Here is a 121,668-nt window from a genome sequence, read left to right on the forward strand (position 1 = left end):
CGTGATCAAAGCTACAGAAAAAGAATATAAAGCTAATTTAAGCATATTTATTCCCAAGGAAGTTTAACAGAGGAATGTGCTGTCCAGTGTACAATAGACAGAAACACAATTCCTGGAAGAATCAAAATATATTCATGTAACTACACACACACAGCCCACATAGCAATCTCTTCTTTCTTGAATTTTAGAAAGAGAAATGATTTATTTGTGCGTTTTTAATGTAACCTTCCAAAAAATCCAGGATGGTGGGCAGGATGTCTAATTCATTCTCTCAATATTTCTGTAAGATAGGACATAACTCAAAAGAGTGATAATGGAGTAGGTATTTTTATATGAGGCTGAGATTCCCATGTCTCTATTTGCATTCGTAAATACAGGTAGTCCTTGATTTACAACAGTTCATTTAGTGACTGTTCAGAGTTTCAACGGCACTGAAAAAAGTGACTTATGACCATTTTTCACATTTATGATTGTTGTAGCATCACCATGGTCACATGATTTACATTTGGATGATTGGCAACTGACTCATATTTATGACAGCTGCAGTGTCCCAGGGTCATGTGAGCCCCTTTTGTAACCTTCTGACAAGCAAAGTCAATGCAGAAGCTGGATTCACTTAACAACTGTGTTACTAACTTATCAATTGCAGTGATTCACTTAACTGTGGCAAGAAAAGTTATAAAATGGGGCAAAACTCATTTAACAAATTTCTCACTTAACAGCTTACATTTTGGGCTCAATTGTGGTCCCAAGTTGAGGACTGTTGTAGCACAATCTGTTTGGCTTGGAATCTAAGTTTTGAATCCATCAGAATACATGAATCTAAAACAGATGATCCATCCAATTTCAATTAGTTTTCCCAGGCCTCAGTACACAACCCCATACCAATACTTTTGGGGCAGGAGAAGGAAAGGAGACATTTGTTCATCATGAACTTCCTTAATATTAAATTATCTTAAGATTCAACTCTGATAAATTGTGTTACTTCTAACCTAGCAACAGCCTCCACTATACCCCTCCTCGTTGGATTTACCATCCAATCTGATTAAGTATATTAAATATAGAAATTCTCCTGATTTTTGTAAGAATTTAATTTAATATTCCAATTTTAAGGCTGCCCAACTCTGCAACAACTCTGGGTGGCTTACAGTACAATAAAATTTAAAATTATAGATATCCTAGCACCAAGAGCTCTATCCACTAATCCTTTCTGTAGTGTTCCTTTTCTGTTATACATTATCGATCATTAATATAATTAATATTTATAATATAATTAATATTAATATAATAAATACACACCCAGGAATTTTCATGTATTGGATATATTCTTAAAAATGTAAATAATAAAAACTTATAAGTTTATTTTTTATCCTTTTTTCTGCATTCCCCCTTCCTATTTGGAACATAAGAATAGCTGGAATGACTGCTACATTGTGGTTTCGGATCTTAAAGAGGAAAGTTCCAACAGCAGTCAAAACAAAAGTTTCAGCATGACTTTGGCATGTGAAGCCATTCACTGATTGAAGAGAAAGATAACTCCAGAGTTAGTCACCAAGACCTGGATTTTCCCAGAACTTCAAAGACTCGATCAGAAGCTATATATAAAAGACCAATATGCTAACACAATCAAGGCTAATCAGACTTATCTGGTTACAAGGTAGCAATCAAAATTAATTCGATTAGTATAGCTCTTGATAGGTATTCATAAATGTCATTGAGAACATCATAAAAGTTTTGCAGAATAAATTTAGAATTTCTACATGATAGTCTGTATGAATCTAGCAAGAGCATCATTGGTTTTAAAAAAAATCTTAATTTGAGTTACCCAAACAAACTGCTTTTTTTAAAAAAAAAATCTGGAATAATTTGTATATTTGATACAAAAATTTCCCAATGTCTCATTTTTAGAAAGAGAAAAAATCATAGGCATCCTCAGTAGGACTGAAAGTGGATAAGTGACATCACATATGTCATGACAGAGACAAAATTGACACCAATAATATATTATGTTGCAACTTACAGAAATGACAAAATTAATGTCATTTACGTGATGACATGAGATCACTGTGGCTTCTTCTGTTGAACACCTGTGCTAAAACAAGAAGCATTCAGGGAAAGATGCTTTTTTTACCTGATTAGTGCCACCCTCTCCCCATGAAAGGAGCCAGAGAGGCTTTCCTTAATAGGAAATACTAATCTTGCTGCAGAATAAGAAGAAAAATGTGGCTATACAAGTTAATGCCCATCCTGAAGATTCAAGGCATTGTGAACTACAGGTAGTCCTCGACTTAACAACCACAAAGTTTCTGTTGCTGAGACATTGGTTAAGTGAGTTTTGCCCCATTCTATGACCTTTCTTGCCACAGTTGTTAAGTGAATCACTGCAGTTGATAAGTTAATAACACGGTTGTTAATTGAATCTGGCTTCCCCATTGACTTTGCTTGTCAAAAAGTTGCAAAAGAGAATCACATGATCCTGGGACACTGCAGCCATCAGAAATATGAATCAGTTGCCAAGCATCTGAATTCTGATCACAGGTTGCAACTGTGAAAAATGGCCATAAGTCACTTTTTTCAGTTCCGTTGTAACTTTGAATGGGTCACTAAATGTACTGTTGTAAGTTGAGGACCATGTGTATACAGTATCCAAAGTTTTTTTTTTCTAGATTCTATTTTCTTCAATTAAGAACGGTAATACCTAGGTGGGAAGGAAATATATTATTGTAATAAATTGCTTATTATACCAGAATTTATCTGAGGATAATAATATTGCAGGGCAAATCAGAGAGCTAGGTGATGCTAACTTATAAAACAGACATTTTTATTCCTAAATAAAATAAAAATAATTTTATTCCTAAAATGTTATAAATGACAAGTACTGAGTATACAACAACCTTTATTTTCTTGGTATCTTAATACTTTCTGTACTAATCTAAACTACTATCTATTGAAGAATACAGTGTCCATCTCCAGCACAATGAATCTGAAGTTAAGTTATACAACAGTCTTCATCTAGATATGCTGGAATTAAATTCCTACAGTTTGGAAAGAGAAAGGCTTTCTGGTTGAGTAAGGCTGACATACAACATGAACAGATTTTTTACTTTTATGTTGTGCTTGCGAGAGTCTTAGGAGCAATTGATTGAATCTTATTTGAAACTTTGATCTGTTATACCACATATCAGTATATGCTCATCATTTTGATACTTGGTACATACATTATGCTGGGATCACTGGATCAGCCTCCCAGCTCCAACACACTAAATTATTGCTATAATGTCTAACCTATGCCTAATGCTTATGTTTGATGAATGCTTATCCTCCAAGAAGCAGCTATATTATGATGGGCTCCTAAACCTCCACCACAGTTCTTTATTTTCTTTGATGTGGCTTCAAAACATTCCATGTTGTATTCTATAGTTGTCTTTTGAATTTGATCTTTTGCAGGAGGCCATTAGATAAAAAATATCCAAATAGGAAATGTAAAGCAGAAGGACATAAGGTGAAAAAGAAACCAGAGGTTTAGATTTTCTTAACCTTTAGATCTTCCCCCAGGCGATTTTGTTTCTACTGATAATACATACAGACCTCTCCATTATGGGAAATTGCATATTTTCACAACGAAGAAAATAGAATCTTCAGAACTTACTTCAAACTCACACAAGATTGAGGAATGTCAGACAATAAGGAATACATAATCTTATTCAACAATTCTTGATTCTTATCAAGCAATTTGCCAAGAAGGATGTAATGCAAGCAATGAAGAACAGTGCCTTGTTTTTAACTCTTATTTAACACTAGCTTGTATTTACCTCCTCTCTCTCCATTTCTAATGACTTCCCCTAGCCTTAAAGCAGGCTGTTGTATATATGTTTTCAGCTAGTTTTGTGCATATAATACATTGTTTATCTTGACTAGTTAATAAATGATCAGTTGTGCAGTTATGTCAAGGTATTAGCTTCTCCACTGTGTGTTAAACAGCTGTACCTCTTTTGACAATAAAAATGTTCATTACCTTGGTTTCAAAACATTAAAAAAAATTAACAGCAGAATTTTCTTTTTCTCATTGTATGAGAAAAAGATATGTTCAGAAAGCAACAGACAGGAACAAATCCCAAATAAGCCAGTTCCAATAGAAGAAAATGATTTAATGAAAAGCAGATTTAACTATGCAAATATATGTGCACACATGCTGGGTCTTCCCGGTTCACAGATTAAATCATTCAATAGACCTGCAGCTCATATATAATATAATACTGGATATACTGCACCCGTCTTTTTATTTTTCATGTTTCCTAACTAATGTTATTCTAGCCACCATAAGAAATTCAAAGAGTGGTTTAATTCCAACAATGCCTGAAGTACAGATAATGGCTGTGTTCATATAATATGCTAGTCTATGGTTAATTTTCCCAATAAACTCAGTTTTTAAATCTTGCGCAAATGTTGAACCACCACCTAATCACATTGACTGGATTCACACAGGCACTTGAGGCATAAACTACCAGCCACATTTTAATTTACTGTATTGTTCAAAACTTGCAAAAATCCAGAAAGAAAGAATATGGACCATGGTGTTTTCTTAAAGTTCTTTCCAGTTCTTACTTAATAGAATAGCTGAAAACCAATTGAACATAACACTTGGGGTGGGAGAGTTTATACTAAAGGCAGACACATTGTTTAAAATGAAAACAAATTTGCCTGACATAAATTGAAGCTAGAAAAATATGGAGACTTTAAGATGGACCAGCCATGAATAAAAATAATACCAATTGCATCCAAACATGCATACATCAGTGAGAAATTATACAGTTGTTATCATAGCTTTGCAAAATCATTCTCAAAATAACATAGCCCAGACAGAGACTGTTTGCTGGAACTTATCTGATAAATGAGGAAAAAGGATGAGTGGGTAATAGTTTAGTGGAGGTGTTGCCTCAGCTTCCTGTTTGTAAAAAAATGTCAAGCTTCTCTGAAATTCTGGTTGCATTATGTTAAAAATAAACACAGCTTTTTGTTATCTCCTTTGTGCTTAAAAGTATTTATTGCTGCCCATTTTTGGAAGCACAGCTGAAGTTCCTTTGATCTGAGTCACAAGAGAAATTGCTGCTGGCCACATCCAATATATTGTTATAGGTGCATTTTTTTTTACTTCATGTGATCTCTGAGCTGTAGGTAACGGTGGAAAAATAATAGCAGCAGTAATTTTATCAAAAATTTAAAAATACTTAATTATGTGATAAGTGGAGACTGATGAGATTACTATTCTTTTTTTTCATAAGCATAAAAACAGAATAACAGAATAACAAGAGGTGGAAGGGACCTTGTGATCTTCTAGTCCAATCCTGTGTTCAAGCAGGAAACCCTATACCACTTCATACAAATGGTTGTCCAATCTCTTCTTAAAAACCTCCAGTGTTATAGTAGCCACATCTTCTGGAGACAAGTTGTTCCACTGATTAATTGTTCTATCAGGAAAGTCCTCCTTACTTCTAGGTTGCTTCTCTTTTTGATTAGTTTCCATCCATTGCCTTTGGTGCTTTGGAGAATAGATTGATCCCCTCTTCTTTATTATATCCCCTTAGATACTGGAACACTGCTGTCATGTCACCCCAAGTTCTTTTTTGCTGTATTGTAATACTTTAACATATATATTTTGACATAAGAGTCTGTGCTCTATATTGGGGGTCCCCAACCCCTGGTCCGTGGACCAGCACCGGGCCACAGCATGCCAGCAACTGAGCTACTCAAACATCCCCCATCCGCAGCATGCAGGTAGCACACGAAACCACACCCTCTCTTGTCTGCAGAAAAATCTTTCTTCAAAGAACCGGTCCCTGGTGCCCAAAAGGTTGGGGGCCTCTGCTCTATATCACTGGGCTTATAATAATATTGGATAAAACTAATACACTAATCTGATGTATAATCTGGTTGTATTTTTTGAAGCATGAGAACATAATATGAGCTCACATATTTGGTGCTAAATTTTAAATCACCAGGCAACCTCAGTGTAAAAAATAGCAGAACTTGAAAATTCTGAACCAGATTAGTTTGTAACTATTTGCTGAGTGGAAATACAGTTTATATTATTCCTGCTATTAAAGAAGATTTAGAGTATTGAAGTAGTACAATAAAAACCTCCATACTTCCAAAGGCTCCTTAACTCAAGTAAACCTCCTTAATATTTTTGCCTCAGCATTTGCAGATGCTGGCTCACAAGTTATATTGAATCAGCACTTGTATTTTTAAATGAGAATTAGAAAGAAAATAATCATAAAAATTGACTACTGTAGTGCTGACCTCCACTTTATTATTCTGGTTATCTCACTAAAAGCAGAAAAATCTAAATCATATTGTTTGTGTTCGATGTCATTACTGATCAGTATTTATTGTACAACTATAAAAAGGTTGTTTGTGCCATCCTCCAGTGGGCAGAACATTGTGGTCTGTCCCTAGTGCTGTCCCTTGCTCAAGCAGATCCTGTGGTCTCCACTTCTAAATTGGATTATGGGGAATTTTTAAACTGGGTCATGGGCAAATCTGTGTGTTGTATAGACATTTGAAATATGTACACTATTTGAAATATCATAAGATGGACATTTTGTATTAGAAGTCTTAACCCAATTTACTTCCATCCTTCCCATTATCCTCATGAGTTTGATTATCTCTGCCAGCTGAAAATAACACAATATCCTAGAGTAGATTTTAGGAGACCAGGTTCCACAATTGTAAATTTTACTGGATGAGAATCACCTCCTTTCAGGGTTGTTTTGTGCACTAATTGGAAAACCTTGCATATCCACCTTACATTACAACAGGAAAAATAAACCTAACCTTGGACATTTTTCCATGTGCACATTTGTAACTCACTTTTTTTTTCAGTCCTAGAATTTAATGGGACATGGATCCAAGATGATGTTCAAGGAGAACTTGACCAGCAGTATTTTCTGGTGGTCTCCTCATCTGACAGGGGGACAAGTGCCTCAACATGGCACAAGCTGAAGACATCATGGGCAATTAAAGTGCTGTCAAATGTAGCCATCCAGTATAGATGAAGTTACCTGGAAACCCATGACACATACGGATCCCCATCTGATTCAAGATTCCATATGCCAATGTTAGCAGTACAAATATCTCTATTGTAAATTATGACCAGAAGAAGGAGAGCTAGTTTACAAGTAAGTCAGCAGATTGACCAGATGATGGAACAGTTCCACCATTCTTAAATCACAATGCTTTCCACAAACCACGCCTAAGCTTTTCCGAAATCCCTAAGATTTATTTTCAGGACAGTGCATAGATCATCTTTCCTCAGGCTAATGTCTCCCATTATGGGAGGACTGGCTAGGAATTGTGAGAGTTTAACTCAAAAATATCTGGGAGCCCTGAGTTTGAATAAGGCTACTATAGGAGAAAGAGGAAAAGATATAATTGTATGTGAATACTCTCTGCTTACGTGATCTAAAGGGATGGATTGATTATATGGGTATATCATACCTGTAGGACTCATTTCATTTTAGAAAATTTATCTGTACATGGTGAGAATCTGAAGCTACTTTATGATGAATTTGAAACAACTACAGTGAATTGCACTTTGCGTGTAAATATGAATATGCGTGTAAATATGCACTTTGCGTGTAAATATGAATCCTAGCCTCTAACGTACATTCTTCTTGGAAAGTTCTGACATTATATAATTTTAGTTTTAACATTTAAACAGATTCATTTTAAAAATTACTTAGAATTAGTGTCTGAGTCATTTTCAACCAACTTGCCAGTTTCTTCATTTCCTTATCACATTTTCATTGTTCAGCCTACACAAATATATTTTCATGGTTTATTCTCTCATGACAATCACTTGCCTAATGACAGTCATTCACTTCCATGACTGAACAGGTCTTTAGAGAAGAAACACATTAGTTGCTATAATTTTACACAATGAAGAGTTTCCCTGGCTTGCCTGACTGAAAAACAGATACACCAAGTTGATAAACAAAGCAGAGGAAAACCCTCAACAATATTCACTATAAGATAATTTTATAAATAGCTAAACCAGGGCATAGTAAATTGAATTCAACTTGCCCATTTCTCTCCAAATCCTTGATCCTATAGAACTTGGTGGAAAGAGCTTAGCAGGATGGAACATGCTTTGTATCACTAGCAGAGAAATTCTGTTGTTGCAGTAGCCAAATAGCAATAATTAAGTTGGAGAGCTATAAATTATTCCCCAAATGTTTCTCTCTAGTAGTGTTAATGGATTTGCCCTATTTGCCACTGAAACTGACAAGATTAGATTAGAGCTAATGTTTTGGTTGTTCTTTAAAGGAGGGTGAATTTCACACCTGCTTTGTGTCTCAGTTTAGGTAAAGAGAGGTTACTGGTTGGTAAAAAAAAAAAAAACCTAATTAAAGCAAATTATGACTCAGATGTTTCATCTAGACAACCAGCTGTTCAGTGTAGTTAATAGAGGTTTTTTTCCATTAGTAAGAAAACAGAATTTGACAACAAAATTTGACCAGATGTTTGACTGATGTGAGCTTATACTAAAAATTAATGTTCTGCACCAAATTTGTAGTAAGAAAAATTGGGGGAATTATTTCCTTGACATTCTCCAGGGGAAGGTGAATGCTCCAAATATTCTTTTAAGAGCAAGGGTTTTCCCTAGTCAAACTTGGGTATTTTATGGCTTGCAGGCCACATCTGATCCTTTGACTCTCTCTGTCCAGCTTGCGGTGTGAGGCAGAGGTGACAGGGGCAACCCTCCACAATTGTCACAGTTTCTCAGGTGACCCCTGGGAAAATTAATTGCCCACCACTGTACTTAGTGGTAATAGTAGCAACAGAAAACTCCTAATGGGAGAAGGTCCTATATGATTTTTTTTCCTCCTTGGGATTAAATAGGAATCCAAGGAGACTGCAGAAGGCCGAGAGAAAATTGGACAAGACAAAGCACTCGCATCCTTTGGCCACCTGATAAATAAATACAGGAGTGCACTACCAGACATAGTTATTTCACCAAGGTTTTTCTTTGAAGAATTTCAAAAGTAAGTTCTCTTTCATCTTGTAGGAAAAATTTTTAGCCTGACACAAATTTAACCTGAAGTACAATAATTATATCATAATGAAGACAACCCTAACAGGACCACTAATTGCTAGTGTTTTTTTGGCAAGGTTTTTCAGAGTGGTTTGCCATTGTTTCTTTCCTATGGCTGAGAAAAAGGACTAGCCCAAGGTCACTCAGGTGACTTCTACCCAAGGTGAGACTAGAACTCACGGTTTCTTGGTTTTCTATCCTGATGCCTTAACCACTACACCAAACTGGCTCTGTCCCTTCCCCATAAACATTAATACTGTGGGAGATTTGACTTAACTTGTTTTAGAAGGAGGCTTATAAATTACATTTATTGAATTTCTACATTAAAAGTTTTGTTTCCACATGCAATATTGCAGTTACATAGTACTTGAATTTCAGGATTTACATGAGGTTTGCTAAACTCTATAATCTTACACTTTGACAGGAAGATACTAAAGGCCTCTGTTTTCCTAAAGCTGGGTTGAAAGGAGAAGTCCTGGATAGAAAGGCTGAACAGACAGATTAAGGCAAGGCAAAATGCATTTACATACAGTACAGCATCATGGGAAAAATTAACAAAGACATTCAATGTAAAGAATAAATATTCTCTTGTTTTATGTTTAAAAAAAATCCAATCACGTGCGGAACTATGAAATTCAGAAGCCAACTCATCCTGTTAAATTTTCAGTTTGTATATTTTAGTATTATTGCCCCTTTCCATTACAATACAAAATTCTGATCACTTTCCTTAGGTAGATTCAACACATGTAAAAAAAGAATAGTGTGCATGTAATTTTTTCTTGCATGCTAAATAGTTTGATAGGTCAAACCAAAACATTTTTATGAGATAAATTTGAATGTAAAGCTACAAGTTCTGGAACAAGATAGTATCTGGCATCTTTAATAATAGTTAATGTTTCTGTACCACACAGATTGTTCAAAATGTTTCACATCAACACTTTAATAAATTCTCCCCTGATTTTATAGGGTAAGTAATCCATATTACTATCTGGATATGGATGTTAATAGGGTAGAGAAAGACTGAAATTGCCTGTTGCCTGATAAGTTCCATTCTAAAATAAAATTAAAAGTGGAAATATACAGCTTTCAGTTCTCCTAAATATGATTAGCTTACCTTGGCCATGGGGTCGCGATGGGTTGGACACAACTTTGCAACTAACAACAACAAAAACCTTGGCAGAATCTCTGTAATCTGTATGGATGAAAAGCCTTAGCCATGATGGCTAAGAGATAAAAGATATTCCATGAAATAATAAATGCAGTAGTGGGAAATGTATCCTTTAGCCTCCTAAACTGTTAACATGTCAAGGTAGTGGAAGCATGAAAAGTAATAAATCAGAGTAGACAATTGATGTATAATAACACTGAAAGGATCTGTAGCATAACCATAATTTGTAACACTTCTTAGCTGATAATGAAACCACTAGGAATACAATTTAGCACCATGTAGAGCAGGCATGTCAAACTCACGACATCACGTGATGTCGCACGACGTATCACTACTTTTCACCCATTGCCGGTAATGGGGTAGGTGCGGTTTCAGTATGATGCATCCGGCCCGTGGGCCAGCAGTTTGACATGCCTGATGTAGATGGTCTAAAGTTCCTTAAGAAATATTATAGTAATATATATGAAAATATGTGGGAGTTTCAGATACAAAATCAGTGAGAGTTTTCTTCCTGTGGTATTGAAACCCCACAATGTGCCATATGTGATTAAGCCAATCACAGTTCTTTGCTATGCTTAAAAACTTAAGCAGAATCCTTCTTGTCTGTCTACCTGCAGTAACATAAAGTTAGTCTTAATTTGGATTCCTTGATGATTCTAATGCAAAACAAGTCTCTGGTATATTTTTGGTAGGAATTTTAAAATCAGGCATTGAAAATATTTGCTTCAGTTCCACTGAGAGTCTTTTTTTTTTTTTTTTTTTTAAGAGGCAAGGCCATGTTTCTTGTATTTCTGATGTGCTCACTTCTAGATTGCAAAACTCAGGACTTTCACCTCCAAGAATGCTCTTTCCAAAACAAAAACTATTTGATTGAACTTCCCAACAAAATTCTTCTCCTTTCAAGCCACTAAGCTAAAAATTAAATATTGAATGCCAGAAGTTATATAAAAGGGAACTTCAAAGGGGCAGCACCTGGGTCCCATTAGGAATAGATTACACTGGCAGATTGTGGTAGAAAAACAAGCAAACATCCCAGCTGGTACCATCTGCTCATAGGCTCACCGTGAGCTATTGGAGACAGAATGACAAACCAGCTCTTGAAATTTCTGGGCACAATTAGTAACTGCAAGTTGCATCTTGATTTGGCAATACTAAGGATTATATCTGAAGTCTGTTTGGGCTCTAATTGTGTTTATTTGTTCCAAAGCTATTCTCTGTTTCTATAAAAGTTGAAATAAAAGACAGGTTTTGTGTGTAACCCTATGTATACAGTCCACTGGAATAAACAAATCTATGGAAACCCATAACTGTTAAATTCAGTCTGTGAATCATGATCAGCCATGCATGTTCATCTGCATGAAAGGCCAATTACCTGAGAACTATATCCAGCCTATGCTGTTTCTTCCCAAACTCATCAAATATCAATGAACTTCCTGTCTAAATGTTAGTAGGATATATAAGGATAGCGGCAGTCTTCCTATCAGATTTTTCACTGGGATCTTGATATATTTGTTATGGAGAAGCCATGTTTCTATTATTTGCTTTGTAGAAAAAAAGTTTACAAATCTGAAATCCGAGAGAGTTGCTTCTAGTTAATGTTGGCAGTCTTTCTCCTATCCCAGACAAAAGTATTTCTCCTATTTTGGATCATGGGAATTATAGGTTTCTCATTTCTTTAAAAATTTAAAAATACTATAAGATTGGCCACATTTAGTGAAAATGTGCTAATATACTTTCTAACAACTGTTGACACTGCCTATGATTTATTAGCCAGGGTTAACATGAGATTTGAAGATGGGGCTTATTTGAGACTACAACACTAGATAATGAGCCCACTGTTAATAATAATAATAATAATAATAATAATAATAATAATAATAATAATAATGGCAATGGCTAAGAGCAGGAAAATTGAAGAAAGAGACCGAGGGACTAATTCTGGCTGCCCAAGACCAAGTCTTAAGGACAAACGCATATAAAGTCAAAATTGAGAAGACAGCAACAGACAGTAAGTGCCACCTATGCAAAGAAGCTGAAGAAACAGTGGACCACCTGGTAAGCTGTTGCAAGAAGATCGCACAGACTGACTACAAGCAGCGGCATGACAAAGTAGCAACAATGGTGCATTGGAAGATCTGCAAAAAATATCATTTGCCTGTAAGTGAAAACTGGTGGGATCATAAAATAGAGAAAGTGATAAAATTAAACTGCTCTGGGACTTCAGAATTCAAACACACAAGCACCTGCAACATGACACCCCAGACTTAACAACTGTCGATAAGAAAGACAAAAAAGTCTGGATAGTGTGGCAGTGCCTGGAGACAGCAGAATAGACGAGAAAGAACTGGAGAAGATAACAAAATACAAAGACCTACAAATAGAAATAGAAAGACTGTGACAAAAGCAAGCAAGAGTAGTACCAATAGTAATAGGCTCCTTGGGTGCAATCCCAAAACAACTGGAGCACCACTTGAACACCATTGGCATTGACAAATTCGCTATGAGTCAATTGCAAAAGGCGGCCTTACTAGGAACTGCTTCCATCCTGCGACGATATCTGTAATACCATCAAACATCCACATCTGCCTATCCCAGGTCCTGGGTAAGGACTCGATAGGTAGACAAAATGCCAAATCCAATCTGAACATCTGACTGACTGTGCGATGATCCAAAATAATAATAATAATAAAGTTGGAAGAGACCTTGGAGGTCATCTAATCCAACCCCCTGCTCAGGCAGGAAACCCTATACCATTTTGGGCAAATGATTGTCCAGTCTCTTCTTAAAAACTTCCAGTGTTGGAGCATTCACCGCTCCTGGAAGCAGGTTGTTCCACTGGTTAATTGTTCTAATTGTCAGGAATTTTCTCCTTAGTTTTAGGTTGCTTCTCTCCTTGATTAGTTTCCATCTGTTGCTTCTTGTCTTGCTTTCAGGCACTTTGGAAATAACTTGACTCCCTCTTCTTTGTGGCAGCCCCTGAGATATTGGAACACAGCTATCATGTAACCCCTCGTCCTTCTTTTCGTTAAACTAGACATACCCAATTCCAGCAACCGTTCCTTATATGCTTTAGCCTCCAGTCCCCTAATCATCTTTGTTGCTCTTCTCTGTACTCTTTCTAGAGTCTCAACATCTTTTTTACATTGTGGTGACCAAAACTGTATGCAGTATTCCAAGTGTGGCCTTACCAAGGCATTGTAAAATAGTATTAATACTGTTCATTTTCAATATCTTCATGCTCTGTCTTAGTCCAGGCAAACAAAGCCAGAGTCCATTTATATATATATTACTTTTGGTTACAAGGTTACAGTTGTAAATCAAGGAATCCTTGATTTACAACTGTAATGGAACCCACAATTATGGTTGAGGGTTATGTCAGTCATTAATTGGGTCATTATGTGACTGTGCCTTTTTTGTGGTTGTCATTAAGTAAACACAGTAGTCATAAAGTGAACACCAAGGTCATTAAGAAATGTTGCAGTTATTTAGAAGTCAAACTATATGAAGTAAATGCTGTAAAAACAGGTACACTAAATATAGTAAATATAAGCACAAGTATGAAAGCACACTCAAGCACAAAGGGCATTCCAGATTTATGTATAAATACATTCTTCAATAAAGTCTAGGGATTTTGCAGAAGCACAATTAGACTGAAATCTATCAAATCATCATGTCCCAGGTTTTAATGGGTGAGACTTCAGAAGCAACTGGATATGCTTATATCTATATTTTTGGCAGACAGAAGGTTTTCATTTTAATGTTTTATCCTGGCAAGCAGTTTCCCATCAACCTCAGCAAAGATAACTAACTCTGCCACAATTAGTAATTATGATCAAAGACCCTGTGCAATAAAGCTGGTTTGATCACCAGCTTAAATTGCTGGTTTATGTTTTCTCCTGTCGCTTTGGGCCTGGTGAGATCCATCAAGTATCATTTTCAAAGATAAGAAAATTCTCTGATCCCACTGCTGAAAAATAGACTTAATTTTCCTCATGGACTCGCAAAAAAGACTCATATAATTTGCCTTAGACATCACCAGCAAGAGGTATATCATTTGTTGGCATTGACAATCATTTATATCAGGTTCCCTCCTGAAGAAAGGCTAGTTGAGCCTCTGTTTTGCTATTCCTCTCCAGGACATTCCCCCATTTTGTCCTATTTTTACTTTCTGATAAAAGATAAAATTCTATTTATAAAATGAGACTGGGAGAAAAATGATCAAATAAAAAACAATTCTACTCTATAAACGTTGATACGTACATTTCAGTGTATGAAGATTCAGAAACTGGACTGGTTTGCAACAGCATGTGGAAGTGGTTTATTTAATATATACCTCAAGGGAGATAAGCAAAAATAAGCAGGAATCGACTAGATACTGCAATTATGGAAAAGAATGGGAACAAAATAATATAAAGCCAAGAGACTTAATACACTCTTTTGTAGAGTAAGCCTATGCTCTGCTATCATCAGAACATATGGCAATTGTTACTGGATCTTGGCCAGGGTTCTGTTCCCACAGTAGCCAAACAAAGACATATGGGAAACCTGTAAGCAAGATGTGAGGACGTATCTTGCTTGCCAGAACTGATATTTAGAAACATATTGTCTCTGATCCTGGAGGTAATGTTGTTATCACTAACAGCATTGTCCTTCATCAACTTGTCTGACTTCTTTTAAGGTCATCCAAGTTAGTGACCATCACTACATTGGGTAGAAATGAACTTTATAGTTTAGATCTGTCCTGTGTAGAGAAAGATGTGTTATCCATGTAGACCAATGTTTCCCAACTTCAGAGACTTTAAGAAGTGTGGACTTCAAGTTCCAAATTGCCAGTCAGTCTTAAAGTCTCTGAGGTTGAGAAATGCTGATCTAGACTCTCCCAAGTTTCAATTCCACTAGATCAAGGGTGTCAAACTCAATTTCATTGAGGGCCGCATCAGCATTGCGGTTGCCCTCAGTGGGCCAGGTGGGTGTGGCCAGGGTGGGTACGGCCTACTGGGTGGGCATGGCCAGCTCTACATCATTTGCGTCAAGGGTGCCTGTGGGGGCCTGGGCAGGAGTGGGACAGATCTGAGGGTCTCTGGCAGAAGGGGGTGGGACCAGGGCAAGCGCCAAGGAATGGTCCATTTCTTCATTCCTCACAAAGGGTGACACCTCCCCAGCATGCACCCAGGGAGCGGGGCCGACGCAGCAGGGGCTGGTTCCTCACTGTTTCTAGATGGCCTCGTGGAGCTAAGACTGAATGTGTTTCAGCATAGATGCCATCACAAAATTGTACATTGGCTCTTGGCCGGCCTGGGCCAGGGCCAAGGCAGCAGGGGCCGTTCCCTCACTGTTTCCAGGATGGCTTCGCAGGCCACATGAAACCATTTCACAGGCCACATCTGGCCCCCGGGCCTTGTGTTTGACATGTCTTCACTAGATGACCTGGTGTATAATATTATGAAAAGGGAGGCAGACTTCTCTTACCAACTTTCTCTACCTCGTGTATAATTTTATAAAACACCCTAATCCTTAATCATTTTCCAAGCTTAATAGCTAGGTATTTTTTCCTTTAGTTTAATTGTGTCTGATTTTCAGAGACTGCCTGCCTGGACAAGTTTAAAGATAGCTTTATGCCTAAAGTGGGACTAAAATTCATCATCTCCCAATTTCTAGTTGGATTTATTTATTTATTTAACTTATATGCCGCTTTATTCAACTTATATGCCACCCATCTTGCCTGGAAGTGACTCATGCAGATGACTTTAAGCAGTATGCCAAACTAGCTTTCTAATAGCTGTATACTTTATCCATTTCTCATAGGAAAGCCACTCTGACATCTTGATCATTTTAATGGCCCTTTTCTGCACCCTACATTCAAACAATAACACTTTTCCTTTCTCCTCTTTGCAATCATTCTTGAGTAAATGAAGCAAAATAGCTCTCAGGAGGAAAAGTAGAATTTCTTTCAGCTCCCGCCAAGTGATGCAATCTAAAATCAGATTTCATCGTAGATCTGGAGAGCATCAGGTTGAATAAGGCTGATTATAGCTTGAGTTTTCACTTTATGTGAACCAGAATGTTATTTATTTGGATAGGTATGGTGTGTGATGCCAGTCTTTGTGGTTAGTAAGTTATGATTTCTGACTTCACACTGTGTGACCCAGTTCATTGTGGTACTGTATATTCAGTTGTTCAGAAATAAACAGTGGCTTATAGTTTAGTGATTGGTTAAAGGTTTCTCTCTCCCCCTTAATAAAGGGTAGGTGCAAAAAGAAACAATTATGGAATGATCTGAATATAACAAGTTCTTCCTGTTCACTGTACTGTAGTAAGTGAACCTTAAATGTTTACATTGTAATAGGTAAACCTGCATTTGTGATAAGGAACTGGAAACAATGGCCAGGCATAATTACCAGCTGCTGACCTGGGCTTAATTCAACTTGGCATGAACTCATAATATGTGAAAGAGCAATAAAAGCATCTCTCCCTAAGCATGTGCAGAGTATCATTCCTGTACTGCTAAGTTTAGGGAGTCAACTAGTTTAAACATGTTGGACCAGTTCAAAGCTCTTCTCATTGTAAAAAAATTAACAACCGAATGCTGCCAAGTGGTACTTCTACTATTCTTAAACCAGTTTATTGAAAATAGTCTTGAGCTGAGGGATTTTCTTGTATATTTAGTTTATAGCATACTCGTTATAAACCTTCCTCCTGATTCACTGGATAACAATTTTTTGCTTCCTGAAAAACATTTGGTGATTATGTTAGACCCCTTCAAACTGAATAAATATAATTTCCGAATGACAATATCACATAGAAATCTATGAAATTATTAATGACTATAATGTATAATGTTTCCAACATGTTGCATGAATTCCACAGGGCCAAAAGTTTTTGTTGCTGATTTTTATTTGTATTCAGTGTCTTACGTATCTCGCTGCAGAGTCCAACAATAATCAGCCATCATTGATGAATTCCAGTTGCCGTAATACCATTTTTCTATTTTGGCAATGTCCTCATGAAAACTTTCACCATGTTTGTCACTCACTACACCTAGATTTTCAGGAAAGAAATCCATGTGTAAATGCAGAAAATAAATCTTCAGTGACACGTTGCATTTCATGATCTTGTATGCTGTAAGAAGTTTGTCAACCAGCTGAATGTATCTTGGTGCTCTGTAGCTGCCAAGAAAATTCTTGATGATATCCTTATATGTTTTCCAGGCAATTTTCTCTGGCCCCACTAACAGATCTTTGAACAGCTTGTCACTGGTGACATATCTGATCTATGAACCAACAAAAATGCCTTCCTTAACCTTGGCATCAGTTGTTCTTAGAAATATTTGTCTCAAACAATGAAAGCCTTCATTTTCCTTGTAGGTGAAGATTTTCACAAATTATTTTCACAAACTTTTTCATTACTTTGAGTTTTATGTGAAGTGGAGGCAAAAAATATCTTTGTTGGGTCAACAAGTGGTTTATATGTCACATTTTTTTTCTTGGAACCAAATTCTTTCAGAGTGTTTTTATAATGTAATCTGACTTTCTTGCATGGCTGTCCCATCTGCATATGTAGCAATACTACTTGGTATATCCAAGTTGCATTCTAATCAGTGGAACCACTACTTTTAGATCTCCACAGATATTCCAGTTGTAGTTGATGTACTAGATGTGCTTCAACAACAGTTCCATGTTTTTTGTATGTTTCTTTCATGTGCGCAGCATAGCCAACAGATTCTGAAAGGTGTACATTGCCATCGTGTAATAAGACAGCCTTGAGGCTTAACATTGATGAATCAATAAAGAGGTGCCATTCTAGAGAGTATTAGTAAACTTAAAATTAGTAAACTTAGTAAATTAGTTAAATTAGTGTATAGACACACACACACAGAGAGTGAATATTGCAAAAACAGAAGATAAAATGGTACATGATAGGTTAATTTAAAGTTATTTATGTAGTTAGCAGCCAAAAATCTATAATATATACCCAAACTTTTTTAGGAAGGAAAATCTTAGTGTTCTAATTTGAGGATATATATTTTCAAGGTGATTTCTTTCAGGTATGGAAGAATCTAGTCCCCTGTAAATTATAGGGCAGTGAGAGTTAGGTAGCAAAACCTTGAGAATCACTAAATGGCAGCTAGAGGAAGAGGAAGAGGAAGAGGAGGAGGTGGTGGTGGTAGAGTTTTGTATCTCTGCTGAGATAGGGTTAGGGTTCATTCAGATTTTTCCAGCTGAGATCTGGTATCCTTAATAATTAGAGTACATAGACACATTGAATATATAGAGACTGACTGGTTTAAAAAGGATTCTAGAAGCTGACATGAAAAACTTAATGTAGAGACTTCCAATTTTCCTGTTGGATATCTGGTGCCCTCTGCCGTCCATGCTAGATAGAGCTTGTTTATTCATTTTATGTTGCTTCTGTTCAAGATGTTTTAAACCAGGCATCAGTGTTAGAAAGAACTCAAATTAGAAATGTTTTGTTTAAATCTTGTTAGTCTGATTTCTTCTGTATGGTTTTGATTATAAATCCAAGCATCCCATCCAGAATGGCGAAGACACTAATTCAGGAATGAATTCCAGAAGTGTCTGTGGAGATTCTCAATTATCTAGGTCAAAGTTATCTCAAAGGTGCTTTTAAAAATAATAATAATAATAATAATAATAATAATAATAATAATAATAATAATAATAATAATAATAATAATAATAGAATGCTTATGAGTATTGAAAAGACCAAACTGGCCTACAAGAAAGACCAAATGAAGAACAGAACAGAGGCATGGGAAGACAAAGCACTACATAGCCAGTACATTAAAAAAACAGCTGGGAAAGCAGATAATAACAAGACCTGGCAATGGCTAAGAGCAGGAAAATTGAAGAAAGAGACCAAGGGACTAATTCTGGCTGCACAAGACCAAGCCTTAAGAACAAATACATACAAAGTCAAAATTGAGAAGACAGCAACAGACAGTAAGTGCTGCCTATGCAAACACGCTGAAGAAACAGTGGACCACCTGGTAAGCTGCTGCAAGAAGATCGCACAGACTGACTGCAAGTAGTGGCATGATAAAGTAGCAACAATGGTGCATTGGAAGATCTGCAAGAAATATCATTTGCCTGTAAGCAAGAACTGGTGGGATCATAAAATAGAAAAAGTCATAGAAAACGATAAAGTTAAACTACTCTGCGACTTCAGAATTCAAACAGACAAGCACCTACAACATAACACCCTGGACTTAACAGTTGTTAATAAGAAAGACAAAAAAGTCTGGATAGTGGACGTGGCAGTGCCTGGAGACAGCAGAATAGACGAGAAAGAACTGGAGAAGATAACAAAATACAAAGACCTACAAATAGAAATCGAAAGACTGTGGCAAAAGCAAGAAAGGGTAGTACCAATAGTAATAGATGCCTTGGGTGCAATCCCAAAACAACTGGAGCACCACTTGAACACCATTGGCATTGACAAATTCGCCATTAGTCAGTTGCAAAAGGCGGCCATATTAGGAACCGCCTCTATCCTGCAAAGATATCTGTAATACCATCAAACATCCACATCTGCCTATCCCAGGTCCTGGGTAAGGACTCGATAGGTAGACAAAATGCCAAATCCAGTCTGAACATCTGGCTGACTGTGCGATGATCCATTATTGTTGTTGTTTTTGTTGTTGTTGTTGTTGTTGTTGTTGAGTTGGAAGGGACCTTGGAGTTCTTCTAGTCCAACCCCCTGCTCAGGCAGGAAATCTATACCATTTCAGACAAATGGTTCTCCAGTCTCTTCTTAAAAACTTCTGGTATTTTCTTCAAAAGGCTACTGGACTGTTTTTCCTTGAGGAAGAAGACGAAAATTTCTTCTTCTTCAAGAAGAAGAGGAAGAAGTAGAAACAAGATACCACCTATGCAGCCCTTTCAGCAGTTCCAAGAAGATTCCACAACCAATTGCACCCTGATTCAGGTGACCCTGAGGGCACAGATAAACCCCCAGTGGCCTCAACAGTTCTCAGAGAGAGTTGACTGCAGATGACTGCAAAGAAATACAATCCTTCCATCCCTCCCCATCCTATCAGAACCTATCCTTCCACACACACACCCCACCATCAGAACTGATGAAGCTTCTTGGATGAGAAGTGAAATGTTTTCTTCTTCTTTCTCAAGGAAAAACCAATTCAGTTGTCTTCTGGGGGGGGGGGGAAAGCACCTTAGAAAATTCCAGAAGTGATATTGTGTGAATTTTGTTTATAATTTTGTGAATTATATATAGCCACTTAAGCACATATATCAAATATGGAAATTGTTGCTATCAGATTTGGTAGTAGCTACTGATGTAGCTATTGTTTTAAAAGGAGACCACAGAAGTTCATGGAGAAGCAAGCTATCAATGGCTGCTACTACAATGACATTTTCATTTAAGTTTTACATGGCAGCTATGATTGGCAAAATTGTAAATTAAACGTATCAGTGTAAGTCTGATTAAAGAACCTCTGAATGTAGGTCCCCTTATATTGCTCTCTAGGGGATGCCTCACTAGGCTGCACAATTTGTCTATCAAGAGCTTGTATAAAGAAGCACAGATATACACTATTTGCTCCGGTTTGCCTGCTTTAGTCTTAAGTTATGTTCATTTACATGAGGATGCACTAATTATAGTATTCCATATTCCTGGTAGCTTGCTTGAATAGTAGTAAGGATAGGACTTCAATTCTTCTTCCTCAGCAGGAAGCCTATAATAGCTTTAACAGCTGATTGAAGTTTCCCTATCATTGTCTCCCTGGTAGCTTGTAAAAACTTAACTTACTGATTGCCTCTTATAACAAAACTGTATGAAAGCTAAGGTACAAAACCTCTGATAAAGAAATGGATGTTTATAAAACAACCCATTCTAGTTAGTGTGAAAGAGCACTAAATCCAAGCCTATGCAATAATTTTATTAGTATCAACAAAAAAATGCATCCAATTTGTGAATTCTTTTCAGTTATTCAGCTCTCTTTATCAGCCACATTATTGCAAAACAAGAGTATAGAATAGAAAAAGTCAGAAAAAGAAAGAAAGGCAACTTGATATTAAGTTCATGAATTGCCAACGGGGAAATATTTGTAGAGGAACACAAATATTAGTATAGTATTGCTTATACAAGAACCAATTTGGTGTAATTAAGACATCAGGCTAGAAACAGACCCTGAGTTCTAGTCTTGCTTTAGGCACAAAGCCAGCTGGGTGACTTTAGGCCATTCATTTCCTCTCAACCCGAGAAAAGAGACAATGCAAACTACTTCTGAAAAATCTTGCCAAGAAAACTGCAGGGACTCATCCAGGAAGTCCCTGAGAATTGAACATGATCAAACAGAAAAAAAAAATGCTATATACTGCTGCCTTAAGATGCTGAGAGTCACTGTCAGAAAATTAAATTTAAGATCCTATGACAGATATATACATTAAGAGAAATACCAAATGAAAAATACTGTTTAAGTAAAGTCAAAGGGAATAATGGAGAGGTGCAATATGAATATAATATATAAATTTGGATAAATAAGAACAAAGAATAACATTGGAACTGTTACAAACACCTCTTCTTTTGAACCTCTGCATGAAACCTTTGCTTCAGTAATTACAACAAAATGTTTGAGTATGTAGATCACGCATGATCTCTATAGTCAAACATTTTGTTGTAATCAATGAAGCAGAGTTTCAGAGGGTCAAAAGAAGAGGTTATGAGAATGGCATGGTTGGAAGAAATGATAGCTGGATTCAGAACTGGGGGCTGAAACACTAATAATGGAAGATATGGCGATGAAACTGTTGGCAGAAGTAAAAGGAACATGCAAGAATTCATGAAAATAAAAAGGGAGAAAATATCAGGTTAATGTTAATTATTAAGGCCAAAGGAATGTCATGCTGCATGGTTGTTGAACTTACAACTGAAAGTGAAGAAGTGAATGTGATAGTTCTGTTTTCTTGGGCGCAAGAACAGATGTTTTCTTGGGCTCATGATTGACAGTGTGCTGAAGAAATAGAGAGGGAATTAATCCTAGGAAAAAGGTAATGACAAATTTGGACATGATCATGAAAGATGTGGATATAACAACAAACATCAGAATAGTTAAAGCAATATTTTGTCTTTTAGTGTAGTATATCACACTGAGAAAGATTAAGAAGAAGCTGCCTTCTAATTATGGGACCAAGATAGTTGTCAGAAACACCAATGACTATAAGAAGAACTAGTCAGTCAGTCTTGGGTCAAGTAAAGACTTAAAGTTCCCTAAAACTATGATCAACGCATACTGTACTTTGGATATAGCCTAAAGGCAATTATTACACTTGGTAAGGATGAAGGGAGTAGCAAGTAAAGACAAGAGGTAATGTGGAAGAACAGGATCAAAGAAAAATACTGGAGTTTGATCTACAACTACAACTTCTAGAGACAGATCAAGAAGTGAGCCATCACTATGAAATCATGAGAAATTAAACCTAACTATATACTGCCTATCTTTTTTTAAAAAAAAACTTCTAATATTAAAAGTACATAACATTCCATTTTGTGGGTGCATGTATGTGTGCATGCACATCCATGTGCATGTTTGTGCCTTATTTTGGTTATACTATCTTTTTTACTTTTTTTTATTATGGATATATATCTCAAGAGTTAAAAGTAGTCTGCCTCCGACCCGAATGTTAACACCTATATTGTGTAGGGGGACATGCATTAGAATGGAACATAGACCATCTAGCCTGAAGTTGCTCCACTGCCTGCCTCCTAATCTGGGGAGCAGCCTTAGAGCTGCTGCAAGAATTCCATTCATTTCTGTTGATGCCAAGTACAGACTTTTACCAATTGCAAAGAACAACAATCGGCTCTTCTAAAACTGAATCACCAGAGGGGTAAAAGGTAATTCAAGAGTGGTTGATGAAAATGATAAGAGCAAAGAAAATTGACACCACTTTGGATAATTGGGATACAACTGGGAGGTCTTATTTGAAAAGGAGGCAGAAAGTGTACAGCAAAATTTTGTTCCTTATAATGTACAGAAGGTAAATGTTTATTCTTTCTCATTTAGGCTCCTTTTTTGCAGATAGGCAGCAGATATTGCACAGGCATGATTAGTTTAAGGCCACCCACAGAGTTCAAGGGAATCTGAATTCCAAGTCCAACACTATCTGCTAGACAGCAGACTTTCTCAGTGCTGGCCTGAGTATGGATTATCAGATTTATAGATGGAAGATCAAAGAAAATTTAACTTTGAAGTTTGGCATGGCCCAGGTATTCTGTTTATAGGTCACAGGTCTTATACAGGTCATAGACATTCTCTCAAATAAACACAGAAATGTCTTAAGATTTGCAGAAAATAAAAAAATAATTAACCTACATTGTGAAGGCATTTCAAAAACATAGACATTAGTCTCATCATACCATTCAAGATAATATGACCATATCACTATAATTATTTGAGGACTTACTGCTGGAGAATTATTTATTGCTGATATGTGATTTCTGGGTCAATCCTGTCCTCTTCTAAGCAGTTCCCATTGCTTATATAACTGTTCTCTGAAGAATGGTTCTACTTTTCCAGTAGCACTGGATTTTACTAAGAGGAGAGTAAATCTCCACCGTCTAAAAAACGTATCAGATTTTATGTGATAAAATTATTTTTATGTGATATAGTGATAATATGGGTCCACAAAGCTCTGTACAATTAAAACATAATGTGGTGTAGTTGGTGAAGATGCTGACCAAAATGGGGAAGACCCAGATTCGTGGCACCACCTGCCTGTAAGGTTTTTGGGAGATTTTGGGTCAGTCATTCTTTTTCAGCTCAGCCTACCTTTCAACATTATCGTTGTGGGGAAAAGTTGAAATGGGAGTACTATTTGTATCACCATGAGTTCCTGTAGAGAAGGTGAGATATGAATCTAATAAAAATAATATAAGATTCTCTGTTGGATTTGCTGCAAAGGTCTAACATGACTAACCCTCGAAGCAAAGTGGATGAAAATCACCAGATGCAGAATAAGAATGCGTATCATGGATTTTGGTGCCTGAGTTGAGTAAAAGAAAAAAAAATCAACCCCAGTTCTCTATCTGTGGAAAACAGGATTGTAAGAACTCTAACAATGTAATCAGCAAGAGTCATTTGGTGATGCCTATCCTGGAAATGAAATGAGCTTGTCCTATTAGTCTGAGTGAATGGAAAGGAGGGGGGAAAAATGACCCTGGTAATACCAGGGCTAACACTACAAGGATGTAGAAGGAGGGTGGATTTTAATCCGTTTTCCATTTTGCAAGTTTTTCAATATTTCTAATTATTTTAAAACATTTTCGTACAAATGTAACATTGAATATGAAATTGTCATTTTTTTTTAAAAAAAGTAATGCTCCACTTCAGTGATTAATTGCAATTTGTGTAGGCTATTTTGAGGTACATGTATATTATTATATATTATTTATAACTGGATTTTTAAAATGTCATTTAAAATGAACAATGGAATAAAGTACCCATTGAATACTTTATTTCTAAGTAATTAGCTCTGAGTATGATGCATAATAAACAAATAGACACCAGGTGCTATCTCAACTTACCACAATTGAGCCCAAAATTTCCTTTGCTAAGTAGGACGATTATTATGTGAGTTGCACCCCATTTTATGACATTTTTTGCCACAGTAATTAAGCAAATCAGTGCAGTTGTGAACTGAATCATGCAGTTATTAAATGAATCTGGCTTCCCCCATTGAATTTGCTTGTCAGAAGCCAGCTGGGAAGGTTATGGTGATAACGCAATCCTAGGACAATGCAAGGGTCATAAATACATGCCAGTTACAAAGCTCCCAATTTTGATCATGTAACCATGGCGATACTGCAACAGTTGTAAATGTGAAAACCGTCATAAGTCACTTTTTTCAGTAACTAAATGAATGGTTATAAGTTGAGAACTAGCTCTCTCCATGTAGTTACACTTGCAATATATTCTATTATAAATATTTATATCCTTCCCCTTCACAAATTAAAAAAAAAAAAAAGTTGGACAGAATCAAGCAAAATCCAGGGTTTGGTATTCTTCATAATGGAAAGACATCCCTTAAATAAATACATATTTAATTATATGCACAATTCCAGAAAATTGATGAATTCTGAAAAACTGCTAAAAATATGAAATATTGGACATATACTATTAGTCTTTTTTTAGTCCACACTTTTTATCTCAATATAGTTTTTTCCTTTTCCATATTTTACCAATATAAGTGGTACGGTAATGTGATCAGATTTTTGAATATGTGTATTTCCTAGGAAATGAATTCAGCATCCCGATAGACAATACAGTACTGGTCAGGGATTATTATAATTATGTCCAACATTTCTGAAGGATTACAGGTTAGGAGAATGGATTGCATTCTTCTGATATGTGTCTTGGCCTTAGATATCAACAGTTGTTTGTTTTTTTGTTTTTTTGTTGACAAATGAGTATCAGGATCAGACAGTTTTTTTCCTCTCTCTATTGATATGTTTCACTAATAGGTCTCCTGCTGCTGAGCAAATTGACTAGACTGTTGTGATAAGCAGAAGCAGATCTACCTTGAGGGCAAGAGAAAGGATTTGGTTGCCTCTTGTCATTATGAATTGTTCCTTACCAAATATAACATGGCAATTTCTTTCAGACCTTGACTTGTTTTGGGGAGTCTGTTCAAACACTTTTTGATCATTTAACCAATTTGCTGTTGATTTGCTGTTGATTGCTTACCCTTCACAAAGTTAATGGAAGGAAACATTTTGATACATTTCTTGATCTAGGAACATTCCTGTGGAGTTTTTTTTTTTTTTTTAGCCTCTGATCTTTTAATTATTTTCTCTCCTTTTTAATCCTTTCCTTTCATTCTTAAATTTCAATAGATAATTTATCTGCCACCCATGGTGCTTGCCGAATTCATGCCTATAGTTATTTGTGTCTGGCAATGACACAAATCTCAGCCTCACTTGCTTCTGATTTTTATTGATAATCTCATTTTTTTAAAATGGTGCTTTCACAATCTAAGTTTTGCTACATCAAATAAAAATCAGCAGAGTCTTGTAGCACCTTTCTGGCTAACACATTTTATTAAAAAGGCATACACTTTTGTGAGCCATAGTTTCATAAGATGCATGGAGTGGCATCAGGGAGGACCAATTAAAATAAACAACAATGAAAAACATTGTTGGCTGCATGTACAGCTTACAGATCAAACCACTAACGTGCATCCTTAATAATCTATGGATCATACTGAGCAAATGACACTTTCTCAGGTACCCAGTGGCAGGTCCATACTTGCATACAGGCAACCACTGAACCACCCAGCAAGAAATGACAATGATACTAACATGGAAAGCAAGAAATGACAATGATACTAACATGGAAAACAAATCCAAGTCTATGTTTTGACCCAGTGTTTGCACCCAGCAACTTCACATACATAATCAGAGGTGTCTCTGGATTCCACATAAGATTCTACTTAAGACAAATGGATCAAATTTTGAAAAAAAAAGAATTAATGGACTGAAGTTTGATTCAAAGCAAGAACAAAATAATATCAGAGCATTTGAATTTCCCATGACACTCTATTGCACTATTTCATAGTAAAAAGTTTGGAAAAATTAATTGGTAGAACCATTATCCATCTTCAGTCACTTTGGCAAGAAAAGCAGTTATATAAATTGAAATTGAAACCAAGTGAGAGATTGCTGAACTCACATGCCTCAAAAGGTTTCAGGCTATCTAAGTAAATGCTTTTAGGACATTACATTTGTTAAGTGATAAAGTACTTGTAATCTGTCTCACATGTATTTTGTATTTGCATAACCAATCTTCCCTTCCCCCCACTTCATTACACCGCATCAGTTTAAAATTCTCTATGAACCTGATGAAGTCAGCTGCAGCTTATGAAAGCTTATGGCTTTTATTTTTCAAAAAAAGTTAATCAAAAAAGATGCCACCAGATTCCTGATTTTTTGCTATCATAGACTAACATGGCTCTCTTCCTACAATGTCTGTAGAAATGAATGTCTTTGTTTCTATAAGCATTTGTTGTGCTTTTAACATTTTTGTAGCACTTGCAGATGTTGAATAGATGACGCTTCTCCATCTAGAATAGGAGTTAGTGAAAGAAATTACTCTCTGGATTTCTAATTAACGTACTGTTGTTAAAACACAAGGAAGCCTTCCTAGAAAAACAATGTGGATCTTACTAGATGTGGATCTACTGAATTTATTTATTGCACATTTGGGAAATTTAATCTCACACTTAACCCTGAACACATATTTTCTTTCTTTTATTATGTTCACATACATGAATGTAATTATTGTATACTTTTACCATTTTTACACATATACTTATTCTCATACACATACAGTATTCATCTCTGCAGAAGTATTCCCTCCCTGAAGGATAAATAGATTTTGAGATGGACTTCATCAGCACCAATGGAAGCTATTCAGAGCCTGATTGTAGAAGAACCAAATGAAAACCAAGTTTGCCAGAATTGTTGTAGAACTGTTGTGTTTCTATTCTTAATTGATCTTAATAATTAAAAAGAGGGAAACAATGAAAATATGAATATTTATGCATGGAATATGATTTGGCCTGTCCCCATTTCAACTTCCATGAATTTTGGGGGAAAAATGCATAATAGAAGATCCATTTGGTAACACTGCTGGAGAAAAATGACGAAAAATGGAGTGTCTAAACAGGCCTTTTCAATTTGTTGTGCAGCTGCTATAATAATTTTTAAGTTATCACAATAATTTCAAAGTTCCTAAGGATCTAGTGAAGCTGAAGTAGGATAATTTTGCTAGTAGACCTGCCATCATATGAATGACCATCAGAGCCATTGTTAACATATAGTCTTCTTAGACTAAAAAATATTGCCGACCTCTGTGCATATTGCAATAAAATTAAAATAGGGGAATTGATGATATGCATAAGATTTTCATGGTAAATAATGTGTTAATTTATTTTGATTTTGCGAATGAGAAAGAATGCGTCCAAGCTGTTCACTGAGCCCCCAACTTTATAGCAATTCAATTCATTATATTTCAATAATTACCCTCAACCACATCTTTCAAGCATAGTTCCATCTACTCTGGGATGGCTTCCTTGAAAGGCCAAAGGATATACAGCAGGTGTCCCTGTTCACAGATGGAATGAGAGATTTCCATGTAGACCAGCGGGAGGGAAGATTTGATCAATAAGATGCAAGCATAGCTGAGTTCGTTACTATCGAATGCTCTATTAGAATTTGAGAGAGAGAGAGAGAGAGAGAGAGAGAGAGAGAGAGAGAGAGAACCATGCTACTATTAAACTCTATGTATTCTTTTGTGTTTCCATCTGCATGCAACACCAGAAACAGAACAGCCTAGCACTATTATTTATTGATGAGTACATAAGCCTTCTTCTGAAGTCATGTGTATATTCTTCTGCCCAGATCATAATATTGGATTTCTCTGCCCTTGTTTAGTATTCATGAGGCATCAAGACTTTGGTACCTGACAGGTACAGCTATTTTTAACTTGGGAGATTATGTCCTATCCTGTAGTTCTCTATGTAGAATAGGGCTCTTTACCCTTCAGAATGATGGGGTAGTGTCATTTGAGCATAGTGCATCTCTGCTGGAAATTAAAGCAACCCATCTTTTTTTCAACTTCTGCATGGGTTTAATAATGTCACTTTAAAAATCTTTAATGTGTGATTTCTGAAAATAATAGCAATTTCCAGGCCTGTGCAGAAACTTGAAAAATGACATGGCTGCTGTAATTAGTAGCTGAGAAGGATTGTGTAAGGCCTATACCTTTTCTGCCAAATAATTTTTGAAGTGTGTATAATCGTAGCATAAAACATCATATAAATTTATTTTCTATATATCTATACCATTTCTAATAAGGGGAAAAATGGTTGCAGGATTTGACCTTGACTAGTCTAGAGAAAAGGACTAGGGGTGACAAGATGGCAATATTCCAGTATTTGAGAGGCTTCCACAAGGAAAAGGAGTGGGTCAATTTATTTTCCAAAGCACCAGAAGACAAGACAAAAAACAATGGATGGAAACTAATCAAGGAAAGAAGCAACCTGGAATTAAGAAGAAACTTCCTAACAATGAGAACAATTAACCAGTGAAACAGCTTGATTTCAGATGTTGTGGATGCTTCATCACTGGAGGTTTTTAAGAAGAGACTGGCCAGTTACTCGTCTGAGATAATAATGATGATGATGATGATGATAAAGTTGGAAGGGACCTTGGAGGTCATCTAGTCCAACCCCCTGCTCAGGCATGAAACCCTATACCATTTTGGACAAATGGCTGTCCAGTTTCTTCTTAAAAACTTCCAGTGTTGGCGCATTCACTGCTTCTGGAGGCAGGTTGTTTCACTGGTTAATTGTTCTAACTGTCAGGAAGTTTCTCCTTAGTTCTAGGTTGCTTCTCTCTTTAGTTAGTTTCCATCCGTTGCTCCTTGTCCTGCCTTCAGGCACCTTGGAAAATAGCTTGACACCCTCTTCTTTGTGGCAGCCCCTGAGATATTGGAACCCTGCTATCATGTAACCCCTCGTCCTTCTCTTCGTTAAACTAGACATACCCAATTCCAGCAGCCGTTCCTTATATGCTTTAGCCTCCAATCCTCTAATCATCTTTGTTGCTCTTCTCTGTACTCTTTCTAGAGTCTCAACATCTTTTTTACATCGTGGTGACCAAAACTGGATGCAGTATTCCAAGTGTGGCCTTACCAAGACATGGTATAGGGTCTCCTGCTTGAGCAGGAAGCTGGACTAGAAGACCTCCAGGGTCCCTTCCAGTTCAATGTTGATTGAACTTAAAACAGAAGGAGAGGGAGGGAGGAAGGGAAAGAGAGAGTGAGAGAGAGAGAGAGAGAGAGAGAGAGAGAGAGAGAGAGAGAGCACGAGAGCAAGCAACTTGTTTGGGCATTGAAAAAGGGCTTCAATTCTGCAGGCAAGAAGTGTCTCCCAGGGAATGGCTGATATTTCAGCAGCAACCTCTCCTCTTTGGACCCTGCTGTTTCTTCTCAGCAATGATTTCTAAAAGCCAATGCTCCTCTTCCTTTTGGGTTAATAATAAAACTCTGCTTTAAAAATAAAAGCGAATAGGGATAAATTCAAGTGGGTCAATATCCTTGAAGCAGTTTTAGAAAATGCAGAAGACCAGAAGAACAAATTGTAAGAAAATTATCCTTAGAGGATTAATTTTTCAACTATAAGAAAATGTTGGGAAAGATGTCTTGTGAGTCGATACATCTGCAGGTAGCCCGAGTTTTCCCTCCAGAGGAGAGTCTGGTCTGCCTTCTTGAGGGTTGACTTCTAGGCTCTCTTCTTTGAAGGAGTAGCAGGCAATTTGGGTGGTACTGACAGCACACAGGCAAATGCAAGGGAAGAACAACAACAACAAAAGAGAAGCCTCTGTGCTTCATTCAGCAGAGAATCTCATTGTAAATCTAATGAGAAAAGGCACAAGTACAGAAGGCACATCCTCCTGCAAACAAGGTCCTTTCAGGACAAAGGGGAATATTTTATTGTGTGCAGATAAATTGAAAGAGAGAAGAAAAGCTTAGAATCTGGCTTTGCTGTGGGGAGAAGAAAAAAGAAGATAAAGCAATTCTTTAGCTAAGCAGATTTATTATTAATAAGCTCTTTTGACTAATGATGCTTTGTTGCCAAGCCAACATAGCATGGTCACTGCAATATAATGCGTCAACTATGACACAATGGGGTTGTCAATTTTTTTCCACAGATTCTAGTATCCGGGCATGAGGAAGCAGTGGTGAATACTGTCTCAGTAGTTACTGCTGCCTTGTTGCTTTTTTGTTTTGTCTCTATCAGCATGACGGAATTAGAAAGATGTCCTGGAGTTTGTGGTAAACACTCTTACATGCATCATCCTCTCTCTCTCTCTCTCTCTCTCTCTCTCTCTCTCTCTCTCTCCCTCCCTCCCTCTTGCGCGCGTGTGTGTGTGTGTGTGTGTGTGTGTGTGTGTGTGTGCGCGCGCGCACACACACACACACACACACACACTGGTACTCCTGCATAGGATAAGAGAAGATAACCTTTATTGCCATTTTTACTGTGGGCACAATGGCACACATTAAAAATGAAATTTAGTTGCGTGCTCTCAAAGTGAAACACATACACGACACACACCTAAACATACTGTGGAGTGACATTCTAACTGTGCCTGACTTGGTTTCCTTTCCAAGTCCAGATCCACCGTGTCTCTCTGAGAAGTAATTGCCATCAGATGATGAGCTTCACTTGAAGGAATCTTTTTTTTTTTAAAGCAGTGAATACAAGATATTTTGTAAGAAGTTGTTTTACCAACAAGACATACAAATATGTGGAAAATCTCCCTTACAAAAGATTTTACTTAATCTCAATAATTATAGCCAGCAATGTGTATGAACAGAAGAATTAACACTTTTAAGTTATTTTACCTAGCCCAGCCATTCATATGCACAGGGGTCTTTAAAACAACAACAAAAGCTTGATACTTTCTTGATCACACTCCAATACACATTCCATAAATCCTTAGAAGTTGTAGGAAAAGGTATTTATTTTTAACAGCATTGGATCTTTCCATCTTTTAATTAAATGAAAAAAATAGAGTGGGTATGTTTTAGTATCTTGGGAAATACTGCTTAATGACCTGATTCATGGATTTTTAGCCCATCAGAATTTGGAAACAAATATACTTAGTTTAGCTGTATTATCATTACTTTTTGCTAATTTGTTCAATTTGTCCTATTTAAATATAATGTTAAAATGGGATTAAGTGTTAACTGGGCAAAAACAAACCAGTGATAGACAAGATTTATAAATCATATTAAGTCATAATGTGATGGGTTAGGCTTTGACTTAGCATATTGTGTGAAAACATTTGTTGTGATTTGAAAATCACAGTGACTCTACAGTGTGTGAATCCAACGATTTCTAATTTTATGGTTAATTCACAAATAATATAATATTAGGAAATGGAGATAATATTAAATTATCAAATGAATATTCAGCCTGTCTATTTTCTTTTTTCTTTTTCCTGTCAAATGACCAAACCAAAGTTGCTAATCTAAGAACAAATCATAATTTGAAACTGTAGCCTTGAAAGAGTAAATTTCTCTCTCAATATATTTGCATATCACTGTAACAAACAAGATATCGTTTACTGTAGTGTTTCTTGTGAATCCTACCCTCCTTAGAGAGCTTCATATCTACAGACAAAGTTTTAAGGTTAGCATAGGTTTCTACTTATAATTATATAGGGGGAATTTGTCTTACAATGTACTTTTTTTTCACCCTTCTATGAAAATACAAGCACCATCTTGCCGTGTCAGGCTAAAGATTCATCCACTTCATGTTAATTTCTTTGCAGTCAATCAGATGCCATATGGTTGAGAAGATGCTGCTGAGGAGATCTCAAGTAGATCTAGAATAGGGCTGGGCAATTAATTTTCCTAAGGGACTACATGAGGAACTGGGACTAAAGATCCATAGGCACACACATAAGTAAATTGAAGAAAAAATATAACAGTCACTTTCAAAATAAAAACAATGTAGTTATATTTGTATGCGTGGCATACGCATACTTACATTTGATTTCTAACTTTGGATTTATCTCAGGTTGGACAGGGTGGCCAAAAGGCCATAAAATGATCAGATCTGATCTTGAAGATAATTACTTTCACCTTACTTTTATTAAGAGGCATAGGAAGGGACCATGCAAGTCCTAATATGACTAAGAGGTGATTACCTATTTAAGTATCTCTTTATAATTGGCAACTGCTTGTTGGAGGATCTTTCATTAAATTAGGGAAGAGACCCAGCCTCCTGAAATATCAAACATACAGCAAGATTGAGATTTAGAAGTATTGATCTTTATAGGAGTTCCCCTTAAAGAGCCAATGGAGGATTTAAAATATTTCTGTATCTTTAATTATGTACATTCCCTAGCCATGAAATTTTTTGTAAGATTAAGGGTTCTATAACAAGCACCTCAATTCTGGTGGGGATAAATATGCCCATAATAGCTTAGACATTGATACCAGACCAGTCTGTCATTTCAGTGATTACCTGTGACTGTCTAGATGGCCATTAATGGCTCCCATTAACCCCTGGATATCTGCCCTGATGTCCAGCTTTTGTTAAGAAAGTTAATGTATTTTTGGAAGACATTCCAAAGAGTATTTTGCAAAACAAATCTTGAGTGACTCAGACAATGTCATTGCAACTTTAGGGATGGGAAGGTGGAAAACACAATGGGTAATACGACCCATGTGATTTCAGATCTGATTTGAAATTTTGAGAGATGTAGATACTCCCTCCCACCACTAGAAAATATACAAAGAAAATTTGTCCCATGAGTCCTTGGAGACATGCAGAAATATATGTTTATGTTAAAGGTATGAAATCTAAATCCTTTGAAATGAATGAAGATATGAATCTGTTTCTTGCAATAGCCATGATTTTCTCCCATGATCTTGCAATGTATAGAAGCAATATTCACATTTCCATGGTCCCCACAGCAGTTTTTTGGAATTGAACCCCAAACATTGTATGGCTGTTGTTCATACATTACTATAAGCTACAAAAGAGGCTTGTTAAAGTTTTGAAGAATTTTATGAGAAAGGACAAAGAAAACATGGAAAGAAATTAAGTTCTAGGACATTATTTGACTGGATTAAAAATCAAGATTGTTAGAAGTAAAAGAAAGGAAAATAAAGTTTATTTGATCAAGATTAAAATACCTATGTTATCTCTCATGACTCTTAAAGAACATCAGGATGGAAATGATGAGGTTTTATGGATTTGTTTATAGATAAGAGATGGATATGGGAATAAGAGATTGTTTTATTTTAAGAGAAGATATGTTACTAAAATTGTTTATTGTGATAAAGATGGGAAGTCACTTCTTTATATATTTTTCTTTTTAAATATATTCTTATTTTTTCTTTTGTTCCTGCAACTTTTACTTTTTATTCTTGCTTTTTCAGTTTGTATTAGTTTTTTATTGCTGTAATTCTTAATAAAATTACTAAAAAACAAATTACCAGTATTTATTTAGAGAAGGAATATCTGATTGATTTACATATTATGGAGCAAACTGGAATCATAGTTTCCCAGCACAACTACAACTAAGTAGATGTCCTTTCATAGTCACCTTTGTGCCTTTCTTCTTGCAGCTTTACAAACTATCCCCATTTTAGTTTAAATTTGTTGACTTTTCTCTCCCCTTTCCCTTGATATTGCCTTTACAGAACACAGCTTGAGAACTCATCATTTTGGAGTAGTGCAATTGTGCCTTCTCAGAGTATGCCTTCTGATCCTATGGATGGTTCTATGGAAGTAAAATCTCATCGAACCCAAATGAGTACAGTAGTCTAGGCTTTAATAATTATTACCAGTTTGATAACTTTCAAATGTATTGAAGCTCTCCAGAGTAAATTACTCTAAATTTGATTTTATTTCTCTGCATTACATATATGCCAGGGAAGAAACACCCCAAAGAGTAGCACTGTTTTTAATCTCTTCATTCCCCATATTTATTGGGATATATGCCACTTGAAGTCAATCATGACTGGAGCAGTTTATAAGCCCAGTAAAATATCACTACATACCTATATGTTTCCAACTCCTGGCTACTTTTAAAATATGTAGCACACTAATCCACCCAAGATTAAACTATATCTAAATTACAGCGTAACTACTTGTCTCGGTTACTAATGCCTCTGTCTTTGACTTAATAAGATACATAATTTAAACCACAATAAAATTTTATCATACAATGGAAGAATCTATGAAGGTTCTTTAACCCCCCAAAAATTGTCCTGTGGTTCCATTTTATAACATAACACTAGCACACAGGTCGGCAACCTGCGGCTCCGGAGCCGCATGTGGCTCTTTGAGCCTTCCCCTGTGGCTCCCAGCCTCCTCTGCCTTTGCAGAGAGAGACAGAGACAGAGAGAGGCAATTGCACTTCCCTGCTTCTCTGTGTGTGTGTGTGTGTTTTGTGTGTGTGTTGTGTGTGTGTGTGTGTGTGTGTGTGTGTGTGTGTAAAAGAGTGTGTGTGTGTGTAAAAGAGAGTGCACTCACAGTGTTCTCCGAGGAGCTGAAAAGCTTTCTGGGCGGAGCTCCTCCCTTTGCTGCGTCTCTGAAGGAAGCAGGAAGCAGGAAGGGCAGGAGAGAGCTAGCTAGCCCAGCTAGGCTGACTCAGGAATTCTGGGAGTTGAAGTCCATGAGTCATAAAAGAGCCAAGGTTGCCTACCCCGGAGGTTGTTGGACAACAGCTTGAAGCTTGCCTGGTGAGCAGCAGATAGGAGGGGGGGGGAGAAAGAGAGAGAGAGAAAGAGAGAGAGAGGGAGAGAGAGAGAGTGGGGGAAGAGGAGTGGGAGACCAAGGGCAGATAGAGAGGGAGGGAGAGAGAGACCCTTTTGACATCTAAAATGAAGATAACACTGCATATATCCTTTTTTTAACTGTGTGTGTATGTAATTTTATTCTCTTAAAGCATTCTCTTGGTGATCATTGTTTTAATAGTATGGATATTCCCAAGAGTCATATTTTTACTTTTATTTTTAATGTGTATGTGTGTGTGTGTGTGTGTATACATATACACATACACACACACACATACACATACACACACCTATAATAAAGGTTAGAAAGGATATATGCAGTGTTATCTTCATTTTAGATATCAAAAGGGTTTTGCGGCTCCCAGTGTTTTGTTTTTGGTGGGAAACGGGTCCAAGTGGCTCTTTGAGTGTTTTGGGTTGCCTACCCCTGCACTAGCAGTTAGACTTATATACCACTTCACAGTGCTTTACAGCCCTTTCTAAACGTTTTACAGTGTCAGCATAATGCCCTCAACAATCTGGGTCCTCATTTTACTGACCTTGGAAGGCTGGAAGGCTAAGCCAGTCAGGATCACATTCCTAGCAATTGGCAGAATTAGCCTGCAATACTGCATTTTAACCACTGCTCTAACCACCCTTTTTCTTTTCATTGCTTGTTTAATTACACACACACACACATTTATCCCCAAAGTATAATTAAATAAGGAAAGAGGGCACACACTTGGATGGAACTGGTGTGAATGCCAAGTAAAGAGTTAATTTGCCCCTTCAATTGAGCAGCCTGGCACATACATGATTGCCCTCCATTTTATGCCAAGAGGAACTTTCCTACTGTTTGAGAACCTGAATCCCTATTTTATCCAAACATCTCATTTCCATTTTGTTCCTATCAAATTCTTTTCAAGACTTTATGGGGACCATTGTCTGATCCTTTCCAGTAAGTTAAAAGGATGAGAACATAGATTGGTACCCCAGGTGTAGAAACAGAGGAGTCATCTGCTGTCAGTTTACTTAACTGAAGCCAAGCAGGTGGGATATAAATAAGGGCTGATTGTGTTGTCAGCTGCAGAGTAAACGTCTTGTGCCTTTCATCCATGGGAGGTGTCAGGTCAAGATCAGAGAGAAACACCATTTCACAGCTGTTGCTGCTGCAGCACATCAAGAGGCTTCTTGGTGACAAAAACAAATAGAGTGGAATGCTTCCCCTCTCCTACTTGCTGTGAACTATGATTTTTAAGGATGGGAATCTGCAATATTTACTTCTACCTCTACCAGCTTTTTCAGGGTCACAATCAATTTACTTCAATGACTGAGTGGGAAGACTTACTATAAAGTTAATTCATTATCATGGATTTAACTCTTGAGTAAACCACATTTTTTTTAAAGCTAAGGAGCCTTGGTTTTCGAACCACATTTCAGATGTTCCAAAACTGTGGCTTAAAGAACTACTAAACTAAAACGGCCTTTATTCCAAGCTAGCATAATCACTTAGTACGTGATCAGAAGCCTTTGCAAGGCACCAGTTTAAGGAAAATTGGTGTACTGTACTTTTATACCTTTTCTTTAAATTACAGATAGTTTCTTGATCTGGGCATATTGCCATTAAATGGCTCTTTAATTATTAGCCAAAGAAGACTAACAAGTAAAAGTAAATTAAGCAGAAGTTGAACATGGCAGAAAGGGCTAGTGAAAGTTAGAACAGCAAATATGAATAAAAACAGAGCAAACCAATTTTTAATATTCAGTTTCAAAATTCCAGGTGCTTTTACATCCTTTGTCAGCATGGTGCCCTCTAAATGTGGCCAAATGAACATAGGTCAGGAAGACTGAGTTAAAATTTGCCCATATAAAGTTGCTAAATAAATAAATTATAGCTGAAGGCAATACGTTCAGAGCCCTCCGGTCTCTGAGAAGTCCTGTCTTGAGATATGTTGAAGCATAGGAGGATTTATATATCCCCCCAGATCCATTTTTGTGCTTCTGAGAGGCCATCTAGATCACACCCCAAATTCTGACAAGATTTGATGGGTGAAATAAGGCTAACTAATGTAGATATGGTAAGCTTCTTTAGGGATTACTGCTTTCAGTTCAAATAAGAGTTAGAAGAAAAAGAGTGCTTGATATAGTGGTTAAGATACCAGGCTAGAAACTAGGAGACCCTGAGTTTTAGTCAGGTCTTAGACACAAAGCCAGCTGGGTGGCTGAGGAAGGAGGCAATGAAAAAACCACTTCTGAAATCTTGCCAAGAAATCTGCAGAGGTTATCCATGCAGGGGTCAACAAGGACTTGAAGCATGTAACTTCTTTAACATACTTTATTCTTTTGGCCTTTCAGCATCTGTCTCTAGATGTTCTTAAAGGGTTTGTTCTCTTCAAGCACTATGCTATGCTAAATATAGACCTCAGCAAATTAAGGAACTGAAGGATTCCGGCCAAGGTAGCCTCATTTTTTTTCCTATATAAAAAGGAGAAAAAAAGCATGATCAGTTTTTCTCTGCACCCTCAGAAAGATTATCACATTATCGTGCTACTTCCAACTCCTCTTGATTGTTAATGCCTATGTTCACAATGTCTACTCTGGTCAGAGGATGATGGTGATGGGACTTGTAGTCCAATACATCTGAAGACACTCATATTCACAACAAGAAAAAAAAAGTCAGCACATGGCTAAGGATATCAACCAGCAACCTTGATTCTAAATAGCTAGGGCAGCAGAATATTTGCAATGATATACCGCCACAGTGGAATCCCCAAGCTAGCCATGATATTTTTGCCATGTATGTGAACAATAATCAACTTCTCCAATTCAGAGCGTAAACTCTTCACCTGTCTTTATGATACTTTATTGTTACATAATAAAATGCCACTCAGATTCACTTTCTGTAAAATGAACAGTCATATAAATTTGCTAAATAAATAAAGTAGTAAAATGTAACATTTAGGCATATCAACATCTAATTCAGGGAGGAGAACATGTCTCTTCAAGTGCCAGGGCTTTTGACGTAGGCAAATCTTTTCTCCGTAAGTCATGTGTGATGCCGAACATTTTGCTTAAGTGACAGTACAATTAGTCTTGTATGAATTATAAAAGACAACCATTGAAGATAGCAGGGAGTCCCAGCTTTTTTTATGAATGTAAGAAGGATATTTATTATTGTTCAAATATTGCTGTGGAATAGAATAGAGCTGGAAGGGTCCTTGGAGGTCTTCTAATCCAGCCCCCTGCTCAAGCAGGAGAACCTATACCATCTTAGACAGTGATGGAGCGCCCACGATTTCTGGAAGCAAGCTGTTCCACTGGTTGATTGTCCTCACTGTCAGAAAGTTTTTCCTTAATTCCGGGTTGCTTCTCTCTTTGATCAGCTTCCAACCATTGTTTCTTGTCCTGCCCTCTGGTGCTTTGGTGAATAACGTGACCCCCTCTTCTTTATGGCAACCCCTCAAATACTGGAACACTGCTATCATCACTCCCCTATTTCTTCTTTTCTTTAGACTAGCCAAACCCAAGTCCTGCAGCCATTCTTCACATGTTTTAGTCTCCAGACCTTTGATCATCTTAGTTGCTCTTCTCTAAATTTTTTTCCAAACTCTCAACATCTTTTTTTTGTGATATGGTGACCAAAACTGGCTGCAATATTCCAGGTGTGGTCTTACTAGGGCTTTATAAAGTGGTACCAATACCTCATGTGATCCTGATTCTATGCCTCTGTTTATACAACCCAGAATTGTATTGGCTTTTTTTGGTTGCTACTGCACACTGCTGGCTCATGGTCAAGTGATCCACTAGGACTCCAAGGTCCCTTTCGCAGGCAAAGTGAACTTGCTAACTGTTCTTTCCTGAACTAGACATAAAAAAGCAAGATCTCATTCCAATCACAATTCCAGATGATTTCACAGACAACCCCATGTAGATTTTCAGCCTCCAGAAGTCTCCCTTCTTCAAATACTAAACAGGCCTGATCTTGCAGGATCTAATTTGGGTCAGTCACCAGGACCAGAGGTTTTGTCTTCTGAACTTTCAAACTCTTGTAGGAGCCCAAGGCTGATTTTTTTGAGATCAGCCATGGTTGGAAAGATGCTGCCATCTGCTGTTCCAGATACGGAAATGCCCTGAGATAAATTTCAACTGTTCTTAGCAAGAAAGTCCACAAGAGGTCCTAAGAGTTTCACAAGAATGCAACCTCAGAGCCGCCTTGTTCTTTCAGTTTCTCCTATTTTTTAAGCTACCAATCTGAATAGCTATGACTATATGCATTTGACTATACATTATTCAATGACTCTGCAACTCTGTTCATGTGACAAAGTTACAGTACAGATAAGGTGTTACAACAGAATGGAAAACTTCCATAAATTGATCTACATTCCAACACGTTAGCTGGCATTGTTGAAGTTTTATTTCAGACAAAACTGGATGTGTATATGTTTCCCACCACTGTATTAAAATAACAGCTTGGCCAAAGTGCCATTATCATCCTATGATCTGCCAGGAAGCTTTTTCTATTTCATCCAGGTAATACTAATTATTATTATTCTGTGGTTGTTTCTTTACCATTCTTTCTGGAAAGAGCAAACCGACTAATCCCACATCCTACTTTTTATATTACTCACAAAACACTGCTTTAATGAGCTTAACTTCAATTTACCTAGAAGACAGAAGACATGGTAGTCTACATGCCACAGCTATTGTGCCTGAATTTGAAATTATCCTGTATGGCCAAACTCTCAAGGCCATACACAGTTTGACTAATATATAGTTCATTATTTTCATCAATAATTTCTTCTCTGATTGTAATGGCAAAATATATCAGAATTCTTCTTAAAAAGCATATATTCAGCATGTTAGAAGGAGATGTTTCAAACTGACCCAATTTTAATGTTGAGACTCTAGAAAGAGTACGAGAAGAGCAACAAAGATGATTAGGGGACTGGAGGCTAAAACATATAAAGAATGGTTGCTGGAATTGGGTATGTCTAGTTCAGGGGTAGGCAACCCAAAACACTCAAAGAGCCACTTGGACCCGTTTCCCACCAAAAACAAAACACTGGGAGCCGCAAAACCCTTTTGATATCTAAAATGAAGATAACACTGCATATATCCTTTCTAACCTTTATTATAGGTGTGTGTATGTGTGTGTGTGTATGTGTATATGTATATATACACACACACACACACACACACACACACATATACACATTAAAAATAAAAGTAAAAATATGACTCTTGGGAATATCCATACTATTAAAACAATGATCACCAAGAGAATGCTTTAAGAGAATAAAATTACATACACACACAGGTAAAAAAAGGATATATGCAGTGTTATCTTCATTTTAGATGTCAAAAGGGTCTCTCCCTCCCTCTCTATCTGCCCTTGGTCTGCCACTCCTCTTCCCCCACTCTCTCTCTCCCTCTCTCTCTCTTTCTCTCTCTCTCTTTCTCCCCCCCCTCCTATCTGCTGCTCACCTGGCAAGCTTCAAGCTGTTGTCCAACAACCTCCGGGTCGGCAACCTCGTCTCTTTTATGACTCATGGACTTCAACTCCCAGAATTCCTGAGTCAGCCTAGCTGGGCTAGCTAGCTCTCTCCTGCCCTTCCTGCTTCCTTCAGAGACGCAGCAAAGGGAGGAGCTCCGCCCAGAAAGCTTTTCAGCTCCTCGGAGAACACTGTGAGTGCACTCTCTTTTACACACACACACACACACACACACACACACACACAACACACACACACACACACATACACAGAAGCAGGGAAGTGCAATTGCCTCTCTCTGTCTCTGTCTCTCTCTGCAAAGGCAGAGGAGGCTGGGAGCCACAGGGGAAGGCTCAAAGAGCCGCATGCGGCTCCGGAGCCGCAGGTTGCCGACCTGTGGTCTAGTTTAATGAAGAGAAGGACGAGGGGGGACATGATAGCAGTGTTCCAATATCTCAGGGATTGCCACAAAGAAGAGGGAGTCAAGCTATTCTCCAAAGCATCTGAAAGCAAGACAAGAAGCAATGGGTGGAAACTAACCAAAGAAGCAACCTAGAACTAAGGAGAAACTTTCTCACAATTAGAACAATTAATCAATGGAACCTGCCTCCAGAAGCTGTGAATGCTCCAACACTGGATGTCTTTAAGAAGAGACTGGACAGCCATTTGTCTGAAATGGTATAGGGTTTCCTGCCTGATTAGGAGGTTGGACTAGATGACCTCCAAGATCCCCTCTAACTACTACTACTTCTCCTCCTCCCCCCTCCTCCTCCTCCCCCCTCCTCCTCTCCTCCTCCTCCTCCTCCTCCTCCTCCTCCTCCTCCTCCTCCTCCTCCTCCTCCTCCTCCTCCTCCTCCTTCTTCTTCTTCTTCTTCTTCTTCTTCTTCTTCTTCATGTTATTGTTATTCATAGCTAATACCCTGTTCCCCTATTTTCCTCCAAACAACAACCCCATGAGATGGATTGAGGTGAAAGAGGATGACTGACCCAAAGTCATCCAGCTGGCTTTCGTGCCTAAAGTGGTACTAGAAATTACATCTCTCATTTCTAGCATTGAATCTAATACATAATATTGTGGCAAAACAGTTTTTGCTCACCATGATAGGGCTCTGTGCACTGAAGGATTATATATAGAAATAACACACATTCTTTTGTTGCTTAATGTATAGTAACTTTAGCTTGAAATAGTGAAAGATCTACTTAGCAGGGCTCCAGTGTTATTTAGGACAGAGGTCTCCAACCTTTTGATCACCAGGGACCGGTTCCGTAGAGAGTTTTCTGTGGACCTGAGGGGGTGGGATGATGCTAGCATCGGCAACGGGATGCGCGGGTGATGGGGCAGTGTTAGCACCAGCAAACGCTTGGGGGTGGGGTGACGCTTACGCCAGCAGGATGCTCACCGCTAGCACGAGTGTGGGGGTGTGAGTGCATGCAGGTGTGAGCGTGCACTGGCCATCCCTTCACGGGGCCCGGTGGCCAAGTGGCCGCAGCCCAGTAATGGGCCACGGCCCACAGGTTGGGGACCCCTGATTTAGGATACTTGGTAGTCATTGTCTATATCCTTTCATCTCATTCTGAATTTCATTTATGCTATTTGCAACTGATCCTTTTGTTTTCCAATCATCTTTGCAACTCATATTGTTGTCATCTAAGAATTCTTTTATTTATTATATCCTCTCTAAATCTATTCTCACAGTTATCTGTCTTAGAAGTAGATCACTGAATATATCAATATATCAACATTGTAATGTTCAATGTTTTCAGAAGAAAACTTCAGAAAGAATGCTTATGGTGAGAAGGGACCACTATATGTTGTATTCTATGAAAATATATACATTTGATTAATATGATTTCAAATGTATTATATGGAACTATATTCTAAAAAGATGCATGTTAAATTAGGAAAATATGATTGGTCTTATAGAAGACTTGAAGGGTTCAGATAAGGCCTTGTATTGAAGCATTCTAAAATCTTTCGCATATATGAAAATAATTTTAAAAAATATTTTTCTGATTTTCCCCAGTTCAAATTTTGTTTTAATTTATTGTTTCCAAAATAGGTGAAGATTTTTGTTACATTTCTTCTTTGAGGCCATTAGATACATGTTGATTCAATTGTGCTTATAAGAAACACGTTTTTTTTTTAAAAAAAGAAACACGTTGATTTATAATATGTCTCATAATAAGACTTATGCTAATTGAGCCATTGAGAAGTTCCGCCACTGACAGACTGTGGTAATTGGTAGATTTCCCAACATCTGTATGCTTGCCACAAGAAACACATAACATCTGCAGTGCTTCTAGACAGCTTTTGGAATATGAGTACAAAGCACATTGCAACATTATTCTGTCCTTGCATGTGTAATGGATTTTTGTATAAGAGAAAAAAGATGAAGGCAACAGTTGGAAAATATGGGAATGCTATAACTAGAAATCACTGTCAATTAAATCTTGGCAAATGATCGCAGAGGAATTCCTAGCCTGGAAGTGTTGTCAGATGGACCTTTCTTTTTTTGCTGATGTGTTTGTGTGTTAAGCAGCTTTAATATTCCTTCTTTAAGCTAAGGATATCTATTTTTTTAACTCCCTCGGTCTGATGTGTGGGTTGCAAAAGATTCACAGCAGGAAAGAGACTTTTCAGAGGCTTCCCTACTAGTATTTGCATCATCTGCAGATGCTGCCAGCTCTTTATTGGCAGAGAAGATTCTCACAGATGGTTCCACCACCCACTTGCCAGAGGAAAGTCTGCCTTTGTGTACTCCATCCTGAGCACTTGTTACAGCCCTTGCCAGTTGGAAAGAAGAATAAAGCAACCACAGTCCCAAAGCAGCAAGTTTACACTATACCAGTGGTGGCGAACCTATGGCACAGGTGCCAGAGGCGGCACTCGGACCCCTCTCTGTGGGCACACGTGCCGTTGCCCCAGCCTTGCCTCTCCTGACCCCCTCCTCTCCAGCAGCCCCTCTGAAGGAGACTCGCCCTCGAGCATGGCCCACACAGAGCAGCACAGCCAAGGACATGGCAGCCAGGCAGCATAGTCAAGACTCTGCCCTCACACTCCATCATGCAATTGATGCTGCAGGGCACGAGCAGAGGGTGTGGCCGCCATAGCGCTGCTGGGCTGCCTTGGCAATCTGCGGTGGGCCCTGGAGGCAGTGAGTGGTCCTGTGGGCAGGTGGGGTGGGGAATGGGGGGCAGAGCAGGAGTGGGGCGGGGCCAGTTTTTGGGCACTCGATCTCTAAAAGGTTCACCATCACTGCACTATACTCAAGCTGCCATGCAATTTCTTGTGTCTTCATTCATTCCCAAAATGTTTTGCTAAATGCAGGCTGAAATTGCAACTCTGTCAGGCCAAGAGGCTTCTACACGTGCAGTTGCATAAGACCAACTACTATTGCCTAAGAAAATTAAAAGAGGTGTTCTGATACCAGCATTACAATTAGAAGATGTATAGTTTTTTAACTTTGCTGTAAGCCAGGCGTCTGCAATCTTGACAACTTTAAGATTTGTGGACTTAAGCTAGTCTGGACACAAAGACTTGTGGACTATGCTGGCTGAGGAATTCTGGGAGCTGAAGTCCACAAGTCTTAAAGTTGTCAAGGTTGCAGACCCCTGCCGTAAGCTATGCTCACTCTTGTATAGCAGCACTTTGATAATCTTCTCTGGGCTTTGAACCTAAAGCAGGATTAGGATAGGCAATCATCAAGGAATTTTAAAATAGTCTGAGAAACTGAAAAATAATGCCCTTGAAGAAGGTACAGTAGTGGCAATTCACTCCAGTACTGTTACAAAGTAAAATGCATGGATACATTCCTTAATTGAGTCTGACTAATTAAGGAACATATCCAAGCATTCTTTTTAATGTTTGCTTCTAGTGGTCCTCTGGATATTTCTGGAGCCCTTTTAATACCCTGTCCACAAACCAGATAAAGCAAGCAAACCCCATTTATTCCCGCACAAATTTAAACTTATATTTAACAATGCACATAAAATCAGACCAGTTTTGCTGGAACAGAGTTGGTCCGTGATATGCTTTCTTTTAATCTAGTTTTGTTCCCTGTGCACTCTGTTAACAAAATCTAGTTTTGTTCCCTGTGCACTCTTGTTTGTTCCCTGTGCATCACAGAAAGATGTTATAAAAAAAGGACAGGCTTCCAAATTTTTAAGTGCTTATTATGTGCTCTCTCATGTCTTGCTAATTTGCAAATTTTATGTAGTATGCCTGGAAAGTATCTTGGGTCAAAAAGCTGCACAGACTGCTTATATTAGCCAGACATAATTGAAGTCTCCTGGATGTTGATGTTGGGCCATTGAATTGCTTTTTAAGCCTCTCAAAGCAGCTGCTTGATATTTGTCAGACTGGTTAATTTAGTTACCTGATGGAAATAGTGCTCACTGCTCTCCAAGGTTTCTCTTTGTTACCATAACAGAAAGTGGGGCATACATTCAAAATAATAAACAAATCTTGAAAATCATGCTTTTGATCCAGTGTAATTCCAAATCGGATGCTTTTAACAACCTGCATCGCTTCAAACCCAAGTATTTGAAGGATTATATAATCCCACATGAGGGAGCCAGTCTGGACACAGAGATAACCTCTTCTGAAAGTCCCTAGTTTCTGGAAATGAAATGGATGGCAGGGAAACACTATGGCTTTTCAACTATTGCGTCTCTCAGTTGGATGTTCTTCCGAGACAAATTCACCTGGCATCCCAATTTTTATGTTTTTGATACCATTCAAAGAGCTTTTCTTTTTTCAAAGTCTTAGTCTCTTCACCAGCACTGATTTCATGCAAGAATTTTGGCTTGTGGTTTCCATTCCTATGTGCTTTTTATTTTGTTGTCATCTGTTTTTACAGTCTGGCTGATTTAGTTACCGGTACCTGATGGAAACTGGGCTAGCCAGAGCACTACCCTGGAGAGAGCTGTGTGGATAGATAGAATTTTTTAAAATCATCTAAAATTTAAAATGCAAAATAGTACTATCAAGCTTCTTAATTCATAATTAAGAAGCCAGTGTCCTAAGATAGTCAAAAATAGCTGGCTGAAAAATGCTGATATTTCTGTCTTCGTGTTTGCTGATCTGAGGACAGGACATCCTTCCAGGATAACATGCACATCCATTAAAAAGATAAAATCTCTCTTGAGTCATGCTCAATCTCTAATGATTATATCAACCAATCCAAAGCTTCTTTTAGGCCTTCACTGTGGGGGTAGCAATATGACTTGAAGATTTCTTTACAGATCACATGTTGGGAGCATGGACTGAAACCAATTTGCAGAGCTAATTCCCATCAATATAAGCCACTGGCTGTTTCTTCAGAGCAGAAATGCAGAGCCTCTTCTCAATACTTAAAAGTAATGTTTTCTGACTTGTATCATTCTGTTCAACCACACCTTTGATTTCAGTGTAGTTATATCTGCCCATTCCACTCATCTACCGTACACTATGGTAGGAATGCCACTTCCTGTCACTGCCATTTTATCCTGGGCTGCTCACCCTGCCGCCTCCTCCTACAGGGACCAGAATGGTGAATTTCTGTTTCTTTTCTTCATTTCACTTTTTTTTTTTTTTGCAATTTCACAGGCAGAATGGTGAAATGTGACCATTTTCCCCCCTTACATAATCTGTTGAACTTGACAAGTTTTCCCTTGCAGCCAAGTGAAGCAGGAATGATAAAAATGTAATGCACCAGATAGGAAAATGAGGGGGAGTCAATGAGGGTGGGGCGCTCATAGAAGAGGTCCATCAGTAGAAACTACATAACCTTAAATTCTGTTGCCCACAATGCAGAAAGCAATTTGCATGTATGTTCCTGGAATGGGAGAAGGGATAAAGAAGGTAGGAATCCACCAATCAGGACTAGTGGTAACTACAATCCAAATGAGACACCTGGTCATCATTATAACCAAAGAGGACAAAAAGTCGAAATTTGGAAATGGATTTCTTAAGCCTGCTTCATTTCCAGGCAGTATGTACAGAAGAGCTAAGCAGCTTAAGATTGCAGTGCAGAAAAACCCTTAGTGTATGTGTATGATTGCTCTATAGTAGCTAAATCAATACTAAGAATAGTATTCTTGTAAACTTTGGTCTCTCTCTTTTCTCTGTATAAGAACAGAACACTAACTGCCTATAGGAGTTATTCAAGTTACAATATGAACATTGATTTTAATTGTGTTACTTGTTAATAACTAACCAGAACTGATCAATTGTGCACTTGGGTGAAACTGACCATTTCACCCTGCAGGTTAATGAAGATAAACAATGCATGAAACAGGTTAAAAAAAAAAAGACAAGCAAGACTGCACCCAAGTGTTGCTGTTGCCATGGGACATGTGAAAGTGGCTATGAGCCAAGTCCATAACTTCCCTGCTACTCAGACATCAATTATATTAAACTCAACCACACTTTGTGTACCTTGGATGGAACCAATTGTGGGGTTGGAGAATGTGTGAAAGATACACACACATATACAGAGACACACACACAAACAAAGAGGAAGGGATGGAGGGAGGATCATTGAAGGGAGTAATACCTTGGTTCCTGGGACAGAGGCATTTTTCTCCTGAATTTGATTCTTCACCTTTTGTTTTCAGGTCTTTGGACAGAACAATTCTGCCATTCTAATGATAGAATATATTACTAATCAAGGTAATATGTTTGTTGCTCTCACACAAATTGATGTGACTTCAAGATCATAAGCTGCATGATTGGGAAGACATTCATACAAGATGCTTTGAATCCCTATATGGCAATATCACAGTGGGGAATTTTGAAGACTACGAACTCTTCAAGATTCCCACAGAAAAACAGTAAGTTCATTATCATAATGGCACTATTCCAAAGAGCTCAGGAATGCTGGGGCACATTGCACTCTAGCTCTGTGGGATTCCCTTCTTTGTTTCCATTGTTATTCTTCAAAAAGTACTTGGAAAAGCTCAGCACAGAATCTTAACGATTTTGTTCAATAGCTGTGACTAGTACATGATATTTCAGAGGAAGGCAAAATCTTCTCATAGTCCTAGATGATATGCTTCCTCATCCTTGGATGAAACTTCATGTCAGGCTATGAACCTTGACTGCTCCATTACAAAACTGGCCTGATTTCCGGCCATTCAGAGTTGACAGTGGGAATGTCCTATAAATTCATGAGTCAGTGGTGCTCCGTAATGCTTGCAGAGATGATGACATCATTATAGGAAAGAGCTTCTGCCAGATGACAGAACCACAAGACTGTGTAGTTACATGGAGCGAGAATTTGTTGTTTCCAAAGGACACTATGAAAGGAATTAGAGGAAAGCAAGGCAGTGCTGCTTTGAGTTGGTGAAGGAAAAGTGTCAACTTTTCACATACTGAAGACACTGGCCCAGCTTTAAAGCTACAGAGCTATTTCTTGGTCTGTAGATCACTATGAATGGTGAGCATCCAATGACATGCCTGCTAGGAATCAGAGACACATAATGCTTCTACGGCATCACTCAAACCCTGATTCACTCCACCTACCGCTAGAAGGCAGTTTTTTACCACAATAGTGGAGCAAGCACATCGTGGAGTAGGCATAGGTGGTAAACTTTCCCATTTATTTTTTCCAGGATGAAAGGCCTCAGCTGATTCCAGAACAGTTGGCTGGTTTCCTGGTTGAGAGAAATATGATTACAGACAGATAGAAAATGCACAGAATTCCAAAGCCATCCAATGAACATTCTACTGATTACTGGTTTTAAAAAGAATATACAAGTATATGTGTTTGTGTGTGTTTGTTTATTTATGCACATCTGGGGCAAATATATCCTTTGAAATAGTGTTTTTCAAATTTAGAAACTTTAAGATGTTTCAGCTCCCAGAATTCCTCAGCCAGCATGATTGAGCCTGACTCGGGAATTCTGTGAGCTGAAGTCCATACATCTTCAAGTTCCTGAACTTGAACAAACTAATATAGGAACTGTAATTTTTGGAGAGATTATTGCTGTTTCTTAACTAATTGATTTTGAGAAACCAAAGAAAATAAGTTAAATCAGCTGGATCTGTAGTGCTGTTATTCTGCTAGACAGAAAACAGAATCGATTACGTGCCATATTGAGTACCGAGATCAGTTTGAAAAAAAGGTGATTTCCTTCCCTCTGCTTTGATATGAATACAGACAAACACGTACACACATTTCTTATCCCTGAATATAGATTTGGTTGTCTCTCTCATTTTAGAGAAGAAATTGATTTGTTTTGTACTGTATCATATTCAGACCTGTGCAAATAATTATAATTTAAACATTTCTTCAGATAATTTTGCTATCATAGCTGTCCATAGTATAAGCTTATAAAGATTCCTGTGGATTTATTTTTTCTTCATTTTAACTATTTTTAGTTTTCCTATTTCAAATCTTGTATATCTCTCTTCCCAGACACCCAACTTCACACAATAAAAACATACGTATATTCATTGGTTCATTTTGTAAGTATGAAGTAAGTAAGTAAGCGATAATGGATTTTAGTTCAGCATTACTAAGTTTTATTCCTGATAATTGTAGAGTTAAAGGTATGCTTGGCACCTGGACATTTATAATAATAAAAGCTCTTCTAAGGAAATTCCATCCATCCATCTTTTTTTTTTTTTCCTATTTCTCTCAACCTTAACTAGAATAATCATTTTTTCTAGTCCATCATCTGCTTTCTTGGGCATATTTATCTGAGGTTTGTGATTTTCTACTCCTAGATCACCAACCTAGTTTTCTAACCTGCATTCTCTGGGTTTCATGCCTTAGGGAGGAACTCAGAGAATCCACGATGGCAAAGCTTTATGCTTTCCCAGACTAACTGCTTCCCTATTAGCTCCATAGGCATGGTAGAGGCAGGGGGTCGCTAATGAGAGCAGGACTCGTTGGAAAAGTTTTGAGGTAGACTCATGGACAGGTCTATTTCCTATTCGCAATATAAATAAAACTGAAAAATATAGTTCAAACTTTGAAGGGATGGGGAAAAAATCCTCACCTAGTCCTCCTGCAACAACAATTCTTCCTTTTAAACATCCAGAAATGAAATCTGCCCGTCGTTTCTTCAGAAAAAATGAGCGATCAATCTTCATCCAGCCTCCTGAAAATTAACCTGATTCATTATTAAATGATCATGACATTTTTCATAGCTAATAACATGCTAGAGGTCTATAACTCAATAGATTTTTTCTACTGATATATTTTGAGTGCTCATATTTCCTTCCCCCCCTTATACTTTTTTTACTGTTTGATACAGACATGATCACCAAGTCTTTCAGTTGTATTCCCGCCCTTTGCCATTGTAACTTCTGCAGAATGCAATTATATACATATATGGATATTGCTTTCTGGGGAAATTATTATGGTAATATGGTTAGTGCAGCAATGTAGGGACCTGTTCAGTCAACCCCACTGAATATATATTATTACCCAAAAAATTCTACTCCTTTGAGGCAGACCTCACGAAAGATACCAATTTGTTGATGAATGGGGAGAACCAACTTAAGCTGGGTTTCTTTTTTTTAATAATTATTTTAATAAATGGTTTAGAAACAACAATAAAATAATGCAAACTAAAAAAGAAAAGAAAGAAAAAAGTGCAAGAAGGCAAAAGTAAAAAGAACCTCCCCTTAAGAAAGCAGTTTCTCACCCTCATCACAACAAATATAAACATTTTTATAATCTCATCTTCTCTTAATTAATAAATATAAAACTCTTCATCTCAGAACCATCTCTTAGCAATAAAAAAAGAAGTCATTGCAGATTATACTCCACTAGTCATTGCCAACTATAATAATAGGTCAATGTTCATCTCCATTTCAAGGCCATTGAACCAGTGTTGTCGGAAGACATTTCCATTGTCATGTGGTCAGCCTGACATCACAGAGCGCTTTTTACCTTCCAACCAAAATGTTACCAATTTATCTACTCACATTTGCATTCTTTCAAACTACTAGATTGGCCAAAGCTGGGTCGAGGACAGGAGTTCACCCCATTGTGTGGTGCTCAGGTCTCAAACCTGGCCTGCTGACTTTCCACTCAACAAGCCCAACATCTTAACCATTGAGCCAGCACGCTGCCACTTTTTCTTAACAATAGGCAAATCAAAAAAGTAACATCTCCTTATCCAATTACCAGTAAAATTCCACACAGAGTTCCAAAATATTAACATGGATTAACATATAAAAGTTAACATTCCACATCCAACTCGTCCTGGGTTTCGGCAAATTTGAAGCCCATAGCATCAGAAAGCATGAGAATCTGAAGTTCAGAAGAATCTCATAAAAGGCTGCTCCTCTCCATTAATTCAATAATATGTGGGGTCCTCTCTCCAGTGAGCAGTTACTGTTCATAGTAAGATGATAAATTGCTTCACTTCTCTGCAGACCCATCTCCTCCATTAAGTTAAAACTGACTTCTGGACTTGTGAATTTTACATAAAAGTTTTACATCTGAATTTTAAAGCTTAATATAGATTTAGGAACAATTGGCAGTACAATTGGAACAATGAATTTTCTGGCACCTGGAGAGAAACTGTTTTTGCTATAAATAAGATTCTTGAAATCCTTGAAGGGGCAGTCACCAAACTGAATAAAAATATTTGCTACTTAAACTATTACATTTGTTGTCACATTAACGAATGAAGACCTTACAATGCAAACACTTGCCTTGAAAACATAATTTAGATGATGGGCTTCTCAAATATTTAGGGATCAGTATACAACTTGGGTTGTGAACTCAAAAGCAGCAATCCAGAGTTTTTACTATTATACTACATACCTTAATTCCCTTATTACATCAGATGTAATAAGACTGCTTTTTACTTTTGTGTGATTTGCTAGAGACAAGTAGGCGGAATCAGAATGGAAGAACATTTTATTTTAATTAATATTAATGATAAATACATTTCATATAGTTATTCTTCATGTATTTAGCAATTTTCCTTCCTGCCCAATTTGAAATTTAATAATGGAAATTTGGCAGTGATTTCTTTAGGATCAATAGGACTTGTTGTTCTGTCCCAGCCTATGTGAGTCCTTGTTAACTCCACAAGGACCAACCCCTCATTTAACAAGTAGGCTGGAAATGCAGGACAAACAAACCCCTTTTATTAATTAGGTACAGACCTGAAAATGTCCCCAAAGCAAAGGCAAACGAAACAGAATGCAAACAGAGAATTGTTCAAAGGCAAACAGAACACGATTCAAACGAAGAATTGTTCACAGGCAAGGCAAACAGAATCTGATTCCATGAAACTTGAGTCCTTTGCAAACGGTTGCCTTCAGCAACCAGCACCGCCCATACCTTCCCTTTTTATTATGCAGCCCCAAGGCGTGACTTCTCAATGACTTCTCCTCCTCCCTTGGAGTTGCCCCATTGCCTCCCTCTGTCCTGCTCTTGTTGCCTGTCTGCGCTTGTCTTCCAGCTCTGAGTCCTCAGAGTCTGTCTCAGGGTCCCTGCACAGCTGAGTCTCAGCCTGAGCATGATTGGAGGGGCAGGCTCTTCATCAGATTGTAAGTCCTGGAGCTGATCAGAGCCTTCCTCCGACTCTGATGGCTCTCCAGGCCCCTCCTCCTCCTGATTCCCCGGACTCAGCTGCCGGGTCCAGTGGCTGGCACAGACTCACAACACTTGTAGAGGTTAAATGCAAACCAGAGAACATAGATTGTACTCCCCATTATAAGGCTTGGGTAAGCGAGCCTCAGTTCATTAGGTACATACAGCCATTTTTTATTCTTTCAGAATTTTCCCAAATTATACTGCTGAATATACATAGCAAACCACAGGAGAAATGGAGGCAGCATTTTACTAGTTATAAAAAGTGTGTATCAAAAGGTTGTTCTCTTCCCCCCCTCCCCCCACCTGAATGTAGCCACATTAGAATTTGGAGGCAATCGTAGAAAACCCACCTTGCTCGATATCAAAGACATCCACATTTTTCATGAATTTAGGCTGACGGTACAATCTGCCCTGCCGCAATCCTCCAAGGCTAAAGATGTTGTTCTCTGTGCAAACAAAGGTGGAGAAAGCCCTTTTGCTGGGAATATTGGGGAACTTGGTCCAAGATCTGGTCTCAATATCAAAGACTTCAAAGGCATTCACAGCATATTTGGACTGCCTTCCACCTTCAGTAAAGAAAAGCAGATACTGTAGTGAAAGATCAGCTTGGCTTCATACCAATATTATTTTTTCATCATTGTGAAAGCAGTAGTGAATGGAGAACTGAGGAAAATTAGGTAAAGAGATGCTATCACAAGTGAAGGGAAAGGAATTCTCTTGGCTGCTGAAAAACCAACTCAGTTTTATGTCCTTTTCTTCCTCATCCTGTTAGGAAATAACAAGATCTGACTACCTATGAAATCTTTGGAAAAAAAAATTACCTCTCATTAAGTAATTTTCTCTGGATAGTCACTCAGCTGAACAGATTTTATAACAACCTTTCAGTTATAAAGCTAACTTACCACATGGCACAACTCATAATTATGATTACTCTTAGACTGTTATTCTAGTTCATAAATCAGGCAAACCTCTGTCTGTATATTTGGCATAAAGTATGCAGTGTTGCAGGATAATACATTTATTCCATAGATGTCCTACCAATTGTGCTTCAAAAGCATTGCATATTTTTGCCAAGGTTACAGTTATGATCTTTAAGCATGTCATAGTAGTTTCCACCAATTTGCCCATTTTATATACTGGTGTGTGTGTATGGAAGGGTGCTTTTGGTGGTGTTATTCTTTTATATTTACAGTTGGCCTTAACCAAAATGATTATCAAGGCATGATGAGTAATCACTCCCTCAACACAGAACTGGAGTAAGAAATGAGAGGGAGCTGTCAGCACATCTGGGAGAGTTTGAGATTTGTAGAAAATATATCTGCTTTAAAATCACCCAAGAAGGATTAAGCATGCTTAGCAGCTGCAGGAAGAATGAACAAAAGGGAGCCAGAAGAGCTCTTTACTGCAAGTTCTGTTTATGTAACTATTTTAGTTTTAAAAAAAACAAACTCATTTCCCCTTCTATGTTCTTGCTCTCCCCTTGCAGGAAGCTTGATAACTACTGTCTACCCATTTTCAAACTGGACAACTTTAAGATGTATGGACCAAGTCACAGATTTTCCCAGCCAGCTCATATCTACTCATGCCTCAGTACTCATTACAGTGTGTAAGCTCTGGTGTAGATGTGAACAGAATTTAGTGTAGATGTGAACAGAATTTACTCTCGTTCTAAGACCATACTGAAGTGTATAAAAAGTTGATAAAATTTGTTGCTGTTAATTAAGAAGACAACTTCTATTTACTCATCAAAATCACAAGACAGAGATTGCCCATATTGCAGAGAGATGGCATCATGTTTAGAACTGCAGGGGAAAATGTGAGATTTTCTGCCTCAGGGGTCAAAAACTAACCTTTAAGTATTATATATCATGACTTATGAGGAGGGTGATAGATTTCCTGTTCTATGCAGGTCACAGAAGACCCTGGCCCAACTTTGGAAGCTTTAGAACATACTTTTTTTTTTTGGTCTTAGAATGAGAACAGCTAAATCAAAATAGATATCATTTCACTCTGCTCAGAGATAACTTTTTGATTTAATGTTGGGTGTAGAGGAGATACTGCAGTCTCCAAATGCTTTTTATTAGCAATATTATCAATGTTCGAATTCAATTTTCTGTGTACCAATCTTCTGAATTAATAAAATTATTGACCCTTGGGGCAATAGATGTAGTGAGAATGAAGGGGGACTCTCACTTCCTTGCCTAAATTCCCCCCCCCCCCCCAGATTAGAACTAACTTTAGAGAGCCAGTTTGATGTAGTGGTTAAAAGCACTGAGCAAGGAAAAGGGAAACCATGAGTTTTACTGTTGTCTTAAGTGTGAAACCAGCTGAGCTCTAGTCAATTTCTCTTTAACCAAAGGAAGAAAGCAAAACACTTCTAGAAATATTGTCAAGAAAACTACATGGATTTGTTCAAGCAAATAGCAGGAGTCAAGACTAACTTAGAGATATATACACAGTATTAATATGAAGTCTACCTGATATAAATTATTCATATGTTTTATTCTTTTCTCTGTTTCTTTTGGACATTAGAGAAAAAGTTGGAGATAAATTGGCCTGGCCCCTTTTGAACTCAGAATCCAAGAGGCAAGCTTATCAACTTCAATTGTCTACCTTGTCCATCTTGCTTTTGCAGCTATTCTCTTTTGTTCAAGTTACTTTGTCACTTCTGTATCTCTTCTGCCTGTTTTGCTAAGGATCAGTGCCCACATTTCAGAAAACTTTGGAATTTACAGCTTCAAAACTGCATAATAGTGGAACACATTCAAAATCTCTGTGCATTCAGTGAACCCTTCATTCTTGCATATTTCTGGTCAGATACAAGTAAAATTATCAGTGACATACTGTACACCTAAATGCATTGCAATTCTATGTGTAGCTTTCTTTAAGTTCCATCAGATCCAGTTATAATACTTCCTAGTCCTTAAAGATAACAATGAAGTGTTACTATGTCCAGCTGCTGATACTGAACTATTGGATACTATGGTCTGACTTGATGACATGCTTTCATGAATGGATGAGATAGGCAAAGGGCAAGATGATTCTGTTCAGTCAAGCAGCAGTTCAATGTAACTATTTCCATGTGAACAACTATTCACATATACATTTGCACAAATTCTGCAATTAGACTTTTAGAAAGTAATTGAAACCTATTTTAAAAAACTCCCAATATCTATTTATCTTAGAGGGTTCTATTATGAATGAGATGGCTAACACCACCTTGTATCTTTGTGCAACAAGGTTAGCCTCATCTACTTTCCTTAAAAATGGTCTCCCTGCACTGCAAAAGAAGCTTTAAGATATTGCAACCTTCATTGAGGTTATTGGCTATTTAAAAGCTTTGAGGGTAGAGCCTTCCAAAATTGCTAGCCATCTAAATCTGGGTCCTGGGAGGTGAGGAGGAGACAATATTTATGGCCTGAAGATTCCCAATAGTTTAAGATAAAAGGAGGGACAATGCTAAGGCTCTCTACACCCATGAATACTGCAGTTCACATCAAACTTTCTGTAGTTATGATAGAAATACAAATTCATTTCGGGGAGGACAATAACTGGATGATAGCATTGTCTAAAAGCTCAATAAAATGTAAGAATGTAAACTACTGTATGGCAATTCCCATTTAATTGCCCACTTTTCCTCTTTCAGCTTTCATCCTTATGCCTAGGAAAATGTGTCTGCTTTCTGGATCAGTATTATTTAGCAAAAAATAGCCAAACAGGGACTGAGATGGATGTTTCTGAGCTGTGGTGATGCAGTGGTTGGAATGCAGTATTGCAGGCTAACTCTACGCACTGTCAGGAGTTCAGTCCTGAAAAGCTCAAGGTTGATTCAGCTTTCCATCCTTTTGAGGTTGGTAAAATGAGGATCCAGGTTGTTGGGGGCCATATGCTGCCTTAGGCAACCAGGGAAGATCTTCCTTATTTTATTTCTGACTGATGATTTTAGAATGGCACTTCAGTGTTGTTTTCCAAGAACCTGTTTGTGAGTTCCTCTCTTTAATCTCACAATATTGCTCAGGAAAAGTGACATTCATGTAAATGCTATTTCCTTCCACTATGATGGAGAAATGTAGCCATGGACCTGTGGCTTCTGTAGAAAACCTGACAGTTACTGCTCAGACATTTTTATTCAAAGGACATTTCCAGCACTGTATATCTTGAGCAGCTGTTTGAGGAAGAAGAAACAGGTTCTTGAATTATGTACGTGGAGACAAATTAGGGTAAAGATTAGAGTTAGCTGCAAAATGAGAAGATGCTTGAAGTGTATTCTTACCCAGAACATAGATCTTAGTGCCACGCAGAAAGGAGGTGGCAGTATACCTGGGTGTAGGCATAGTTGCCAAGGACACCCAAATGTCTTTAAGCATATCATAGTGTTGCATATAATTGTGAGGACGTAGATCTGCTCCCATTCCACCAGCTGCATAGATTCGGTAGTCTAGAAGAGAAAAGGAAACAAAATCCCAACTATGAAATTGGGATATCTGAGCTGTAATCCATGCATTTTAAATGTAAAACCAGAATAATCCCTGAACTGAAACGCATTCATTGTTGTTATCATGTTCCACAGATCATATAGCTTGACTACTGCTCTAAGGATAAAACTTCCACCAAGTTCTTTTGCTAGAAAGTTATTTATGATTTTAGTCCATTTAATAAGAGATGTTCACATGCAAAACAGCAATGATAAATTGCTAAATTCCAATAAATACTTCTTCTCTAAGCCATGTCTCTCCTGCAGTCAAGTTCCCATTTAAGCAGGAAATGCTTGTTTGGGTAAAAGAAGGCTTCTGGCCTTCTATTTCATAACAGCAATTTGATACTTTCCATTGCAAACACATATCTAAAATGATTCAAATATTCAAAAGCAGGTTGTAATGTGAGGGTAAAGATACTGAAGGGAAAAAAAGATTGATGCTTGACTGCACACATTCACCTTCCTATATAAATTCCTACTGAATGATCTTGGCACTCCATGCTTTGCAAAAACCTTCAGCCTGTCACATGCACTAGAAAGCACTGATTTATCTGTCCTTTGGGAGCTATAAAAACTTCACCAAACCAAACAGAATAAACAACTTCTTCCATATTTGGCAGGAATACAAAACATGCTTGGCTGTGTGTGGGTTTAAAAAGAAGAAGAAGAAAAGGTCAGGCCACCTTCCAATTACAAAACGGACTTCACAGCAAGTTCTAGGCCAGATGGTTGAAAACCGCATAAACTCAACCAGAGCAATTCATTGATGGTTATTCCAACAATTCAGGTGAAAGGGTCAAAATCAGACAATACTGACTGGATAAAAGAAGTTGATAGCCTTTTGCTGACTAGACTAGGCCTCTGCATATGAGAAAAAAAATCATTCATCCCGCCAATTATAAACAGAAATATATCCAAGGACAAGGTATTGCCTTCAAAGCTAAAGTTGTTTCTACTACACACTTTATTTTTTATTTTTTTTAAAAAAAGTTTCTTGCCTTTTACTGACACAGAGATGCCCATCGAGGCTTCTCTCAAAGAGTTTCTTTTTTTCCACTTGCCCTCATCTATGTTGTACATCTCCACTATCTTCAAAGGCATCTGATGGGCTCCCATGCCTCCAATCACCATTATCCTCTTGCCCAGTGTAGCTACTGCTACCCCAGCCCTGGCTGTAGGCATCGGGGGCAGAGAATTCCATTGGTTTGCTTCTGGGGAATACACTTCAAAGCAGTCCATTGGCACACCATTGTCATCACAGCCCCCGATGGCAAACACCTGTCCACCAGCCTCTACCAGGGAAGAATAGACTCTTGGACTGGGCAAAGGTGCTAAAGTTTTCCACTGAAAGTCCTTGATGCTTGGCACTTCCATCTCAGGGACAGGGAAACATCTGCTTAGTAATCCATGTATACTGCAACAAAACATAAGAAAGTTTCAACAAACGAGATGTTCAAACATAGAGATGCAGATTTCTAATGGCTTGAGAATTTCATGGATGCATCTTTCTGTCCTACAGCTAACTTTTCTATGACTTTTCTACCATCTCTAGCCTTTTTTTTTTTGGGGGGGGGGGTTATTCAATCACTTCCAATTCTTGGAGACTGCCTAGAAAACTCTCAGCAGCTTTCTTGGCAAGTTGTTTTGTTGCTATTGTCTCTTTCCTATAGCTGAGACAAGTGACTGAATCAAGGTCACATAACTGGCTTTATACCTAAGGCAGAGCTAGAAACAATGGTCTCCCAATTTCTAGTCTGATGCCTTAACCATTAGACCAAACTGGTTCTGTAGCTGATCTGTAGCCCATCAAATACTAATGTTAGATTGCAGTTACTACAGTATTACCTCTGAGTATTATGCTGATTGTGGGATCAATCTGGAGGGCTTAAAGGGCTTAAAGTCAAAAGGAGGTTGTCCCCTTTGCTCTATAGATACATAAATAGCTCTCATACCTTTTATTGGGTCTTCTCAGTTAATCCTCCATTTCTTTGTCTGCTGGGTATTTGCATCTAAATAATAAGATAAGTTAAATTTATTCCTTTTGTTCTTGCACTCCCAAAATTCCATGCAGATCAGAGTCTCTATCCAGCTTTGAAGATTTTCCTCCAGTCAACTTTGCTTCTTTCTTGGGTCTCTCCTTTGAAGCCCCTTTTTCTTGTCTTCATTCACACCCACTTCATTTCACATAAATTGTTGCTGCCTCATGCAGCACAGCACTGAGCTGTGAGCAGCAGGAAACAGTGCACTAATTAGGGCACAGTCAAAACTGCAAACTCCTATTACAAGCAAAGGGATTATTTTTGCTGTCTTGCTCTGAACAGCTGACAAGTATGTAAATGAGGTTAGGGAGAAATGGACCCAGCTGCTTATGCTTACAGCAAGCAGCAGCTGCTCCAGTGTCCCCATGTGAGCATAAGCAGGCTCAGGCTGAATGCTTTATTTCCAGACAGGATTTTTTTTTCTTTGGGGTGGACGAAATTAAGTAACCTTAAAGACATAAGCAAATATATGTGTGTAACTGAGGTCCCCACCAAGTTGGCATGCAACTGTTCTTGCAGGTAAGATAAAAGAAAAGCTTTATGCATGTAATCCAGAAAATGAGTAAGTAGAACAAAAATTTAAATAGATCATGGAAAAACAAGAATGGCAGGAATGCATTTTTAAAAAGACAACTCTGTGAGTCCATGACATGTCAAACTCGCCATGTCATGTGACATGTCGCGACATATCGTGACTTTTTTCGCATTGCTGGAGCTGGGTTGGGTGCGGCTTCTGCATGATGCAACCAGCCTGTGGGCCAGCAGTTTGACACCCCTGGTCTATGACAATAATACTTAATCCCCGGCCTCTTAGATAGCACATTTATTATTCCATACGCTGATGAAGCAAAGTTCATTTCATTAAATGAAGTAGATTGATTTATACCAGAATAATCATTGGCCCAGATTATATATTGCTCTGTATCACACAATGGTTTATAAAAAAGCAATAAAATGCCATCAGATTTTCATGTTTTCAAAAATGAGAAGATAAATTGGCACTTGCTTGATAGTTTTTGTTGATGCTAACACATGAATTAGTCTAGTGCTCCTATTCTTGTTTTGCAAAGAAAATAGTATATCACCATAAAACTAATTGCAGGATGAATAGAAAAATTCATTTCAATTTCCAGTTATTTTCTGATTAAAGGATGTTTTCCCTATTGGCAATGCCCACCAAGGTAACCATTTTACAAGAATTTCCATAATATAATCCCAATATGTGCTATTATGCCAACTATTGTGCCTACTGGCTCCAAATACTCATCTGACCTTGTTTTATGGTGAACAGTTTATTTTAAATGGATCTAACAACTTGGGCAGAAATCTGGCCTTAAGCAGTAGTATTCTGTTTATAGACTATGTATAAGATTTTGGGAGAAAAACAATTATGTTCAGATTTGTTTGCCTGCTTTTAAAATTCAATTACTATATAATAAAAGCTCAAACTCCTATTTAGCAAACTTCAAATGAATGGATAAAATGTGAGTGGAAATTTCACTCCCAAATAACACACCAAGTCTGTTGTTTTCAAAGCAGTTCAAACAACTGATACCATTTAAGTCCTTTCTGCCAATCAGATAAATAATGTGAAATACAAAATTATGCAAATTATGTAAATTGTGCTAATATCAATTATGTCAGCTTGACTGGACATTTGCTTTAATAGATATCCTTTTTCCTCACATGCAGAAGAGATCCTTCTTACAAGTAGAATAGATGGCATTACTAAATATTAACTTCCTCAGATAAGAAAATTCATTTAGACTGGTCTGTGGGACTTTGACAATTTTAGTATGATAATATGTATAATTAAACATTTAAATAAAATTCATAGATAAATTAATTGGGCTTTGTTGCTATCATAATCCACTATTTGGCTTGGCTTATTTGATTTCTGAATTTATATTCCACCTCTTTCTCCTGAAAAAAAAAAACCTCAAAAAAGCTCACAAATATAGATATATAATAACATTGTATATATTATCACTTTGCAATTAATTATTCCTAAAATGTAATTCATATAATAAAAGCACATATTTTCCCCACTTTCCCCATCCAAATATCTCTCTTATACCAAAATATAATGGGAATATTATTACTTTTTTCTTGCTAGGGAAGAACCTCTATCAGCACTTCCTCACTTGTTGTGATCCTGAATAAGTAAACACAATCCCAGTTTTAAGCCTTGTGGTATTTTCAGGACTTAGAACACATCCTTAACTGATAGCCAGTGGCCAACTGATGGAAACACCATTTCCCAGTGTTCCCCATCCAAATATTAACTAGAACTAGACCCAAATTACTTTAGTTTTAAATAATAGTGTGTGTAACTTTCTCTCCTAACCATGCATCTCCTGCAAAGTATCCTCCCAGTGGCCCAGCAAGATCCAGGAATAAATTAACATTCTTAACCAAGCACCTAGAATATATTTATCCCAAAGATAAAGTCAGAGAATAACATAGAACAGAGCAAAGGCCTATATTAAAAATGTTAACTATATGGGTCTTCCGGTGGATCTGCGTGTGCGATGGCGGCTACTTTGTAGCCGTCCTCCTGGGTAAGTGTTTGAATCGCTATGAACAGCGGCCATCAGCTGTTCAGAGGTTCAAAATCCCCCTCCCAGGCAAAGGGGGGGGAAGAGGGTTGTCTGAATAATGGTAGAGCCACTCTCATGCACCCCCAAGGCCTTTTTTGGGGGGGGGGTGAGAGGAGTGCTCCCACGGAGTTCAGACTGTCTCTGCTTCCCAGCTGCTTTTGTCCCTAGGGACAAAACAAGCCGCTGCAACCACCTCCGTGATTAAAGTGATCTGGTGAGGTTTTTTTAGAGGCGGACAGAGCTGAGTAGAGGATTTAGCTTTTGCTTTTTTTGATTTTATTTGGATTTTAAGTTTAAAGATTTACTTTTACTTTTATATTCCCTCTTTTTATTTTTTTTTCTTTTGTTGAAAGGGAAAGTAAAATGGCGATCGGCAAGCCTTTCGGGTTTTTTTTGGGGGGGGGGAAGGTAGAATGGCGATCGGCAGGCTTTTTGGTGTTTTTTTTTATCCTTTTCCTTTTTTTTTTTAATGATTGGAACGGAATGTGGATTTGATTTTGATGTTGGGTTTGGATTTTAGAACCATTATTATTTTTGTTTAACTTCTTTGTTTTGCTTTTTGTACTTTAAAAAAAAATGGAATGGATTTTTTCTATTTAATTATTTTTTTCTTCTTCCCTTTTCTTTTTTTAACTCCTTTCTTTTTATTATAATGATCTCCTTTTGAAGGATTTTTTGAATTTTTTTGGACTTAATCTCTCTTTTTCTTTTGTTTAATTTTTGTAATTTTAAAGAAGGAGTAAAGATTTTTCTAAGATGGCTCCAAAGCGTTCAGTATCTTTTTGTTATAATGATCTCCTTTTGAAGGACTTTTTGAATTTTTTTGGACTTAATCTCTCTTTTTCTTTTGCTTAATTTTTGTAATTTTTAAGAAGGAGTAAAGATTTTTTTAAGATGGCTCCAAAGCGTCCAGTAATTCCTACAGCTCCTAAGGTGGTTTCTTCTTCGGTGTTATCATCAGCACAACAACATAAATCAATAGCTTCACCCTCTTCCTTGGCACAGTCAATAATGGTGAAGGATTTGCAAGATATGATGGGAAATGTTATATCTCAAATTAGGGCAGAAATGAAAGAGATTTTAGAGGAAAATAATAAGATTTTGAGGCAAGAGATAGTGTTGGCTCTAAAAGGAGTTGCCTCTGTTCTTGAAAAGCTGAACTCTCGTGTAGAAGAGGTAGAAAAAAAAGTGGAATTGATGGAGGGAAAATTTGAAAGCATGGAAAAAGAAATGGAAAATAAGATTCTTATGCTTCAATATAGACAAATGGAATATGCCTTAAGAATCAGAGGTTTGGGAGAGTCTGTGCAAGGAGATCTGAGAGAGATGGTTGCAAAGGACTTTGCTGTGATTTTGAATAAAGAAAAAGAGGAAATACTCAGTGAAATTGAAAAATTATTTAGACTTAACTCTGTGGTGGCAGTGCAAAAGAATTTGCCAAGAGATGTGGTAATTTACTTTGGGAAAAGATCTCTGCGCAACGAAATTATACAAGACTTTTATAAGAAGAGATTTCAAATTGCTTCACAAGATGTTATAATTCTAAAGGAGATCCCATCTAAATTTTTAAGAAGAAGAAAGGAGTTTGCTTTTTTAGCAGATGAACTTAAAAAGAGACGAATCTTGTTCAGATGGGATGTTCCGATTGGAATGGTGGTGAATTACCTGGGGATATGTTATAGACTTAATACTGTTTCTCAAGCAAAAGACTTTTATACTTCGGTCCTGGGGGTATGTTCATCGCCATCTATTAAGTTTAAAGCTTTGGAAGAAAAGAAGGTAGAATTGCAGTCTGAAGAGCCTATACTTATGAAAATTGGGAAACCTCAGTTTGAGGGGCCTCAACAAGTCGAGATGGAGGAGCAGAGGATAACCTGTGCAACATATAACTGTAAAGAAAAGGAGCAACAGAAGAAGGTTAAGGAAGCCTCACAACTATTGGTTTCTGAATCTCTGGGAGAAGTAGGATTTATAAATTTTTTGGAGCAACCTTTAAGGGTAGAATTGCAGTCTGAAGAGCCTATATTAATGAATGGGAAATCTCAGTTTGAGGGGTCTCAACAAGTCGAGATGAAGGAGCAGAAGACAACTCATGCAACATATAATCGTAAAGAAAAAGAGCAACAGAAGAAGGAGTTTAAGGAAGCCTCACAAGTATTGGCTCCTGAGTCTGTGGGAGAAGCAGGATTTATAAACTTTTTGGAGCTACCTTTAATTGCAGATTTCAAAGCACTTCTTTCGAGATTTATGGATAAGAGAGACTGACAAGGATGGAGATCGAATGAAAATTCTAGATAAGAAGTTTAAGTTTAAGTACTTAGTGTAAGTATTCAAAAGAGTACTGAGTCTGTGGGAGAAGCAAGATTTACAAACTTTTTGGAGTTAGCTTTAAGGGCAGTTTTCAAAGCACTTCTTTTGAGGTTTATGGACAAGAGAGACTGATAAGGAATGTGTTTATTGTGAATGAAATTTATTATTGGTAAAGATTTAAATGTGTATAAGGGAATTTTAATGGTTTATGGACAAGAGAGACTTATAAGGAATGTGTTTATTGTGGATGGAATTTGTTATTGGTAAAGATTTAAATGTGTATAAGGGAATTCTAATGTTTTAAGTAATGTTCAAATTTGTGTTTTGGAGGGAGTTTATAAAGAATGATGGATAATAACATAAGTATGATATGAAAAGGTTCAGAGTATATTATAATGTGTTTAATGATTGGGTTTTTATTATTATTATTATTATTATTATTATTATTATTAAGAGAAGATAACTTGTTTAATTAAATGTACCTAGATTTGTTTAGGATTTATATGTCTTTTAAGTTTTTTTTTATAGGAGAGAAGATTATGGAGATTGAATGAAAATCTTAGATAAGAAGTTTAAGTTTAAGTATTTAGTTTAAGTATTCAAAGAGTATTTATTTTTAATGGTATAATGAAGGTTTATATGTTTATTTTTGTGTTCTAGGATAAAGAAAGAGGGAGAGATTAGATTTTATATTGTAGGTATAGATACTCAAAGAAAGTAATGTTTAAATTTGTGTTTTGGAGGGAGTTTATACAGAATGATGGATAATAATATAAGTATGATACTAGAAAATGTTTAGAGTATATTATAATGTGTTTAATGATTGCAATTATTATTTTTTTAGAGAAGATAACCTATTTAATTTAATGTATTTAGATTTGTTTAGGATTTATATGTGTTTTAAGTTTTCCTTTTCTTTTTCTAAAAAAATTTAATTAAGCCTGTACTCAGCTCTGGGAAGGTTGGGGGAGGGTTTGGGAGGTTTGGGGAGGTGGGGGAGGGTATGGGAGGGTGGGGGTGTTTGGGGAGGGGATTTGTTTTGTAAAATTTAAAAAACTTTCAATAAAAAAAAATGTTAACTATATGTACATACATATGAATTATGAATTTGACGGTCAGTGTTCTTAACTTTGAAATACAGTATTAGTTGGGCTTTTCCCCTTTGCACTTTGCAAATATACTCATTTGCCTGTAATGCAATAACTGAGATTTTCAACCCAAACAAACAAACAAATAAATAAATAAATAAAATGGCTAGGGAAGAAGGTCAGTTCAGTTGTCAAATTCATTTGTTCTTAATAAAAAAAATCAAATGACATAGCGTTCAAATAAAAACATGTCCAAGGTGTTTGTCTGTTGTTAGATCAAAGGTTTGAACAAGCCAAGCTTGTCTGGCTTTAGTGGGATGATTTGGCTGGGTTGGTACTTAGATGGGGAACAGAGTTATAGGATAGGACAAAAATTATTCCAAAACTGGTCCCATGCTGTGGTGAAGAAAACACATCAATACATCCATGAAATCACTTGAAATCAAAGGAGTTTCCTTTTTAATTTATAAGAGGAAAACAAAATGATGGCAGTGAAAATAAGAGGAAAAATCAAATTTTAAACAGTGTATCATTCTGAAGTGTAAAAACCAAACCCAGTGATCATTCACAGTGCATTTATAAGGAACCTTTCATTGCTGAATTAATTAACACCTACAGTGGAATTAAAAATAAGTCTCTAGGTTGAAGCCTCAAATAACAGAATTAAACACTTGTCAAGTTACAACTCAGCTTTTCTCCATTTTTTTTAAAGAGCTGAAACAGAATGTCATGGGAAGGTTGACATTTTCTCCTGCTTGCCTCTAAGTATATGCTTCTGATGTTAATTTTGTGACCATTTATTCTTTTGCATAAGGATTTATCTATCTGCACTATATCTTACTCTGGTGCACTATATCTTACTCTGGTGCACTATATCTTACTCTGGTGTAACCTCTTTGTCTGGTAAACATATGGGGAAGTAACAATAGAACAATGTATTTAAGTACATAATTTGAGTGCAAAAGATCATAAAATATATTTATAGTTTTTAAATATCAGGTATAAAGATAGCTCTTGCCAGCTAGAACTCAAAACTACTCAGTATGGCAATTCAGGTCAATCTATCCTGTATCTGGAGCCACTTCACAAGAAGCCAGGCTCATAAGATTTGCTAGTCAGGCGTCATTCACAACCAAGGTCTGTTTCCATGGTTAGCAATCATTTATTCCTATTTTGCTGTTTGACATTCTTTCAATACTGAATATAAACAGACTATTTAATTCTTGCTATAATTTATTTGAATATCTTAAAGATGCAATGCCATTGGCTTTTTTTTTTTTTTCATGACCACCAATAACATTCCTAGCCTGGTGTTTTCTGCCTCTTTCTCTCACATCTCTTGAAAGCACTGCAGTACACTTTCTGCAAAGATTGTACTTTGCCTGAAATTGCCCTTAGACAAAATTCACCCTGGATAGCAAATGTTTTTTTAAAAAATGCTGTAAGATACTCCATCCCAACTGCATATCCAATGCATATCTGTCTTGGCATGTAAACTTAGCTTCGCATGCTTAAATGCAATTTCCTCAGTTATAGCATGCATAGCTATACTCCTGAATGTTTAAAATACAGAATGACTTTTAACAAATCAAGGATACAGCTTGCCAAATTGAGTCACATTTTTTTTCTCAGTAACTACTGAGGAATATTAGATGAATTGCTGATAACTTCTATGATTAAATTAATCTAAGATCTCATGAAAGTTGTGCACCAAAAAAGATCAAAGGCAAAGAAGGAGAAAAATGCAAAAATAACAGCATAGAGTTTGTGTTTTTTGCTTCCAAATAGCCTTTTTCTGTATAATATTGAAGAGCCAGCTGTATGTTTTTGTGAAATGAGAGCTTTTGCAAAAGACAAAGACAGCAAGTTGAACTCCAAAATCTCCCTGTCATTCTCTCATTTGTCCCCTTTAATCCCTCCAATTGCATTTATAGATTGTTACTCACATCTGTGCTCTGTGATCCCTGGAGGCTGCAGTCCTTTATAAGTGGGAAGTAAATCCAAAAGTGATGCAGATTATATGTTGGTAGAGGAAAATGTGCCAAAAAGAATTCTCCAGCTGAATAAATCCAACCCTTTGGTTTTGTTCTGGAATACAGTCATATGCAAAAATATTCCCAATGACTGAGATGACCTGTATTTTCTTAATGCCTAGGCTAGAATCAACTAAAAAAGAGGGAGGGAGTGAAGGAGCAAGCAAGGAACACACACACACACACACACACACACACACACACACACACACACCCACCCACCCGAATTACAAGAGCCAGAATAAGCCTTTTATGGCTCCCATGCGTGCACAGGAAGTTTTCCAGCAGGCTCTTGCGTGGCAAATTGCAAGGAGGAGGGGTTACTCCATTTGGAATGCAAGGCAGGGTTGGGTGAAAATGGAAGAAATGCTGATGCAAAAATCACAAGGAGCTTTCAAACCATGAGAAGTTCTGTTCAGCCTTAGAATAAATATGTAGAAATCCAGTTATAGCTGTAATAGCAGCTTAGACCAATTACTTGTGTACAATTCAATCAGTTCCCAAGATTAAAATGTATTATACTAGAAGTATTCTGCAATTATTTTACCAACTGTACATTCAAATTACACAGAAACTATTATTTGATATGTCACAGGTATTCCAGGACCCAAAGCATGCTTTAATGGAACATAGCATCTACAACATGAGATCTAAGACACGGTCATATCTCCAAGCAAATAATCTTCCATTTCAGTCCATGGTTCTTTATCTGGCAATGATAATCAGTGCCTGCCAAGAAGTTACCAAGATGCTCTTTTCAATCACTTTGCAAGGTCACAAAAAATGCTTAGCTGACCTGAGGCTCCCTTAGAACTATAATTCTTCATCTCTTCCTTTCCCCCTTCACACTTTTTGCTAGGATCAAAGTGGGAAGTTTTCTCCCAAAATTTCACTAGATCTACTGCATTGCCTGACCTACTTTCCATATCTCTTTTCTTTGTTCATGATTTTTTGATCCCTGAAAAAGTATGCTAAAAGTTGCAGCCTGGGGACTGCCTGGTTTTCTTTCATTGCCTCAATACTAGAAGAGGCATGGCTCTTGTACACCTCTGAGCCACCCCAGCAAGGCTCTCAGACCATAGTAAAGTCTTATCACAAACTTGGATTCTTAATTGCCAAGAGGGAGCAAACTACAGGTAGTCCTTGACTTACAACCGTTGTTTTAGTGACCGTTCAAAGTTACAATGGCAATGAAAAAAGTGACTTATGACTATTTTTCAAACTTATAACCATTGCAGCATCCCCATGGTCACGTGATCAAACATCAGACGTTTGGAAACTGACTCATGTTTATGACAGTTGCATTGTCCCAGGATCATGTGATCATTTTTTGCGACCTTCTATCAAGCAAAGCCAATGGAGAAGCTTGATTCACTTAACAACCATGATATTAATTTAACAACTGCAGTGATCCACTTAACAACTGTAGCAAGAAAAGTCGTAAAATGGGGCAAAATTCACTTAACAATTGCCTCAGCAACAGAAATTTTGGGGTCAATTGTGGTTGTAAGCCGAGAGCTAGCTGTATTCGAAATATATTCCTGAAGACAGTAGGCAGTCTCACCTAGTGACCTGCACATAGGTATTGATAAAAGATAGAATGATCTTTTGTGCTATCCTATATATTCATCCTAGGGCCATTTTCATGTAAAGTTTTTTAAAAATCAGACTTGAATATAAAATATAAGAGATCAGTAGTGGTAATGGATGGGACATCTGGTAGTTAGTCTTCCTTGCCAGGCATCAGTCTTCTAGTGCAAATGTTTTTTTTAGCCAGTTGGCAACTGGAATTTTTAGATTTCATCCTATATAGGCAGTTCTCACTTAATGAGCATTCATTTAGCATCTGTTCAAAATTATGATAGTGCTGAAAAAAGAGACTTATACATCCTCAAAGATGTGGCTGTCACAGTGTCCCTGCAGTCATGTGTTTGTGATGTTTGGTGTTTGGCATATATAACAATCACAGCACCCAGTGGTCATGCAATCACATTTGTGACATTCCCAGGGGGCTTCTGACCAGAAAAAGTCAGTGGGAAAGCCAACAGGAGGTTGAAAGTCACATATGTGTTATATTGCACCTAAAAACCTGTGGTGATTCATTGTATGACTGTAACTAGATCTGCTGGAACTGTTGCTGTAAATCAGTATAGTCATGTAATTTTCTACTTTACAAGTGGATCGCTTAGCAATGGGTTTGTCAGCCCCGCTTAGGGACATTAAGTGAGGATTACTTATATCCACATTCTGCATTTTGTATATGCAATCCACTCATTGCTATTAGTAGAAACTATTTCTAAGTAAGCTTAAAACATGCACAGAATTATGCATTTAAATGAGATCTGGACATTTGTGGCCCTCCAGGTGTTGCTAAATTACAATTCCCAGAGCTACAATTACCCACAGTGTCTGGGATTGCTGCGAATTCTTATTCTGGGCACAAATAGCATTTTGAAGTTCTTCTCCAAATATGTGGGTAGAAAAAATAGAACATTTTTTCAAGCTTTTAACAAGCTGGTACTGCTACTCAAAAAGCAGTGAGGCAAGTTCCATTCTGGAGTTTTCTAAAAGGGTTTAGGTTAAATGTGGGAAACTTGGGAGACTACATACCACTGGAGAGATGAATGTATAAAGAAGAATAGGACAATGAAATACACATTTGTCTCACTGTAGGTATATAATGCAAATACCATATATGATATTCTAATCATAAGAATTTCATTTACTTGTCCTCTGCAATACTTTTAAAGCTATTTTGAAAAAAATCAAATTGAATGGGAATTAGTTGAAAAACACAAGAAACTTTTCTTTGTCTTCCATTAATCGGAGGAATCAGTGGCTCTCGTACTATAAATATAGTGAATGTTCAATTGAATAACAGGGGACAGAATGTCCATTAATTCCAAATGTCCATTCAATTGCAAATTGGGTTTTTTAAGCTGCAAAACATGTCCATACATGAAAAAAAACCTTACTTTTAGCTATCTGTTTTGGAAGTACTGGGTTCAATTGATGATGATGATGATATTAGATAATCTATTAACTTGAAGAAAATATCCAGCTTTATCTAAGTCTTCACTTTAAATGAAGCATATGCAGAAGCATGCCCATATTTTAGGAGAAGCAGCAAATGTTGTCCTGATTGTCTCACCAAACCACAGACTTGGTCTCTTGTTTGGCGTAAAATCTACTATTGCCTGAAATTCAGATGTTATCCATTACATCCAGATTCTGTAAGGTCTGTAAAATCAAGAGTTTACCAAATGAAAAATGTCTATGGAGATTCTCAGTCATCCAGGTCATAGTTGTCCCAAAGATGCTTTTTCACAAGACAACTGGACTTTCTTGTTTTTCTTTGAAGGCATTTCACTTCTCATCCAAGAAGCTTCTTCAGCTCTGACTGGATGGTGGGAAATGGAAAGATTCCATTCTTATACTGCAAGGAGTATAAATCTTTCCATTCCCCAAACAATAGCAATGCTCACCATCTCACATCCCCCTGCAACTCAGATTAACCTGAGCACAACAAAGCCCCCACTCAAACAGAACACTCCCCCAACCAATCAGAGCACAACCAACCCCCCATCCAATCAGAGCACAGCCAAGCTCCTAACCAATCAGAACACATCTCCATCCAATCAGAACCCAGCTAAGCTATCATCCAATCAGTTCATACCCCCACTGGCAATTAAAAGGAAGAAACAGCTACGATCACACATTGCTCCTCGAAGCATGAAGCTAAAAACACCAGCCTGAAGATGATGAATGGGACTTCGTCGAAACATTGCCAAGACACTTCCAATTTTATGCGGGAGAAAACCCGAATAACCAAAGACCTACATACAAACACCCGCGAAAACCTCAGAAAACACACACACACACACACACACACACACACACACACACACATACACACACACACACATATATATATATGTTTTCTAAGGTTTTCGTGGATGTTTGTATGTAGGTCTTTGGTTATTCGGGTTTTCTCCCGCGTAAAATTGGAAGTGTCTTGGCGACGTTTCAACAAAGTCCCATTCGTCATCTTCAGGCTGGTGTTTTCAGCTTCGTGCTCCTCGAATATATAAAATGTTTGAGAATTAATCTAAGTTAAAATGCTAAATTAGTAATTAAAACTCCATTTGCAAATATAAAATTATGAAATAGAAAACAATAAAATGTATATGTTCTTAGGCTGTTGTTCTACAGAGGCTTATTCAGGTATATTGATGCAAATCATTGTATTGCCTATGTAGATAACTCCAGAGTACTTTAGTCTGTCACACTGACACCGTAATTGAAGTGGCAAGACTTTGCAAACACAAAGGCTACGTTCACATTAGATCTTTCCTACCCCAGTCAAAATAACAGTAAATTGGATTAAACATCAGTAGCTATTATATAAGAGTCATAAAAATGACAGTGAAGACTAAAATCTTAAGCTAGTGATAGTTTCTATTTCACTTTCACATTGTTTTTTCTGAACAATTTCGGAGCAACCACAGAACTGCTGGACAGCTCCTGCAAGCTGTAGCAAGAGCTATTAAAAATACTGTTTTGAGCATCCTTTGCTTTAGGTCCATGTTTAGCTTTTCAGAGACTCAGAACCCTTTTTTAGTCTGAATCCAGTACCCAGATATGCATATTTAACACTGTAAGACAGGCAATAATTTTGCATTAAAAACTGCAGAAAACTATATGGTCTCTCTTTCAGGTTCTCCTTTCCTTAAAATTGTATTGATATCACCAGTGAAACCCACATGACTGAGAAACAATTCATTACCACTCACCAGAGTTTCCAGTAAGCTAGGTAACACAGGACAACAAATAGAAACACTTTCAGCAGGGATAGTGTCAAATTGCTGAAGTCTCCACACGTGTGTAATTTAAAATAGTATATTAGTCATACAAGCACTTAGCACAGTTGTGGCAAACCTATGGCACGCGTGCCAGAGCCGGCACTCAGAGCCCTCTCTGTGGGCACATGCGCCATCGCCCCAGTCCTAGGCTTTCAGCTGGGTTTTATAAAACCTTTTCACTTTAGGCCTCCGCCGCCATGTGCAAAAAAAAAAAAAAAAGGTTCAATCAGTCAATTTCAACTTTTCCTGGGGGGGGGGGGAAAGATCTTGCAAAGTTGGAATTGATTGATTGAACTTTTTAGTCCCACCCAGTCTGCCGTTACCACCGCAGCCAATGGGCCACGCCCAACCAATGGGCCACACCCACCCGGCACCCGACGATGCATAAGTGGGTTTTGGGTTTCAGTTTGGGCACTCAGTCTCTAAAAGGCTCGCCATCACTGACTTAGCATATTAAGTAGTTGAACAATTGTTTCACTAAATTCTTATTAGGATATAAAAGTGAGCTTCCCTTATATGAGTCCACTCTAGGATCTAACAATTGATAGAATCTAGGACTTTAACCTTTATTCCTCACTGAGCCCTGACAGAAAAAAAAGAGGGGACGAGGGAACACATTAGCTTTAATAGATCCCTCCATTTTACAGTTCAAAATTTATCAGGAGCTATATTTCTGTGTATTTGTATTTCCATTATATTTATCATGTACAATATAAATTTGATCTATCCTATGTGCATATATAAAAGTACACACCATAGTTCCCTATCTAAAAGCTGAACAGGCATGTGCTTTAGCATCTTCTCCATAAATTCCTGTGATGAGTTTGCTCATTGTCAGAACAAAATGGTTAGGCATTCATCTATAAGAAATTTCAACAATTATTTCTAAGTGGTCTAACCTAATTTCTACTTTACCCATAATGGACACAAACATAGAAAAAGAAAATAAAAAAATTATTGGTAAAGGCACCTTAATGGCTTCCTCAAATTCCATTTTATATATTGTGCCAGGTTTGTAAAATTAGAAATCTGTTTAATCACATTCTATTCTAAAGAAGTCAGACGCCAATGTCCAATTCTGCAGCATCTTGAAATTTAGGCCACACAAGTGGGGGAAACTCGGAGAGCCTTGTTTGCAAAAAAAAAAAAATCTTATGTTTGAATCGATGCTAAAGATTATTCTAGTCCTTGCCTTTACAAGCAACTATCTCATTTCAGATAAAGCATATCATTAAATGTTACTGCCATTGAAATTGAGGCAATAGGTCCTTAACAATTTATTTAAATCAGCTTACCTTACCATGAAGAGAAATGCCAGCTCAAAATATAAAAGAGGGAGAAAGGAGGACAGTAGCAAATAAAAAGCTGAATCACATGGGAAGACAATCATCTCAGTCACGATACAAAATCCAAGTGTGTAGTGCACGACTGATGTTTTCTCGATGCCTGGCTCTGCGCTGACAAACAAGAGCTGTCATTTAAGAGCCATGCCGGTGTTATATTAGACACTTGACACACAGGAAGGGGGAAAAGAGAAAATGACTTTGAGGAGCTGGTCCTTTTCAACAGATAACATGCACATGCAGAGAAGTGAGCCTTCTTTGCCTTCACTGATAGCTGGGTGTGGAAAGGGGGAAGCTTTGTGTAGGGATGGATAACAGTTAGTGCCATGGAAACACCTCCAACCCAAAGATTTAAGAGTCAGATTATTAAAAGAAAAAAGGGAGAGCGAAAGAGTGCACTGTGTGTGGCAGGGAAATGTTTGGACGGCAGCTTATTAAGCTGAAATACAATCAGGATAGTTGCATGTAGCTAAGAAGGCAGATTTCATTGTTTCCAGCTGCTGTGTAGCTCTCACAGAAAGCTCATGCTTCACTGTGACACTGAGACAGGGATGTGATGCACTAGCTGAACAAAAGACTCTCTGCAGTTTCCAAAGCTAGCTCTTCCGCAGCGCGGAACTCATAGATTGGTGAAAATAGAGGTAAATTATAGCCATACTAAATATCTGTGGTTTGCCAAAAATGAAAGGGTTGGGCTTTTTTTTAAAAGACAAGCATTTGTTTCCATGGGAATAGGAGCAAAAGAATTTATTGGATTTGTAAATTAAATATAAATTGCATGCTGTACATTGTATATTCTTTCTCCACAGATCATACTGGGTTAACAGCATAGTTGACTACTAACATATACTCTGTATGGTTAAAAGTTAGTGATCATAATAGTATAAACTAGCTTGTGTGCATAACAGTACTCAGGCTTATATATTTGGCATCTGCCAGTCTCCTAGTCCCACCTTACCCTCTTTTCAAAATACAGTTTCAAACTGAAAGAAAAAAAGAATTGTAAATAGAAGATTGGCATGCAGCAGAGCTGTCAGCCTCTGTATTCCCAAGAAAGTTTCTGCGCCATGCACACAGGCCTCATGCATATATTGGAAAGTAACAGTGAGAGGCTGTGCAATCCAGTCTAAGGGTTTGAATGGTAGCATGCCCACCCACTCAGTTAAAACTGGGCAATGATGCCAGAGAGTCTCCTGATGTTTTATGATATTTTTTGGGCAATCATTGAGCAAACACCATGACTGTTAAGTGAAACACCATGGTTGTTAAGCAAACCCATTTTATCCAATGAGCATTTCTTACCACAAACTGGAAGTAAACACCAGAAACCAGCAAAAAACATCAACAATCACACTCAGGTGGTTGCAGGCTGCTACAGATAGTCAGAAATGCATGCCAGTTGCCAAGAGCCCAAAATACAATCATGTGCCCAAATGTGTATGGCCATGGAAACTTTGAAATTGGATCATAAGTACCTTTTGAGAGTCTATCATAACTTTGAACAGTCATGGAAGTGAGCAGCCATTAAGAGATCAGTGGTTAAATGAGGATCACCTATATTGTACAGTTTCAACAGTATAATCTTATATATATCTATGTAAAAATAAATCTCCCAATTTCATCAAGACTAATAAATAATACTGTAACTTGAGTAAATGTTGTTTGTGTCAGTATTAAAAATCTAAAAGCAGATTATAATCAGTAGAATTTGAACACTTAGCATACTATAATGAGAGAGATTCCCACTGATATTTGGAAAAAAAAATTAGTACTAAATGCTTGACATCTGTTTGTTTAGAGTATTTCTTTTAGAAGACTTGATAATGTGCTCTGACAGTTAAAATTATTGCTTCAATGACAGAGATCAGTATTTAAAGATTATTATGAATTTAAAGTCTCCAACTATTCAAAGGAAAGAAGTCACTGGCTGTGCTAGACCAGTCAATGAAATACATGGAAATATCAGAATCAGAGATGGGTGTCATGAAAACAACAACAAAAACCCTAAAAAAATAAAAATAAAATATATACAGAAGACAGCATGCAGTTTGTAAATTTAGGCCCAAAATTACCTTAAGCTACATTCAAGTTAATCTGCATTCTGTAATGAAAAAGAGTCAACTGCTTTTACAGTACTTCTACCAATTAGACTAATATTTTTGATCCAGCAGAGAAAGATCTACATTTTTGTTTCTCGCATATTTTTTCTAAGTAATGAAAAGAGAAAGGAATAAACCAGAAACAGTGAAACTAGCTCATTAGAAGTTTGGGAGGCCATGAATGAATCTCTAGCCTTTGATAAACATACAGTGCTCTGAGGCAAGTTCTCAGATAATCCAGCCATATTAAAAGGAAACATTAGTTATAAATTAAATACAAGCAAAGATCTGTGGGATGATGAAACATTGTAAAGCTCAAATCATGTTGGCTTCAAAACTAAAACAAATGTAATTTGACTACCTATGATCTTGTTGAAACACAAAAGGTTAGCAATTATCATAAAATCAAGGTTCAAAACTCACAATGGTTATTAGTGTGCTTGTTTAATATATTTAAATATCTATGCTGCCCAATTTCAAGTTGTCCTGGGAGCATTATGAAAACAAAAGCAAACCAAAAATTAAAATCATATGGTCAGCTAAAAGACAAAGTGAGCAGATATGTTTGAGTCAATTCTTAAACTATACCAAAGAAAAATTCATCCTTAACTTAACCCCTCTTTCAAACCAATAGTCCTCTCTGTCCAAAATGTGGATTTTGCTGTCTTTAAAAAAAAGGCCACTCTTTTGAAGACAGCAAAGTCCACCTTTTGGATGGAGAGAACCGCTGGTTTGAAAGATGGGTCAAAGCGACCATCTAGATCAAAAGAGGGTGAGAGATATGACATCATCTATCTCCAATCTACAACATAATCCTTTCAGCTGTTCCAAGAAGGCTCCACATCCATTTGCACCCACTACTCAGGTGACCCTGATGACACAGATAAACCTTCAAGTGATGTCAGTGACTCTCTAAAAGAATGTAAATGACCAGCTGTCTGCAAGGAATATAAATCCTTCCATTCCCCACCATCCAGTCAGAGGCGAAGAAGCTTCTTGGATGAGAAGTGAAATATCTTTAAAGAAAAACAAGAAAGTCCAGTTGCCTCTTGAAAAAGCACCTGAGACTGCTGGGTGAGCTCATCTGTTGTCATGGTGTGAGATATCATTAGAAGCTGATGGTATCCAATTACACATCTCTGCTCCTGGTAAATTAAACAATATGGTGGATGTCTTATCTTGGTACCTGGAGGCTGTCAGGGTCTGGATGGAGAACAACAGCCTTTAGCTAAACCCTGGCACGACTGAGAGGCTTTGAGTTTTGGGGCCGTCTAGTTCTAGGACAATGTCATCTTTTGTGCTAGATAGAGTTGCACTGCAACTTAGGAGTCCTCCTAGACTCATGACTCCTGCTTGATGAGCAGGTAGTAGTCATGGCTAGGAGGGCCTTTGCACAACTTTGAATTGTGTGTGCCATTTGCACCCATTCCTAGATTACAGTTATTCATTACCTGGTAACCTACTGTACTCTAAGGTTATACGTAGAGCTTCCCTGGAAACCTCAACTGGTGCAAAATGTAGTAATGCAGGCAGTTATCTATGCCTCTAGAACAGGGGTGTCAAACTGCCCACCCATAGGACAGTTGCATCATGTGGAGGCCACACCTACCCCAGCTCCAGCAATGCGAAAAAAGTCACGATACATCACGATACGGCACGAGATGTGGCGAGTTTGACACCCATGCTCTAGAACAATACATATTATATCTGTTCCACAAGCTATATTGGTTGCCATTCTGCTTCCAGATCCAAAGTGCTGATTTGACCTTTAAAACCCTGCATGCCCTGGGGTCAGGTTATTGGAAGGACCGCCTGCCCCCCGATCATATCTGCCTATCCCAACAGATCCTGTAGAACAGGGTGGCTATGGATTCCTGGACAGGCTAAGGAGCTACATTTGGTGGGTTCCAGGAGTCAGGCTTTCTCTGCTGTGATGTCCACTTTATGTAATCTCATTTCCATCCCCAAAAGTGAGGCTGGCTCCATCCCTATTGATTTTCTGGAAGTCCCTCAAAACCTGGTTATGCCATCAGGGCTGGGGATCCAGGGCACTGGTGAGGTAAGGCTGACCTCCATTGTTATTAATATCTGCCCTTCTTTCTTAGTTATTCTGATTTTAAAAATATTGTTTCTCATAATTGTTTTAATATATTAACTGTTTTATACTCTTGTTGTACCCCCTAGAGTTGCTTTTATGTCACTTTTATGCGAGATGGGTAGCCATATAACTCTGATGAATAAATAAATAAAAATTAGATTTCAACTCATTTATATTTTCTCTATACTTTTATGTACATTATTACAGTGTAACAGTATATCATTTGTATGGATATGTGAAGATGTGTCAAACAGTTTCTCCTTCATCTCACTAAATCTTATGTCAAGAGGTAATCATCGGATATATTCATTGGAAATCTATGACAGCTAGATTGCTGCTTGTGCTTCAGTTACCACAGAATAAAACAACCACAAGGTGTGCAATTTAGAAAGATGGGAAGAGAGAAGCATAATATAGCACCTCATTAGATACTGTAGAAATTGCACAAACAACCTGGCACTTATAGGAAATACGTTATCAGAGAGTAACTTTTCAGCTCTTCTCATATATGGGCTCCTGTGATTGTCGAAACCAAGTTATTGCAGTTGCAAATGCTCATCTTTGTATTTCAATTTCTTTTACCAATTAAAATAAAGAAAAATGAATTGAATCTTAGAGTGGTGTTTTTCATTTAAAAAAATAGTTTTAAAAACTTAGGTCTAACTTTTTGAGCTGTAGGCAATTATGAATACAGTTTTCATGCATTCAAGATCAAAATCTTGATAATAATGAATAATATCACCATAGTACAAGTAACTCTTTAAGAAAAGCACTTTTCTGAAATTAAATCCTTATGCCAAATTTAGAATACTAATCACAAAGCAAAACAAGCAAGCAAGCAATAAAGCTTGCTCTGTGCTGAGCTTGGTGAATTAAAGCAATGCCTGCAAGTCTTAACAAGGCAGTTTTCTCATAGAGTAAGTTGCTCTCTCTCTGGGATAAGCTAGAAGGCTTCTTCCTTTCAGATCCAGATAGAAGTAGCCTGCAACCTTATTCTATGCAAAGTGAGGAATGCTCTTGCTTGAGCTTGAAGAGCTGTGGTGGCATAGTGGTTAGAATGCAGTAGTGCAGGCTTATTCTGCTGTCAGCCAGTAGTTCAATTCTGGTCAGCTCAGGGTTGACTCAGCCTTCCATCCTTCAGAGGTCAGTAAAATGAAGACCCAGATTGTTGGGGCAATATGCTGATTCTGTAAACTGCTTAGAGAGGACTGTAAAGCACTATGAAGTATATAAGTCTAAGTGCTCTTGCTATTGAGCTAAGGAATCAAGTTGAGATGAAGTTTATTGAACCTAACCTCAGTTCTCTAGCAAAGTAACCTACAGGATCCTAAAAGAGCAAGATATATAGTAATGTAGTAAAGTTGGAAGGGACCTTGGAGGTCATCTAGTCCAACCCCCTGCTCGGTCAGGAAACCCTACACCATTTTGGACAAGTGGCTGTCCAGTCTCTTCTTAAAAACTTCCAGTGTTGGAGCATTTACTGCTTCTGGAGGCAAGCTGTTCCACTGATTAATTGTTCTCACTGTCAGGAAGTTTCTCCTTAGTTCTAGGTTGCTTCTCTCCTTGATGATTTTCCACCCGTTGCTTCTTGTCCTGCCTTCAGGTGCTTTGGAAAATAGCTTAATTCCCTCTTCTTTATGGCAGCCCCTGAGATATTGGAATACTGCTATCATGTCCCCCCCTGCACTGGACCCGCCCCTTTGTCCTTGTTCTCTTCGTTAAACTGAACTAGACATAACCCGAATTTCTCGCAAACCGTTCCTTATATGTTTTAGCCTCCAGTCCCCTAATCATCTTATGGTTGCCTTACTCTGTACTCTTTTCTAGAGTCTCAACATCTTTTTTTTAAATCGTGTGACCAAAACTGGATGCGTATTCCAATGTGGCCCTTACCAAGGCATTGAAGTGATATTATACTTGCACGTGATCTTGATTCTATCCCTCTGTTAATGCAGCCTACATCTTTGTTGGCCTTTTTGGCAGCTGCAGCACACTGCTGGCTCATATTTAAGTGGTTTCTCCTAGGACTCCGAGTCCCTCTCCAGTTTACTACCTTCTTGAGGCATGGTGCCACCTATGCTGTACTTGTGCATTTGGTTTTTCTTGCCTAAAATGTAGAACCTTGTGCTTTTTTCACCATTGAATTTCATTTTGTTAGTTAGTGCCCAGTGTTCAAGTCTGTCCAGATCCTTCTGTATCTGAAGCCTGTCTTCTGGAGTGTTGGCTATTCCTGCCAGCTTGGTGGCGTCTGCAAATTTGATGAGTTCCCCATCTATCCCTTCATCCAAATCGTTGATGAAGATGTTGAAGAGTACTGGGCCCAGAACAGAGCCCTGGGGCACCCCACTACACACTTCCCTCCATATAGATGCAGTTCCATTGAGGACCACTCGCTGAGTACGGCTGGTCAGCCAGCTACGGATCCATCTGATGGTGATTCTGTCTACCCCACATTTTTCTATCTTATCAAGTAGTAGGTTGTGATCTACTTTATCAAATGCCTTACTGAAGTCCAAGTAAATTATGTCCACAGCATTACTCTGATCCACTAATTTTGTCACTTGGTCAAAGAATGCAATAAGATTTGTCTGGCATGATCTATTTTTGACAAACCCATGTTGGCTTTTAGTAATGACTTTGTTTGCCTCTAGGTGTTCGTTGATTCGTTGTTTGATTATCTTTTCCAGGATTTTCCCAGGTATTGAGGTCAGGCTGATAGGTCTGTAATTTCCTGGATCCATTTTTTTTCCTTTTTTGAGGATGGGAACTACATCAGCTCTTTTCCAGTCCTCTGGTAGTTCTCCTGTGTTCCAGGATCTTTGAAAAATATAGTTCAGTGGCTCCGATATCACATCTGCCAGTTCGTTGAGAACTCTGGGGTGTAATCCATCTGGTCCTGGCGATTTGAACTCATCTAGGCTGGACAGGTGCTCACTAACCATTTTCTTGCCTATCTTAACTTGTGTTTCTGTTTTGTTTTTTATGGCACTATTTTTGATAGGTTGGTCTGTTTTTTCCCTTTGTGTAAAGACAGATGCAAAAAAATGAGTTAAATAGTTCTGCTTTCTCCCTGTTGCTTGTCACCTTCTTGCCACTTCCACCCACTAATGGACCAATCATTTCCTTCACTTTTTTCTTGTTTTTTTACATGTTGAAAGAAGCTTTTTTTGTTATTTTTGACTTTGGTCGCAAGCCTTAGTTCATTTTGAGCCTTGGCTTTCTTCACTTCATCTTTGCAGGCTAGGGCTATTTGCTGATATTCTGACTTAGTTATGTTCCCCTCTTTCCACTTTCTATACTTGTCCTTTTTATCTTTCAATTTGTCAGAGAGTTCTTTATGCAGCCATGCTGGTTTCTTTTGAGAGCTGTTGTTTTTCCTCTTTGTCGGTATTGTGCTAGACTGTGCTTTTATTATCTCATTTTTCAAAATTTCCCAAGCTTCTTGAGTTGTTTTCCCCTTGAGGATTCTCATCCATGGAATCCTTCCCAAGCCCTCTCTACGTTTATTGAAATTAGCTCTCTTGAAGTCCAAGACTCTAGTTTGACTGTGTTCTATTGGTTGTGCTTCTATAATGTTGAATTCTAATATTGCATGATCACTTCCTCCCAGGGTTCCTATGGCTTCAACACCGTCTATCATTTCATCTCTGTTAGTGAGAATTAGATCCAAGATGGCTAATCCCCTAGTTCCCTTCTCTACTTTTTGGGAGACAAAGTGTCTGCTAGGTTTGCCAGGAACCTGTTTGATCTTCCACTTGGTGCGGAGTTTGTCTCCCAGTTGATGTCAGAGTAGTTAAAGTCCCCCATTACTATTGTGATGTGCTTCCTACATACCTTAGTTAGCTGACTGGCAAAAAGTTCATCTATTTCCTCTGTTTGGTTGGGTGGTCTGTAGTATACACCTATGGCGATGTCATTCCCCCCACCTTTGATAGTGACCCAAATGCATTCAAAGACAGTTTTTATCATTTTGTACTCTATTCGTGAGGAGATGATAGTTATTTCTTTATATAGAGAGCAACTCCACCTTCCTTTTTATTTGGTCTGTTTCTTTTCAACAATTTAAAATCCCTTAGCTGTGGTTCCATGGGTGGGTTTCATCCCACCATGTTTCCGTAATGGCAACATACGTATCTGCCCTCATTAACCTGAATTTCTAGTTCACCCTGTTTGCTGTTCATACTCTGTGCAGTGGTGTATAAACATTTGAGTCCTTTGTGGGTGGCCCTGTGTTTCCTTTCTACATAACCTGTGTGGTGCCTGAGTTCCCCTATTGTCTTACCACCTATTTGGTTAGTGCACTTTATGTGGCACTCGCTATTAGAGGCTTCATTTTGCTTGATAGCAAGGTTGGTATTCTTGTCCACACACACATCTATGCTACATGCACTGATAGCCCTATAGTTTTTAAATTGCCGGGGACAGGGTTGTTCTGTGTCAATTAGTTCCCTGTCCCCGCTGTTTAGTTTAAATTTCCCTCCAGAAAATCTGTGAATTTATAGCCGAGTAACTCAGTCCCTTTTTTTGATGGATGCAAACCATCTCTTTTGTACATCTTTTGATTGGACCAGCTACTGACATCGTGACTAATATATCCAAGCCTTCCCCTTTACACCACTCCTTTAGCCACATATTGAATTGTGCTATGCGCTGGCCTTTTCCATTTTGCTCCTTGTACACTGGTAAAACCTCTGAGAAAGTAAGCCTACAGTATATTCTGCTAAGTTCCTTCCCCAAGCTCTGGAAATTGTTCTGCACAGAGAGTACATCTTTTTGGGACAGATCGTTAGTGCCAAGATGTACAATAGCCTCCACATCACAGTCCTTGCTGCCATTCTTGATTATTTTAGAAATACGCTTCTTGTCCCTACTGGCAGTAGCACCTGGAAGACACCTGACCTCTTTCAAAGCCTCTGTGTCCTTTCCTAAATTTACATCCCTTATAATTGAATCACCTACCAGAAGGTAGCTTCTCTTTTTGGGAGCCTTTCTATTCTTGCATGACTGATGTGCAATACCTGATTCACACTTCTCCCTGTCAAAATCTAGTTCTTCATCTCGGACCACAATCCCCTGCTTATTTGAGGTATCTTCACAAATACCTTTACCTGTCTCCTTAATGTCCCTATTAAGGTCAGCAAGGGCACTGTAACTGTTGTGCAGGGACACAGCGAAAGCTTTGTGTTTATGGTTCACAGCTCTCACCCTGCCAGATCCCACGCTTGTCCACACTGCCCTTTTCCTGCAGGATCTTTGTGGTAAAGGGGGCTGATAGCACGGAGGCTTACTAGAGCTGAACTGGACACCTAATTTCTGCCCGAAGAGCACGGATTACAGACCCTAGGTAAATGATCTGTCCTTGTAGGCTAGTGATTTGTTTACAGATAGGACAGTTTCCAAGTTTGAAAAGGGTACTGCGAAAGACAGCTGCAAAGCAGGTGTTGCACTGAACTAAGCCATACAGGGGATGTCAGACACACTTGTCCTGAATGTACTGCTACTGTTTGTGATTTTTAGTTATATAATTATATAATTTGCGCGCCGTTAGGCACGCGGGCCGCTACTTTCCTGGTGGATTCTCCCAAAACTTACAGATTAGCAGCAGCTGATGCAATGTAGCACGTTTCAGCAGCCCGACCGGAGTTGAAATGGGGTTTAAATAGAGTAGAATTCACTATAAATATAATGTTTAGAAAGATCTTCAGTGCGACAGAAAGGTAACAATCATGGGAACTTTTGTATTGCAAGGAAAAGACCACTGAAAGGTAAACTTTGGAAAAGACTTTTTTTCATCCTCTCCCATTTTCCTAGCCTAAGATTGTGATTCATGCCCTAAAGAAAGCAATCTAGTACAAAAATAATGTTTGCTTAAGTTTAAGTTTTGATTTTGCATTAGATACAATTCAATATCCATAGAATGTGGTAGGAAATTTGGCTTAAAGGAGCTGAAAAAAGATTTCACATACTGATGCAGGGCAATATCAGGTAGCTCACTTTTGATAGTTAAGTAGGATTCTATGGAAATAAGTAGGGGATGCTGAGAATGAGCCAAAGGAAAAAGCCCATCCTCTTCAGGTTTCTCTTGTTTGTGAGCTCTCAGAAGGAAACGGTATACTGTAGTTCTGGTCTATGCTAATGTAGCATGCTAGATCAATAGTGATCTTGGTTGTGTTATTTAGAACTAAGTTCACATGGCAATCATTGGGAGGGCTACTAAATTCTGAGATGATTGAAAGGCATAAACAACGAGTAACCATCTTAGAACTGACATGTCTGGGATGAGTAATCATCAATAGAAGAGAACACATGTAGCTCAGCTCAGTGCCTGATGATGTTTCCTAGTTGGGTAATGAAACAACTGCAAGGAAACAATCAAGCTTTGAGTGCATCAAGGACCCCCACACTGAATAACCACATTTTCGAAACAGTTATTGTAAGAGAAAAAGGTGTTGTTGGTCCCATCGTCTTAACATATTTAGCCTATAAAATGCTACTTAAGTGTCTGGGACATTAAGACTTATACCTGGGCACCAAAATTGAATGCCAATAGCCAAGCAGTTCTTGGCAAGTAAATGAGTCTGCCTTGTTGGACAAATAGAGCAGGAATTTTATGTGCAGTAAAATATAAATCTTTTCTTCTTCTTTAGGTGTATCAATAGTCTTGGACTCATCCAGACTGGCTAGAAAACTTTTCCTCTCTCTCTGGCTTGTTACAGACAGAGGTAGCATGTTCTTTTGAGAATGAGAAACAAAAGTAAAAAGAAAAAGTTTCAGAATTATGGTGTAGGCAAAGATGAGAGATTGGCAATGTTGACGTGTTCAGCTTGGAATCACACAGTCTAGGGCAGGGTAGGCAACCTTGGCTCTTTTATGACTTGTGGACTTCAACTCCCAGAATTCCTTAGCCAGCAAGTCCACAAGCCATAAAAGAGCCAAGGTTGCCTACCCCTGGTCTAGGGGTAAAGAAAATTTTCTCTCCAGAGGGTAGTGGGCATCGTTAAAACCACTGTTAGGGTATCCCTTGATTTTTTTTTCAAAGGGTTTTTGAAATTAAGCCATGATCAACCTCAGGTTTGGGCACAATGGGAAGGTCAATAGAAAAGTGTGTGGTATTTCTCCAACCTGATCTTTGAAACATCCACTGAGCTGAGGGAGGATCCATCACATTTTAAGAAAATATGTCCTAAGAACTTTATTCCCCACTGTAAAATTTGTCCTCATCTTTGGAGGGTGGATTTCATTCTTTCCATTTCATTCCCTTTTTAATTTGTGCAAAGAGAAAAAAATGACTCAGGAATGGTCGTTGAAATTGGAAAGATCATCTAGTGTGCAATGACTGGAAACATTACTAGGTTAAAACACTGTTCTTTCTTCCTCCCATTCCATTATCTCCTTCCCACCTGCTCAGAAAAAAAGGGGCTGGTGCCAGAGTTTTGAGATGAGAAGGCAAATGGATGAGGCAGAAAATTAATAGACAGGAAAATGACCCTGACCTTAGCTTGGCAGGAACGTTCAATGCAATGCTTTGCTACTTCTTTTCTGGACAATTTATAGCAATGTCATCATTAAGAACAAGCTTGCCAGTGGCTGGGTTTTTTAATTATAATGACACCATTCATCAGCTTTGCCCCATTTAACTCCCCCACAAAGAAATGTAAAAAAAAAACCTTCTGCGGGCTTATAAGGGACTTTCTAGGGACTAAGCAATTCCAAGGAGTGTAGGAATTAGATCTACAGTCACTCATAAACTAAAGGATAATGGAAATGGGTGAGTGGGTACATACTCCCTTTGATTTCAAGAGAGGGGGAATTCTTGGAAACGTAAAGTCATTCTCTGACAATGTTTAGAACTGAAGCTGCAATCCTATATGCATTTATTTGGAAGCCACATCTATTTCATTTAATGATACCTACTTTCAAGTAGTCATACATAGGCTATGCACACTAACTTCTAAGTATCTTTGTTTGCCATCACTAATGAGTAGAGTAGAGTAGAGTAGAGTAGAGTAGAGTAGAGTAGAATAGAATAGAATAGAATAACAGAGTTGGAAGGACCTTGGAGGTCATCTAGTCCAATCCCCTGCTCAAGCAGGAGACCCTATACCATTTCAGATAAATGGCTGTCCAATCTCTTTTTAACAGCCTCCAATGATGGAGCACCCACACCTCCTGAAGGCTACGTGAATCTGGCTTCCCCATTGACTCTGTGTGTCAGAAGGTCCCCAAAAGACCTGATCTTCATAAATGCATGCCAGTTGCCAAGTGTCCAAATTTCAATCACGTGACCATGGGATGCTGCAATGATCATAAATGGGAAAAATGGTCATAAGTCACTTGCCAACGCTGTGACAATGGATGTTGTCGTTCTGACAACTGAGAATCAGCAGCCATTTTTACTTTTGCTTCTAATGTGCCTTTTCTATTCTTTTAGAGTTCAGATGTAGACAGGGGGATGGGGTAAATGCTTGAGGGTTTAGTTAGCCATAACAACATAGAAGTGTGGGGTGGGAACTCAAGGTCATGGTCTGATAAGGTTTTGGCCCTTGTGTTAATTGGGGAATGTGATTTATGACAGCATTTGTGGGGTGGGAATTGCAACTTGTTACTTTGTATTTGGGGAGAGGGAACCTCAGTTTTGGGTTCAACCAAGTAAGTGCCAATACTTTGTTTCCTAATAAAATGTTCTTTAGGGAAGAATTCTTGCTTTGAAGTTCTTTTACTGGTTTCATCTATCAGAACCATGACATCACTTTTTTCAGTGCCGTTGTAGCTTTGAATGATCAATCAAGGACTTACCTGTAATCAAGCCACAAGGTGACCAGGTTGTGAGTGAACAGTTATTTTTTTAATCGCTGCTGTTGATGAAACTTTATGGATTATGTCTCCCTAACTTTTTTTCACAGATATTCCTTATTCTCAGTTCTTGGATTTCCTTGGAAGCTTCTTCAAGTGATTCTGAAGACTCAGCCAAAGTTGCAAAGCTGCTTCAGAGCTAGCATCACAAGGTTTCTGACTGAAAGGGATCAAGGAGCCAGTGTGGCTTAGTGATTAAGGCACCAGGCTAGAAATCAAGAGACTGTGAGTTCTAGTCCTGCCTTAGGCATGAAAGCCGGCTGGATGATTTTGGGTCAGTCACTTTCTCTCAGCCCAACTACCTTAGAGGGATATTGTTGTGGGGAAAATAGGCCAATAGAAGGAATACGTATGCTCACTGCCTTGACTTATTTATAAAAATAATAATGGTGGGAAAATAAACAAATAAATTTAACCAATTAATGTTTATACATTTTGAAATCATTGATACAACTGCATCTAAGTGCTGGCAACTGCAGCTGGTAATTCCAAGATTTAATAAAAGGCACACAACTTAGTATTACAGAAGCCCAGAAATTTTTTTTTTTTAAAAAAGCACTTTGATTGGCCTGTTTAAATACAATTACGTGCACATTAAGCACTTTAAAATTTAAGACACCAGAGAAATACTTTTAATTTATTTAATTATTTTTATCACTCTTGGGGGTTAACAGCAGTACCAATACAATAAAAGGTCCATGATAAACCCCCAAATTAAACTTAAATTAAAATTAAAATCAAAACATCCATGGCAAGTGAAAATTAAAGCCTACTGAAATTGGAGCATCATTTCAACAAGCAATAGAACTAACAATGCTAATGAGTATACTATATGCATATTTGTTTTACAGGTATAATTTAAGGTGGCAATAAAATCAGACTCCCTTAGCAGGTACCTGGGATTTTACTAGGGCAAAATGTATCCAGGGCATAGCTAAGGGTGCCAGCCTTTTAAATTGACATATAGCACAGTACTCATGACAGAAAGTGGTACCTTTATAAAATGTAGAAGGAAGCGTGCATGATTGTTTCAAGCCATTGCTACTGAAGTTGGTTCTTACTATGCCCAATTTCTGAATGATGGAATGGGACCATTTGCATAACTTCCAGAAAAAAGCCATTCGCTGAATGAATGTCTGAACATAGCTTTGAAACCACATGTACATACCACCGTGCTCTTCCCTTTCAGGGTAAACAGAGGGAATAAGACTGAGAGATCAAATCAAATAAAGGCCTGATGTAAGAGAAAGAACTGAAACGTAGCTCAAAATTAGTTCATACTCTTACCATTCACTACATATGTTTCTATCCTTGCAAACCCTGTAGATAAGCTGCATGTAGATAAACATCTCCCCTGTAGATAAACTGCAAGGTATGGACAGATTTGAACCCAGTAGGTTAGAAGCCAGGAGACTGTGAGTTCTAGTCCTGTCTTAGGTGCAAAGCTACCTGAGTGATTATAGGCCTGTCATTTTCGCTCTAGGAAGCAAGCAATGGCAAAGACTTTTGAAAAACCTTGCCAAGAAAACTGCCGGGACTAGTTCAGGCAGTCACCTGGAGCCAAAAATTGATCCGAAGGCACACTCACCCCACACCCACACAGACAAAGGGCTTTTCAAATACAGGTAGTCCTCGACTTATAACAGTTCATTTAGTAACAGTTTGAAGTTACAACAACACTGAAAAAAGGGACTTATGACCATTGCAGCCTCTCCATAGTCAGGTGATTTACATTCGGCTGCTTGGCAACTGGTTCATACTTATAACGGTTGCAGTGGCCCAGAGTCATGTGATCTCCTTTTGCGACTTTCTGACAAGCAAGAACAATGGGGAAACCAGATTCATTTAATAACTGTCTTACTAATTTAAGAACTACAGTAATTCCCTTAACAAATGTGGCAACAAAAGTTGTAAAGTGGGCAAAACTCATTTAACAAATTTCTCACTTAACAACATACAGTTTGGGCTCAATTGTGGTCATAAGTTGAGGACTACCTGTAATCAGCGGCTAGGAGACCATTCATAGGATTTTAAATGGGAAGAATGAGGGCCAGACTGGCCCTAAAATCCAGTCCGAAACAAAGAAGTTCACAATTTCCTCAAGGCTGCCTGTTAGGTATGAGGACAATTTAATAATATTCTCCCTCCCTCCCTCCCCCCTCATCATCCATTCCAGACATCTTTCATTCAACCGCTCTGAGAGATTACTTTTTAAAAGATGGATTATTTTTTTCAGCTTTTGAGAGAGATGAAATTGGTTGCCTTATTGTTTCTTCCTGAAAAATATTCCAACACAATTTGACTAAATCATCTGCCGTTCCCTTTGGCCTTTCCCAACCATTAGATTCCTGTGCTGACCAAAACTTCGCCTGTCACGTAGAAGGGATTCCTGAGCTCAGATGACCTGGAAGAAGATCCCGCCACCCCCAGATTGTAATTAGCAAGCCATCTTTTGTGCTTGGATGCCCACTGTTGCTTAAGGGAGAAATGAGATTACTGGAGCAGAGTGAAAAAAGCCTCTAGGGAGGGAGGGAAGCTAAAAGGAAGGCAGGAGGAGCTGGATGGAGGAAGGGAAAGGGCAAGAGAACAGAAGGAGGCTTAGTTAAAAGCACCAGCCCTTCAGCCAAGGGCTTCAAATAAAATATAATGAAGAATGAGGTACTGTAGTTAGGCGTGTTCCAGAAAGAAACATATTGCTTTTTCTGAGGCGTACAGTGTTTTTCTGGCATTTGGTTGCAAGAGGTGGTTAAAATGTGCATATCTCTTTACAGGCATATTTGGTTGGACTGGGGTGTGGAGAAGAGAGGTGTGCCCAATTGTATCTTAATATTGTCCCTCTCACGCGTATAAATATGTGCCACTCACATGTACTGTTCAGATATGGGTCACACAGTATGCCAAGCAATAATATGGGCGAAGGGTCTGAGCGGCGTGATTATATTCCTGTGCACTAACCTCCACAACATTTGCACAGTGTTGTGCCTAATACTAATGGGTTTGGCATCCAGGCATCTCCCCAACTAAACTGATTCCACATTTAGCTTTAATTATACTTTGCTTGATGAGCAAATTGTACTCTCTCTAGTCCCACTGGATATGTGACTGGCTGAGGGTAGGCTTTTAGAAAAACAAGTTGGAAGGAGATGCAGCCGTGTGTTTGCATATGTGAAAAGAAAGAGAGTGTAGGTGACAATAATTAGGAAATATGCTGTCTTTCTACGCTGAATAGAAAACCTAAGCAAGCCTTGGAAGCCTATTAGAATCTTAGCTGCTGGGTATTGTCACCAGTCCCTTGATAACTCTTAGGCTCTTGATGGACCTACAGTTGATCATTTAGGGCAGTGGTTCTCAACCTTTTTAATGCCGCGACCCCCAACCGGTCGTAAGTCGAGGACTACTCAACCGGTCGTAAGTCGAGGACTACTCAACTGGTGCAGCACCGTTTGCAGAATGGGACTTTTGGCGGGCTCAGCAGGGCAGAGACACCCTGGACAATTCCTATTGGCTTTTGAAAGCCAATAGAATTAGACTCTATTCAAGAGAGTCTATTCTATTGGCTTTCAAAAGCCAATAGAATAAAAGGGAGTAGCACAGCTAAGGAAAAGGGGGGGAAAATGGCGGACTGCGTTGTTTGGCGACCCCCGTGAAATGGTCGTTCGACCCCAAATGCGGTCCCGACCCACAGGTTGAGAACCACTGATTTAGGGAAAACAGAAATAGTATCACTTTAATTCACTTTAAAAGGATGATTATGATTTTTAAGCTGTGCTGATGTGGGTTAAATATGGGCAATTATACGTTGGTTGCATTTCAATTAATCAATCAGAATAGAGCTGGAAGGGATCTTGGAGGACTTCTAGCCCAAACCCCTGTTCAAGCACAAAACCCAGACAAGTGGCTGACCAGTCTCTTCTTAAAGACCTCCAGTGATGAAGCACCCACAACTTCTGAAGGAAAGCTGTTCCACTGGTTGATGGATTTCACCATTAGGAAGTTTCTCCTTAATTCCAGGTTGCTTCTCTCCTTGATCGGTTTCCATCCATTGTTTCTCATCTTGTCTTCTGACATTTTGGGAAATAGGTTGACCCACTCTTCTTTGTGGCAGACCCTCAAATACTGGAACACTGCTGTCATGTCCTTCTTTTCTCTAGACTAGCCACACCCAGTTCCTGCAGCCTTATACAGTATATAGTATGTATACAATTTAGTATACAGTATGTCTGTGTGGGAGGGGGGAGTTTCTAAGGGCTGCAAAGAATAGAGCAATCATGCCAAATGGGTAGAACTATGTCAAGAATTTCACCAAAGTTGAGACACTTTTTGTCGGTTTGGAGAAAGTTCTTAAAGAACAACAAATCAGAATAGTGGCCTGTATGTTAGTTTTCAAAGCAGGCAACTACCATCACCATCTCTTGCTTTATTGCATATCCATAATGCAGGGTTTAACCACCTTTATATTTGCCCAAATATCAAGGGCCAGTGTAGAGGGTTAGTCCTCATGTCCCACTAAACACAGAATACCAAGACCTTGCTAACCATTTTTAAAAAAACATATCATTTGCCACTAGCCCTTGGAGTACTCAAAATGACAAAGTAATACCCCCAAATAGAAAATACAGTGACCCAAACCCCTTTTGTTGGCAGAGACAGTCATTAGGGACAGAATGAGCAACAAACAATGGACAGAACCTGGCTCTTGTTCCTGGCTTAACTTGACCAGAGTGCCAGTGGGTCTTTGTTTGTTTTTTTTTTAAATAAAGTGTTAGTTTATAATGTTCACTCAGGCATTAGCAGCTAGAGGCACCTGTAGGAGCCAAGTGCTCAGTTTTTCTAGCATCCCCAGCCAAAATGGCCTTAGAAGGCACTGAGGGGGGGAAGAGTGTGTATAGAGACCTACAACAACTCCTGTCCATGTTTTCACCAACAACATCAATGAAGTGTTTTCAATGAAGTGTCACAACTTGTAATGGACTGTGACAGTAACCCTGAAGAAGAGGAGGAAGATAAGGAGGAAGATTTCTCTTATCTGACAAAGGCAAAGGTAGAATGAGAATGGAGAAAGCATTTCAGACTTGATCCTCGTTAGTATTCTTGTAGAGTGGCAAAATTCTGTTATTGCAATCCTACAGTAAAAGTAGTTTTAGTATTCATGTTTTTGATGTTCAAGTCTGGCTTAACTTGAAGGGTTGATACATCCGTAGACACATCCATGTCAGGCTGTTGTTTAATAACAGTGCAAATACTGCCTTCCTTTGAGGATAATAATAATAACAATAACAACAACAACAACAATAACAACATCAAAAACATCTGCTAGACTATCCCACCTCCTTTACATGGATGATCTGAAGCTGTATGGAAAAACATCATCTGAAATAGAATCGCTGCTCAAAACTGTCCGTATATATAGCCAAGATATTGTAATGGAGTTTGGCTTGGACAAATGTGCCACACTTACTATCAAACAAGGAAAAATAGTGAAAACTGAAGGAATCAAGATGCCCCATGAAAATAACATTAAGAGTCTGGATGAGGAAGATTATTACAAATACTTGGGTATCCTTCAAGCTGACAACATCAAGCACACTGAAGTCAAGAAAAAGATTAGAGGTGAATACATCAAAAGAGTGAAGAAGATCTTAAAGTCCAAACTTAATGGAGGAAATATCATAAAGGCAATCAACACCTGGGCAATTCCAGTCATTAAGTACACAGCTGGAATAGTGGACTGGACTCAAGCAGAACTAAAAGCAATGGATAGGAAGACCAGAAAAATAATGACAATGAATCATGCCCTTCATCCACGCAGTGACATTGACAGACTTTATCTACCAAGGCAAATAGGTGGGCGTGGAATGCTACAACTACATCAGATGGTTGAAGAAGAAAAAATGGCTTTGGAAGAATATCTGAAGAACAATGATGAAGATGCACTGAAATTAGTATATCAGGAAGGCTTTCTGACTACTGGAGAGACCAAACTGGCCTACAAGAAAGACCAAATGAAGAACAGAATAGAGGCATGGGAAGACAAAGCACTACATGGCCAATACATTAAAAAAATAGATGGGAAAGCAGATAATAATAAAACCTGGCAATGGCTAAGAGCAGGAAAATTGAAGAAAGAGACCGAGGGACTAATTCTGGCTGCACAAGACCAAGCCTTAAGGACAAATGCATACAAAGTCAAAATTGAGAAGACAGCAACAGACAGTAAGTGCCGCCTATGCAAAGAAGCTGAAGAAACAGTGGACCACTTGGTAATCTGTTGCAAGAAGATTGAACAGACTGATTACAAGCAGCGGCATGACAAAGTAGCAACAATGGTGCATTGGAAGATCTGCAAAAAATATCATTTGCCTGTAAGCAAAAACTGGTGGGATCATAAAATAGAGAAAGTCATAAAAATGATAAAATTAAACTGCTCGGGGACTTCAGAATTCAAACAGACAAGTACCCGCAACATAATACCCCAGACTTAACAATTGTCGATAAGAAAGACAAAAAAGTCTGGATAGTGGATGTGGCAGTGCCTGGAGACTCTTTGTCTGACTCCTCTGATGAGACCTGTCCAGTATGGTTGAACCTCTGGTATAGCTCTCATCTTCCTCAGAGTACACAAGCCCCACAACCACGTCAAGGTAGTGCCTCACTGGGGGGTAATAATAATAATAGAAAGACAAAAAAGTCTGGATAGTGGATGTGGCAGTGCCTGGAGACAGCAGAATAGAAGAGAAAGAGCTGGAGAAGATAACAAAAATACAAAGACCTACAAATAGAAATAGAAAGACTGTGGCAAAAGCAAGCAAGGGTAGTACCAATAGTCATAGGCACCTTGGGTGCAATCCCAAAACAACTGGAGCACCACTTGAACACCATTGGCATTGACAAATTCGCTATTAGTCAATTGCAAAAGGTGGCCTTACTAGGAACTGCTTCCATCCTGCAACGATATCTGTAATACCATCAAACTCCACATCTGCCTATCCCAGGTCCTGGGTAAGGACTCGATAGGTAGACAAAATGCCAAATCCAGTCTGAACATCTGGCTGACTGTGCGATGATCATAAGAACAACAACAACAACAACAACAACAACACAATAATAAAAATAAAGTTGGATGGGACCTTGGAGGTTATCTAGTCACCCCCTACCCCCCTAGGCAGAAACTGTAACACCATTTCGCAAGATGGCTGTCCAGTCTCTTAAAAACTTCCAGTGTTGGAGCATTCACAGCTTCTAGAGGCAGGTTGTTCCATTGGTTAATGTTCTAACTGCCAGGAATTTTCTCCTTAGTTCTAGGTTGCTTCTCTCCTTGATTAGTTTCTGTCCATTGCTTCAGGCGCCTTGGAAAATAGCTTGACTCCCTCTTCTTTGTGTGCAGCCCCTGAGATATTGGAATACTGCTATCATGTCCCCTCGCCCTTCTCTTCATTAAATTAGACATACCCAATTCAGCAGCCTTTCCTATATGCTTTAGCCTCCAGTCTCCTAATCATCTTTGTTTGCTCTTCTCTGTACTCTTTCTAGAGTCTCAAAATCTTTTTTACATCGTGGTGACCAAACTAGCATGGCAGTGTTCAAGTATGGACTTACCAAGGCATTGTAAAGTGGTATTAAAACTTCATGTGATCTTGATTCTATCCCTCTGTTAATGCGTCCAGCACTGTGTTGGCCTTTTTGGCAGCTGCAGTACACTACTGGCTCATATTTAAGTGATTGTCCACTAGGACTCTGAGGTCCCTCTCACATTAATACTATTGAGCAAGGTACCCCCTATACTATATGTTTTCTTTGAAACCTCCTTGCCTACAGCCTCGGGATTTCCACATTTAAATCTACTATTTGTTTTCTAGGATCAGCCACCTAAAAGAATAGATGTTGCCACCTATTACTATTGACACCAGTCTGAATTATGGACCAATGTATATATGTATGTTAAAGTGCAGCTTCATTCTTTTTGACTAATAATTTATTAGCTGACTTTAAAGCACTTGAAATTAAGCTATGGAATAAAAAAAGGAAGGAATAATTAATCTTGAGCTCAAGTAAGGACATTTTGGGAGGGGGTGCTTCACTTAGGTGGTTGGTGTAACAATTATAGCCATACCTGTTTGCAGGATTACTTTGGTATCCATAATTCAGGGGTCTTCAAACTTGGCCTTTTATGACTTGTGGACTTCCTGTGCTGGCTCTAGGAATTCTGGGAGTTGAAGTCCACAAGGCAAAAGGGCCAGGTTTGAAGCCCCCTGCCATAATTCATGCCTTTATCATCACTTGCTGGACTACTGCAATACAATCTATGTGGGATCCCTTTGTAGATAACCCAGAACTATAGCTGGGGCAAAGCACAGTAACCAGAATCCTGGTAGACAATCTCACCAGTGCAGAATAACATCTATTTTAATTCATAACACTGGTTAGCAGTAGACTTTGAACCCAGTTTGAAGTTCTAGACCAGGGGTCTTCAAACTTGGCCCTTTTATGACTTGTGGACTTCAACTCCCAGAATTCCTCAGCAAGGCACACTGGCTGAGGAATTCTGGGAGTTGAAGTCCACAAGTCATAAAAGGGCCAAGTTTGAAGACCCCTGGTCTAGACATTATCTTTAAAGCCTTACATAGCAGAGCACGAAGATATAGCAAGCAGCACCTTGCCAGAATAGAGTCTATAGGCTCAGTTTAGTCATCACAAGAGAGTCTGTTGAAAGTCTGCTCCAGGTTATATGGGGGTAACCGAATGGCAGATCTTGTCATAGTAGCCCGCACATTTTCATAAGCAGGCTAAAACTTATTTAATTGTGCTGGAAGTCCAATTGATTGGGGCACTACAATGATTTTTAATAGGAATGAGAAGTCTATGGGATTAGGTGATATCTGTTAAAAAATTGTTCTTTTTTATTCTATTGTTTTCTGCCCAGAAGCCTTTGGGCTTAGAAATATGAAATAAAATTAGTACATGAATAAAATAAAAGGTTATTGAAATTGCACTGAGGCTCCAGGTATAGTTTAAACTATTGTCACTTGTGTAAGCAGTTGACAGATATAAATTATGAGGAATTCTTTCCTTCTGCTTGCCTGAACAGTAAACATTGTCCTTCTCCAAGACAAACAGAGCTTTGTTCCTGTGCTGGCTGTGAAGCTATTTCCCATGGTTAAAGCATGTTAGCAGGCCCCTGACATGAAATGATGTCAATCTATCTACAAAGGTCAGTCTTAGGCTGCTGTTGTGACAGGAAAAGATTATTGGCCAGAGGCCACAAAGGGCCACAAAGGGCTTTTTACATTATATCCTAATGGCAGAACCAATTGGAAGTAAAAAAAAAGTAGTTGAAAAGTTCATTTTTCTTCTCCATTAGCAATTTTCAATTTTATGGGGCCCTAGTGAGATGCTCTCAGGCTTCTCCACATGTTTTTTTCTTTCTTTTCCTCTTCATTTCTACCCACTTATTTACCCTCTCCTTTCAGCCTTAATTTAAAACAATATTTCTCCACCCCAGCAACTTTAAAATCTGTAGACTTCAACTCCCAGAAATCCCCAGCCAGCATCAATGGCTAGGGAATTCTGGGAGTTGAAGTCTACACATCTTAAAGTTATTGAGGCTGAATAACACTGGTCTAAAATAATTGCTCAGAAACAGTACAAGACCACTGGAGGACTCTGCTTGACTCTGCTTGCATAAAGAGTAAAAATGAGAACCAGCAGCCAGACTAGGAGACCAAAAGTTAGCAGGGGAGACTTTGGCAGGTGTCTGACAAGTTAATTCATGGTTTCAATCCAGTCAACTTTGGCTATACCAAAGGGTACTTAAACAAATTATGGTATCTTCAGGGGTGTCTTCAAAGTGTGATGAATAAGTTAAGATGGTGGTTTGGCTTCAGTGATACAATTGAAGTCTACTTGGTTTTCATCTGGGTTAGCTTCCATGAAGTGTTCGTGGTTTGTTGTATTGTCTATTTTAGCAGAGGCTACTGGACAGTCACCTCCTGCATCAGATCCTACCTATGTAATACTGCAAATACTGATCCTATCTCTGTACCTGGACACAGGGGTAGGTAAAAATGCCTGCATGTTCCATAGGTATATGCAGGATGAGAGGATATCCATCCTCTTTGTAGTCACATATCTCTGCCTAGTTACCTCAGAAATGGGGTTGCTGCCATATAGCCAGATCCTATGTGAAAAATAGGATGGGTGGCAAGAGTGTGGAAAGGAGATATTGATATTTAAATGGGAGATAAAATTACATCCTTTTCACTCTCTTCACTTATGTTTTGTGGTATAGCTCAATTCAAACATACAAACAAAAATACACTTTACAAAAGCTCAGTGTAGAGGCATTGAGAAAAAATAAAATATGGATTACAATATGTGGTATAGAATCCTTTAGCTACAATTCTACCTGGTATAGTCATAAGAATTATACAGTGTACCAAAAGTCTTAGTGCAGATTTTAAAGCTTAAAACTGCACTGTCTTTTGGGACCCCTTGTACTGTATTGTTATCCATAACACATTATAAAAGCTAATGTGTTGCTACCCTATGAACTGAATATCCCTACTTCAGCTTTGCACATATTGGACCTGTTTCTAATACGTCATGAATATGTAGTTTGTGAAGAAAATGCATTACCAAGTAGCAGAGTAATGATAGGGAGAAATCAGATGCAAACATATCTAATTCCATAATTTCAAAGCAACACACAGCCTGAAATTTAGTTATCATTCAAAATTCTCCAATTACACCATGATAAAAGGGGAAATCAACACAAAACCCCATATATTTGTGAGAATTATGTACAAATTTCTATTAGTGAAGTTATTTGTAAAAGGTAGATTCATTAGGACAATAAGCATATGTCAGTAGTACTGTGCACCCAAAGTAGTTTTTGTATGTGTGTAAATGTCCTTTTGGAAGATGAGAAATTTTTAAATTCAACACATCAGATTTCACACATGGTACATGGAAAAATTAAAAATGGAGAAACTGAAATAGGCAAACACACCTTCCTTGTGGCAGAGGAAGCAATTCATATTCAAAGAAGAAATCTATTCTCATACAACTTCTTTCTGCCTCTTTCTTTTACATCACATTCACACATTCTGCTATCTTTAAAGTCTCCCCCAACAGGTTTCATTTTAGTTGTGTGCCCCTTTCTCCAAGGGCCCTTTCCCATCAGCTAGCCAACTAAGAGATTAATCTGAGGCAGACTAAACCCTGGGATCTATTTAGTGCTCAATGCTCAGAGTTAATACTGGTGAAAAATCTTCCTTTAATTTTGTCCAAAATACCTTCTCTCCATTTATAAACAACACACATCATTGCGTACTTGGAAATAGAAAGAGCCATTTTCTATATTCAGACCATTTTTTTCACTAGTGACTTATAACATTTTCTAGCATCATCCAGCCATCACTGAAGCAATATAAACTCTGTCCTCATTACCATTATATTAGCACAAAGAGAGTTAGGTGATTGTAGAAGCCCTGCTCTTCCCATTTTAGGGATTACAATCTGCCTGGCAACCTCAAGCTATACAAAGATTCTGTAGTGAAGTCCATGATAACATTGCCTAAATGAGGACAAAGGGACATTTAAAAGGAAATGGAAGGCCAGTTAATCCTATCCTATGAGCATAGGATACTGGAAAAATACAGCAATCTCATCCCTGCTTTTTCCCTTCTTCCTCCCCCAGCTGCATTCACCGTCAGTGTAAAACTCACCCCACCAAGCCCCCCAGTATCCTATTGCTTGCTACTGCAGGCATCTTGGTGCAAACACTTGAATGGCAGCCAACAAAGAAGATGGGCAGGCCGGGCAAAATATGTGATACACCAGCTCAGGTGTTTCTTGAATACAAAATCTAGATGCATTCTCAGAACACATACATTAGTTGGCAGGATAGACCGCTAGCATTCCAGCAAAGAGAATCAAAGACTGGGAAGTGAAATCTGTTTACAGATAGGGAGACTGACTCATTAGAGGTAGGAGGAAGAATAAGATGGAGGAAATCAAGGGAGGGGAAATGATGAAAAAGTAAGGAAGCAGCTCTTTGATGAGAATAAAAACTACACATTGCATAAATGCTTAAAATATGGAACAGGGAGGAGAGAGATGGAAAAGAAAGATAGACTAATGGATTGATGAACAAGTCATTTAGCCATGAAGGATTATGATTGTAGTATTGGTGAAGAAATCAAGAGCTGAGAGAAGGAAGACCAGAATTGTTGTTATGTTTCACAGCATGCCTTTAGGCATTGCTGGGCTACAACTCCATCATTGGCTGAGTATGATGGAAGCAGTACTCCAGTAAACATTTATGGACAAGTAAAAAAAGGCACACTAAAACAGGAGGATTGGAATAAAATTGTTTTAGAGAAAAAGTAAGAGAAAGAAAGACAGCTGTAAGAAAGAGGGAAGAGAGATCAATGGATACTTAGGAGAAAGATCACAAGGACCCAGTGCAAAGGCTGAAATGAGGATTTTCATCTCTTGCCAAGGTATTCTACCATACTTGCTCTGTTCATTAGTCGGTGCCCCCATCCCAGGACTGACCTTATGTAGTTTCCACATGGCACCCAATGCCTTCACCTCATGACTGGAATGCTTGCCTTCCTCCAGACACTGGTAACAAACAGGCATCTTGCACTGCACACAGTACATGCTGTGATTCTCTAGCTCATGGTCAGTGCAGGTGGAGATCTTGCGTGGGCTGAGCCTCCGGCTGACCCGGCCCTGAGCTGGAGGGACCAAACGGTGCTTAGCCAGGGGGCCCCGTGGCGGATGGCAGCGCAGCCGGCATGGGTCACAATAGAAGACGTCGCACTGTTCACACATGACCGTGGCCTCCTTGGGTACCTTCTCACACAGTTGACAGCGCAGAGCAGCTGCTTTGCTTTGCTGGTAACGGTCAATGACACCCTCCAAAACACGATTCTTGGGGAAACCACGAAGGCCCCGCTCATCCAGAATCAGGCTGCGATGGCACTGTGGGCAGGTGAGGCAGGAATTGCGTGGCACCGGTGCCAATGAGGCAGTGGCTGAAACCGGTGGGAGATGTGCAGCTGGAGGGACAGTTGGAGGGAAGACACGCACACCATTGGGTGACTTCTGACATGGTGTAGTAGGTGCACTGGCAAAGCCACCATATGAGCCATAGCCGCTGTCCGCCTCACTGTACAGGCTCATCTTGTCCAGGTCCAGGTAGTCATAGTCAGATGAGGAGCCAACTGACCCTGAGGCACGCCGGCTCTGAGGCGACTCCGTCTCTGGCGTCTGCACCAGGATGTTTCGGGCACATGCCTGACACAGATTGTGTGAACAGGGTAGGATTAGAGGTTCTCGGTAGAAGGAGCCGCAAACCGGGCACTTGAGCTCCTCTTCCATCTCTTCCATGGAGGGTCTCTCAACGCCTTCGAGCCGCGGTTCAGCGGCCCTGATAGGACAGGAGTTGAACTGTGAGCGCGCTTTCAGTACCACGGACAGCGAACCAGCCAAGCGAGCCGCGCTCGTCTCCAGCTTGGCTCACAACGAGCCAAGCTAGATAAGCACTGCCAGCTCTAAACTCCTGCAGCCTTCCCACCGCTTTGTGAGCTCCGCCCTCTTGGCTCATCATTGGCCGTTTGCGCCGAGTGCTGAAGCGCCATTGGACCAAGGCAGTCTCCTAGACCCCCGCCTGCCTCGGGATACTTCGTTTCACCGGCCTGTTTTTCAACCCCGCCTGCTCCACTGCATGAATAAGAGGCAGGCGGCGGTACTGCTGTGAAAGGCAGAGAGCGCCTGAGCTTGATAGACATCCTCGGACATGCAAACGGTGATCAAGGGAGGTGTGTGTGTATGTGTGTGTGAGACAGTGTGTGGGATATACAACACACATACACTCCTTGCAAATTCCCCGTTCCATGAAACTAAAGAGTTATTATTAATCTCGTTAATAACCGCTTCCCTTTTTCTCCTGCGAGGGATAGAGGACTTAATGGCAACAGCTGTCCTTTTCTGTTTTCTTCCTTCGCACCAGTTAGCATTCAGAAGTACCCCGCCTCTCAAATAGTTTATCAGAATTCTTGAATTGATAGGATGGGATGGTCAGAAACTTGCAATTCCCAGCCAGAGATTGCTAGCAGTGAATTTTGAGATATTTAATCTAACGTATTGGAAGAGCATCCGGTTGGGGGAGATTATATTTCATTTAGAGTTACATTGGATGCTCATTCTGCTGTCTTTTTCTCTGACACTGTCCAATTTTAAGCACTCAGAATATCCATCACACATCATAACATTCTAACAAATTATGCCACTGAGTAAAAGATGATCTGATCTATTTGCTGGAAGTTCAACTGGGATTACAAGAAGGAAACAAAGACAATTCTTGGGTCTTATTTATTCTGCCATTTACTATGTTATATAAACCTCTATCATGTTCTTCCCATAAATTTATCTAAGGGGGCCTTCACAGTTCAATAACAGAGTGTGCATTCTGTACATTCAGTCACTCATTTATTTTCTTTCTCTTGATTGTAATGAACAGAACTGTGCTGAATGCTAAAATACTGAATTTAAATACAGCACATATGCTCAATACAACATTCCTTATTATGTGTTTCACATGTCTGCTTGATCATTGCTTCCATTTTTTCCAAAAGGAACGATAAGGATGTGACATTATTCAGAATAATGCACTTTTCTGTTTACTGTGTTTCCAATCCCTATATCCTAAAAAGGAATTTGAAATCAACCTGCAATTATCTTCATAAACTCAAAATGCAGAGAAACACAAAAAGCTCAAAAGCAGTGTGACTATTTAGGATAATATGTTCCATTACTACTATAAACCTCAGTTTGTCCCCAGCATTTATTTCCAACATAACTATGCTAGAGGAAGTAGTATAATTTCTGCAGATGTAATTCTAACCCACTAGTAAGAAATGTAATATAAGAATGATCAAAGATTTCTAGAAAGTATTTCACAAAGTTACTTGTTAGAGACTCCTAAGCAGCTTTGGGAATAATAGTAGGATAAATCTTCTCATGAACTAGTAAGTGAATTGAGAATAAACAGAGAGTAAAAGTACACAGGCAATTTTCACTATGGAAACATATGTAAAATGAGGTCAGCCAAGAATATAATAATAATAATAATAATAATAATAATAATAATAATAATAATATCTGCAAGAAATATCATTTGCCTGTAAGCAAGAACTGGTGGGATCATAAAATAGAGAAAGTTATAGAAAATGATAAAATTAAACTGCTCTGGGACTTCAGAATTCAAACAGACAAGCACCTGCAAAATAACACCCCATAAGAAAGACAAAATAACACCCGATAAGAAAGACAAAAAAGTCTGGATAGTGGACGTGGCAGTGCCTGGAGACAGCAGAATAGACGAGAAAGAACTGGAGAAGATAACAAAATACAAAAACCTACAAATAGAAATAGAAAGACTGTGGCAAAAGCAAGCAAGGGTAGTACCATTAGTGATAGGCTCCTTGGGTGCAATCTCAAAACAACTGGAGCACCACTTGAACACCATTGGCATTGACAAATTTGCCATTAGTCAATTGCAAAAGGCAGCCTTATTAGGAACTGCTTCCATCTTGTGACGATATCTGTAATACCATCAAACATCCACATCTGCCTATCCCAGGTCCTGGGTAAGGACTTGATAGGTAGACAAAATGCCAAATTCAGTCTGAACATCTGGCTGACTGTGTGATGATCAATAATAATAATAATAATAAAGTTGGAAGAGATCTTGGAGGTCATCTAGTCCAACCCCCTGCTCAGGCAGGAAGCCCTGTACCATTTCGGACAAATGGCTGTCCAGTTTCTTCTTTAAAACTTCCAGTGTTGGAGCATTCACAACTTCTGGAGGCAGGTTGTTCCAATGATTAATTGTTCTAACTGTCAGGAAATTTCTCCTTAGTTCTAGGTTGCTTCTCTCCTTGATTAGTTTCCACCCGTTGCTTCTTGTCCTGCCTTCAGCTGCTTTGGAAAATAGCTTGGCTCCCTCTTCTTTGTGGCAGCCCCTGAGATATTGGAGCACTGCTATCATGTCCCCCCTCATCCTTCTATTCCAGCAACCATTCCTTATATGTTTTAGCCTCCAGTCCCCTAATCATCTTTGTTGCTCTTCTCTGTACTCTTTCTAGAGTCTCAACATCTTTTTTACATCGTGGTGACCAAAACTGGGTGCAGAATTCCAAGTGTGGCCTTACCAAGGCATTGTAAAGTGGTGATCTTGATTCTATCCCTCTGTTAATGCAGCCTAGCACTGTATTGGCTTTTTTGGCAGCTGTAGCACACTCATGGCTCATATTTAAATGATTGTCCAGTAGGACTCCGAGATCCGTCTCACAGTTACTACTATTGAGCAAGGTACCCCCTATACTATACCTGTACATTTGGTTTTTCTTGCCTAAATGTAGAACCTTACTTTTTTCACCATTGAATTTCATTTTGTTAGATGGCACCCAGTGTTCAAGTCTGTCTAGATCCTCCTGTATCCTAAGCCTGTCTTCTGGAATGTTGGCTATTCCTGCCAGCTTGGTGTCATCTGCAAATTTGATGATTTCCCCATCTATCCCCTCGTCCAGATCATTGATGAAGATATCGAAGAGCACTGGGCCCAGAACAGAGCCCTGGTGCACCCCACTATACACTTCCCTCCATGTAGATGTGGTTCCATTGAGGACCACACACTGAGTACGGCCGGTCAGCCAGCTACGGTTGCATCTGGCGGTGATGCTGTCTAACCCGCATTTTTCTATCTTCTCAAATAGTAGGTTGTGGTCTATTTTGTCAAATGCCTTACTGAAGTTCAAGTAAATTATATCCACAGCATTCCTCTGGTCCACTAATTTTGTCACTTGGTCAAAGAATGCAATAAGATTTGTCTGGCATGATCTGTTTTTGACAAACCCGTGTTGGCTTTTAGTAATGACTTTGTTTGCCTGTAGGTGTTCGCTGATTCGTTGTTTGATTATCTTTTCCAGAATCTTCCCAGGTATTGAGGTGAGGCTGATAGGTCTGTAATTTCCTGGGTCCTTCCCCCCCCCTTTTTTTTTGAAGATGGGAACTATATCAGCTCTTTTCCAGTCCTCTGGTAGTTCCCCAGTGCTCCAGGATCTTTGAAAAATATAGTTCAGTGGTTCTGATATCATATCTGCCAGTTCCTTAAGAACCTTGGGGTGTAATCCATCTGGTCCTGGTGATTTGAACTCATCTAGGCTGGACAGGTGTTCACTTACCATTTTCCTGCCTATCTTAACTTGTATTTCTATTTTGTTTTTTATGGCACTATTTTTGATAGGTTGGTCTGTTTTTTCCCTTTGTGTAAAGACAGATGCAAAAAACAAGTTAAATATTTCTGCTTTCTCCCCGTGCTTGTCACCTTCTTGCCACTTTCACCCACTATGGACCAATCGTTTTCTTCACTTTTTTCTTGTTTTTTACATGTTGAAAGAAGCTTTTTTTGTTGTTATTTTTGACTTTGGTTGCAAGCCTTAGTTCATTTTGAACCTTAGCTTTCCTCACTTCATCTTTGCAGACTCGGGCTATTTGCTAATATTCTGACTTAGTTATGTGTCGCTCTTTCCACTTTCTGTACTTGTCCTTTTTATCTTTCAATTGATCAGAGAGTTCTTTATGCAGCCATGCTGGTTTCTATTGAGAACTGTTATTTTTCCTCTTTGTTGGTATTGTACTAGACTGGGTCTTTATTATCTCGTTATTTAGTTTTGAACTAGTTGTCTTCATAAATAGTCTGGATTAGGTGATCAGTGAGACCAGTCAGATAGCCAAACCTGTTCATAATGCATATTATTGAAGGAAATAAGAACAAAAAGTATGTTACAAACTTCCCAGGTTTCTAAAAACAGCAGTATACAAATTTGAAGGTTTTTTAATCAGGAAACTCAAAGCACATTTTGCATGGGGTTTTTTTTTTCCTGGAAAAAGATTTAATTCTAGCATGTAGATTCAATAGAAGGGTTTTTTTAATTTAAGAATATGAGTTTAGGCTGGTAGATTAGAAAACTTCCAATATAATGGCATTTGTATATCTGAAGCTAAAATCCCCAATAGAATCCACTTTGCAACAGCTGTAACCAAATAATGACTATATCATTGGCAATTTAGATTCTTACATTCAGATCTCAGATCCCATGGTTCATACCTCAGTTATAAGGACAGCTTTACTTAGTCAAATTGTTTTCCTGCTAGCAGAGAATTCCAATTTCTTCACTCCATCCTTACATTTTATATATTATTATCTCACATTATTATTTTTATAAATAACTCAAAGTAGTGAGCTATACTGATGCTTTCATAATATACTAGGCAGGAACACATGGTCATTTTTGGCTGGAATCAGCTACAAGATCCTGTGTATGTATTAGTGAAGTCTCTTGACAACAGCTCCCAGATGCTCATTTGTAATCATGATTGCTTTTTTCTAGCTACATTTTCCCCCTCATTCCAAACCTATCTTTCCTCTGGTGAGTAAAAGAATCATTCCCCGCTCCCTTCTCTTTTTCTCTCCTGGGGATTGCTTTGATCATTTTTCATCAAACCTGGATAAGAAATGTAGGAGTTTTTCTGTTTAACATACAAATTGGTTACCCACCTGCCAAGAACTGGGGAAAGCACAGGCTGCTCTTTATCTAACCTTTCTCTTGATCATATAGAGTATATCATATGACCCTGAAATTTGCTCTCAGACACAGCATCTCAGCAACTTTATTACTTAGCAAAAACAAGGTTTTGGATCATACAAAATGTTAATTGTTCTTGTTTTGACTATGAAAGCAACAATACTTTTAAATCTGACTGTAATCATTTGTTGATTGGTTGCTAACTCTTTGGAGAGAGTTAGGAATGAAAGGAAGCTGGAAAGATTTTCTGATTCCTTTTGTATGCAGTTTCTGTTTTGTTTTTTGTTTTCTTGCATGTCTTGGTCTAGAACAGGGATGTCAAACTGCGGGCCCGCAGGCCGGATGCGTCATACCTAAACCGCACCCAACCCAGCTCTGGCAATGGAGAAAAAGTTGCGATATGTTGCGATACGTCATGTGACTTTGCGAGTTTGATACCCCTGGTCTAGAAGTGAGATCTTGCTGCTGTGACAGGGATACTGTATATGTCTCCTTTGGGGTTTTTTTTGAAGACATTGTAGCACAGCTTAACATCCTGAGACTTTTTCCATTTTCAAAAGCAACTTTCTAAACTTTATGATTAAAAAAAAAAGTGAAAATGGGTAAATGCTGTCTATGGGCATCTCAACCTTAAGTTGACAGGAAAGATAAATTATAGAAATCACAATTTAGGTAGCTCCTTGCTTTTGCTCGGAAAACTGGACAATTGCTGAAGTACACTGGTCCAATTTATCTGGGCAATACCACGTTGGAAAACATTTGAATTAAAGTATTTGGAAGAAAATTTGGGAATAGAATAGAACAGAACAGAACAGAACAGAACAGAATAGAATAGAATAGAACGGGGTCATGGAAATCTTCTAGTCCAGCCCCCTCCTCAAGCAGGAGAATCTATACCATTTCAGACAAATGGCTGTCCAATCTTTTCTTAAAAACTTCCAGTGTTGGAGCATTCACAGCTTCTGGAGGCAGGTTGTTCCACTGATTAATTGTTCTAACTGTCAGGAAATTTCTCCTTTGAACACTCATATAGGTTTGCTGCACAAAGTATAACAGGACTCCGCTCATTAATTAGATGTGGCAGTAAAGAGGATTAAAAAGTACCAACTCAAGAGAACAACCAGTTGGCATACAGCATTTTCTAAGAAAATTATGGATCATACAAACATTCTGACAGCAGTCTGAGGAGGAAGTGGCTTGAGAACACTTTTGTTGGCAATGAAATGCCAGAAGCAAAAACTCTTTGCACTTTTCATCCTGTTGGTCTCTAGAAGAAAAGTGGAAAGGTAAGTGACTCCTTTGTTTTTGCTCTGCTTTCTTCTGCTTGGAAGGCTGAGACTCTGAGTTTCTTCCCTTCTTGTCCTTCTTCCTTCTTCTATCCTCTGCCACAAAGAAAATATATTGAACATGCTATCTATCTATCTATCTATCTATCTATCTATCTATCTATCTATCTATCTATCTATCTATTGTGTTTTCAAGTCCCTGTAGTTTTCTAGCTTTGTGCCCAAGGCAGGACTAGAAATTACTGCCTCCTTGTTTCTAGCCAGGTGCCTTAACCATTTTATCAAAGTGGCTCACTTTTCTTTTAGAAAATATAATTTACTTAATTAATTTTTCTTATTCCTTGGGTCTTTAAATAGTTTTCTTTAGATAATAATAGTAGTAGTAGTAGTAGTAGTAATAGTAGTAAAGTTGGAAGGGACCTTGGAGGTCATCTAGTCCAACCCCCTGCTCAGGCAGGAAACCCTACACCATTTCGGACAAATGGCTGTCCAGTCTCTTCTTAAAAACTTCCAGTGTTGGAGCATTTACTGCTTCTGGAGGCAGGCTGTTCTACTGATTAATTGTTCTCACTGTCAGGAAGTTTCTCCTTAGTTCTAGGTTGCTTCTCTCCTTGATTAGTTTCCACCCATTGCTTCTTGTCCTGCCTTCAGGTGCTTTGGAAAATAGCTTAATTCCCTCTTCTTTATGGCAGCCCCTGAGATATTGGAATACTGCTATCATGTCCCCCCTTGTCCTTCTCTTGTTAAACTAGACATACCCAATTCTAGCAACCGTTCCTTATATGTTTTAGCCTCCAGTCCCCTAATCATATACTAATCAGATACTCTTAAAGGGTTTGTATTTCTCACATATTTATGCTCTGCTAAATACAAACCTTAGTGAATTAATAGAGGGTTCCAATCAAGGTTTCTCCAAAAGTATTTTCTCTACTATATTAAATGCATGGAAACTATTTATATAGTAATATATCACTAGGCCCTGTTGCTTGGTATATATTGAGTTGGTCTTTCTTTCAATTCAGAATAGGATTGCAGTCTATTTTTTTATGTGCTGCTTTTGTACTACTGCCATGCCTTGGATTCTGAAATTGGAGCACTAAAAACATTTTTATATATGCTGAAATGAAAATCCACAAAAAATTATTTAAAGAGAGTGTGATGTGGAATAATCAGTAAGCTGATGCAGAAGTCAAATTAGTCTTTGTCCCAATTGGGGTTAAAAAAGACGAAAACAAGTGAGCAAAGGTTAGATTTCAGAAAATAAACAGCCAAAACACTAGAGAAGTCTATCAGATAGACATGAATCAAGATACAAGAATAGCACAGAATTGCAAGTTTTAGATACTGCTTCAAGCAGAGGCTTTATACAAGAAGCTATAGTCATCCTATTATTGTCCTACTCTTAAGTAGTACTCTTGAAACCCTGATAGTAAAGCTATCAAGATATATTGTGCTCCTCTCAAGTAAATCTTTGTTCCCAAGGTGGTCCTCTCTTATTCATCTTTGGGTATTCAATCTGATGATGGTACTATTTATGTGAATTGGGTATTGATGAGGCTAGATTAAAACCTTGAGCAGAGGGCTCTGATCTAGAGACTATGCTAGGGCTTGACTCCTACAGTGCTGAACATTAAATTGGATCATCTAATCCATCTTCTTCTTCTAAGCAATCTTCTTCATATCAGGCCATGATAACCACCATCTCTTCCTTTCTCCTATTCTAATTTTAATAATAAAATAGTAGACTGGTCACAATACTAGCTGTGGAAATAAGCAGGATATGAACTGTGTGATTATCCCAGCAATAGGAATAATGAGGCAGGGAAGAACCAGTGTAAACTCCAACAAGATATCAATAGTTATGTAGCCATTCTGTTCCTCTAGTGGAATAAATGGATTTGGGATCCAGCAGTGGAGAAGCAAAAAGTCAGTCTGGTGTAATGGTTAAGAGATCAGGCTAGAAACTGGGAGATTAACATTTTAATCCTGCCTTTGGTACAAATCCACTTAGATGACCTTGAGCCGGTCACTTCTCAGGAAGCCCTAGTAAGGAGGCAATGGCAATTTAGAGGCAATTCTAAAATCTTGTCAAGAAAGCTGCAAGGACATATCCAGGCAATTGTCACGAGTCAATAACAACAACAAAGCAGTGTATCCATTTTAGCATAGCATCCCAAGGTTGCAAAAGGATCATTAATGCAGGATTGCCACTAAATAGCAACAAAGGGAGATACAAAGCTCTTTCTTTGCTTTTCCCCCTCACCCTCCCCCCATGGTCATCCAAATTTTTGCAGTCCAGGAATGCAGTCTACCTATGCTTAGCATTTCCTTATAGATACAGGATCAAAGATCCATTTCCTTAGTGTAGGCTAGTGTTATGACGAATGTTGAATTTTAACAAGAACAGGGCATCTGTTAAAACACTGTGAGCTCATTAATGAGTGCCCTCTCCATTCTCTGGGATAGCTGCTTTCCTTGCCAAGATGTGTGACTCAGCCATTTTGCATGAATCATGCCTCCTTCCCAATTTGGCAGCAAGAGCATTGTGCCCAAAGTATTTCTTGTCCAAACATCCTCTATAAAGTTTGGTTAGTTCATTGTAAAATCACAGAAAATGTTTTTTTTTAGTTTCAAAGGTCCAGAATTAAGCTCTTTATCCAGCCAAACAGATAAGCAGAGTATGACTTGTTTTCCCCCAGCATCTGATCATTAGAAGTGAATTGCCCCAGGCAATGAAAATGCCTTTAGTACCGTATTACAGCTCCAAATCATCCATGGAGTCCATTAAACAATTTTGAGCAAGTCACTATCTCTCAGCCTAACTTATTTCACAGGGTTGTTACAAATATAATAGAAAGAGGTGTGTGTGTATGTGTGTGTGGTCTTAAGTGCCTACAAGAAAGCAAGAATGCAGTAAGTGAATAACCATTGGATTCCTGCTCTTTGCTATAAATTCATCAAATTTGCTATTAAAATCAGTTGCTAATAATCTATTACGTTTTAAGACAATTAACTCTATTTTATTATGAATGCATATTTTATATAGTTAGGTTTGGAATTTACCCATGTTCCATTCATTTAATCATCTTATCAGAGAGAGAAAAAATCCCTGCCATTAATTTATTAACTGTGTATGAAATCTCCATTCCATTGCATCGCCTCTTTCTTCTTTCCTAACTAAAAAAGGAAAGCTCTGAGACAGAAGTTCCCCAGCTCAAACTGCGATTCAGGTAAAAGGTCAATTGTGACACTACAGTCCATTAATCTTAGAAGCTCTATCACTTTCTTGGAAATAATCAGACACCTTTTTAATTATTTCTAATTTGAATCAAGTAGTAATTAAAGCTGATCTACAGGTTTGCTAATGATGTTAGTTAAGTAGCTTATCTTTCTCTCTGTGTCTCTGTCTATCTCTGTCTGTCTGTGTCTGTCTGTCTGTCTGTCTGTCTGTGTCTGTCTGTCTGTCTGTCTATCTGTCTCTCTCTCTCTCTCTCTCTCTCTCTCTCATATTAGGAAGTCATCATTGGATAAGAGGAAATATTGGTCAATCCAGATCACTTTATTTTATCTGGGGTGGTGCAAAGCAGTTAAGATCAGTCTGGGGTGGGATCAGGAGATAGAAACAAGGAATTGTGAGAGTATCCAGGAACTGGATGCAAAAATGAGGCAGAAGCAAAGGGCAAACTCTAGTGGCTGAACTAGAGCAAGTGAGCATCAAAATATCTTTTTCAACTTCAAAGTAAGTTTGAGAAGAATATGTGCACCAGTGAGAAGACATGTAATGGACTTGTAGTAAGACTACATAGTTCCAGTTAATCCAGACAGAATGGTCAGATTGTATTGCTAAATTCCAAGAAACCTGTGAAAAACAGCAATGATTCATTCAGCCATCGGTATTTACATACATACAATACACAAACCCAGGAAAAGCACCAAGAGAGTAATGAAAAGAAGGACTTCTCATGAATTTGCTTCCCTGTAAGAAATTGATTACAGGAATTAAAGAATAATGATTGGAATCTGCTCACATTCATAGTCAGAAAAATGGACTCAAACCAACAAAATTCGCAACAGTTGGACCATACAATTGTAATACCATCAAAGAGATGGACTTTCTAGCATTGTATTTTCTATCTTTTATAATTGTAAGATACATGCCTTGTGTTTAGAATAGTAATTAGGTTTTGAAAAAGGATACTGCCATAGTGTCTCATTATATGAATGAATTCCACTATCAGACTCATCCAGGAATAAAAACAGCAAACCTCTGCATATCAATTCCTGAGGAAAAACAGGAAAAGGCAGCTATTGTTTTATAGCTTTTGGGAGCTTCTTGGAGACATCTATTGGTCACTTTTGGAAACAAAAACAGGACTAGAAAGGTTTTAGTCTATTCCAATAGTTCTTCTTAGTTATTTATGATTGCCTTTGAAGCATGTATAAGCTACATACTATCCCAATCTAATGAACTATGTGATGAGGTAGAATTCTGTTAAAAATTGGGAGGATAGTCTAAATGTTTCAAGTAATTTTTTTTTAGTCCTGAAAGGGTCATTATAGAGGTCTGCCATATATAAATCTGGATCCATTAGCTTTCAGCTGCTTCACTGGTAATATATCAATGCATGAATGAGATTAATACAATTTTACTCAAAATTACTAATCAACTGAGTATTTTGATCCTGTTTCCAACAGTTGCTTGCAGATAGCAAAGATAATCCATGATTTTCAGGACATGATTTATTTTTATAGTCATATCATTAACTCCCAAAAGCACAAATGTACCTATTAGAACATTGAAAGAATCTATTTAAGAGGTATTAGAAAAGAATCAAAATATTTGTGGGGAAAACTCCTTTCCAGGATAGTCTTCTCTTCATCCTCCCCAAATTTGCTTGAGATTAGCATGTTAATTGGATATGGAATGCTGACTAATTTTACTCCAGGAAATTTTTAAGTGTTTGTGTAATTTAAAGAAATAACATATCCAAGTATGGTAACTATGGATGCATACAGAATAACTGCCATGTTATTTAGAGCAATTTTTCTGATTTGATGCTCCCATCTGGTATCATAAACTTTCAAGTCCATGATTTTCAACTAACATAAGTCATTATTTGTTTATTATCCAGTGTTCATCACAGAAACCTTTGGACAATACGGATTTTTTAAAAAATGTCCATCAAAGTTTATGAGTGGACCAAGAGCTCTGAGGAAAATGGACTCAACTAGATAAAGAAAAAGTAGGTCAGCATGTTAGTTTGTTGGTGGAGAATATTCAGGATGTCTACAATCTAATTTTGTTCAATCTGTTCCACTGTAGGGTTTTTAGGATACACTGAGTAGGAGGCAACAGAAAAAAAAAAGTTAATTTTCTCTTCTATCCTGCTGCTGAAATTTTATTGCTGTCATAGCAACCAAATTAGCTAAAAATAAAAAATATTACCTTAAATGGCAAATTCTGGCACACTTCATCCTGTCATCGAATATATCCATCTTCAAATCTGTAATCATGATTTTGTAACTTTCCTGTTCCGGCAGGCCTGGGGTTGATGTCCCTGGGGGGGGGGGGCTGGGACACGACTGGGACATGTTGTATGAATGCACTCGTTTTTATTGTTATATTTATTGTTTTAATTTTGTACGCTGCCCTGAGTCCCTAGGGATTGGGCGGCATATAAATTTTATTAATAAATAAATAACAATGTTCTAAGATGCTACATTTAATTAGCAGAGGAGCTGAAAGCAAGATGTTTGAAGGTCTTCCAACAGCAGGGTACAAAAATTTTTTATATTTAGGCATTTGGAATAGCTTTTTCTATTAGGTTTGTTTAATAACCTAATGTTATTTATGTTTAATAAAAATAATTATTCCAATAGAAGATAATATATGTTGCTCATGTGTAACTGAACTGTGGAGTCCTTGATGCCATCTGAGCTTGGTCGTTGGCTTGCAGACACTTCATGGTAATGAACCCAACATTGATGATGTTACTCAGTTGGGTAATGAAATGTCTGCAAACAAATAATCAAGCTCAGAGAGTACCAAGGACTCCACAAAAAATATTATTCAGGAGATTATATACTCTTGTCTGTTGCAAATATATTTGCAGACTAGCAGGCACTATTTTCAAAGATTCCTTGACACTCCAAGATCTCATCAGACTTTCTAAAGATTCATTGAGCTGATCTTCACACTTTTGGAAGGAGTTTTTTGAGTCAGTGTTGACTTCAGACAACTGCCTGGACAAGGCCTAACTGTTTCCTTGACAAGAATTCAGAAGTGGCTCGCATTGTCTCCTTCCTGGCATTGAGAGAGAATGACTAGCCCAAGACCATTCAACCATCTTTAGAATTAGAACTTATGGTCTCCCATTTCTAGCCTGATATCTTATCCATTACATCAAACTTGGTCTCTTGTCTTATTTATTAATTAATTAAATTTATATGCTGCCCATCTCATTATGCAAAGCGAGCTTTACCCTACTCTGTGTCATATTATGTTTGATTTATGGAACATTGTAAATCACAATGGATTCAGCTTGTGCAGGATTATAAGCCTTAAGTGTCCAATTTAACATTGCTGATTTACTAAACTAAAACCAAACAAAGCACATATTGGATTATTGCACAGTGTGAAGCAAATTTGTAAATAACCAATAATTTTACCTATATGCCTTTGTCCATTTCCAAATAGATGATAGATTGTGAACAGAAAACCCATCATGACCTCAGAAACATCTAGTCTGAGTTTTCCAAATTAAAAAATATCATATCTCAAAAGCTTTAATGCAAAACAATTGGTGAATTCAGTTATTTGTTAGATATGTGGTGTTGAGAAAGTAATTGGCAACTTAAAACCATGACAGTAATATTGGCTCGTATGTGCTATAATTTCAAAATTATGGTTTCCTTTGGAGAAAAAAATGATTTTCTGACATCAACTTGATGGTGATTTTTAGTGACCACATAGATAGATCTTCTCCATGATGATCTGTCTCCAACATGGTGTCAATGCCACTAGTCAGTCCAAAGCTGCTAGAATTATGCAATATCAACCATGTAAAGAATGAAGAGAAGAACAATATACTGTAGCCATTTTCAAAATAGTTAGCAAAAAAGATGTTTTTTTCCAGGAAGCTGGCAATAAGAACAATTGTATCAGGGGTCTTCAAAGGAATGTCTTCTGCTTTGGAGAAGATGTAACCTTTAAAGACAAAGATGCCCTTCTTCCTCTGGCTTGACCTATGTAATTATTTGTAAATAAACCAGAATCAATGACATTAGCAAGTATAGCAGGCCCAAATGGCAAAAGAAAGCTCAGGACTGTATTGGTTGGAAACATGCGGAAGAGGCCTTCATCGTCCAGTGGAAAGACAGTGGCTAAAATGATGATAACAATGAAACCAGAATCATAAGGAAATATGGGTCACAGAAGGAAATAGCTGCTTCTCGAGGAATCTGATCTGGAACTTCATTCCCTGGGAAGACAAAACAATGCAACCTACTGCTTCTGAACATTATGGAAGGGGGAATTCTCATGAATCCCTTTCTCGTCTCAGCTCACGTCTGCCAAAGCGCACGTTGATTTAGATTATGTTTTGGTGGTCTAGAGAGGCTGACACCGTGACCAGAATCTATTGCGGTTGCCATGGCAGCAGAGGCACCACAAAAGGCTTCAGAGACCAGCTTTGGGCTGCTGATAAAACATGTCAGTTACCAAGGCAAAGCCTGCAGGAGGAAAGCTGCTCCTCTGTTTTAGTTCCTTAGTGGAGCCTGTGTAGCTCAGGATGGATTTGTGGCAGGAACATAAGCATGGAAGAAGAGGGAGAGGGGTGTCTCCTTATATCTCGGCATTTATTTATGGGTCTGGAGCCCTATTTTCACTGGGGGAAAGGATGCCTTGTTGAGCATTTGCATTTATTGATGAGGAGAGGGCTGTCCTCCTTCCTAGGAAATGTCAAGGAATATCAAATTAGACTCAATGAACTGAGTGTGGATATATTTTGATCTGCTTTTCCTAACTTGGGTTACTTCAGATGGCTTCAGTTACGCCAGTTAGAATCCCAATTGTGAAATGTGCAGACGTATAATGTGTTTGAATTAATCAATCAATCCCATTCAGACCCATCAACATGGTCAACTCTGGGTTCCCATGTTTGCATTAAATCAGAGGTGTCAAATTGGCAGCCCATGGGCTGGATGCGTCACATGCAGGCCATGCCCACCCTGGCTCCGCAAAGGGAAAAAACATGATGATACATCATGTGATGCAATCGAGATTGACACCCATGCATTAAACCTTTTACACCATTTGTTTGTGTCTCATTTGCGTGTGAAATATGTGTGAAATCAACCATCCTATTTATGCTAGTTAATTTATTGTTCCTATTTGTACTTTTCTGTTTTATCCTCTGGGCACTCAACACAAGATAGGAGTAGATCAAAGATAGATAGATAGATAGATAGATAGATAGATAGATAGATAGATAGATAGATAGATAGATAGATAGATGATAGAATATTTTGACTCTCTCGATTGATAGCCCTGACCAGTCCTCTATGGCTTATTCAAGAGATCACAAAATAAGTCCTCTTTTGGGTACAAAAATGATCTTAGCATTTTCTGTTTGTCTGAAGAACTACCTGCTGGGTCCTTAAGTGATTGTAAAAGGCAGAACTAAAAGTGTCAGTCAGCTGGTTGAGGAAGTGGGCTATTCTGCTCCATCATGCTCCATCATACTTAATAATTATGTCCATATTATATCTGTCCAAGGACTTGGTTTTAGTCTCAAGGATAGAACAACATCCTGCTTAGTACAGGTCTTGTTCATGTTCCTAAAGAAAATAGCAGCTGTGAGAATGAAATGGGCTTCCAGTTAGAATTAAGGGGAAAGGGGAGTTTGGAACCCTAGCATCTATACCAAATTAGTTGTTTGGGTCATATCAAGGGACTCTGCATTCTAAGTAAAGTATTTCATTGATTTGGCTGGAAATGTTTATAAAATAAATGTACTCACATTCATCCTTGTGCAATCTAGACAAGACTCAGTTGAATTGAAGGCTGCACCAAAATGAAGCAGGAAGCCAGAGATGGTTCTCTTATGAAGCAGTTTCCCCATTCCTCACCAGAAGAAGCAGTCACAAGATTCCAGGCCAGTTGGGCTTGAGGTAGCAACCATGTTTTTATGGATTGTCTAAAAGCCAGGCAGGAGGGGGGGCTTCAGATATCTAAGAATAAACTATGCAACTGAAAATGCCCAGTTCTGATATCCCTGTGGCTAGTAGTCCCCTGAGAAAAAGATCCTGGAAAGAGTTCATCCATCTTAAACTTATTAGGCAGGCAGATGTTACTGGGAGACAGCAATTCCACAGATTTTGATCTTTCTATGGTAATCCATAGCTATTGCAAAAATATCTTAGTGATCTCCTTGCAAGCCTGTCCACTTATCCATTGTCTTCAGTTTTTCTACTTTCCTCAACCTTACCAAACACAGTTATTTCTTCTAGTCAATCATCTGCCTACATTGCCAAAGTATGTGAGCTTTTACTTACTAATCATCTCAAGAAACAGTCAATTTTTATTTCTTCTGAGCCCAATTGATAGTTCTTTTTGATATCCATGTACTTTTAATAACTGTCTCAAATCCATCATTTGAATGGAACCATCATCTGAATTGATCTTCTTGCATTTATTCAGAATATTTTTGTCATACAAATATTCTTACCCCTTATGTTCTTATCTAAGTTTGGTATTGCCTTCTTTACAAGGATTAATCTGCCTTTTACTTTTCCATCAAAATGTCCATCTTTACCTATTCCTGAGTCCAAGACAACAAAGCTATTTACCACTTTTTTTGCCATCTGAGAGTTCATAAGTTACTGATATTGTGAACCACAGCATATTAAGTCATAATGAAAACAAGGTTAACATGAATGTCCTAAGCACCATTTCTTATAAACTCTTTCTGGTTTCAAGTAGTCATTGAAATTGAAATTGAAATTGAAAAGAAAAAGTAGAATAGGATGACCAATAGCTAGGTGGATGGATTGAGCCAGGTTGGGAAGAGATCAACCTGGAGAAAGTACATGCTAAGAATCGACACTGACTTGATAGCACATAACCAATCAATAAAACCCAAAATAACCTGGGTAGAGCTGGGCAGAAGAAAGGTTTGAGATAATAATCAACACAGTTGATTCCTACCTGAGAAATCTAATTTGTTACATGATCATGTTGTCTCTAAAAACATAGCAAATCGGTGCCACGAGCTGATTTAACACACATAGAGAGGGCCTTTGACTATATCCTGGAGCTCTACTGTTACTTTCATTAATCAATAATGTCTTTTCCCCTCTTACATACACAACATAATTCCTCCCCACACAACATAGAGATATAGAGAGTCTTCCAGATTTAGTTATATACTACATGTGGGTGGAAAATGACGTTGGAATTTGTTTTGAATGTAGCTGGAGAGAACTTTTGAAGTCTATCCAACTATAATGGAACTAGGGAAGCATAGTTTCTTCATCAAATAAACTTAATTTTTTAAGTTTATTTAACCACTGAACAATAGAATCACAGGCTCTAAAACAAAATAATTTTAGAAGAAACTGAATTTAATTGCCCCCTTTTAAAATAAATTACTCTGTAATGGGAAGGAGCTCCCCACTTCCCAGCTGGTGTAGTCTTTGTTATTGAATGTCTTCCTAAAGCTGGTTGAGCAGTAGACAATATAGTGGATTCATATATTACACTAAACCAAGGCTTAATAAGCATAGCTTGGATGAATTCATATAACATGCTCAATAAGGTGAAGCAAATATTGATCATACCCAATGGAAATTTGGATATTTTGGATGTTTTTGCTTACAAATTTATTGTTCTAACCTCGATAGTTTTGCCTCTATCGTTCCTTAATTTTCAGAAACACACACACACACATACTGTATATACTGTACATATTTGAAATGTATACAATTGAGCAAATGTTCTTCATCACCAATTGCTTTGCTTTGTTCATGGAATACACTTGACCAGACCTCTTAAGATTTTGTGTCAGTATTCACACAATATGCTAAAATTGTTCTTTGGGTTGAGTATGTTCTTTGTGGCTGAACATGTTGTAAAAACCCAGCTAGTTTGCTTATAATTCAAAGCATCGTGCAACCCCAGAAAATGGATAAATTCATTAACTGGATTAAGTATGCTGTGTGCCAATGAATTCCTTGCTCCTTCTCTCCCAGAGCCTTATGTCTTGCAGCTTTAATTACTAGATATTAATAGAAGGAGAAGAGTTGGTTGTTTGGAAACAGACAATTTGGTTATTTTATATATATATACATATACATATACATACATACATACATACATATATACAAAGACCTACATACAAATACCCGCGAAAACCTCAGAAAACAAATACATATATATATATATGAATAAAAGAATAAAACACGATCACCGGGAGGGTTAAAGTAAATATACTTTACTAAAAATATACTATACTTATACTAAAAAGTTGCCAAGCTTTCGCTGGGGGAACTCCCCAGCATCGTCAGGGCTAAAAGGCCATTGCAATAAAGGTGGTTTAAGTAGGTTCAAGTAATGTTTGCGCACGGCTCCTAGACCGTGTTACTGGCCCTAATTGGCCAGCTGATAACCAAGATGTGTCTATAATGTTATGTTCTTTTCTTCGGATGCCCCTCCCTATCCCTCCACTGTTGGTTCTTGGAGGCGCCAGTAACCTTACATCCCCTCCTCTTCCGATAATACCAACGCCTGCCGTATCGGGGGGGGGGGAGGATTGTATACAATTGGGAAGGGATATTAACCCACAGTTAGTGGAACCCTATCCCCATTGTTCTTGGCGCCTCCAAGAACCAACAGTGGAGGGATAGGGAGGGGCATCCAAAGAAAAGAACATAACATTATAGACACATCTTGGTTATCAGCTGGCCAATTAGGGCCAGTAACACGGTCTAGGAGCCGTGCGCAAACGTTACTTGAACCTACTTAAACCACCTTTATTGCAATGGCCTTTTAGCCCTGACAATGCTGGGGAGTTCCCCCAGCGAAAGCTTGGCAACTTTTTAGTATAAGTATAGTATATTTTTAGTAAAGTATTCTTACTTTAACCCTCCCGGTGATCGTATTTTATTCTTTTATTCATAATTATGCCCGGGAGTCGCATTTTTACCAATATTCTTGAATATATATATATATATATATATATATATATATATATATATATACACATATACATACATACGTATGTATGTATATATCTACCTATTGGGATGGATCTGGAAGGGAAGCATCAACATCCTTTATGGAGAATACTATGAATCCTTGGTTAGAGATCTGTAGCTATTTGCAGCACAGCTTCAAATAGTCCCAATCCCTGGCAAGAAACTGTAGTTATAAAACCAATCTCTTGCACAGATATAATAGGAATGCTTCTTTTTAGGCATTTAGGCAACCCAATGACAGCTTTTAACTGCTGGACAAATGAGAATCAACTCTCCCAATTTTCATTTGATGGGGCACTCAGAGGAAAGCACTCAGAGACAATCTGAACAAAATCCATTCATTAAAAACAGAAGAATGACTGTTTACTAGTCAGCATTGTTTTACTGGAAAGAAATCCAGTCCATTCAGGACCCCAAATCAGGGAGGAATTCTGGATGAGAGAAGTTTGTAAGGATTCCTAAATGCCAACTTAATTCTGGAGAGCTGAGTTTGTTCATAGCATTTTAATGGACACTTCTCTTATATCAGTGTTTCTCCACTTTGGCACCTGAGAGATGCATAGACTTCAATTCACAGAAATCTGAGTGTGGAAATCCACATATCTTAAAGTTGCCAAGACTGAGAAGCACTGCCTTGCACTATGTTTTGCCAGTATAATACACAAATATGAAGCAAGGCTTAATGGGATGTCAACATGGTGCAGATTACTTCCTGTCTTCTCAATTAATGTGGAGTGGGGAGGACGGAGAAGAGAAGGAGGAGGAGGAGAAAAGGACAAGGAAGATAAGGGGAGGAGAAGCAGAAGAGAGGAAAATTAACAGCAATAACATCATCACTCCTAAGCAAATTAGTAGACAGATGGCTGTGGGCCTTGAAACATCTTGTTGGAACAGATCAAATGTGGGCTCAGGGATAAAAACACAAAACCCATAGCTCTATTTAATACTTTCACTGGGACTCTCCTCCCTCAAGCTGGCAACAAAACAGAACACTTAAATAAGAACTTGCAAATAACTCGGCTAAGGGCAACGAGTGAGAAAATGCTGCAGCATTCAGACCTTTGGGGAGGAAAATCTCTGCTTTTTAAAAAAAAAAATTAAGTGACATTTCTACAGTAGAGTGTGGGCAATGCTGGCTGGAATCCCAGAAATCAAAGAAGGTGATCCTTTCAGGTGCTCAGAACAGAATCAGGGCTAGTTCTGTCCTTAGACAGCTGAAAGTTAAGAGGCAAGGAGCAGTACTGACAGTTTTGGAGGATGAAATTATATGATTATAGTTAGAAATCAAATTCACAAACTTGCCTGTGATCTGTTGTTATAGTGCCTGGGGCACTATGTGTTTGTGTATGTATGTTGTATTAATTTAATTGTTATTTTGGTATTTATGCTGCTAAAAGTCACCTATATTATAGTAGCTTATATGCCAAGTAAGTAAGTAAGTAAATCTTCACTTAACATAAGGACTAAACATATTGCTTCCTTAATAACTGTGGCTAAGGCATTCATCATTTGAAGTGGATTTAAAGTGGTGGTTACACAAATATATAGGGTTTCCTGCCTGAGCAGGGAGTGACCTTCAAGTTCCCTTCCATCATCATCATCATCATCATCATCATCATCATCATCATCATTAGCTATATGGCAAAAACCACCATTAGCAAAGAATTCCTGCAATTTACATTAAACATATCTGGAAGATTATCTATATCTTATATTTTATTATATTAAATATTTCTGCTTTGAAAGTTGTTTCCTGTTCAGTGATGGCAAAGTATTATATTTTCATTGGTTATAACTATTCAATTCCCATTTGTCTGGAAAGTAGGACTTTAATTACTGGCTTCCTGTATGAATTACTATATCAGAATTGTAAAAATACTACTACTACTTCACCTACTACTATTACCACCAGTAGTAGTAGTAGTAGTAGTAGTAGTAGAAATCCCTATATTTTCTTCCTGGTGCAAGTTCCGTTTTTTTTTTTGCAGACCAATCAAATGTTGATCCATTTGTTTGTGACAGGAATTGACTGACCAGCTTGTAACCCAAGCCTGACATCATAGGCTGAGAGAGTAAGACTGGCCCCAAATCACCCAACCAGCTTTCATGCCTAAGGCAGAACTAGAATGCACAGTCTCCTGGTTTCTCTCTGGGTGCCTTAACCACTAGACCAAACTGGCTCAGTAGAAATCCCTATCACTCGGAGGGGGGAAAATGAACAGGAATATTAAGGGACAATTAAGAAATATTCAATGGCATGATTGCTGGTACATGGAACAGGAAGCAATTACAGGACCAAACAAGGTAAGAAAGAAGCTTTCTCTGGCCAAGATTTCTCAACTTCATGTACTCTGCAGAGCGGTTATCAGAATAATTAGATACAAATTATGTACATTGAAGAAATGATTGTTTTTTTCTTTTTCTGTTTGATGGGAGGATACTTGATGCTCATATTATAAGGACATGGCTTAATCACTGCGCCTACTGTAGAATCCCCTTTAGTCATTGGTTCAGAAGGGTACAAATGAAGTCATGATTGGATTCAAACTGATAAAATATGAAAGGGCTGGTGAATTTCATTAAGACGCCTACTTTTACACATATAATTCTAGCAAACATGCTCCCTCCCATCTCCAAATGCCTGACTTAATGATAAGATAATAATCATCACACATAATCATCACAGAATATATTAGAATAATTTTCTCAGTGTTACCAAGCAACTGATTTAATTATAAAATGCAAAATAACTAACCCCTAGCATAGGTTGGCAGCAGTAATGAACTGTTAAATACCTGGTATTGCTTGCCTTCAAAATGATATTACTGAGTCAACTAAACAAAACTTCCTGGGGATTAAGGAAGCCACTTGGATCCTATCTGCACCTTTTTGCAACTGAGGATCTTTCCAGCCAATATGCCCTTTGTTCATAACACTACTGCCCATGGCATCATTCTACAGTATTACAGTATGCATGTGGTTTCCCCATTGCAAACTTCTTGTTCCTATTCTACAAACAATATGGCTGTTTGT

The 121,668-nt window shown here is 38.2% G+C and overlaps 2 protein-coding genes across 3 annotated transcripts; both read right to left on the reverse strand.

Annotated features, from left to right (window-relative positions):
- Positions 1–47,239: 47,239 nt before the first annotated feature.
- KLHDC8A (kelch domain containing 8A) lies at positions 47,240–73,536 on the reverse strand. 2 transcript variants are annotated; one of them, XM_039320579.1, is made up of 8 exons: positions 73,341–73,536; positions 67,097–67,238; positions 59,066–59,122; positions 58,112–58,527; positions 56,910–57,074; positions 52,987–53,202; positions 50,076–50,177; positions 47,240–48,725 (listed from the first exon to the last, which is right to left on the reverse strand). In XM_039320579.1, the coding sequence occupies exons 4-8, from the start codon at positions 58,485–58,487 to the stop codon at positions 48,532–48,534; spliced, it is 1,053 nt and encodes a 350-aa protein (XP_039176513.1). In that variant the 5' UTR covers positions 58,488–58,527; positions 59,066–59,122; positions 67,097–67,238; positions 73,341–73,536; the 3' UTR covers positions 47,240–48,531. The 2 variants fall into 2 exon arrangements, with proteins under 2 accessions (XP_039176513.1, XP_039176522.1); XM_039320588.1 differs by lacking the exon at positions 67,097–67,238.
- Positions 73,537–98,810: 25,274 nt separating this feature from the next.
- LOC120297516 (E3 ubiquitin-protein ligase TRIM9-like) lies at positions 98,811–100,014 on the reverse strand. The gene has a single exon (XM_039320241.1). It carries the CDS (start codon positions 99,831–99,833, stop codon positions 98,811–98,813), a length of 1,023 nt encoding a protein of 340 aa, XP_039176175.1. The 5' UTR covers positions 99,834–100,014.
- Between the last annotated feature and the right edge of the window lie 21,654 nt (positions 100,015–121,668).

Source organism: Crotalus tigris, unplaced genomic scaffold (assembly GCF_016545835.1).
Source record: "Crotalus tigris isolate CLP2741 ecotype Arizona unplaced genomic scaffold, ASM1654583v1 scf7180000017605.3043972, whole genome shotgun sequence".
Classification (NCBI taxonomy): Eukaryota; Metazoa; Chordata; class Lepidosauria; order Squamata; family Viperidae; genus Crotalus; species Crotalus tigris.

Excerpts from the sequence above, each read along its gene's own strand:
- KLHDC8A (XM_039320588.1), bottom strand. The coding sequence starts at position 58,487 with ATGGAAGTGCCAAGCATCAAGGACTTTCAGTGGAAAACTTTAGCACCT. Across the intron at positions 57,075-58,111 it reads CATCTCTGTGTCAGTAAAAG|ACTACCGAATCTATGCAGCT; the intron begins GCAAGAAACTTT and ends TTTCTCTTCTAG. Across the intron at positions 50,178-52,986 it reads TGTCTTTGATATCGAGCAAG|GAGGCTGGATGAAGATTGAT; the intron begins GTGGGTTTTCTA and ends GTTAATTTTCAG.
- LOC120297516 (XM_039320241.1), bottom strand. The coding sequence starts at position 99,833 with ATGGAAGAGATGGAAGAGGAGCTCAAGTGCCCGGTTTGCGGCTCCTTC.